Source organism: Podarcis liolepis (genome assembly GCF_965112155.1).
Source record: "Podarcis liolepis genome assembly, chromosome: 13".
Classification (NCBI taxonomy): Eukaryota; Metazoa; Chordata; class Lepidosauria; order Squamata; family Lacertidae; genus Podarcis; species Podarcis liolepis.
In genome coordinates this window covers 38,395,569-38,522,455 of record NC_139573.1, presented here as the reverse complement: position 1 = coordinate 38,522,455, position 126,887 = coordinate 38,395,569, and the positions used below count along the sequence as shown (strand labels likewise).

Here is a 126,887-nt window from a genome sequence, read left to right as displayed (position 1 = left end):
AACCTGAAGCACCACTTTAGCTAATGGGGCCTTCTGCTGCTGCCGCGCCGCCGGAGCACAATTTCTGTTCTCATCCTGAAGCAAAGTTCTTAACCTGAGGTACTATTTCTGGGTTAGCGGAGTCTGTAACGTGAAGCATATGTAACCTGAAGCGTATGTAACCTGAAGCGTATGTAACCTGAAGCGTATGTAGCCCGAGGTACCACTGTACTCAGCTAAATGGACCAGTGCACCAAGGCAGCTCCTCCTCCTATTCCCCTGTAACCTCAATTTTAGGGCCCAATGCTATTTTCCATTCCTTACTATTCCTTTTCTCTGGTTTTTTTCTTCCCACTGTGCAGGAGACGTAAAGGTTTCAGGATTAGGAATCTCTCTTGAACCCAGCAGGGGAACTAGCGGGTGTCTCACCAGCGCTTGGCCGCAGCCCAAGTACAAATTCTGTGAGGCGTCCAAATATTTTTTGCCTCTTGGCCTGCTCAAACGATTTCCCATCACATTGACTTCACCACCTGCCCTGCGCATTCATTGCCCCAGTCTTCCCTGCGCATTCATTGCCCCACTCCCCCACGCACGCCCCCACGACACCTGTGGGCGGTGGAGGCGGATATAAGAGCTGAGAGCCTCGATGTAGGGCTGTTGCAGAGCTTCCACCAGGCCGTGGTCCTGCACGTTGGGCCGGTCGGCTGAGAAGATGTTGATAGCGATGAGGAGGGCGTATTCGGCATCGTCAAGCTGCAGCTGCCGCATGGCCCGAGAGAACTCGAAGATGGGGTTGATGAACTCTACCTGCAGACCTGATGGTAAAGCAAGGAGGGAGGAAACAGAAGCTGGAGTGTCAGGGAAAGAGAACTCACCTCACGCATGGCCACACAGAGACATATATTGTCCTTTGGTTTCACCAGGCCAAATTAGGCCCACCATTCGCCCCCAATTTGCCTGCAAAGCCATTCTGACTAAGCCACAGCCCCCTGGTCTATAGCTGATGTCACCGTCAGGTGTGAGGCAGGTAAAGACATGACTGGGACTAAAGGCGGTGTCGTTGTTGTTGATTAAATTTGTACACTGCCCTTCATCCATAGATCGCAGGGCAGCTCACCACATAAAATTACAATATAAAAAACACGGAATATATACAAGAATAACAAAAACAAACCAATACAGTGTAACCTCGGTTTTCGAACGCAACCCGTTCCGGAAATCCGTTCAACTTCCGAAACGTTTGAAAACCAAGGATCAAAGGCCGTCAGCAAGTTCAATGGGGAAAATTGAGAAACGTGCTTTGGAAGCTGTTCAAAAATGGAAGCATTCACTTCCAGGTTTTCGGCGTTTGGCTTGTGAAACGTTTGGCAGCCGAGACGTTCGAAAACTGAGTTTTGACTGTAACCCCCTCTCCCACAACACATTTAAAAGAGCATGGGTTGTCAATCAGGGCCTGTATAGCTGAAGGAGCATCTCTACCCCCATCGTTCAGCCCAGACACGGAGATCTAGCTCTGAGGGCCTTCTGCCTGGTTCCCTCACGGCAAGAAGTGAAGCTACAGGGAACCCAGCCAGATGGGTGGGGTAGGAATAAGAAGGCGAAGGAGGAGGAGGAGAAGGAGAAGGCCTGGCTGAAGAGGAATGCTTTTGCCTGGCGCCTTAAGGTGTACAGTCGTACCTTGGAAGTTGAACGGAATCCATTCCGGAAGTCCGCTTGACTTCCAAAACATTTGGAAACCAAACTGTGGCTTCTGATTGGAAGCTGTGGAAGCCCCGTTGGACGTTCAGCTTCCAAAAATAGTTCGCAAACCAGAACAGTCACTTCCAGGTTTGTAGCATTCAGGAGCCAAAACATTCGACTTGCAAGGCGTTTGGGACCCAAGGTACGACTGCATAATGAAGGCACCAGCTGAACCTCCCTGGGGAGAGCATTCCACAAATGGGAGCCGCTGCAGAAAAGGCACTGCTGAGCAGCAGCACCCGAAAAGCCCTGCACAAAGTCCCAAGCATGGCACTTTGCTAGCTCTGGGATAAAGAAAAGCAATAGTAAGGGAAGCGCCTCACAGAGCTACAATTCCTAGAGTTCCCTGGGATTGGTGGTTAAACCACTCTAGGAATTGTAGCTCTGTGAGGGGAGTAGAGGGTCTCCTAACCACTCTCAGGACTAGACTTCCCAGGATTCCTTGGGGAGAGACTGTTTAAAGTAGTATGATACTGCTTTAAATGTATAGTGCAGATGAAGCCAGACTTGTGCCTGGGAAACATCTGGGAAAGCAGTGCAAGCAAATCCTCGCCAGAAACAAACTACAAGCAGAGACAGGAAACATGGAGATTGTGAAGCCATATTTACATGTTTGTTTCCCTCTGGCAGAAAAGGACCTCCTCAGAGTGTGATGCATAACAAACTGCACATTGAACAGGCAGAACAGAGAGAAGCCAAGCCAGAGGGTCTGAGATAGACACACCCTTTATTTGCTTGAAAAAAATACAAAATACGAGATGAACTCAAATCAACCCTAGTAAGGAAACCGACTGGATTCCAGATCTCTTAGTGGTACTGCCCCCTTGTCAGGCCCACTGCTGCAGAAAGAAAGAAGGCTAAAAAGGAATGTAAACTCTTGTCAAACATGCCATGGCAACACAGCCATCCTTAGGCTGTCCTTTCACCTGACTTGTAAGTAGATAATTGTTGATATGCAAAGGAATTAATGGTGTGAATCACCTGAAAAGCAGACCAACTCTTGATGCTCCAGGCCAGACAAATGTGTAACCTTGAATGCATATGAAAATCCTCAAACTGCCTTCTTAAAAAAACAAAAGAAGTCCCACTGCCCCCCACCCATACAAAAAACCCTTCAACTTTCAAATCTACCCCAAAAAACTGAAAGAAGAAAAAATGCACCTGCTACCTTTCCATTCAAGATACGACTTCTGTACTTGGGCAGAGTCTGCCAAAGCTTTGCTAATCTCACTGCAAAATCAGTGCTAGCAAGGAGATTCTTTTGGGAGAGGAGCTGCAACTCTGTTCAGACTTGCTGGGTGCTGCGATGCCCTGTCATTTCCACATCTAGCGAGAGGAATGAGCCTTGTGTGTGGCAAGAGCCTGGATGAGGCAATTGCTGGGGCTCCCCAATCCCTCGCTGTGCTTATTTATGACCCCCTGGCAAGGTAAAAACATGGGCAAAAAAGCAAAAGGTGCAACATACTTTTCTTTAGAAAGAAGCTCTTTCTTGAGCAGAGGCAGCTGTTCTGAAGAGAGCTTGACACAACACACAAAAACAGAATTTGTCGGTGTGAGCTTAATCTGACCTGAGGTCTGGGTGTGTCCTTTATCTGTGAAGTAGGACAGAAACGCTTACATACAGCTTCAAAAGGTATTGATCTTCCTTCCTGGTTCTTGGTATTCTTCTGGCCTGCCACTCTAAGGGGAAGAATTTTCTGGAAGGAGCCCCTCACAGCCCACACATACCTTCTCTCCTCTCCTTTCCCACCTCACCTGCACGGTGAAAGTCGTCCTTGCTGTAGGTGAAATCCTTAAGAAACGTGATACACTGGGTCTCGTGGTTGTAGCGTCTTGCCGTCTCCAAAAGCATGATCTGTGGAGGCAGGGCAGGGGGTGAAGGTGTACCCTCTCTTGGGAAAAAATTGTCCAGCATACATGGTACAGACATATATAGTCTAACTGACTAGGCCACATAAGTTCCAGGCACCTTTCCTGCCCTAAGTTAAACCCATTCTCTTCCTTCCTTCATCGTTTCCCACATTTCTGACAGAAAGCCAGTGTGATGAAGTGGCGAGAGCAGCCTTTCTCAACCTTGGGTCCTCAGATGTTCTTGAACTACAACACCCATCATCCATGACCGCTGGTCTTTCCAGCTAGGGATGATGGGAGTTGTAGTCCAACAACCACCTGGGATCCCAAGGTAGAGTCAGTTCCCTGGTAAGTGGGATTGATGGTTAAACTGCTCTTGAGAACTGTAGCTCTGTGAGGGGAATGGAGGTCTCCTAACAACCCTCAGCACCCTTTACAAACTACAGCTCCCAGAATCCTATGCGGGAAGCCATGACTGTTGCAAGTGGTATCATAGTCCCTTCAAGGTAAGGTGTGAAGGTGGCTTGAGTTAGTGAAACTTCGGTCCCATTTATTTCAGTGGGAACTACGTTAGTAATGACTTGATTTTAATTGATTCAATGGGACCTGTGTTCCACCATCTCAGTCTGAAATCAACACAATAAGAACAGTGGAAATATATATCAAACACAAACAATGATTCACACTGGCGGCGTTAGACCACTGTTTAGCATGGCAATCCTCTAGTGCAGATGCAAGGAAGCTCCTGTTTTTCACAGCTACAGTTTATTGTGCCATCCTAACCCTATATTGTGGTTAATGTTAACTACAGTTTGAATCTGGCTTCTTTCAAACAAATCGAAATTATTATTCATTACAGTGGTACCTCGGGTTACATACGCTTCAGGTTCTGTTAACCCAGAAATAGTACCTCAGGTTAAGAACTTTGCTTCAGGATGAGAACAGAAATCGTGCTCCGGCGGCACGGTGGCAGCGGGAGGCCCCATTAGCTAAAGTGGTGCTTCGGGTTAAGAACAGTTTCAGGTTAAGTACGGACCGCCGGAATTAATTAAGTACTTAACCTGAGGTACTACTGTACTGTTTGGGCCAGCATGACACTGTAGTTTAGCAAAAGCAGAAGCAATGGCTTCTAAACTCCTCTTTGTGGCTGTTCCGGAGGAGGAGGGGTGAAGGGCGACCTCATAGATTCCAGATCCAGTCAAGTTTATCCCTGTAATGCTAAACTATGGTTTAGTGCAAATCTAGATCCAGGAATTCTGTTCCCACAATAACTTTAAGACATTCACTGAGCCGGTAAACACATGTGGGGACTGTACCACTTCAGATGCATTGGACTGAATTGTGCTCCACCAAAATAATAATAATAAATCAATGCATTCGGAAAGCTAACATTTTAGCGCTAAGACAGAACCATTCTCCCTGAAATGCTGGCTTTCAACGCCCACCTCCACCCCCGGATTCAATCACGTGAGCATCCCAACCTACATCATGCTAAATCTAAAACCATCACCAGTGAGAAATCCAGCCTCTTGTCTTGCGCTCATTTTACTCCCACACACTGCAATTACCCTCAAGTTGCTTTCACAGCAGAATTTCAGGCCTTGTTTGTCCCTGGAAGCAGCAGTGCAGGCCTGCTGCCACTGGATTAGGAATAAAGGAAACTGCTGCATATATCTGAAGGAGCGTCTCCACCCGCATCGTTCTACCTGGACACTGAGGTCCAGTGCCGAGGGCCTTCTGGCGGTTCCCTCGCTGCAAGAAGCCCAGTTACAGGGAACCAGGCAGAGGGCCTTCTCGGTAGTGGCGCCCGCCCTGTGGAATGCCTTCAACCAGATGTCAAAGAGATCAACAACTACCAAACTTTTAGAAGACATCTGAAGGCAGCCCTGTTTAGGGAAGCTTTTAATGTTTGATGTATCACTGTATTTTAATATTTGGTTGGAAGCCGCCCAGAGTGGCTGGGGAAGCCCAGCCAGATGAGCGGCGTATAAATAATAAATAATAAATTATTATTATTATTATTATTATTATTATTATTATTATTATTATTATTATATATTAAAAGCAGAAGATTTGTCCCCATAGCATCTTGTTGGATTGCAGTGACTCTCCAGGGTTTAAGTCAGGAAACTCATTCATACAATCGATTAAGCCGCCCTTTTTACCGGCAAATGCCGGGAACTGAAGCTGCAGACTTTAGCATTAAAATCACTGGCTCCCCTACCAAGATTCTGCTTCCTGGTTCTTCACTGCTGTGGGATCTGCTGGATCTTCCAATCCTCTTTAGCTAGGTAAAGAGAACCACAACTTCCGGGACCGGAAGCAATGTTTCTAGCTGGCTTAAGATGCTAATGCTGCAGTCCTGACTCCACTTACCTGGGAGCAGACCCCAGTGAATTCAGCGGGACTTACTTCTGAGCAGATACGGTTAGGATTGCGGCCATATAATTTGTAAGCGACGAGTCGGGAGAAGCAGGAGACGCTCTACCCCCGCTCTTGCTCACCTCGATGGTGGAGGCTTTGAGCAGCGCAATCTGGTCCTCCCGCGACAGCTGTAGGAAGCCAGGAACCTGCTTGGCAAAGTCCACAATCTCCTGCACCGAGATGATGGCCAACTCTGTGAAATGGGCGAAGCGCTGTTGCCGTGCTTCCCGGCTGTTGGGATCGCTGCCCATAGGCCAGGGCTGGTGAGTAGCAGGCAGGCAGGCAGGGGCAGGAGGAGAAACATGGAAGGAGAGAGAAAGAGAAAAATGAGGTCAGTCCAGGGCAGGAGACCCTTAACAATGCACAGGTTTCACTGATGCAATCCTAAGCCTTACCCCCAAACTGCTCTCCAAATCTCTCACCCACCCTCTATGATCAACAAGGGGGGTGGGAATCAACAAGACAAGAGCCTGGATCCCTTCCAAACAAGATCCAGAAACCCATGCTCTCCAACTCTCCCTTGGTTATTCTTCTTAACCACCAGGATTACCATGACTCTCCCCACACATCCAGCAAAATGTACCCATTGTGAGTACATTGAACAGGGCCTGGATAGCTCAGCTGGTTAGAGCGTGGCGCTGATAACGTCAAGGCTGCAGGTTCAATACCCATAAGGAACAGCTGCATATTCCTGCACTGCAGAGGTTTGGACAAGATGATCTAGAGTTCTATGATTTTATGATTCTTGAGTCAAGAAAACATATTTTGTGATGAGGGGTGGCGGCAGAGGAAGAGGATTGAAATGGGAGGGAAATCAGGGGTAAAAACAGATTAAACATCCTGGCTCCAAGGACCCCCAAAATTATGCAAGATGTTCTATACGTCTAGTAAGCTCAGGTGCGAGTCAATGTTAAACACAGCACTTGCTGTATACATCACTTGTTTAACTAACCTATCAAGGCAGATTGAGCAGTCCATGGGACTCTCAAGAGTCTCCTCCAGCACCATAATTCAGAAGCACCAATTCTTCAGCAATGGGAGTATGGGCGTGCAAATTATGTGAAGTTCAGTTTTTGTTTCTTGTTATCAGGATAAATAAGCATCTTGGTTCAAGATAGGAAATGGGGATACTGGTCTGGTTCAGTAGTCGGGCCCGTCTCTGAAGGACATGCCTTTTACAGTGGTACCTCGGGTTACATATGCTTCAGGTTACATACATTTCAGGTTACAGACTCCGCTAACCCAGAAATATTACCTCAGGTTAAGAACTTTGCTTCAGGATGAGAACAGAAATCGTGCGGTGGCAGCGGGAGGCCCCATTAACGAAAGTGGTGCTTCAGGTTAAGAACAGTTTCAGGTTAAGAACGGACCCCGGAACGAATTAAGTACTTAACCCGAGGTACCACTGTATTCCCATTTGAACACGTTTATTTGTGTTGTGTTGGGGTAAGGAAGACCAGCTACAGAGCCCATTCCAATGTCTCTAGAACCAGCGAAAATGGGTGCGGAAGTTGACATGTATGCCACATGCTCCTGCATCCATCCTTTAACGAAGGATGACGTCTTCCTGAGCCCAGATCCGCCCCCCTTGAAACTCACAGCCCTGCTCCCATTGCCAGAAGGCTTCCCCACCCTGACAGCCCTCTCCACTTTCTTTGCAAAAGTACGGGGCAGAAAGGGCTGCTGGAAACAGAGAAGTGTCTGCTTCTCATTCTCTCCCCCCCCCCCCGATCTCTTTTATAACCTTGCTTTGGTGCAGGCAATTTAAAAGTACCAGTCATCATGTGTTGGTGAGCAATGAGGGGGCGGGAGTCTGCCCTGGGACAGGCGATGGGATTTGCAGGGAAGAATGCATTGTAGTTGGAGCTGGAAAAGGGGAAACGATTGGGGAAAGGGGGACATTCCACAGACAGGGTGTACGGGAGCATCTGGGAGATGGGCGGCAGCCTTAGAAATAAAACCACAGAAGTTACAAGCCAGCAATGTATAGATGTTTGTTGCTGCACTTCCATGCTGACTGTGGAGAAGAAGAAACCGCCAGCTCAGCAACCGGCATGGAAATGCAGGCGACTAGTCTCTTAGCAGGCTGGTTAAAAATAAAATAAAAGAATTGGCTTTCCACCAAGCTGACTAGTGGAGCAGGGAGGAATAGAGTGATTCATCCCCTTTCTTTCAGCCTGCTAAATTTCTTTTTTATACTTATCAGGTTTATACGTTTCACTGATTTTACAATCATTTTGACATTTCAAAACTTGACTTCCTTCCCCCTCTTTCTGCAGTTCCTTAAATTTATTTTTAATATCTTCTGCATATCCAAATTAACTTCATTTGCTCATTTCTTCATCCTCTTTAAATATACAGTCATGCCTCTTGTTACGTTTGCTTCAGGTTAAATCTTTTCAGGTTGCGTCCCGCAGCAACCCGGAAGTACCGGAAAGGGTTATTTCTGGGTTTCACCGCTTGCGCATGTGCAGACGCTCAAAATGACGTCACGCGCATGCGCAGAAGCGGTGAATCGTGGCACGCACAGACACGGGTTGCGTTCTGCTCATGTTGCGAACGGGGCTCCGAAACGGATCCCTTTCGCAACCTGAGGTACTACTGTATACCCCTATGAAACTGCAGGTTATCACAATACTGTCATCCTGCCAGTGTTCTTATCTGTTTACAATTTATCTGCAAATATTCAATAAACCATTTCCATTCTTTTTATAAAAAGTTTGTTATCTTGATTTCTTACTCTTCTGGTAAGAGTTGCCATTTCTGCACATTCCATAAGTTTTTGTATCCATTTTTCCTTTGCTGGGACCAGTCTGCTAAATTTCTGGGCTGGCTGGGGAGGAAGAGACTTGCCTTGTGCTGCAGAAAGCACAGAAGCAATGAGGTGATGGGAGTCCTTCTCAAGCACCTGCATGGGAATTTTGGTCGCCTGTGGCAACCAGGCAAGTTGTAGAATACAAGCCTTGTCTATGGGAAGGCACATGCATATGGAGAAAGGGATCCTTATAGCCAGGGATCAGTGTGGGCATGTATGCGTGACAGGAAGCATGAAATGCAGCTTTGAGTGCTTATACAGTCATACCTCGGGTTACAGACACTTTAGGTTGCATTTTTTCGGGTTACGGACCGCCGAAACCTGGAAGTACCGGAATGGGTTACTTCCGGGTTTCGGCAGTCGCACATGCGCAGAAGCACCGAATCGCAACCCGCGCGTGCGCAGACACACGGATCACATTCACAACTCAAGCGTCCACTGTACTGCCCCTGTCCTCTCAATTTATGAAGGCTTCCGAACTAACCTCAATCTTCCCCTGACTAGTATAAGCGTATAAGCCATGTTCCTGTCCCAGACTGACACAGAGGTTGCATTTGCAAGTTATGGGGATAAGCCACAATGAGCCTCAAATTTGCGTGCTCCCCCATTTTGTCCAGAGTAGCCAAAAGGAGTCGTCCGGAAGCTTTTGCCCCCATTTTAGACTAACTACAGCTTGCAGCGATGTCCAAACAAAGACAAGCCATGGTTAGCCGTAACTATGGTTAGTGGAAACAAAATCTGCTGCAAACCATGGTTTATGAAGTTGGCTTGTTTTCACAGACTATAGTTAAGGCTAACCGCTGTTTAGGGTTTAAATATAACACTAAACGGTGGTTAATCTCCTCTTTGTGGATGTCCCAGAGGATGGTGTGTGTGTGTGCACACAACTTCAAGTCCTGTTTCAGCTAGTCCTGAAAACCTCAACTCGTACCCAGGCTTGACCTTAGCCAAAAGGCTGAGAAGCAACCATGGTTTAGTGTTGCATTCAGCTACTGGAAGAAGCCCCTGGAACAGCATATAGCAGCCTCCACTTTCTCAGGACCCTGGGGCTCTCTGGAAGATGCAGTGGGGCTTAGTAGTGTACCTTACAAGGCTTACACGAAGGAGTCAAGTGCAACGTTCAAGGTTTCAAGAGCAGAACCAGGCTAGAAATAATAAAGTAAGGTTCAAGCCCTCCCAAGTCTGGGGTTGGGCCAGGCTAAAGCTACGGCCAGGCAAAGAATCACAGACACCGAGAGACAACAGGACTGCTCAAGGTGCCCCAACTATAAAATTGGAGAAATCGAGAGATATATAGCTGCACTGGCAGAATATCTCTTCTTTCTCATATCCAAAAATGCAAGAAGGGCTTTTACACTCGCCAGAAGCTTGGCTCTGCCCTCGCCAGTCCTGGAAGGATCCTTTTAAAAAGCCCCATATGCTCAGAGACTTTGCACCTGTTTATTGGCGGATATAGGAAGCCCAGAGCACTTGTTCTTTAGGTGTCCCTTTTATGAAGAGGCACATACTGAGACCATTGATCCCTTGCTGGTGAGGCTTGCAGACCTCCCGGAAAAGCAAAAATTTGACCTTTTCCTGTTAGGCAAAGATCATAAGACGGCCCGGATGGTCACCAGATTCTGTGTACAGATCTGTAGGCGCAGACCATCCCTAACTCAAACTAGTTCGTGAAGAAAATCCCCAAACCTGGTTCCATAGATAACTCTGGGCCATCTCTCTGCGGTAGCTTATCTTAAAGTTTTAAGTGTCTATACACTTATCACATTTATATATTTTAAATTTATTGTTGTACATTGTTTTAAATGTTTGTTTTCCTTCTGGGATTGTACCCCCAAGTGTGTTTTATAAGCTGGTCTCTGACCGTAATAACTCTATCTATCTATCTATCTATCTATCTATCTATCTATCTATCTATCTATCTATCTATTAAAGTCTGGCATTTCTGGAGCATCAGAGCTGGGACGTGATACGAACGAGAGCTGAACGTCACATAATTTGCACGCCCATACTCCCATTGCTGAAGAATTGGTGCTTTTGAATTATGGTGCTGAAGGAGACTCTTGAGAGTCCCATGGACTGCAAGAAGATCAAACCTCTCCATTCTTGAGGCAATCAGCCCCGAGTGCTCACTGGAAGGACAGATCCTGAAGCTGAGGCTCCAATACTTTGGCCACCTCATGAGAAGAGAAGACTCCCTGGAAAAGACCCTGATGTTGGGAAGATGGAGGGCACAAGGGGAAGGGGACAACAGAGGACGAGATGGTTGGATAGTGTTCTCGAAGCTACCAGCATGAGTCTGACCAAACTGCGGGAGGCGGTGGAAGACAGAAGTGCCTGGTGTGCTCTGGTCCATGGGGTCACGAAGAGTCGGACACGACTAAACGACTAAACAACAACAACAACAACACTCCCATTGCTAATATCGTCTTCGATTACCGTGACTTTGGGCTGGTCACTGAAGCTCCTCTTGTTGCACTGCTGTTGCGCTGCTACCAGCTGCCGGATCATGCCCTCCTGCTGGGGCGTGAGGGGAGCTGGTTCGGGCTGGGGCAAAGAGGGGTCGCAGGGCAGAGGCGGGACTCGTAGAACCTCGCCACCGCCCCCCTCGCCTCCCGACGCCCCTTCTCCCTCCTGCTGTTTACGGATCTTCTTCTTACGTATCTGCTCTTCCGACAAAACACCTAGAGAGAAGGAGAGGGGAGGAGTTATTGAGATCGGGTGGAATCACAGAGAGACATCTCAGTTGTTCCTGCTACATCCTGGTATGCCCCACGGAGGACCTTAAGGTCCATAAATAGCAACACCCTAGAGCTCCCGGGCCTAAGGAATATGATTAGCCTCAACCAGAGCCAGGGCCTTCTCAACACTGGCTCCGGCCTGGTGGACCGCTCTGTCTCATGAGACCAGGGCCCTGCGGGATCTGATTTCTTTCCGCAGGGCCTGTAAGACAAGAGTTGTTCCGCCTGGCCTTTGGCTTAGAACCAGTTTGATTCCCTCCCCCTCTTTCTTTTTTCCTTTCTCCTCCTGTGAAGAGGCTGCATTTTAATGTTGTATTTTAATCTTGTTTTTTAAGTTGTATTTTAATCAACTTGTTTTTATTATTCATTGTTAGCTACCCTGAGCCCGGTCTTGGCTGGGGAGGGCGGGGTATAAATAAAATTTATTATTATTATTAAAATTTATTATTATCAGCATCCCCAATCCTCTGACTCAACCTCTGACTCATCCTCTGAAGTCCCTGGCTGTGAAATGCCTCTCTGAACTTTGCCTCCTGCAACCATTACTAACATTTAGACACGGTGACACATCTTCCCTATCTGTCCAACTTTCTAATTAACATGAACTGCCTTTAGAAGTGAGTTTTTTTGGTAACCAAATTGCTGGTTTCTGTGTGGCTCAGACTCCAGATCCCATGTGCCCCAGCCAGCATGGCCATTTTTCAGGGATGATGGGAGCCATAGGTGCCCGGTCACCCACAAATTTTCCAAGAGGGGGCGGGCACCCACAAAGTTCCATGTAGCACGCCGCACAGCCTTGGGGACCCCCTGCTGTGGGGGCAAGCCGGCGCACCTGATGGGAGTTGTAGTTTAGCGATATATCTGGAGGGTTACAGATTCCCCCCTCCCTGCTCTGTATTATTTTAAATCAGGCTTTCTCAAACTCGGCCCTCCAGATGTTTTTGGCTTAACTCCCATGATCCCTAGCTAGGAGGACCAGTGGTCAGGGATGAGGGGAATTGTAGTCTCAAAACATCTGGAGGGCCAAATTTGAGGAAGCCTGTTTTAAATCTTCTTTTTTTATATAAGTTGTTTGTCGCCAGCAGTTTACAGTGGTACCTTGGGTTAAGAACTTAATTCGTTCTGGAGGCCCATTCTTAACCTGAAACTGTTCTTAACTTGAGGTACCACTTTAGCTAATGGAGCCTCCCACTGCCGCTGTGCTGCCACTACACAATTTCTGTTCTCATCCTGAGGTAAAATTCTTAACCCGAGGTACTATTTCTGGGTTAGCAGAGTCTGTAAACTGAAGCGTCTGTAACCTGAGGTTTCCACTGTATAATGTATTGCTACAGATGCACTTTCGCTCCAACGAGAGCGCAGCCCCACCCCTTCCCCTGGGCTTAGGAAAGGCAGAGTCTGTGAGGACGGGCTGGTTTCACAACCACAGATGAATGGCAGCAGTTCTCCCTCATGTTGCACTGATCTTCGGAGAGCTGTGGGACTTCTTCCTGCTTTCCGAGCATCTGAGATGTAACACAAGGAAGATGAACTCCCATCTCTCTCCTCAACTGCGGAGGAGGTCAGGGGCTCACTGAACCCCCATCCCACCCCCCAGTTATGTTGGGCGACAGCATTGCGTAATGCCATAAACCCCTGTCTCCCTCTCTCTGGAGGGAACACAAGCAGGGGAGGGTCAGAACAAGAACAAGAGTTGCCAGGAGCTACTGACAACCAGTGCTTGCAATCTTAGCCTTGTATCGAACCAAGTTCTACTCAGAGCAGAAACTACTGAAGTTAATGGACCTAAGTTTGCCACGTGGGCCTTGTTCGCTGTCCAATTAGGCACACAACAGGGCCTTTCAATGGTGGCCCCCTACTTGTGGAATGCCCTCTCTGGTGAGTTGCGCCTGTCTCCATCATTATTCACTTTCGGGAGGAATCTGAAAACATTCCTGTTTACCCAACATTCCTGTGTACCTAATAATAATGTTGATTTACTTGAATGGCTCTGATAATGGCTAAGCTTGGATACAGCCCTTAACCTTAAGGATACCTTAAGTATCACCTCTTCCCATACAAACTGAACCGGACCGTGTGCCAGTCATCTGAGGGCCTTATCTATGTCCCCCATTGCAGAGAGGTTTGGAGAGTGGCAACAAGAGAACAGGCCTTTTCTGTGGTGGCTCCCTGACTGCAGAATGCTCTCCACAGAGAAGTTCGTCTGGTGCCAGAATTACATGTCTTTAGGGGCCAGGCAAAAACATTCCTCTTTGCCCAAGCCTATGACTATTAAATAATCTGATGGCCCGTGAAAGTGGGGAAGAGGACTGTTATTATCGTATTTTTCGCTCTATAAGACGCACCTTTTCCCTCCTAAAAAGTAAGGGGAAATGTGTGGGTGTCTTATGGAGTGAATGCAGGCTGTGCGGCTATCGCTGAAGCCAGAACAGCAAGAGGGAGAGCTGCGCAGCAATCTGGCTTCAGGGATAGCCGCGCAAAGCCTCTTCAACAACATTTCATTCAGAATATTTTTTTCCCTTGTTTTCCTCCTCTAAAAACTAGGTGCGTCTTATGGTCAGGTGTGTATTATAGAGCGAAAAATACGGTAACTATTTTATTATTTGTCTGTCTGCCATAATGGCTTTTTTATGTTTTTATTACTGATGTTCTGTTGTACATCACCCTGGGATCTTTTGATGAAGGGTGGTATATAAATTGTAATAATAATAATAATAATAATAATAATAATAATAATAATAATAATCTGGAAGTTGTAAACTACGGTGAAGTCTACAGTAGTGGAAAGGTGGGATATAAAATATTTAAAACAGGGCTGGGGAACCTCCCGATTTTGCCGGACTCCAACTCCCATTATCCATGCTGGCTGGGGCTGATGGGAGTTGGAGTCCGGCAGGTTTCCTCCCTGGGCCTGCTTAAAAAAGAAAACAAAGCAAGCCAACAAATTCCATTTTTGCCCCTTTCGCCCAAGCCAGATCTCAGCCGTGCCTCTTCTTGCCGACTACTCACATTCCTCTCGCATGCCCGCCTGCCGGCACTTCTTCAGGCGGCACTCCTGGCACTTCCGGCGCATGTACATGTCCATGTGGCACTGCCCGCTGCCCTTGCAGGTATACTGCGCCCCCTTGATGACGCTGCGCCGGAAGAAGCCCTTGCAACCCTCACAGCTGAGGACGTTGTAGTGGAATCCCGAGGCTTTGTCCCCGCACACGCTGCACACTTCATCACCCAGCATCTTGGGGGCAGGGCCCTTCTTGCGCTTCCGGGTCGGCTCCTCAGCTGCAGGGGGGAGAAAAGTGGCTTAAGAGAAGACTGTGACCCGCCCCCCCCCCCGGCTTCTTGGTTACGATGTCCGCATTGGGCACCATGCTATACTATGATCTGGCACAGGAGCAGGGAACCTGTGGCCTTGCAGATGTTGCCCAACTTCTGCTCCCATAAGTCCCTGCCGGCATGGCCGGGGATGATGACAGGAGCTGTAGCCTGGCACCAACTGGAAGGCGGCAGGCTCCCCATTCTTGGTTTATTTATGGAGTTGTGAGCCAGCCTCACCTCCTCACAGGTTCACCTGTTGCCTTCCTCCTCCCACTTGGATGGAGGGTGGATTTTAAGGACTTTCACTAACCACAGTTTTGTTGTTGTCTGACCCAGGAAACCGTGGTTAACATTAACCAGGCAGAGGGCCTTCTTAGTAGTGGTGCCTTCCCCTGTGGAACACCCTCCCTTCAGATGTCAAGGAAATAAACAACTATCTGGCTTTTAGGATATAGTGGTACCTCGGGTTAAGTACTTAATTCGTTCCGGAGGTCCGTACTTAACCTGAAACTGTTCTTAACCTTTAGCTAATGGGGCCTCCTGCTGCTGCCGCACCGCCGGAGCACGATTTCTGTTCTCATCCTGAAGCAAAGTTCTTAACCTGAAGCACTATTTCTGGGTTAGCGGAGTCTGTAACCTGAAGCGTATGTAACCTGAAGCGTATGTAACCCGAGGTACCACTGTACATCTGAAGGCAGTCCTGTTTAAGGAAGTCTTTTAATGTTTGATGTTTTATCATGTTTTTATTATTCCGCTGGGAGCCGCCCAGAGGGGCTGGGGAAACCCATGTGGATGGGCGGGGTATAAACAATAAAATTATTATTATTTATCATTATTATTGCTATGTTTGGTTCCAACAAGCCAACTTCAGAACCGGAGGCTGAAGTAAAAAGCCGCTGGCATTATTATTTGCTGCCACTGAGCGATTTTTAAACCCACAATTGTAAAGTCCTTAAGGAACAGCAGGGCCACAGAATCATAGAACTACATAGTTGGAAGGATCATCTCGTCCAACCCCCTGCAATTCAACGCAGGAATCAACAGCCAAAAAAATTCAATTAAAGAAATACAAAGCCGTCTACATTCTTCTCAAACTCACCCGCACTGTGCGTAGAGCTCTCTCCATCGTCTGTGCAAACCACCTCGATTTTCACAGTGCTCTGAGACTCTGGCTTTTCCTTTGACCACTCGTCTTTGACCTGAGAAGCGGGCTCCCCATCTTCTGTGTGTGTGGTGTTTTTTTTTTTTGGGGGGGAGAAAGAATAGCAATGGAGAATGAGGCAAGGAAGTGAAGAAAAACCAGAGTTATATTGTTTTCTTTTAAAAGCCCATTGTCCATTCAGTAGTAGTGGGCTGTTTGGTGGTGGGGAGGGGTAGGCAAGTGGTAAGTACCGTATTTTTTGCACCATAACACTCACTTTTTTCCTCCTAGAAAGTAAGGGGAAATGTCTGTGCGTGTTATGGAGGGAATGCCTACGGGTGGCATGCCTACGGATTTTCCTCCTCTAAAAACTACATGCGTGTTATGGTCGGGTGCGTGTTATAGAGCGAAAAATACGGTAGGTTTCAGAAAGTGGCTTACCCAGTGGTAACTGAAGTTCATTGGTGCCCGTTTTGGCCATCTCAGGGTGTCAGCCACAGCAGCATTGCATAGCCAGCCCTGGAATCAGGCAGACAAACAGAGGCAGATCAGCCAATTTAAGAAACGGCTATATACCAAGTTAAACCACAGGTCCATCTACCTCAGTGTATTCTGCTCTGACCGACAGCAACTCTCTGGGCTTTCAAGTAGGGGAGATCCCCAGTCCTCCTGAACCAGGGACCTTCTGCACCTCTCTTTAGCAAGAGTTAACCAGCAAAGGTTCACAAAGGTGGTGTAACTCTTGAGCAACCCCCAATTCCCCTCCTCAGAGCTCAAATTTCTCGAGTGGTTTAATACTCAAGTCTCTCTTTATAGGGAATTCTGGGAATTGTATCTGCGGGAGGCGAGGGCAATAGGGGGTCTCCTAACCATTTTCACTCCCCTTAGCAAACCACAGTTCTCAGAGTTCTTTGTGGGGAAACCCGAGGCTGTTTAATGTGCCACGACACTTTTAAAAATGGATAGTGCCAATGTAGGCTTCCACCAGCCTGCTTCCTCATTTCTCCTCCATTTCCATGGAAAAGGGAGAAAAGCAGCATTTCCTCATGTTGCATCTTGGAGGGTTGGGGGCAGGGAGGAGGTGATTTAACTTGATGGGGGAAATTTGGTCCGCCTGCCATTTATTTCTGAAGGGTGGCAAAAAAGTCCAAAAACAGCACCTGCTTCCCGTTATCTTCCTACGTTCAAGGAGGGAACGAAGGGCTTCTTCTGGCCTACACCTGCTAGCTCCTATGAGAGCCAGCCCAATGCATTTTGCTGCCTGAAGCGGCACAGGAAATTAAACCAACTTCCGTCTCTGAGTCAAAGGCCACAGCAGCCCAAGGCTGGCCAAATTATTAGATACCTGAGGCAGAAAACCCCATAGGGGCTTCTGCCTGGGAGCAAAAAGCACAACAATACATTTGCTACCTTTACATGACATCCAAAAGAAGCCACCTGAGGTCATATTTCTCTGCCCAATGGTAGGGCCAGTCCTATCTCCCGCCATGCTGATGTCCATCACCCATAAATTCAAACTCTGGGTCACCCTACGTACTTTAAAAACCATCGATTCAAGAGGGATTAAAGAAGGTACTTCTGCATTCAACTTCTCCTAAAATGAAGGTAGGGAGGCTGCTGCGTCAAGATGCAAAGACGGCTACTAGTTTAGACAGCTCTAAAAGCGGATTTGCACAAATTCATGGCAAGCAAATTTACTTCTCTGAGCTGTGATGGTTGAATCATGGGCTTCTCAGAGGCAAAGCTCTCCTTACGCTCTTATTTTCTACTCCAGAAGTTTTTTAGGGGGCTCTGAGTCTTCTTCACACACTTCTGGAGCCTTCTCCCCAAAATGGTCAGCACAACGTCAGAAGGTATATTATTTATAAGGGAAGAGGGGTGATCATTTTGACCTCTCTGTACCCAACAACTATGCAACTTGCCCATCCTTTCGTTCCACTCCTCTTTTCTTAGCTGAGATTAAACGAGTTTGGATTCGGAAAACCTTGGGCTTTTCCAGCTCAGCCAGAGTCCAGCTGAATCTTAAGTCCCTCACTCCATTGCAACTTATGTCAGCGTGAGTCCTGAAAAGGGGTGTTCCAGAGGCGTTGTGGGGATGAGGCAATGCAAGGAGAGACTTAACGCCTGTTCAACTTGGCCATGCAACCTAAATGGACCCAATCCTCAACGCCTGAGTCCACACTCGCCTGCTGGCTCAGCTGGCAGCAGCCTCCTCCCCAGAGGTTCCTGAACAGAATTTGCAACAGGTTAACTTACACCAGCCTGAGATACACCACCTTCCTATAGTTAGGATTGCTCTGATTGCCTTTTGGTTCCATATTTCCCTGCCCATGAAGTTTTCTCTCTCCTACTGTTTCACTTACATGTTTTACAGCTTTTCACTGATATATACACACACATGTGTGTTCTCTCTGTGACACGCAAACACATTGAAACATTTCCCACCCACTTTTCCCCACGTACAATGAGAAAATACAGACTTGCCCTTAAAACTCACCTTTCTCCCCACAGTGGGGAAGAGACTCAGCTATTTGACAGCCACATGGCAGGGCTTATGGGGCAGAAGCACGGCAGTGGGGAGGAGGGGCAGTCAGCCAAACAACAGACCTGGGGGCAGGATGCAACCTGAAAGGGAAAGTGGAGACAGGTATCAACATATCCCCCTCATTCTCCCATGCGTTCTACACATGATGGATGAAAGAGGGAAATTCCCTCTTCCTCCTCGTTTGACACACTAGCCATTTACATTTTCCGAAAAAAGGGTCATCTGGTCCAACTCCCTGCGATGCGGCAATCTTTTTGCCCAATGTAGGGCTCAAACTCACAACCCTGGGATTGAGAGCCTCATGCTCTACCAACTGGGCTATGTTAAACGACGTACACAAAGTTCTGAGCTAGCTATGGAGATCCCGACAATCTCAAGAAATACGCAGAAGGCAGGGGTTGCAAATATGGTACATGCCAGCTGTTTCTGAACTACAACTCCCATCATCTCTGCCCATTGGTCATGCTGGCTGAGACTGATCGGAGCCACCTGGAGGGCACAAAGTTGGCTACCCCAGCTGTAAGGAAACTCAGCAATACTATCGCCATCCCCTGTGAGTTCAGAGGTGAGTCAAAATGGCAGAAGAGGGAGGTATGAGTAAATTTAAGGGAATTCCAAGCTTTGCAGAAGTGCAGGAACATCTTTGGGACACGGGTGGTGGTGTGGGTTAAACCACAGAGCCTAGGACTAGCCGATCAGAAGGTTGGTGGTTCGAATCCCCGCGACGGGGTGAGCTCCCGTTTCTCAGTCCCTGCTCCTGCCAACCTAGCAGTTCGAAAGCATGTCAAAGTGCAAGTAGATAAATAGGTACCTCTCTGGGGGGGAAGGTAAATGGCGTTTCCATGTGCTGCCCTGGTTCGCAAGAAGCAGCTTAGTCATGCTGGCCACATGACCCAGAAGCTGTACGCCGGCGCCCTCGGCCAATAAAGCGAGATGAGTGCCGCACCCCCAGAGTCAGTCACGACTGGACCTAATGGTTAGGGGTCCCTTTAGGAACATCTTTAGAAGGGGGGAAAATCACAACAGGCCAACGAAGACTGTGCATGCTCAATGGCTGTGAAATACTGACTGGCTGGGGTGTGTTGAAGGGACAAATGTTGGGGTGAGGGCATTCAATTTATTATGCTGGAAGATAGCCGACATCCTGGACAGAAGTTGCACTTCACACTGCAACACGGTGTTGCAGTTCCCAACTTATTCCTTCCAACCCACACCCAGTATTCCAGATGGTGGGGGCTGGCGTAAAGCGGCTGTGTGGCAGAGGCAAGACTCAAAGCAGGAACTCCCAGATTCATAGCTCAGCCTCTTCACCACTGAGCTGCTACTCAGCATGGCATTTTGTTCCAACGCCACAAACCAGAGCAGGTTCCAACTGCCTATAACCCTTGGCATAGCTTTCAAAGGCTCTGCCATTCCCCACAGCAACTCTCTGTCTCTCTCCAGGGCCTTTGAGGACTTATAAGGAAATCAGCCCTGAGTGCTCACTGGAAGGACAGATCCTGAAGCTGAGGCTCCAATACTTTGGCCACCTCATGAGAAGAGAAGACTCCCTGGAAAAGACCCTGATGTTGGGAAAGATGGAGGGCACAAGGAGAAGGGGACGACAGAGGACAAGATGGTTGGGCAGTGTTCTCAAAGCTACAAACATGAGTTTGATCAAACTGCGGGCGGCAGTGGAAGACAGGAATGCCTGGTGTGCTCTGGTCCACGGGGTCACGATGAGTCGGACACGACTAGACAACAACAACAACAACAACAACAACAACAACAAATTGATGTCTCTTCTTTTCACTTCCTCAGTGTGCTTGCTGGTGGTGGGGGGTCTCAAACAGGGGCAGGTGGTCTCTTGCAGATCAAACTGAAAAGGCGAAGCCTATTCTCCCCCAGATGCCATTACCCTCCTTGGAAGTGAGGCATCCCCCACCCCTGGGGATAGCTGGGTGGGGTGGGGGTAAATCTAGTAAATAAAAAGTAGAAATTGTAGGAAGGTTTTGACAGATTTTTCTGAGCGCTTAGGGTCAAAAGAAAGTAAGTCAAAACAACATTCCGAATCTGCTGGGCATAGCCAGATGATGATGACAGGTGGGTGTCCTGCCGCCCCCTAACATAAATCCCGACTACGCCTATGCCCGAGATCCTTGCTGCGCAAGTGCCATAATTAGGGACCCTCGGCGCTCGCCCCGCTCAGCGAGTTTGCGATCCTAAGTATAAAGCCCCTCTGGACACGGCGGAAGTTGCCTCCGAGCAAACCTTGCAAGCGATGGCGCAGCAAACCGCTGAGATCGACTGCCCGCGCCGAGCCCCCGGGGTGCGTGAAAAGGGGGGGGGTTCTCTCTTCGCCAGATGTTGGCACTTTCTCGCGGAGACCCACGCACTTGCGGGTGTGCGTGTCCGGCGGCCCCGATCCCAGCCCCCTCCCCGCGGATCCGTCCCGGACCTCGCGGCTACCTCTCGTGCGTCGCAGCCCCGACTTTTACCTGTCTTTTCTGGCTCTCCTGCAACCTCTTCTCTTGGGTATCCAAAAAAAGTGAAAACACTGTCTCGCACACAGGATCAAGGCGCTTCCGGGAACCCTTGCTAGGCGTCACTTCCCTTTCCAGCCTGGGAAACCACCCCTTCTCCGGCAGGCACCTCCCCACCAGCGCAAGGAGCCGTGATCTGCGCGCACCGGAATATCCCGGAGAGGGAGAGGAGAGCTCCTCGGGTGCGCAGTAGTATTGGGAGCAAGTCGCAATCCTGAAGGGCCATTGCATATTTTTCCCCAGTCACGCAGGAAAGCGGCGATTCGGTGGCTCCCTATGATAATGTCGAGGATTTCACGTGGATCCGTCTCCAAAAAACGCTGGCTGTGTAACTGCGCGCACAACATAACCTTGCAAGCGAACGGCTTGCTCCCAAAGAATCCTGGGAAATGTAGTTTGAAGGCGTTGGGAGTTGTAGCTCTGGGACGGGGCTAAACTACAGTTCTCAGGATTCAGTGTGTTTTAAATGTGTGTGTGTCCCTTGTTTGTGTAACTGCCTTTTCTCCTCGTAAAACTGTCTAGAAGCCTATTTTGGCATTCAGTGGTATAAAAATTCATAATAATAGTAAATAGCAATTCACCCTCTTCAAGAATAGGCACCATTATGGGGAGAAAAAAATATATTATGGACTATTACGGGTTATGCTGCTGAAATTTCAACGTCGTGGTTCCTGCTTTTGTGCAAAAACAGCTGAGTCCCCTGACACCCTCAGGGTTACTGTGGATAAAATGAGGTGGGGAAGAGCGACGCATGCAAGCCTGAGCTCCCCGGAAGAAAAGAAGGATTTAATAAAGATCAAAACTCTTCTCTCCAGTTCAGTTTGGTCTTTCACACTCACCTAATGGTGCAAAAAGTCTTCCAGAAGCTTTATTGTTATTACAATCCTTTCTCTTACTAAGCCCTCAGTGAGCAACATCAGATTTTATCTTATTGCCGGTTGTTCTATGCACAGAAATGGAAAGATGAAGAAGTTCCCACCAAAGAAGAATGGAGAAGCAAAGTCACGGATTGTGCTGAATCAGCAAAGCTAAAATAGAAGGACTTAATGATATTTTATGGAAGAATGGAAGCCTTTTTCGGACTATTTAAAGAAATGTTATAATATGATGAATTCGCGAGCGGGATTTGAACTATGAGCAACAGAAATAATGAAAGATTATTGTGGTTATGGTTATGATATAAATAAGTGAAGATAGGGTGTGTGAGATAGAATAAAAAAACACGGGAAAAGGGATGGGAAGTCGATAATACAAAATAAAAAAAAGAATTGTGTATTGGAATTCTATGTGAAATTTGTGGAAATTTAATAAAACTATATCACTGCCGGTCGTTCTAAATGCCAGCGTTTCTTCGAATGAGATGGAGACGTCTCAATTGGCAGACAAATTACATCATTTTCTCAAGGCCACCAGTGCTTTTTGTTGTGTTTTCGTCTTTTGGGACTTCGCAGGGCATTGATCTCTCGATACCCAGCCAGTTCAGCTCCATAGGTTTTATACAGTATTCTGATTTTGTTCTGTGAACCGCCCTGAGACATTCGGGTACTGTATAGGAAGCTGTATAAATTCAATAAATAAAAATAAATAAATAAATAAACTCCTCACCGCCCTCTCCTTCAAGCGCAAAGGACACCCTCCGCTTTCGAGGACTCCTTTTTCGCGCACAATTCATTCTGTGGATTCCCGCTTTGATTCCAGAACGCTACACGTCATCGCATCGCCCAGCAGGGGTTAAATCCCATGGGCGGGGCGTCCTCGGAGCCCCGCCCCCGACAACTGTACACCCACCCCCACCCCCGCCGCTATCGACGAAAGCGGGACCGAAACTGAACTTAAGGTGGCGAAGGCGCATGTGCAAATCTTTCCTGCTGCAGAAGTGGCTAGGAAGTTTGCCGGAGGAGCATCAAACTTTTCTCCGGCTTTTGGCGGGCTTCTGTTTCAGGTGCGGACCGAGCGAGCCTCCGGGATAGAGACGCGACCGTGGGATTCTAAGGTAGTGGGGGAGTCTCCCATACGCAGCCCCCAAATTCCGGGGAGATGTGATGGGGGAAAGTGATGGGGGAATTGGGATAGGCAGAGAGGGTGGGAGTAATTCAGGCTTACTACCGAGTAGACATGTCTAGGAATGTACTACCAGGCTGAAAAAAACCGGGGTGTCGGGTGGTAAGGGGGCAGAGACGGTGGGCTGGTGTTTGTGTGGGGCTTAGGATCCAATTCCCGGGGGCTGCCTCCCATAAAATATTTGAGGGGTCCGGGGCATTGATGGGGCATTGCCATTCAAAAGCTGTGTGTGTGCCAAGTCTTGCAACCTGCCCCACCCTCAATGTGTGTGTGTTGGGGGGCGGGGAATGGCTGCTGCTTCTATGGATCGGACAGGAATGATATTATTGGTTTGGTTTGATTTCTTTCATAAAAATTATGTGCCGCTTGAGTGGGGAAAAACCCCAAGACGCCGGTTGAGGTTAGCAAGGGCAGGGATTGCAACCTGGCTTTAAAGAAAGTGTTAGGTGGAGGAGGAAGAAGAACACCTGTTTTTGCTGGAGTGAGGTACTTTCCCATAGGATGTACCAACAGAGACAGCAGCTTGTTTACCATACTTGGCTTACTTAGCTTGAAATGTCTGGGGTTATTTTGTGCTCTGCGGTGGCATGCTTTGGGTCTGGATTGCATGGGTTAAATCCGTGAGGGGCTGGCTGGTGAATAGATTGCCTTGTGTTTGAGCAGGCAGCTGAATTGGAGGCCTCTGAAATAAATCATATGATTCCAGTGGGGATAGAAGAACGTGAGCGAAAGGTCCTTGGTGTATATACAGTGGTACCTCGGGTTAAGTACTTAATTTGTTCCAGAGGTCCATTTTTAAGCTGAAACTGTTCTTAACCTGAAGCACCACTTTAGCTAATGGGGCCTCCTGCTGCTGCCACACGATTTCTGTTCTCATCCTGAAGCAAAGTTCTTAACTTGAAGCACTATTTCTGGGTTAGCGGAGTCTGTAACCTGAAGCGTATGTAACCTGAAGCGTATGTAACCTGAGGTACCACTGTACAAAGGATATGTGTTTGGGGGAAGGGGAGGTATGGCAATCAATAATATGAATGAAACGGAGCAGGATGGAAAGGGCTGTGAGAAAAAGGGAGGGAAGGCTAATGTGTTGTTCTTCTTCTTCCAGGTCTGCTGGCAGGTGTGGCAAGAAACTTGTCTCTTCTCTTTGAACGCCAGCCTATCTTTGCAGCACGATAGACTCATGGCAGGGAGCCCGCTGCCGCCAAAAAGGCAGGTGGAAGAAGAGACCCGGAGGGTGCTGGAAGCATTCCTGCAAAGGGCGCTAAGAAATGGAGAGGTGGAGTCCCTAGGTCACGTGGGCGGGAGTTATTACGATCCTACAAGTTACATGCACAGGTAAAGGAGTCTTCGGAGGAGCGATGTTGTGGTTCAGTTGGGAGGAAATGAAATGCGGAAAATTCAGGGGCGAGTCCAGGCAGAGGTTCTGGGTTTCCTGGAAGGGGACAAGATCTTCTGTTGTGTCCAAGAATCAAGGCAGCAGAAGTGAATCACAAACACCTTTTTTTCTAAAAGAAGTCACAGCCACAGCAATATGGATCACGCACGCTGAGACTTAGCAATTCCCCATAGTTACTTCCCATCTCTGAAAATTTATTATTCCAAAAACGAAACCTTCATCTGGTTGTAAATATTAAGATTATACAGTGGTACCTTGGGTTACATACGCTTCAGGTTACATACGCTTCAGGTTACAGACTCCACTAACCCAGAAATAGTACCTCAGGTTAAGAACTTTGCTTCAGGATGAGAACAGAAATCGTGCTCCGGTGGCACAGCAGCAGCGGGAGGCCCCATTAGCTAAAGTGGTGCTTCAGGTTAAGAACAGTTTCAGATTAAGAACTGACCTCCAGAATGAATTAAGTACTTAACCTGAGGTACCACTGTACTAGCAAGAATGAGTATTTCTGTAAAAAAAATGAATGTTACTCCCAGCTGTCTTATAAAACAAGGCTTAAAAGAAAACTCCATACTAAACCACCGTATCTTCCGGTGTCAGATTCTGAGTTGGGATCTGGGCTGCATTCCTGGGAGAAGCAATTATATTGAATTCTCCTGGGCGGGAGAGATCTGGGAAGAAAGTTGTGGTTTTCAATCTGGGAGGTAAGAAAAGTAGGAGCTAGAATAAAACATGATATATCACATTCAAAAGCTCTTTTTTGGGTCACCTTTGAGGTAAGGCAGGGGGTGTCTTGAGGTCAAGGCTGGCCCAGGACTGTTTGTTCTTTAGCAAAATGCCCTGGCCTAACCCTGGCTTCAAGACACCACTTGCCTCAGGTACTTAATAAATATCGTGTGTTTCCTCCCTATACCGTAGGTATGAAAAGATTTCAAAACTTTATAAAGAACAAGTCTATGACAAATGGACTACACAATAATGACCAAACTATTTTATGTGGCTTCGCAACACTGAAATTCAGACACTGTGTATAATAGCACACCAATGTAGTCTGCCCCAAACCTTAATATCTTGATTATGAAGACTGTTTACAATGGAGATGTTTCATGTTCCGATTTACAAAATCTTCTGTGGCATTCGGCTTCTTTTTGTGTGGGGGCTAAGAGAGCAAATTAATATAATATTATGCTGGTGCAGACTTTCGTAGTTTTAGGCTGTTCTGCAGTACAGTGACTCTCAGCTTTCACCTTTTGTACGAAAGATCCCATGCTGTGTATCTTTATGACTAGAGCGGAAACATTTTTTCTGTCTGAGGAAAATGGCAAGATGGCCTCAGTTCCCATCTCTGGTTTCTCTGTAAATGCTATTCATCTAACTGATTATTATCAATAAAAAGTTTGTGAGTGTTTATTCAAAACCTGCCAAGGAGTCCAGTTCACTTTGTTGCTTCTTTAAATACTTTGTAAAAGGTTCCCCATCATCTTTAAAGTCACAGTTATCCTAGTTTATGTGTCAATTTTGCCAATTCTGCATAGTCCATCACTTTCTCTTGCCATAATTCTTTAGTCGGGGTTTCTTCGTCCTTCCATCCTTTTGCTATTAAGACTCTCGCCATAATACCACGTTTTCTATCGCTGTTCACTCCCTACAGCTCCCCATCAGAACATTTCCAGGATTGTCCAGCCTGGAGCTCTGCCCATGAGGAAAATAACTGCGCCGACGAAAAAAAGCATGGCTTCCGCACCAGCATCAAGCGTCTACTGCAGCGACGGCCTAGTCCGCGAACCCCGCCGGACGTTCCGCCTTCTGCGGGCTCCTTAAAGAGGTCCAAGGCAGGAGGGGAGGTTGGCGAAGGCGGCCGCCAGAAGCGCTCCTTCTCCCTCAAGAACATCCTGCGGAAAAAGGGATCTTCCTCAGGGGAGACGACAAGCCCCGGTGGGACTCTGCAGCGCCCAGACTCCCTGCCTGTTGTCAACTGCTACTGTCGGAAACACCCGTCGGAGCAACGGGTGCCCCAAGGGAGTGGTAAGGAAATGCCACCTCTCTGGCCTTCATTTCTTATCTAGATTCCTCCTTGCTTCAGAGACAGAGGTCCTGGCTCCATGCCTCACCCAGTTATAAACATTTTAAAAGGGGTTGTGCCTTGAACCTCTTGAAGGAAGGGTAAAGTGGTGTTTCCGCTTGCCAAAGTCCATATTGAGCAAAGATTTGATTCCGGGATGTCAAGCCTTCAAGTCCAGAGGTAGTCAGAACGAAGTTGCTTTCTCTTGCTATTTGAAGCTGTGCTAGGTTTGTTTTTTTTTTGGAAAAAAACAGACAGACAAAAGCTCCCTGTTTATTGCCTGTTTGTGGGTAGCACCATCAAACCTAGTGGAACTTGCTTCGAATGAGTCTTTCATGAGCAGAATCGCTGTACCACTGGGCTCCTAATTTCCAAAGCTGATCCAGCAAGATACCATGATATCAGTGATATCAAAAATTGCAGAGAGATCAAGGGAAATTAACAGGTTCACAGTCCTCCTCTCCCTCTCCCAATAAATACCCCTAGTCAGGGCAACCCAGGCTGATTTGGTCTCAGAACCAGGTCTGAAACCAGACTGGAATGGGTCCAGATAATCAATTTTATCCAAGAGCATTTGAAGCTGAGCGGCCAACCCCCCCCCCTTGCGCTGGACCTCAGTGTCCGCAGTGAACAATGGGGGGGGGGGGGTCATACACTTCCAGGTCCAGTGTGGGTTTTTTGTCAAATGCCCATGGGGGGGGGGAACCATGTCTTCACTAATAGTAGCTGCTTGATTCTGTGGGTGAGAACTGACTTTCCTTTCTTTTTCTGCCTGTTGAAGACTCCTGTGCAACTCAGAAGCTTGCCTATCCTTTCACCAACAGAAGTTAGCCTTGTTGCAGATAATCAGCTTTTGCTAGCATGTCACATACCGTATTTTTCGCTCCATAGGATGCACTTTCCCCCTCTTAAAAACTAAGGGGGAAAGTCTGTGCGTCCTATGGAGTGAATGCAGGGGGGAGGCAGGCAGGAAAAGCCCCCAAGAGCCGCACACAAGCTTCACGCGGCTCTTGCAGGCTTTTCCCCAGGAGGGAGAAGGGACCGCCACTCCCCGACCTGTTCTGGGGGCTGGGTTCGGGGGAAGCTCGGACTTCCCCTGCCCCTGCCCCAGCCCCACAGCTAAAAAGGAGAAGCCTGAAGCCCCCGGAGCGCAGCGCGAACTGCTGCTGCGCTCTGGAGGCTTCAGGCAGCTATCCACAAGCCTTCAGAGCGCAGTAGGAGTTCTCGCTGCACTCAGAAGGCTTGTGGATAGCCGCCTGAAGCCTGGAGAGCTAGAGGGGTTGGTGCACACTGATCCCTCTTGCTCTCTAGGCTTTGCTTTGCTGGAGAGGCGCTGCTCAGTTTTCCCTCTCTGCGCAGCGCCCCTTCAGCGAAGTGGGAGGAGAAATGGAAGGGGCTCCGTTTCTCCTGCCGCTTCGCTGAAGGGGCGCTGAGCAGAGAGGGGGAGAATTCCCCCCCCCCGTTCTCCCCCTCCTATGGTCCGGTGCGTCCTATAGAGCGAAAAATACGGTAACTTATCCTTTGTTGCCTTGCTAACCGGTGGCTCTCTCTGCAGTGCAGAATTTGGCTTTCCTCTGCTCCTTAACAGCTTTCTGTTCTTTTCTTGCAGGTGGTGAGGCTGAGAATGCTGAGTTGTATACCTTGGTGGCCCAGAAACTGGACCACTTGGTCAAGCAGCAACAGCTGACCAGCCCTTTGGTGGCCAAAAGCTTGCCTTTTCCCACAGATGAAATCAACATACTTCCCACGGGTGGCACTTTACCCAGCACTCCAGGTATGGGATTGAGTTCCTTGTGGTTGTACCTTCACCGCTGGGTAATATAGATTGCATCTTAATCCCTTCTTCTTTCCTGGCCAAATATGTCATAAGAATTAGCACCCACAAGCATCCTCTTAGTTTGTGCAGTGCTCCCTGTGTTGGGACGGTGCTGCAACACAGGAAGGGCAGGGAAGGAAGTAACAAGGGGAATCCATCAGAGTGGATTTGATTTAAGTCAAATTGATTTAAATCACAATTTAAATCACTAGTCAGTAAGACTTGATTGAAATCATTTTTTTACAGAAAGACTCATTCTTGCTGGTATAATCTTAATATTTACAACCAGATGAAGGTTTCGTTTTTGGACTAATATATTTTCAGAGTAGTTTTTACAGTTATATCAAAAATTGCTGATTTGGTTATACTATTAGAAATTCAAAGGCAGGTAATTATGAAATTATTGTTTATATTTGGACAACTTTTCTGCTGCACTTTATTGGAAGGAGAAAAATAATCATTTCCTTAATAACAATTTAAACTATTTAAGTAAAACAATAACGTTATAGCATATGTATCCATGTTTGTTAACTGATGTGGTTAAATGATTTTTTTAAAAAAAACTTAGATTGAGTTTTAGCACACATGAAAAACTTAAAACAAATCCTTATTTCCTGATGAATAGCCTTTGGACTATAATGTAACTTAAATAGAAAACTATCTTTAGAAAGGTTTTTCCTCCAAAAGCATTTTATTTTAAAAATCCAATTTAATTTTTTAAATTTTTTTTAAAAAAATAATTGATTTTTATCAGCCATGGAATCCATAGTTAGGTCCCACCACTTCAGAGAGAGGCTCCAATTAATAATGACCTTCCAAATACATTATCTAGGCCCAAAGCCATCTTCAGATCCCTCTTTCCTCAGAACGATTTGTTTTGTCACATCCACGTTGCATCTCTGAATTGGACTGGTTTTTTTCTGCTCACAGTTATTTCGGAGGAGCTGCCAGGAGACTTGGAGGAGAAACAGAAAGAGCAAATCCTCCAGAAACTGGTTGCCCTTCTGGAAGAGAAGGCCGGAATCATCAATAAGGAGGTATAAGCCAAACCTGTGGCAAAGCTGTTGCATTGTGGAATGTTCCTGTCTGCCGGCCCGGCCCTTTTTCAGGATATGCCGTTCTATTCTGCTCCTTTGCCTTGCACCCCAGTTTTCTCCCTGCAACTCTAAAGAATTATCCAAAATTTTGTGGCCACTGAACCCTCATTAGCCTTTTTGGAGAATTCCCCCCTCCTTCAGGCTTTTTCCTAAACTTTTTTTGTACTTCTACAAATCTTGGGGTTTCCCCAAGCCTGCTGATATCGCCCTCTTAATAATGGATGGCTACTGAAAGACCAAAAGGGACGTGGGTGGCGCTGTGGGTTAAACCACAGAGCCTAGGACTTGCCGATCAGAAGGTCGGCAGTTCAAATCCCCGCGATGGGGTGAGCACCCATTGTTTGGTCCCAGCTCCTGCCCACCCAGCAGTTCAAAAGCACATCAAAGTGCAAGTAGATAAATAGGTACCGCTCCAGTGGGAAGGTAAATGGCGTTTCTGTGTGCTGCTCTGGTTCGCCAGAAGCGGCTTAGTCATGCTGGCCACATGACCCGGAAGCTGTACGCCGGTTCCCTTGGCCAATAAAGCGAGATGAGCCCCAGAGTCGGTCACGACTGGCCCTAATGGTCAGGGGTCCCTTTACCTTACTGCTATTATTTTATAAGGTCAGCAAGTGAAAGCAAGTGTTGTTCCTGCTCTCTACTTACCTATTAGCGCACCTTCTTTCTCTTCTTCCAAGCAAACTCACCCCTTGTGTTTTCTTCCCTTCCTCTTCCCATGTTTATTTAGAAGTGTGATTTGGGCTTACTGTTAAGTATGCATAAGATTGCAGCCTAGGAATCATCCTGTTGTCATATGTAGCACTGTGGGTTAAACCACTGAGCCTCTTGGGCTTGCTGATCAGAAGGTCGGCGGTTCGATTCCCCACGACGGGGTGAGCTCCCGTTGCTTTGTCCCAGCTTTTGCCAACCTAGCAGTTCAAAAGCACACCAGTGCAAGTAGATAAACAGGTACTGCTGTGGTGGGAAGGCAAACGGTATTTCCGTGCGCTCTGGCTTCTGTCACAGTGTCCTGTTGCGCCAGAAGCGGTTTAGTCATGGTGGCCACATGACCCGGAAAGCTGTCTGTGGACAAACACTGGCTCCTTTGCAAGTCCTGAAGTGAGATGAGTGTCACACCCCCTAGTCACCTTTGACTGGACTTCACCGTCCAGGGGTCCTTTACCTTACCTAAGGCGAAGACACTGAAGCTGCAATCTCCTAGGCACACTTACTTGGGAATAAGCCCCACTGAACATCGTAGCCACAGGCTTCTGGGTAGCCACAGTTCAAATAGCTCTGCACATGCCTTTTGCATTGCTGTCTTTATATGCCCCAGTCTGTTTTTGCAAAGCTTCTCTTGCTCACATTGTTGAGCTAAACTTTTATTTACCAGTTTGCAAAGAAGCTGTGTCGTTGCAAGAGACAATTTTGTCAATGCCACTTCTTAGAATGTGCCACCCACAACTGATAGCCAGCAGTATTGTCTTCTCCTGTTCCTTCTGCCTGTCATATGCAGAGCTGCCCTGACGGCATTGATTCTTAAGAAAACAGGGCAGGCCATGGGTCTAGCCAAAGGCGCAGTAGGGGGGCAGCTGCCCCCCAGATCAATACAAATCAATACAAATCTGCAGTTCTGTCTCTCCTAACAAAAGCCTGCCCGCCCCCAGCAAAAAACCTGGCTACACCCATGGGGCAGGCTAGTTCTTCCTTTTCCATTCAAGGCATTTACAAAAACTGTTTGGGTCTGGAAATAGCTCATATGTCCCTGCTTGTACCTCTGTAAGGGAAACCACCTCCCACTTTACAGTGGTACCTCAGGTTACATACGCTTCAGGTTACATACGCTTCAGGTTACAGACTCCGCTAACCCAGAAATAGTGCTTCAGGTTAAGAACTTTGCTTCAGGATAAGAACAGAAATTGTGCTCCGGCGGCGCGGCGGCAGCAGGAGGCCCCATTAGCTAAAGTGGTGCTTCAGGTTAAGAATGGACCTCCGGAACGAATTAAGTACTTAACCCGAGGTACCACTGTATTTGGCTTTTCAATGGGTGAGCATCTCGCAAGTAGCACATGAAATTTTGGAAAGTATCAAAAATGCAAATCAGCCCTAAGGCGGGCCTGCGCACCTTATGTAAGCACCTTATTGGTGCTCAATGAATGCTTAGGAGCGTCTTTCTGATTGGAATTCGCAGCTGTCCTTCAGATGAGTCACCCAGGCAACTCTTAATGGTTCTTCCCCCTTTCTGTGATTGGCAGATTGAGGCCGACCCATTGCTACGCAACACCTTATCCCGCTTGTCCTACCGCAGCTTCTCTCGCCTGGCCGAGGCCTTCACCTCACGTGCCCCCCCTGGTCTCCCCAGCCCCCAGCTGGCTAAGCTGGCGCTCACCATGGAGCTCACGCGAAAAGTGGCCGGTATCAACAGCCATGCAGTGCACACCCTCATGGGCTACAGTCTCCAGTATATGGACATGTTCGTGCCCTGGCTACAGCAGCAAGGGGGCTGGGTAAGTGTCGTGGCATGTGTGGCTATGGATTCTTCATAGGCTGGGCTGCAGCCCCAGTTGATAGTGCATTAAAAAGTAGTAAACATTTTAAAAAAGCACAAGAAGAAGAAGATGGGATGCGGGTGGAGCTGTGGGTTAAACCACAGAGCCTAGGACTTGCTGATCAGAAGGTCGGCGGTTTGAATCCCTGTGACAGGGTGAGCTCCCATTGCTCGGTCCCTGCACCTGCCAACCTAGCAGTTCGAAAGCACGTCAAAGTGCAAGTAGATAAATAGGTACCACTCTGGCGGGAAAGTAAATGGTGTTTCCGTGCGCTGCTCTGGATCACCAGAAGCGGTTTAGTCATGCTGGCCACATGACCCAGAAGCTGTACGCCGGCTCCCTCGGCCAGTAAAGCAAAATGAGCGCCGCAACCCCAGAATCGGCCACGACTGAACCTAATGGACAGGGGTCCCTTTACCTTTACCTTTATCACTACCCGAAGGAGTCTCAAAGCGGCTAACATTCTCCTTTCCCTTCCTCCCCCACAACAAACACTCTGTGAGATGAGGGGGGCTGAGAGACTTCAGAGAAGTGTGACTGGCCCAAGGTCACCCAGCAGCTGCATGTGGAGGAGCGGGGAAGCGAACCCGGTTCACCAGATTACGAGTCTACAGCTCTTAAACGCTACACCATGCTGGTAGTCCAAACGCTGTCCATGAGGCAACTTGAATCAAGACTGACATGGGGTTCTGGAAAAATGCTTGGCTGTGATCTCGCCATAGGTGGCAAGATGTAGCTTTCTCTCACAAAAAGACGCACTTTGTAGCTTAGCCTTTTCCCTCTCTATCCTTCGGTTCCACATCTGTAAAATGGGACTAAGTGATCTACTGAACAGGAGCGTCACAAGTGTCCAGCATAATAATTATAATTATTATTTATTGAATTTATATACCGCCCTATACTCAGAGGTCTCAGGGCGGTTCACAGAATAAAATCAGACTATAAAACCACAAAATCCATAATCAAAATAAAAACAACAACCCAATAAGGCCCCCCCCCCAAAGAGCCACATTTTAAAAGGGTATAAGATGTCAATCTGATCCACCAAAGGCCTGGTTAAAAAGGAACGCTTTTGCCTGGTGCCTAAAGGTGTATCATGAAGGCACCAGGCAAACTTCCCTGGGGAGAGCATTCCACAGACAGGGAGCCACTGCAGAGAAGGCCCCGTTCTCGTGTTGCCACCCTCCGCAGCTCTCGAGGAGGAGGCACATGAAGGAGGGTCTCAGAAGATGATCTCAGGGTCTGAGAGCCTGCAAAGCACAACAGACCGTGCGAGTTGAACCCCACTTACCTGGAAATAAGCCCCACAGAACTGAACAGGAATTATTTCTAAGTAGACATCGTTAGGATTGCGACTGTTCGTCGATCCAGCGGCAAGTAAGATCAGTACAGTACTTTGGATCGCTCCAAAGCCTGGAGCATAACCAAGGCTTTTAATTCCTCTAGATCAGGTGCTCCCGCAATGTTCTGAACTACAGTTCCCACCAGCCCCAGCAAGCATGGCCAGAATTGATGGGAGTTGCAGCTCAGCAATATCTAGAGAGCCAGTGGCTGCCTGTTTCTCCTTGACTTTGCCCCACAATTGGAGAGCCTTAAATCTGTAGTCATTTGGCCTGGAGCCTATAGCTCTGTTGCCTCTCAGTCAGCTCTTGCCTTCTGCACTGCCTGTGCTGGAGGGCAGGTACTAAGCAACACCAAATAAAAGGGTCCAGTTCTGGCTGGCTATAAAAGGATGCTGTCTCTGGGGGTCCCAGTTTGTAGGTGTGAGGTGCTCCTGGCTGAGAAGTGTGATGGTTAGGTCTGGGCGATATGATGATAGATTGTTGAACACCGGTTTTAAATCCACATCTTGATAACCGGTTCAAAATATTTGCCCTGATGATAAACTGCTCGAGGCCAGAGGAATGTTTGTCTGTTGCTCTGCCGGCTCAGCTCTCGCCTGCCTCCTCCAGGCAGCAGCAAACCATAGAGCAGGCACAGACTGGGAAAATCCCTCTGGTTACAATGCAGCTTGCTCAACTAAGGCACAGAAAAGGCTGAGGCCAGGTGATGTGGGAGGCAGAAGCAGCCGAGATGCAATCCAGACATCGCAATATATTAGCATATTTAGCTGCTGATATATCACGATGCTGAAAACCAGATATCACACAGCCCTAGTAAAAAGATGCAAAATGCATTATAGTAAAGGTACTATGGAAACAACTAATGATTTTTCTTTCTTTCTCTGTAGGAAAGCATTGTGGCCCAGGAAGAGATATTTGATCTGCAGCTTGACTAGCCGTTCTCCAGTATCGTGAGCCAGTGCCACTGCTCTTAAAACTGTGATGAAGGAGTGAATATGCTCTTGAGACTTGCCTGGGCAAAGCTGACTAATGGGTGGGTTTGTTTTTTCCAAAGTCTCCCTGGAAAGTCCCATCTTCTCTCTCCAGCAGGGTAAATGCCACTGAAGGGAAGTTATGTCCTTGCAACACTGATCAGAATGTGACTCTTAAGCCAGCCCAGGGATCTAGAAATCTACACTAATAAATCCCAAACTTCTGGACTTGGAATAAATGGCAGAAATTGATTTTATTTATTTTTTTGCACTAATTGTTGCTGCTCTGTTCCTGCGGGATTTGGAGTCCTGTTTGTAAAACTTGGCAAAGGAAAATAAGGGGCAGAGAAAAATAAGAAAAATAAGTTCAACTAAGTAGGCATTGGTAGGGAACAGAGGCTATAATTCAGATGCCGGTCATTGAAGGCAAGGTTGGTGGAGATCCAAGGGTAGGGCCTTATAATTGGTGACTCCTTATCTTTGAAATGGTCTTCTAAAGAAAGCTTACCTGGTTCTGACACACTTATCTTTTCAGCACCATGTGAAAACATTTTTTTAAAAAAGAAGGATATTTAGATACTGTTTTTGTTCTGGTTTTGATATTTAATGTTATTGTTCTGCCGTTTTGTAATTATTTATTGTATTGGGCGCGGGTTGCTTGTTTTTTAATTTTCTTGATTTGTGAGCTCCTCTGGGGGTTGAAGAGTAGGATATACAAAATAAATAAATCCTATGCGAAACTTGCTCGCAGATCAGTTCGTATGAAAACTCAATGGCATCATTTTCCAAGACTGAGTTGCAAGGTTCTGAGAATAATGTAACCCTCAAACTCAGGGATTTGAGTATGTTTACCAGTAGCTTAACTGAAGTGTTTCAATGACTGAGAAACACTCTATTTTTTTAAATAAAACTTTTCAATGAAAATACATATTTCAGTATCAAGTACTTTGGTTGGTGTCTGCATTTTTGTTTGCTTGGTGTTCCCTTTTGTCCCCTCAACCTTCTGCCATACCCATCTCTTTAAATAATTTGTTGCAGGTAGCATCCTGAATATGAACATCCACTGAGGAGGTGTCTGCCCCCCCCCCCCCCCGCCCACTACTCCTGCAGCAAAATTCTTCATGCAAGCTCCTGCCTGCGTAACTCTGGCAGTGATCCTATACCCACTAACTCATTAGGACTTCCGAGTAAATATGTAGGATTGAGCTATCAAAAAGGGACCACGTATACTGTAGCTTGTCTCTTTATTACATTTTACCTGCCACCTTTCACTCAAGGAGCTCAAAGTGGCCTACATCCTTTCCCCCCTCCCAATATTATCATCACATCAACCTTGTGAGGTTCGACTGAGGCAGTTGGTGACTGGCCCAAGGTCACCCAGTGAAGTTCATGTCCGAGAGTGGATTTGAACCCTAGTCTCTCACATCACTACACAATACTGTTTAAGTTGATTAAACCCCATCCCATGCTAAAGCCACTATGTTAATATAGATTATGTATGGTATATATATGAACACACACAAAGGTGGGGGGGGGGGCGGATAAGATAGCTTACAGTGGAGGTAGGGAGGGCAGGCAGGGAGCAGTTAGCTGCTGCATCAAAGTGACAGCTATTCTAAGAGGACCCATGTTTTTGAGCTGGGAACCAAACTACCTAAAATAAATCACCCCCTACTCCAAGTTTTTGTTTCGTTGTTGTGTTCCATAAAACCAGTTTGAGCCCTGAATCAATGGTGTGATGTTCTTATGGGCAGTGTGGCTAAAACTTTCTGAGGCCTGGAAGAACGAACTGTGTCCCTGGCACAGGATATACATGGCAGGAGTTCTAGGTAACTTCTAGGTTAGATTACTGCAATATGTTATATGTGGGGCTACCTCTGAAGTCGCTTTGGAAACTTCAGCTGGTGCAGGTTGCTTGCTGGGGCAAGATGATTTGAGCATATAAGCCGATTTTGTATGCATGATGTTTTTGGGGGGCCTTTGGCTAAGGGACTGGGCGATGTCTCAAGTCTTTAAAGGTTCCTGCACACTTTGTTTGTGGTCTCTCACTTCCTCACAAGGAGGTGTGTGTGTGGCGGGGGAGTCAGCGGATCTAGTTGCAAAAGAAAAAGAAAGATATGTCTTGCTTTCACTGGATCCTACCTTCATCCATTTTTCTATGGCTTATAATGGGCTTAGGGGACACTAAGTCCCTTGGGGATGCCGTCTCGTTTACATCAGGGAGGTGGGCAGCAAAAGCCAACCCATAATTTTTCTACGACAGGATGCTTTGGGCAAGATAAAGTGAATTGACTTAACACATAATAGTGACAATAATAATAGTAATAATAATAGTTTTCATTTATACCCCGCCCTCCCCAGCCAAGGCCGGGCTCAGGGCGGCTAACAAGCAATAATAAAAACAAGTTGAATGAATACAACTTAAAAACAAGATTAAAATACAACATTAGTATTAAATTACAACATTAGTCTCTAGTAGTCTCTAGAGACAGGCGGACGCCAAGCAAAATAAATAAATAAATAAACAAACAGTGATCTGTGAACTAGTATGAGGTGATGGCGAGAACGTTTAAAATCTTCCTTCAAAACCTTCCCCCTCTCCCAAGTTTCGGACTACAACTCCCATCAGCCCCAGCGCGGCTGCGGGAGCCTCATAATCCGTCGGGAAGGCTGTCGTTAAGGGCCCCTCTATAGGGAGGAATGAGCTGGAGGACCGGGGCGACAATAGAGATCAGCTAGAGCGGCACCCTCCGTAAGGACCGCTTCCTGTTTCCGGCTTCTGCTCCCGGGCTGCTGAAGCTGTTGGGGCGGGCGGAGCGGGCTGGTGCTTAGAGACGGCGCGAGACTGAAGCAGGAGCAGCAGCAGCAGCATGGCAACCGCCGCGGTGAGCGACAAGCCTCTTTCCCTTCCTGGTTCCGATTTCCCTTGCAGGAAAGAGACCCGGATTAATCGGAACTTTTTTGGGTGGGGAGGAAGGGGGGTCCCGGGGCGCCCCCCCCGCCCTCCGTTTGCCTCCGTGCGTCGCCCTAGGGCTGCCCCCGGAGCCTCACCGGCCCCTTCTGAGGGGAGTGGGGGTGGGGAATCTCCTCAGAAGTCTGTGGGACTCCCGACCGCAACCTGGGACAGCTCAGTTTGTCAGAACAGGAGACTCTGAATTTCAGGGTCGCGAGTTCGAGTCCCACGTGGGGGGCAAAAAAATGGTCCTGGCTTTGCAGGGGGGTCGGGCCAGATGACCCTTGCGGTCCCTCCCAACCCCTACAATGTTGTAGTGATTCCCATCAGCCCCGGCCCCCCATGGCCAGCAGTCAGGGATGATTCAAATTGCAAGAAAGGAGATTCCGGCTAAACTTTCCGACAGTGGAATGGAGTCTCCTTTGGGAGGTCATGGGCTCTCCTTCCTTGGAGGTTTTGAAGCAGGGGTTGAATGGCCGCCTGCCATTAATGTTTTAGCTGAGATTCCTGCATTGCAGGGGGGGGGGTTGGACTGGATGACCCCTGGGGTCCCTTCTAAATCTATAATTCTATGATGGGCATAGTCCAGCGAGAACCGGAGGGCCACAGGTTTCACCCCCACCCCTTACTGAAGACAGATACATCCATCTCATGCGTTTTCAAATCCGGATTTTTCTCCAAGGAGCTCCAGCTGGGATAAAATTCTAGAGTTGAAAGCCACCCCAAATGGTCACCTAGACCAACCCCTGGCAATGCAGGAATTTCAACTAAAGCGTCCATTTCATTCGGCGGAGGGAGCCTGTTCCACTGTAGGATAGTCCTTGCTGTCAAGAAAGCTCCCTGTGTAGTGCATCGATAAAAGTGCAAAGCTAAGCAGGATCTAGTATGACTTCAAATTGGATTGGCGCCTGCCTGTTGGGATTCCTGCCTTGCAAGTGGTTGGGGATCCCATCCAACTCTACAGTTCAGTGATTCTCAGAAAATTCTTCCTGGTGTACAGTATAGTCAGAATCTCCTTTCTTGTGACTTGAAGCCATTGATTTGGGTCCTGCCCTCAAGAGCAGGAGGAAACAAGCTTGTTCCATCTTCTATGTGACAGCCCTTTAGATATTGGAAGATGGTTATAATATCTCCCTTCAGTCTCCTCTTATCCATGGTTAACTTTCATTTCCCTGCATCAGTTAATTTGAGGCTGGTTGTCGTTAGTGAATTTCAAGGCTGAGCTGGATGGTGATGGTCATTGAATGGCTGAGTAAGGGGTTTTCTGTCACGCCTACCACTGCACCCCTCTTAAGGACACCACACAGGCTCTCATATAAGCTTTGCAGTTATAGCCTGCAAAAGTTTATATTTTGTGGTTTTACCTTGTAAACCTTGAGGTTTTTTTACCTTGTAAACCTTGAGGAAAAAGCCAAGGTTTTCTCTCCTCCATCTTCGTCATCCTGCTTTTCTGCCCTTTCTATATTCAAATCCCTGCGATGGGGTGAGCTCTGATCATTACCTTTTTATATCCATCACTTGATTGTTTCAGAAACTGGGTATTCAGTAGTTGTGGAAAGTCACATCCAAATACGTGAAAGGATTTAGAATGCTTGTGTTTAGAATGCTTTGTGGTGATGAGGTATGAAACGTAGTGTAACTCTTCCTCCGAAACGTGTCCAGTGATATCTGGATTTTGGCAGGCCTCATTAAATCATTTTCTCTTTCAGGCTACCAAGGTCCCAGAAGTTCGGGATGTCACCCGGATTGAACGGATTGGTGAGTTTCCATTGTTCCTTGACCTGGGATTGTCTCCCATTTTTGCCTGGCGTTCCAATTTATTATATCTCTCTTCAGGTATTTGTCTAAACACATGGGGGTTAAAAGTGTATAAAGAACTGGGGGCATGCTGAGGAGCCTTTGTGCATTTGGGAACTCTGTGTTATTTGAATTCTAAATTGCACAAGAATGCATGTTCAGTTGAATGTGCATAGGTTCTCCTGGGCTCAGTGGACAGGCACTGCCATGCCAATGGACATTGGGGCAGGTCTTCCATCACTGTACACTTTTAACCTTTGGATGGCATCTTGTACACCTCCTTCCGGCAGCCAACTGGCAGCCAAGCTGGTGCCAAATGTATTGCTCTGCTTGCTTTTGGACCACATCAGTGAGGCTGAGAAAGGGGTCATGTCATCTGGGCAGCCCAGGACCTCCATGCACACTGTTTGCGCCCTGGAGAGGTCACTCTGGTGCTGTTAACGCAGCAAAAACAATGCGGGAGGCAGCAATACGAGTTACCAGTCTCTGCAGTCACAGCAGGCGCTGTGATTCTCCAGTGGCTTGACTTCAACCCTGGAGGCGCACTCCATTATCTCTTGAGACAGACAGATGACAACCGAAAGAGTTGAAGCAAATGCCTGAATAGGACTTGTCAAGTTCCTCAGTGAAGATTATGTTGCTTTCTCCACGGAAGTAAATGCTTTAAAAAAGCATATTTGATCAAGGGGCAGGACAAGGACAGATGGGTTTGTGGGTCACTGACCATCTAATAATAGTCTACATGTCTCTCACACAGGTGCCCACTCCCACATTAGAGGACTTGGCTTAGATGATACGTTGGAACCCAGACAGGTACCTGGAAAAAGAGCTTTCAGAGAGTTGCTAGATTGGGGTGGGTGGGTGGGTGATTGGTAAAATCTAATCAAATAGAAAGTGGAATACTAGGAGCTTTCAGAATATATAATAACAGATGAGTGGTACAGAGGTTGTTGCTATGCCTTGTGGATGTAGAGGCACTTGTTTCTGGGGCCACATATGTAGTATGATCATGTTTTTTTCTATGCACATAACTTTGAAAGTGCTAAAGCTTCCTGGGTTTTAACGCTGACGCGCTCACCTTGCACTGCCTCTGGTTATCTTTGTCCAGCCAATTGCAGTGGAAAGTGAGGGATTTGCCAACATCATAAAAAATATAGATTAGCCCCTTTCCCACCATTTTCCATGCAAGAGGGGGATGGGAGTGGGTTGCTGGAGGGTAATGAAACGGTGAATGCAAGTGATTTGAATGAAAGCTATGGGTGTTGCCATTGGGATCATAAGCCTTTATGTAGCTTTTTAATGTTTGTGGGTGCATTAATGGATTTACAGGGGGCAGGGTGAAATAAAAAGGAATAAATAGGGGATAGTACAGAGTAGGAATGAGGAGGAAGTGAGGAAGGTAGGGTGCTGTGTATGTGTTTGAGAGGAATACGGATCTGTGATTGTGCAAACAAGGGAATAAATGAAGTGTGGGGCCTTTTGGTTTTCCTGTTCCTTCACTGTTTTCTCTCCCTCTCCCCGCCACCTGGCTAGGTGTCCCAGGGCATGGTAGGCCAACTAGCTGCCCGTCGAGCTGCTGGTGTGATCTTGGAGATGATCAAGGAGGGGAAGATTGCTGGTCGGGCCGTCCTGATCGCTGGCCAACCAGGCACGGGAAAGACCGCCATTGCTATGGGTAAGGTCCAGACACAAAAGCTACTTCTGCTGACACTTGAAGTAGGGATAGTGCCAGAGGTAGCATTATTATCTATTTACAATGGAGTGGAAGGTTCACAGGCTATGAAGGACTTGTTCACAAATTTACTGACAGCTGCACAAATTATTATACAGTGGTACCTCTAGTTACGGACTCAATCCGTTCCGGGGTGCTGTTCGCATCCCGAAAAGTCCGCAAGTAGAGTACCACTTCTGCACATGCACATGGTGCCATAGAGTGCTTTGCACATGTGCGAGACGCTCAGAGTGCTTCTGCGCATGCACGTATGGTGAAACCCAGGAGTATACACTTCCGGATTTGCTGCGTTTGTATCCTGAAAAAACACAACCAGAGACTGATGTAATAAGGTACGACTGTAGCCAGGAAGTGGAAGGGGCAAGCAGAATATAAAATGGAAGAATGGTATAAAGAGGTGTGGGATATAGCTATTAATGATAAATTAACATGTGCCATTAAGTTAAGACAGGGAATATGCAGAAATGATTTTGAGGATATATGGAAGGTGTTTGTAGAATTGTTAAAAACGGAAAGGGGTCAAATCATCGCAAGAGGTGTTGAAATTTTGGGAGGTTGGATAGTTGCAATGGAATGGTCTCGGGGGTGGGGTGCATATTTTTATTCTTATTTATTTATGAATCTTACTTTGTCAAAATATTTTTTAACGTATAAAAGAACGTATAAAATATAAATAAAAGAATGAAAAAAAAGAGAAAGAAGTCATGTGTTGTAAAACCAAGCTGCCATTTCTTCTCTCAGGAATGGCGCAGGCCCTGGGCCTTGATACCCCTTTCACAGCCATTGCTGGCAGCGAGATCTTCTCCTTGGAGATGAGCAAGACTGAGGCGCTGACTCAAGCCTTCCGGCGCTCCATTGGCGTCCGTATCAAGTGAGGAGCAGCAAGGAGGTCTTTTGTTCTCTGGGGGTGGCTTGGGATTTTGAAACAGGACGTTGAGGGTGGGCACTGGAGGATTCAAACAGAAGTGAGGGGAGTCAACAAGGAGGATTCTAGGAAACTTTGAAAAAACTTGTTGAGCATGAGAGCTGGGCAGCAACATGTTTGGTGGTTGATTTTGGCTTTTGTAGCATTCTGCACGGTGCATTTAATGCCACCTTAGCTGCTAATGGGATAAAATAGGTCTTCAGAAAATAAACTAGGAGCCAGTGTCTTAAATTCTCTGGCTGGAGAGTGGCGCACACAGCAAAGCAAGGCCTGTTGGACTCCTCATCTGAAATTATATTTCCAGGTCTTCTTTTTGATGAAAGTGTGGTACTCTGCAGTCCACCCTCTTTGCCTGCTGAGATCAGTTCTATCCCCTTATTCTTGCAGGGAGGAAACAGAAATCATTGAAGGTGAAGTGGTTGAGATCCAAATAGATCGCCCAGCGACTGGCACTGTGAGTTGAGGCTGGGGTATAATACAGGGATGGCAGGCTAGCTATTACCCAGTAATGGCAGCACTGCACACAGCAGCCCATTTATCAAGGTAACAAGCGCTGGAGGGATGTTGACTGTCTCCTTCTCATTGCAGGGTGCTAAGGTGGGGAAGCTGACACTGAAGACAACCGAGATGGAGACCATCTATGACTTGGGCACCAAGATGATTGAGTCCCTGACCAAGGAGAAAGTGCAGGCTGGGTGAGCCAGGGCCGGGCATGGAGGTGGGGCACAGGTGCGAAGGGAGAGCCAGTGGGGAAGGGCACAGAGAGTTAGGGTTCCTGAGCTGTCTGGTATCTGTGAAGGAAGTCAGGATTGCTGGTTTCTGTGGACAACAGGGAAGCACACTCGACAAATTGAAGCCGGAAAGGATGGGATGGGGAATGTCTAACACTGAAGGAGTGATAAAGGTGAACACAGTTTGTGAATAGCACACAGGAGTATTTAATACGTTACCTGGAAATGAGAGGACATTGCTTGGAAAGGCCTGAAGTTCAGCAGTCTTTATACTTTGCCCCTACAGGCCCACATAAATTAATAATAATAGGAAGGTAAAAAGGGTAAAGGACCCCTGGACGGTTAAGTCCAGTCAAAGACGACTTTGGGGTTGCGGTGCTCATCTCGCTTTCAGGCCGAGGGAGCCAGCATTTGTCCACAGACAGCTTTCTGGGTCATGTAGCCAGCATGACTGAACCGCTTCTGGTGCAACGGGACACCGTGACGGAAACCAGAGCGTATGGAAACACCATTTACCTTCCCACCACAGTGGTATCTATTTATCTACTTGCACAGGTGTGCTTTTGAACTGCTAGGTTGGCAGGAGCTGGGACAGAGCAACGGGAGCTCAACCCATCGCAGGGATTTGAACCGCCGACCTTCCAGTCGGCAAGCCCAAGTGGCTCAGTGGTTTAGAATACAGTGCCTCCCGCTAATAATGATGATGATGATGATGATGATGATGATGATGATAATAATAATAATAATAATAATAATAATAATATCAATATCCTGCCCATCTGACTTGGTTGCCCCAATCACTCTGGGCGGCTTCCAAGATATAGAAAAACATAATAAAACATTACACATTAAAAGGCTTCCGTATACAGGGCTGCCTCTACAGTGGTGCCTCGCAAGACGAAATTAATTCGTTCCGCGAGTTTTTTCGTCTAGTGAATTTTTCGTCTTGCGAAGCACGGTGTCGGAAAAGTTTTGGAAAAGCTTCAAAAATCACCAAAAACCTCAAAAAAGGCTACCACACCGCGTTCTATGAGTTGCTCCTCGAAGTCAAGTCGCAACTGTATTAACGGTGTTAAGAAAAAGGAAACAAACTTGCAAGACGTTTTCGTCTTGCGAAGCAAGCCCATAGGGAAATTCGTCTTGCAAAGCAGCTCAAAAACTGCAAAACCCTTTCGTCTAGCGAGTTTTTCGTCTTGCGAGGCATTCGTCTTGCAGGGCACCACTGTAAATGTCTTTTAAAGCTGCTAACTCTCTTACAGAACAAACACAGTACGTGTATCCCCCCTTGCATGAGAACATTGACTCAGAATCATTAATGCAGAGGTCCACAAATTACAGCTAGGTTTGGCAGCCAAGCGTTCATTTACACTTGCCGGCTGCGATGTCCGATCCCACCCTGATAGTGCAGCAACGTTACATGAATTTAGCAAGAAGGATATTGTCTGATGAAGTTAAGCAGCTCAGGCTTGAACAGAGTGACTAGCTCAGCTTCCTCTGGCCCCACACCTTTTGAATTTCCCCTGAGGATCCTCCTTAGCGCTGCGTTTTCTCCCCAGAGAAATTGAAGGTTAGTTATTGAAGGTTAGTGTAGGTTAGGCTTCTTGCCACCCATAACCATGAATGGAAAGAAATACAGCCTACCCCACTAAGCGCTCTTCAACTCGTGCATCAGTTTTGAGGAGAGAAGATAAATTAACTTGCCCTCCTGAGGCGATGGCAGGTGTGTCCTTTGCGAGGTGTCTTCCACCCAGAGCCAAAAGGCGGGGCCCAGTCCTCATATTTCCTCCTCCTTTTTGTGTCCGCAGGGATGTCATTACCATTGACAAAGCCACGGGGAAGATCACCAAACTAGGACGCTCCTTTACCCGGGCAAGGGACTACGATGCTATGGGTTCGCAGGTATTTGCAGGGGGGGTGGGTGGGTGAGAAGTGCAAATTGATGCAAGGTGATGGGAGATCCCAAGGCTCCGTTGATGGTGGCTGCCTGTGAGGGGTGACCTTTGCATGCTGTAGTCAGATGCCATAGCTCAGCGGAGCACCTGCTTCGCACACAGAAAGTGCCCAGCTCATTCCCCAACATCTCCAGGTCAAAGGATCTCAGGGAGATGGGCCTGAAACCCTAGGGCAGGGTGATAGACTATATGGGACTGGCTGAAATGACTGGCAGAATCCGAGACCAGGGGAAAGAGACGGCGGAAGAAGATTGGAAGAAATTTAAAATTTATCTTAAGAAATATTGTAAAATTAATGAGTGATAAAATGTTGTGGTTATAGAAAGTACGGGGTTACAGCGGTAAAAGATTAAGTAAAAGAAAAGGAAAGGAAAAATTAGATAAAATTAAGGGGGAGGATTTGCTGAAATAAATTTGGGAATTGGAATGCAGAAAGGGGAGGTATGGGGAATTCGGTGAAGTAAGTTTCAAGAAAAAAAGGATTCGAAATTATGTGTGTTTGTTTGTTTTTGTGTGTGTATGTTTGTATTGTGTATTGTGTGTGTTTTTATAATTTGTGAAAATCCAATAAATATTTATTAAAAAAAATGAAACCCTAGGGCAGGGATGAGGAACCTGTGGTCCTCCAGATGTTCCTAGACTACAACTCCCATCATCCCTTACCATCAGCCATGCTGGCTAGCGCCAATGCAAGGTGTAGTCCAGCAACATCCCAAGGGCTGCAGGTTCCTCACCCCTGCCTTAAGAGAGTTGCTGGCTGTTAGAGCAGATAGATGGACCCACAGTTTAATTTCCCGTCATTTAGCTTTGTATGTCTTTGTCTTGCAAGAGTTTTCTGCCCCCGGGCTCCAGCGCGAATGGGCTTGGGTGCTAGGCACGAGAAGGATTCAGGTCTTCCAACTGCCTATATTATTCCCTGTCCCAGACCAAGTTTGTCCAGTGCCCTGACGGGGAGCTGCAGAAGCGCAAGGAGGTGGTGCACACAGTCTCGCTGCACGAAATTGATGTCATCAACAGCCGCACACAGGGCTTCCTCGCACTCTTCTCTGGTATGACGATATGGATGAACTGGAGGGAGTGGGGCGGAAGTAGTTCATTGGAAACCTGGAGTTGGAGCATGGGTAGGCAAACTAAGGCCCGGGGGCTGGATCCGGTCCAACCGCCTTCTAAATACGGCCCATGGACAGTCCGGGAATCAGTGTGTTTTTAAATGAGTAGAATGTGTCCTTTAATTTAAAATGCATCTCTGGGTTATTTGTGGGGCATAGGAATTCGTTCATCCCCCCCCCCAATATAGTCTGGCCCCCCACAAGTTCTGAGGGGCAGTGGACCGGCCCCCTGCTGAAAACGTTTGCTGACCCCTGACTTGGAGGGTTTTGCAGAAATTTAGCCTGCTGCATCATTGTATCTGGACTGGGAGTGGCCGCCGAGACCACATAACACCGGTCCGGAAAGGCCTACATTGGCTCCCAGTACGTTTCCGAGCACAATTCAAAGTGTTGGTGCAGACCTTTAAAGCCCTAAACGGCCTCGGCACAGTATACCTGAAGGAGTGTCTCTACCCACATTGTTCAGCCCGGACACTGAGGTCCAGCTCCGAGGGCCTTCTGGCGGTTCCCTCACTGCGAGAAGTGAGGTTGCAGGGAACCAGGCAGAGGGCCTTCTCGGTAGTGGCACCCACCCTGCGGAACGCCCTCCCACCAGATGTCAAGGAAATAAACAACTATCTGACTTTTAGAAGACATGCCTCTTCCTTCCCCTCCCTCATCTTGTGTATGCTCCCAGGTGACACAGGGGAGATAAAATCCGAGGTGCGAGAGCAGATCAATGCCAAGGTCGCCGAGTGGCGAGAGGAGGGCAAGGCCGAGGTGATCCCAGGGGTGAGTCCTGTTTTAGAGCGCGTGTTGTACCCTCCGCTGCTCTCTTCCGTGCTTTCCTCTCGTTTGAGTGTCTTGCTGGGGGCCAATGCCATTCTCCTCCTTTTTCTCCCATTTCCCTTCCAGGTATTGTTCATTGACGAGGTCCACATGCTGGACATTGAGTGCTTCTCCTTCCTGAACCGGGCCCTGGAGAGTGACATGGCGCCTGTCCTCATCATGGCTACCAATCGAGGCATCACCAGGTTGGCAGAGTTCACCCTGGGGTGGGGCATGGCACCATATCACCGGGCAGTCGGGCACTGGCCGTGGTGGCGTTTTGGCAGCTGACTAGTTGCTGATCAGAATCCCATTTCTCAGTGACCCAGGCAATGACGTAATTCTCCCATGCCTCCTGTAGCTAACTCTGCACCTGCCATGAGGCAGAGCACACAAGCTGGGCAGAACACCGAAACCTCTTTTTTTGCTTCTGAAAAGCCTAGCCAGGTCCTGATTCACTGGCAGAGGCTCCTAAGCCGGGCTAGAGATGGGCTTTTTCTCTGCAGTCAAGAAGGCAGGCAGGGTGGTGGTAGACAAGGGCACAGTGGGAGGAAGCCTTGTGGTTGGGATGGGGAGACTGTGAGCGACATCTGCAGAGGCACCGGCACCCCACTTCTAGAGGGGAGGTGATGGAGACGCCAGCCATCGCTGATGAAGTCACAACTAGATTGCCGGAAAGCTGCTGGTATTAAGTAAGTGGCTTTTGAAGGCATGGCTCTACAACACTGGACTGAATGCAGCAGCGATATGGAGGACCTGTCCCTGCGTACAGGGAGAGGCTGGGAGGAGTATGCCTGCTGCCTAGAGGAGATTCCTTGCCTCCAGGTGTCGTGGAATGGTCTGAATCAGAGGATTGGGGAAGGCATTCTCAGGCGGATGAGCTCCTCTTTGAAGAGGGGGAGGGGGAGAGGGAAGATTTGCCCCCCTTGTTTCCAGTGGTTTCAGGAGCAGAGAGAGACACAGACACTGAGCAGCTTCAACAGGAGTTGCCTAGTTATGAGATAACGGAGAGAGAAACAGTAGGTAGGGAACAGCCAGCAGAGACGTCATTAGAGGGTGTGGGGGACATAGCTGTCCACTTTTCCCTTTTCTTCGAGGAATCCTATTCAGAATAAGGGAATTTCCCTTTAAAAAAGGGAAACTTTGACAGCTATGGTGGGGGACCCTCCCTCCCCAAGAACTAGGAAGTCCGTCCATATTAGAGAACAAAGAATGCAGAGGAGGAACTTTCTGTTGGCACCCAGGATGTTGCAGGAGATGGAAGGGGGAGGATTTAGAGTAGCCAACTGCTCTCCTTGTGGAGAGATGTGGATTTTTGCTCACAGTCACCTCTCCGCTCCTCCACGTGCAGCTGCTGGGTGACCTTGGGCCAGTCACACTTCTCTGAAGTCTCTCAGCCTCACTCACCTCACAGAGTGTTTGTTGTGGGGATGGAAGGGGAAGGAGATTGTTAGCCGCTTTGAGACTCCTTCGGGTAGTGATAAAGCGGGATATCAAATCCAAACAGCCAGATGACGGAATAAAAAGGACTATAAAATATAAACTGCTCATTAATTCTTGTCTGTGAAGTTACCAAAGAGAGGGGAGGACTCTCCACGCCTGACACCAGGCTGGCAGGAACGGAGGTCCTTCAGCCACCGCTCATTCTGGGTCTGTCCTCTCCGATGCAGGATTCGTGGCACCAACTACCAGAGCCCCCACGGCATCCCCATTGACCTCCTGGACCGCATGCTCATCATCTCGACCTCCCCTTACAGCGATAAGGAGACCAAGCAGATCCTTAAAATCCGGTGAGCCAGAGGGAGCTTGAGGGCGCTGCAGTTCCTGCCTCAAAGGGATGCTTCCACCCTGCCCGTTTTACCGCATCACAGTTTTGCTGTTGCTGTTCCGGCGTCTCGCCCTGCGCTGTGGAAGTTTTCCTTATTCTGAGCTGGAATATCTCTTGCAGGTGTGAGGAGGAGGATGTCGAGATGAATGAAGACGCCTACACCGTGCTGACGCGCATTGGCTTGGAGACCTCCCTGCGCTATGCCATCCAGCTCATCACAGCCGCCAGCTTGGTGTGTCGCAAGCGGAAGGTGAGCTCTGGCACTCTGTAGAGTCCGGGGACTTCCAGCGGGGCAGCACCATTCCAGTGCTGCCATTCTTCAAAAGGCCAATAAATCCTTACTTTTTCTCCCTCTCTTCTCAGCCTGACCCGCAGCTTGCAAAAACACCCTACTTGTGCCCGTGTGTGTGTGTGCATATCATGAGCTTCATTTTCCATAAATAATAATAATAATTTATTACTTATACCCTGCCCATCTGGCCGGGCCTCCCCAGCCACTCTGGGCAGCTCCCAACAGAATATTAAAAACACGTTAAAGCATCAAACATTAAAAACTTCCCTAAACAGGGCTGCCTTCAGATGCCTTCTAAAAGTCCAATAGTGGTTTATTTCCTTGACATCTGATGGGAGGGCGTTCCACAGGGCGGGCGCCACTACCAAGAAGGCCCTCTGCCTGGTTCCCTGTAACCTCACTTCTTGCAAGGAAGGAACCGCCAGAAGACCCTCGGAGCTGGACCTCGGTGTCTGGGCTGAACGATGGGGGTGGAGACGTTCCTTCAGGCAGGCCAAATGAATGTCTTTATTTGTTGTAAAAAGGTCTGTCCCATCCTTCTAGTGCCTGTGTGGTATGCTTACAACCATTTAAAATCCCCACTTAAAAAGCAATTGGAAGCAGAGGAGCACAGATTACCAAGTGCATCTTCTCCTGGATTGGAGTTGGGAGCAAGAATGTTTTGGTGCCGTTAGGGCAGCATTTGCCAACGTGGCTCCCTCCTGATGTCTTGGACTGCCAACTCCCATGATGGGAGGTGTGTTGGGAGCTTAGAGCAGGCATAGGCAAACTTCGGCCCTCCTGATTTTTTGGGACTACAATTCCCATAATCCCTGTCCACTGGTCCTGTTAGCTAGGGATGATGGGAATTGTAGTCCCAAACATCTGGAGGGCCGAAGTTTGCCTATGCCTGGCTTAGAGAGTCAGTGGGATCTCTTTATCAAGATCCCTAAGCTCTTGGAGAAGAGTTGGGGGGGGGGGAGGCATAAAACTAGAAGCGTTTGGAAGCCCAGAGTAGTCCTCAGTTTTCATTTCCAGGACTAGTTGGAGGGAGTTGTCTGGAGTGGTGAAACTTTGCTGGAGTTTGTGCTGTGCTCTTCTCCTGCTGGGAGCTCTGACCTCTCTCCCTCCCCATTCACAGGGCACAGAGGTTCAGGTGGACGACATCAAGCGCGTGTACTCGCTGTTCCTGGACGAGTCACGCTCCACTCAGTACATGAAAGAGTACCAGGATGCCTTCATGTTCAATGAACTCAGTGAGTAACAATTTGAGGCGAAGGGATGTGTGGGTTGAAAACCTCCTCCAGCCGGGGGCTAGGCCTAGCCATCCTCGCTAGAGCTTTTGAAGTGTATGTAGGACTTTCGCAGCAGAAAAACGCAGGAGGCACCTGGAAGAAACGGAGAGCTCTGCTTTGGTCAAGGCCAGTAAAGGACAAGAACAGAGCAGTTGAATTCCTTTAGATCCGTTTGGGGAACTTCAAGCCCAGGCCAGGGCCAAATAAAGAAGCCCTCTCTATCTGACGGGAGCCGGGAGCAGGTCAGCAATAACTCACAAGGTGTCAGTGAAGTTAACAGCAACTCTTCCCAGTAGGCCTTTCACCAACGAGGCAGCTGTAGAGACTCAAAGGTCCCTGCCTTCCCACAGCTCCCTAAGTCTCTTCCTCCCCCCGGGTCCTTCCCAAGCAACCTGAGACTTCTCTGCCTTCTCTCTCTCTGCTCCATCCTCTTCATCCCTCTTCGGTTTCTAGAAGACCAGGTGGAGGAGAGCTTGTCGCAGCAGGAGGGGGAGACACCTTGGCGTCTTCACCAGCCTGCCATATATCTGTTTCTTGGCTCCCCATCCTCTCCTGCCTCCACTTGCTGCTTCTGGACTACACTCTGCCACAGACTCTCCCTACTCACTAAGCCGTGTTACCTCTTCAGCTTCCAACGCCTCCTCTTCCCAGTCTTCTCCAACCACTCATCGTTGTCTCACCACCAGTCCCTGGGCTCTGAGCCTTCTTCCCTTAGGGGTTCCCAGCTGGTGCCTTCCACCACTCCTCTGCACCCAGCCAGTCTATGACACTGACCTTCAGAGTCTCCCAGGCCCTTCACAAGCCCCTGAGTTTCCCCAGCCACTCTGGGCGGCTCCCAATCGAGTGTTAAAAACAATGCAGCATTAAATATTAAAAACTTCCCTGAACAGGGCTGCCTTCAGATGTCTTCTAAAAGTCAGAGAGTTGATTATTTCCTTGACATCTGATGGGAGGGCGTTCCACAGGGCGGGCGCCACTGCCAAGAAGGCCCTCGGAGCTGGATCTCAGTGTCCGGGCTGAATGATGGGGGTGGAGACACTCCTTCAGGTATACAGGACCGAGGCCATCTAGGGCTTTACAGGTCAGCACCAACACTTTGAACTGTGTGGGGTTTTTTGCACCACATTCTGCAACTGTGATATTGCCTCTTGCCTGACCAATTTCCCCTTTGGCTTTGACCACCAAGTGGTATGTGGCCCCCATCAGGTTGTGCTTCTCAGGCAGAAAAGCGTTCCCGGCCCCTGCCAGTGTGGTGTAGTGGATAAGAGTGGTAGTCTCGTAATCTGGGGAACCGGGTTCGTGTCTCTGCTCCTCCGCATGCAGCTGCTGGGTGACCTTGGGCCAGTCACACTTCTCTGAAGTCTCTCATCCCCACTCACTTCACAGAGTGTTTGTTGTGGAGGAGGAAGGGAAAGGAGAATGTTAGCCGCTTTGAGACTCCTTCGGGTAGTGATAAAGCGGGATATCAAATCCAAACTCCTCTTCTTCTCTGCTTTAAATCCTTGTTTTGAGGCGATCCTCAAATGCGCATTCCGGTTTGTTAAGACCTAACTTCAAAATGCCTAGTGCAGCGCTTCTGTCAAAAATGACAGGGTTGAGCCCTCTTCTTCCTCCACCCCCTTCCCAAAATGGGCAGACTTTTTAGTGTTGCTGCCTCTCGGTCAGGCAATAACGCAGTGCAGAGTGGAGAAAACTTCCCAGGCAAGTCTGACTTGAAAAAGCAGGCGAGGAAGGATACTTGACGTGGGAATGCTGTTCTTGGCAATGGGTAGCACCACTGAGCATATGATTCTGCCTTCAATCCATGCTGAGAAATCTTCAAAGGACGTTGAGCCCCAGTCGCAGCGTACGATGTCAATTCACAGGACGGGTTCAGTACTGCATCTGCAAATCCACTGAAAAGTCAAGTTGCACAACAGTAATGATGCTTCTCATAATTGAGAGGGGGCAAGAATAAGCCTGGTTTTTGCTTTTCGTTCCGCGGTTATTGGTGCAGTGTTCATTGACCAACGTATGCTAGTGGCTTGGGACCCAGAAAGTTGGTTCTTCTGGGGATGAGTGGTGACGACACTGGGCGACTTTCATAGGATCAGAATTACGAAGAACCTGCGGGGCGGGTAGAGGATAATCCTCAACTGTTCGATTGTTGTGCGCTACAATAGGGTAGGCCTTCCTGCTTTTAATCCCCTCCTATTCCTCCCAATCCTCTGTCCTCAGTACCTGCAAGAGACGCATGCAAGTAGGAAAATAATGAAAGTGTGAGTAAAGCAGCGTTTGCTTTTAGTTTGAAAGCACGGAGTGCAGCAGTTGCTCCCCCGGTAGCCTAGCGAGTAACCCAATTTGGGCTGGGGGTGGCAGAGAAGTAGCAAGAACTTCCAAAAATTGTGGTGGTGCATTCCCTCCCCCCTGCATTTCAGCAGACTTCCCACCTGCTCTGGCAGCTTTGCAGTTGTACTTGCCCTTGAGAGCTTTCTGCTCCCTCTCCTTGCCCAGAGGTCCCCCCATTTGTGCCCTACGGCTTTCTAGGCCAGAGTGGAGTGCCAGGCTAGCAGCACACAGTCAGCTACTGGGGAGGAGTTAACCATCCCACTCACGGGTTGACCACCTTGTGATCAATGCTATTAGCTGCCTTTGCCAGGAAGGCAGTTCAGCCTACATCACGGGCATGCAGAGAGATTGTTTCAAGTCCTCTGGTACCTCTTCTGTGTGGGGTCTCTGTCAGCTTACAGAGCTTACAACTGGGGACTCTTAAAATTCACAAGTGGCAGGGATGATGTTCTTTGTTTTAATGAGGAAGACCTCTTTGAGATCCTCTTTTTTGGGGAGGCGGGGAGTGTGTTCTTCCATCTTGAACTCTTGCACCTGCTTTTTGTTTTCCAGAGGGAGAGACCATGGACACGTCTTGATGGGCGTCCTCGTAATACCTGCCTCAGGTTGTGTGTGTGAATGGATGTTCTTGTATTATTATTTTGTAAAATAAATCTTTTGGAGAATTCCTGCTGTGATTACAGTGGTAGGGCAAGCAGCAGCAGAATGAGGGGCGGTCTGGTGTTTCAGCAAACTTTTTAGCCTTCTTTGCCTTGTGCAGTAAATAGAAAGGGCCTCTTTGGAGCTGCGTACTCTGTGGCTCATACAAAAGGATGTGATGCTTTCAAGTACATTTCAGTGCTCAACTTCACATTAATTTCGCCACCCTTCCTTATCTGGTGTGGAACGTTGGCTCTGCTGAGGGGCAGGGAATAAGTATAACCAGACTAGCTTTTCTGCAGGAAGAGCTAATTTGTCACCAGTCTTTTATCTGTCTCCAACTGTTCCCTGTAGTTCTAGGCAGAAGCCCAAGAGCAGAATTGTTTCCAAAAACAAGTCTTAATGTAAATTCCCCATTCTGGCTTTATTTGGGTGACAAAGAGGCCTATAGCTCTCACCTGAAAAATAAGAGGACAACTGTTTGGGTTCCAAAACTTTATTTCTCATGGTTTCTAAAATGCCTTTTCACAGGGGAAAAGGGAATCCTATTATATAGTCTCCACTCCCATTTTCAAACAGCCTGAGGACGTTCTATAGCCCAAAGCGAGGGTCCCCTTTGACCAGCAGGGGGAGCCATCACATTTCATAAGTATACCTTTCTTTGGCAACAGAGAGGTACATTTCGGAAAAAAAGGCTCTGTCAGATGGGTGCAAAGAGCAGGACACTGTCATCCCTCAGAAAATTGCCGGTAAAGTGACTCTAGTTGAGAATCTGCAAACTGAGGTACAAAGTGAATCTTGAGGATTTCAGAGAAACCCTCGTCCAACGATGGTGCCACAAACTTATTCCTAGCAAAGAGAGAGAGACAGCTTTAAGTGACATTTCAGAGATGCAGCCTGTTCAGTCCTCAGCCTATTTTCTGGAACTAAGCTAGTGTTAAGTACATATATTTTTACTTGGGTGTTTCATGACGAAACTTAGAAGTGAAAATGGACACCTTTACAATATCTGTGCTACTGACTCTCAAAACATTGGGACTGCTGAAGAATATACAACAAAAAATCAAATTGAGTTGTGCGACTCAGATTGGGTCTACTAGAAATGTTAAGCAACGTGGCCTAAAGTCGCTTATGGGGCCACTGAGATTAGGGCCCCCAAAGCTTAAGATTCATCAGTTTCATAGGAGCTGCCACCTTTTCCCCTCCCCATGCCACTACAAGCTTCCCTCCCTTCTATAAGTAATTCAGAAACTCACTTATAGCTGTTCAGGACGATATCATTCACGGGCACATGCCCCTTTTCCGTCATTTCCCGGAACTGAAATGAAGAAGAAAAAGAGGTTGCTCTCTAGTCATTCTGGGGGCTGCTTATTTGAACAGGACGTGGGGATGTTCCCCTTGGGGGCAAGCTGGCTGGTGTCAGAGCATGAAGAAACAAGGAGGATCCACTTCAGAAGTGCTTCGCACAGCACACAGTTAATCTGCACTGGCCAATAGCCTACACAGCTATCAAAGAGGACTGGGTAAGTTCGTGAAGGATGTGCTTTGATTATTAGGCACAACAGAAAGACAGAAGAAAACAAAACAAAACACAGGGGAGGCAGCACTAACTGGAAAGAGACAAAGGGAAACTCCAGGAGCTTGGGGGCACATGTCACGCAGAAATCTATTTAAAACGTGTCCTGTCCCTTCCACAACACATCAGAGTAAACAAAATTCCAGACTTCACTTTCAAAGGAGTTTTGACTACAGTCGTACCTTGGTTCACAAATGCCTTATGACTCGAAACGTTTTGGCTCCCGGGTGCCACAAACCCGGAAGAGTGTTCCGGTTTGTGAACGTTTTTCAGAAGCTGAACGTCCAACACAGCTTCCAATTGAGTCCAGGAAGCTCCTGCAGCCAATCGGAAGCCCCGTTTTTGTTTTCAAAAGTCGGGCGGACTTCTAGAACGGGTTCCGTTCGAGAACCAAGGTACGACTGTATAAGATACTGTGGGTTAAGAATGCTGTACATCACTTCTGAGATAGACCATTCATAAACAGAAGAGGTACACGTCACAGTCTTAGGCTGCTGAGTTAGAGCAGGGATGAAATAACTTTGGCAATGGACCACATGCCAGTGATGTGCCAGAAATGGGTGCTCCCTGCATGTCACATGACATTAGGTCGAGGCTCGCAGATGCCTCAACCCTTAACAATTTGGAAATGCAGGGGCTCAAATCCAGCCATCTCTCCTAAATCCCAGGGCTCTCATTTACTAAACTATTGACACTGTCCATCAGGGCACTTCTCCAAAGACAGGTGGCTCGTTTCAGGGCTCCCTAACAAACCAAGGTCTCCCATGGGTCACTTTGTGCTACAGCTCTCAGAGAAGTAGGCATCATCTCCAGCTCTGGGAAGGGGCAGCCTGGCAGTTTGGCTATTGATAAGGCTGACTATATGAGAGACAGAGAAAAAAATCCTTTTGCAGTCTTTGATTTATTTCTCCAGAACCGGGGTGAAAGCAGAAGAGTGGGGAACACGTGTTCAAACAGGTGATCTGGTCCCTTCCTCTGGCAGAAGCTTTTTGGTAACTTTCCCAACAAGCTACTCACTCTGTTGTTGTGCTTGGCTTGTTCCAACGAAGCAGTGAACAGGAAACAGCGGCAGGGAACGCCGGCTTCCTTGGCGCACTCAATATACCTGGTGGGGGGGAAAGGGCACAATGGTTTTTTAGAGAACTTTGGAAGCCTCCTGCCTGCTGGATGAGCAACATCACCACATCTGGTGACCAGAGAAGCCTCACCTGGATCTTGATTCCAAGTCCGGATTGGTGTTGTCCACTATTACGCTCTTCCCTGTCTGCAGTGCTGCTTGGCATGTAGCCACACACTTCTGCCACGAGCCAAGTGTGTCCTGTAAAGGGGAGTGGGAGAAGATGGGTTACAAGAGAAGAGAGGAGGGAGGAGAGGAGGAGGAGGAGGAGGAGGAGGAGGAAGAAGACAGGCAGGGCCACCCTCAAGGCTTACTCCCAGGCAGCCGCTGTCTCCTACTTACCCGGTTGGCATAGGCGTAACCAGCAGAGGCCAAATGTCGCTTCAAAAAAGTTGACTTGCCAGCTGGAGCGAGAAAAGACGACGGTGTTAAAAGCAGTGTTAGAATTTGAGATATGAAAGCTAGGAGCTAAATGGCACCTTAAGCCAAGGTTGTGGCCGCAACAACGGAATGTCCAGGCACACTTTTTTTTTTATAACAAGAATACATAGCTGAAAATGAATGAACTGCAGCTAAAATATTATGTTCGTTTTTTCACATGGTCTAGTCCTCCTTCCCCTGCCCACCCCCTAATATTCTTAAGAAGGTCTCTTCTCCAATCTTCAGAGAGTGGCTGAAAGTGGGGAGGCAGAAAAAGGTCCTCCTTTCCTTCCACACTGCAGTTTTAATCTGAAATCTTAGGTGTAGTACTAAGAAGCTCAGAAACTGCTCGCGCTAATGAAATTCCCTGTCCAAAATGCGCCGAGAGCAATGGGAGTTTCGAACTCTGGTTAAAAGATAAAACAAGGTAGAGCAGTGTTTCCCAGGCATTTTGACCCAACGTCAGTTGTGGCACCGTACACTTTGCTAGAAATATTTGCATCCATCTCAAAGGTCCCTGTTGCAGACACAGCTTTGATACTCTGCTCCCTTCATTGTCCTTACAAAATCCTATCACAAGGCCCCCCTTTTCTTTCTGAACTAGCCGATTTCTCTGCCTTACGACTACTGGAAGTGACCACCAGAGAAAAGAGAAACTGCTTCAGCCTTAAGCTACCTTGCTCTTTTCAGAGAAGTGCATACTTGAACAGCTTTAAAATATGAATTTGTGAAAGGCTATAGAATTTTAGAATTGTATAGTTGGAAGTTCATCAACCACCTACAATTCAGGAATCCTGCTGAAAGCTGTCCTTGGCTAGGCTCGAACCACCAACCTTCTGGTTAACAGCCAGACACCAATGGCTACTAACCCAGTGTTCTGCTTCCGTTGTCAGGGGAAGTTTGCTTCTGAATACCAGTTTCTAGAAACTACAGAGGGGAGAAAGCTGCTCTTGTGCTCAGGTCCTGCTTACGGGTTTCCTGCAGGCACCTGGGTTGGCCACTGTGAAAGCAGGTTGCTGGACTAAGTAGACCACTGGCCTGATCCAATGTCAGGGACCGTGTTGCGGAGGGCTGCACTGAGGAGCCTCCCCCTCCTCCTGTTCCAGATCCTGAATCTTCGCAGGAGCAGAAGGACAGTATAGATTTGGAACAACGGTTTGCAGAGGGGCATAGTTCAGAAGGCAGAAGCTGGGAAATACTGGATGGGGGACAGCTAAGAAAAGAAACACTGGAAGGGGGAAGGTTAACAGATTCACAGTCTCTAGACAGCATTCCTCCACCGCCCTCCCCAAAGTCGAGAAGGGCTCAGAAAGTGTCAGAACAGAAAGCACAGAGGGGACAAGCTCAGATTATGAGACGTAGAAGTGACGTAGGTTCATAGAGACCGAAGGGGGTGGGCTCTGTAATAATTAGGTGCTCCACCATGACTAGGAGATGTGTTCTTTGTTCTCTCGCTGTGATTATTAAAGTTTCTAACTGGTAAGAAGACTCTTTTTCCTTTGTTCTGCTTATCTATTGCCATGGGGGAGGAAGCTGGTTCCCTGAAGCCTGACATCCAATTGGGCTGTTGGGAAACGTGCCTTATTTCACAATTCTACTGCTCTGTAGCATAAGCCTCTCTAGCGAAAGCACAGCCCCATCATTCCGAGTCTAATTCCCCCAGCCTTTTGACCAGGGGTAGGCAACCTAAGGCCCGGGGGCCGGATGCAGCCCAATCACCTTCTAAATCCAGCCCACGGACGGTCCGGGAATCAGCGTGTCTGTACACAAGTAGAATGTGTGCTTTTATATAAAATGCATCTCTGGGTTATTTGTGGGGCACAGGAATTCATTTATATTTTTTTTCAAAATATAGTCCGGCCCCCCACAAGGTCTGAGGGACGGTGGACCGGCCCATGGCTGAAAAATGTTGCTGACCCCTGCTTTTGACTAACCAAGGGAGAAAAAACGCCTGACAAACAGTTCTGGGTTTACCTAGCAAAAAAGCTAAGCTCCAGTTGGGAATTGAAACTCCCCAGGGAAGGGCATCTGTTGCCCATGTACACTTTCTGAGACTGGAGGAACCTTTTGCAGAAAGTTTTAGAAAACGAAGCTTGGATAAGGAAGGTTTGAACGGCCACTCACCAGCAGGGAAGCCAACAGCTACAACCACCTCTGGGGAGGAAGAGGTCAGGCAAGCGTCTGGAGGATCATAGAGCTGTGCCTTGGGGTCCAGTGTTCGCTGTGTAAGAGGAGACAATAATGGCAAATGTATGAATATACTGTCTTTTTTGCTCCACAAGATGCACCTGACCATAAGACGCACCTAGTTTTTAGAGGGGGAATGGAAGAAAAAAAAAATTCTTTAAAGGGAGCGCTGAGCAGAGCCTATATACACCCCAGGTTCTGCTCAGCGCTCCCTTTAGAGAGCACTTGCAGGCTTTTCCATGCTCCACACGGCTCTTTAAAGGGAGGCCAGCTCTTGCAGGCTTTCCCAGGAGGTGGGAGAAGGGACTGAGGGGCTCCCGCAAAAGCCAGCAAGAGCCGCACACTCTTTAAAGGGTGTGTGAAGCCTCCTCAGGGCAGCAGGATGAAGGCTCCCCGTGCCCTGAAGAGGCTTCGTGTGGCTAAGCAAGAAGCTAGAAGAGCAAGAGGGAGCGCTGCGCAGTGATCCCTCTCGCTGTTCTGGCTTCTGGGATAGCCGCGCAGCCTGCATTCGCTCCATAAGATGCACACACATTTCCCCTTACTTTTAGGAGGGAAAAAGTGCGTCTTATAGAGCGAAAAATACGGTAACAGACACAAGAGACTCAGACATTGTATGTAATAGTGTTAGGCAAGTCGGTCAGCTGTGCCTATTAAACTCCCTGCTTTTGCAGATCTTGCCGGGCTCAATTTCAGTGGGGGCAGAGAAAAGGGGGGAAATGCACACTCTAAATTGGAATAAGGTGCTAAAATAATGCGACTGTAAAACTCTGCAAGAATAGCCAGGTGACTACGTGCAGGTTTTCTGAGCAAAAAATAAATAAATGACAGTTGCTGACTCAAAAGCTGCTTAACTGACTAGCAGGCAAGCCCACTGCTCAGCCACAGTTTAGGATAAAGTTCTGGTCCTGCCCCCCACATGGCTTTCCTTTTTTAAACGGCCTTCTGAGTAGGCAGAGAACATGCTGGCACGCAACACTTTTTTTGCCTTCAGCTTCCCACAAATCTTGGAAGTGGGGAACCACAAGCGGCAAGAGGCAAACCTTTCCAGTAACTTTCTTTGGAGGTTTATTAAAGGTGATCTTTTGTTCAGCAATCATTCCCCCTGCTCCCGCCACTTGTCCCCCATAAAGAGGACCTGGGTCCAGTCATATTTTTGAGCAAAGATGCCCTAGAGCAGGAGCGAGGAACCCGTAGCCCTCCAGATGTTGATGAACTAAACTGCTATAGTCCCTGACCATTGACTGGCCCTGTTAGATGGGGGTGATGGGAGGTGGAGTCCAATAATATGCAGAGGGCCAGAGGTTTCCCCATCCCAGGGCTAAGAGACTGCTGGCGAGAATCCAAAATCCCCCAATTTGAATCTCACCCTCTGCCATGAGCTCGTTAGGTGGTCCCAGGGAAACCCATTCTCTGTCAGACTCAAAAGCCCCCTCTCCTCCAAATACCAACCTGCAAAGATTGTTTTGCAGATCACAAAATAAATAATAATAATAATAATAATAATAATAATAATAATAATAATAATAATAATAATTTATTTATATCCTGTCCTCCCCAGCCAAAGCCGGGCTCAGAGCAGCTAACAACAGTAAAAATAACACAGTTTACATAAAATCATAATCATTTAATTGAAATACATTCTAAAATCAATTCATTCTAAAATCAATTCAGACTCAGACTAAAGGTAAAGGGACCCCTGACCATTAGGTCCAGTCGTGACCGACTCTGGGGTTGCAGCGCTCATCTCGCTTTACTGGCTGAGGGAGCCGGCGTACAGCTTCCGGGTCATGTGGCCAGCATGACTAAGCCGCTTCTGGCGAACCAGAGCAGCGCACGGAAATGCCCTTTACCTTCCCGCAGGAGCGGTACCTATTTATCTACTTGCACTTTGACGCGCTTTCGAACTGCTAGGTTGGCAGGAGCTGGGACTGAGCAACGGGAGCTCACCCCGTCGAGGGGATTCGAACTGCCAACCTTCTGATCAGCAAGTCCTAGGCTCTGTGGTTTAACCGGCAGCGCCACCCGCATCCCTCTCAGAGTCAAATTAATGGCATGCAAAAAGGCAACACCTGGTTCTATATGAACGGAAAGCAAAAGCGAGCCCAGCTCTAAAAGAAAGAGAAATCATTCACCGGATCAAAGTTGGGGAGTGCAAACGGCGGCTCTTTCCAGCCCAGGAAATACACTTCGGGGGTGCGGAAGGGAAGCCCAGCATTCAGAGCGAACTGTGAGGACGGGCAGAAGGGAGAGCTGTTAACGTGGGGAAAGGAGCCAAGGAAAAGTGTGAGCAGATGAGAACGACTTGTACTCTTGGCAGCCAGAACGCACACACTCCGTGGCCACAACAAAAGTACACCCAGTACGTGCAATTTGCTTCTCGGCCTGTTCATCTTGTGTCATTTGCTTCCAAATTCGCCTAAGGCTTTGAAATCCTCTGTCTAGGATTGAGAGAACGAGGAGAATGAGAATAAAATACTCCAGATAGGTGTGCCACCAGGAAGGGATAAGGGGCACTGAAGCTCTGCCTTCACTTCCCTTCTTAGTCCCCCGCTGACTTCTAAGATTTCGCTGCCTACACATTTTCAGGTCTGCCCTGCCCCCCTATGCACCATGAGGGCTAGAAACTCGTTTCAAAAAGAGAAAGCAGATACAGTGGTACCTCAGGTTACATACGCTTCAGGTTACACACTCCACTAAGCCAGAAATAGTGCTTCAGGTTAAGACCTTTGCTTCAGGATAAGAACAGAAATCGGGCTCCAGCGGCACGGCGGCAGCAGAAGGCCCCATTAGCTAAAGTGGTGCTTCAGGTTAAGAACAGTTTCAGGTTAAGAACGGACCTCCGGAACGAATTAAGTACTTAATCCGAGGTACCACTGTATTCTCGGGCCCTTGAGTTCCTTACCATACACAAATCAAGCACATCTTTTTGTGTTTCTAAAACATCTGGTGCACAACTGGTTACCGAAGGCAGCAGTAGCGCATGTATGCCTATTGGCTAGTAGCTGGCTGCTAGGTGCTCAATGTGGGCTGCCGATACCAGCCCAGATTTTTGTGTAGAAAGCACATCAGTACAACTTTTTTCCTTTTTCCAGCTCAAACGCTTCACTGCAAGGCACCACTTCCTCAAATAGCCAAAACCAGGGGTCAGCAAACTTTTCCAGCTGGGGGCCAGTCCACTGTCCCTCAGACCTTGTGGAGGGCCGGACTATATTTTTTTTGGGGGGGGGGGAATTCCGATGCCCCACAAATAACCCAGAGATGCATTTTAAATAAAAGGGCACATTCTACTCATGTAAAAACACGTTGAATCCTGGACCGTCCGCTGGCCAGATTTAGAAGGCGATTGGGCAGGATCCAGCCCCCGAGTCTAAGTTTGCCTACCCATGGCCAAAACATTCCTAAGACTAGTGATGTGAGGTTTCCAAATTATCTGTGGGATTTGAGGACATCAAGAAAGGTGGTAGAGGGAGAAAATGAGGTGAAAGGTCATGGTTTCACCCCCCCTCCCTAGATTTCAGTGGAGGACTATTAAAACCTGCCACCTTGAACTTTTGAAGGAGAGGTGGGATAGAAATGTTTTAAATACACAAAAAGTTTGCTTTTAATTTTTTTTTTTAAAGGAGGAATTCCATGAGTGCTAGAAACTTGGCTTTTGACTGAATGCTGATACAGTGGTACCTCAGGTTATACACGCTTCAGGTTACAGACGCTTCAGGTTACAGACTCCGCTAACCCAGAAATAGTGCTTCAGGTTAAGAACTTTGCTTCAGGATGAGAAAAGAAATCGTGCTCTGGCGGCACGGTGGCAGCGGGAGGCCCCATTAGCTAAAGTGGTGCTTCAGGTTAAGAACAGTTTCAGGTTAAGTACGGACCTCCAGAATGAATTAAGTACTTAACCTGAGGTACCACTGTATTCTAAGGATGCTAGAGGGCAAGTTCTGTGTATCTAGTATTTACCTGGGTACAAAATACAGTCCTGAACAGCATTTCCATGACAGCAATCACATCTTGCCTAAGTAAAAACAGGAGGGACCCTTCGGTCAACGTTGAGAACCAGGTTGGTGGCAATGACTGTTCTGCACTGTTTAATGATTACACACTTGTTTCAATGATGTTTTCTGCACTGATATTGCAGCATATAAATGGCAGTATGTAAATTCTTTTTTGAAATAATAATTAAAAAAACCCTGGCGGAAGAGAAGAGGGGGAATAGTGGGTGCTAAACCAGAGCAGTTGTTCTTTAATCCAGGGTGGCCAAATTTTCTGTTTCGTGGTTAAGGGAAACTGAAGGAGAAGACAGGAAAGAGAAGAATTGATTGCATACCAAGCGGTCGCTGCATGAGAAATCCTTCTTCTTGTGTCCCGGGGCCCAGTTTGGTGGTCGCCCAGCTGCATCTATGGACAGAAAGGAGCGATGAAAACACATCCAGCAGCACAAGGTGGAAAACTCAACGGATCATTGCTAACGCTCGCAACCGGGGCATGTAAATTCGGAGTAGGGGAAGCACAGAAACAACTTTGCCTGCAGTGAAGATGCACAAGCCTGAAATTGTTCCTCGCTCCCACCAAATGAAGGTACTAAGCAAATTGCACCCATTCTCTCATTATACAGTGGTACCTCGAGTTACATATGCTTCAGGTTACAGACTCCGCTAACCCAGAGAACTGCTTCAGGGTGAGAACAGAAATCGGGCTCCTGCGGCGCGGCGGCAGCGGGAGGCCCCTTTAGCTAAAGTGGTGCTTCAGGTTAAGAATAGTTTCAGGTTAAGAACGGACCTCCAGAACGAATTAAGTATTTAACCCGAGGTACCACTGTACTGTGAATAGCATCCCATAGCATTGGAGTGGGGAGTGTGGCCCTCGGCCTAACTTCATGCGGCCCTCTGTGTGTTCTTGATCTCCGGGCTGCCTACAAATCGCCAGTGTGGCGAAACGGTTAAGAGCGTTGGACTAGGGCCTGGGAGACATGAGTTCAAATCTCCGCTCTACTATGGGTGATCTTGGGGCAGCCACCATCTCTTAGCCTACCCTATTTCGCAAGGTTGTTTGTTGCGATGGGGAGGAGAAGGAGGGGAACCAGTCACACCATCTTGAGACCTTGCAAGATGAAGACGGTATATAAATGTAATAAATAAAACAAGCACAAGAGGTTGGGTTTGTGCAGAGAGTGAGAAATGGAACTGAGCAAACACTGCAGCCTCTGAACTCTATTTCCCCGTAAGTGCCACCAGTTCTTAGGATTCCCAGCTCAGCCTGAGTGTTTTACTCACCTCCAACATAGACGCTTTCCTGCAAAGAGACTTCTAGGCCACCGTTTGCCTTGGAAGAAAGTTTGGGAATGAGGGGTGGGAAGTCAAGACTTGTAGTGATACAGATCTCTCTCTCTCTCTCTCCTTCCCTCTGCACCCCTGTACCTTCCTCCTTTCCTTTCAAATTCACATGCTGCCTTTCTACATTGCGATACACAAGGTGGATGAGAAAATCCACAACAAAGACCACCCCCTACACACACAACCCGTAACAATCTGATCCAGCCACACTGGGAAAAATGCGACCTTTAAAACTTAAACCGATTAAAGTAACCTTCAGCAACCTACAGTGGTACCTTGGTTGTCGAACTTAATCCGTTCTGGGAGACCGTTCACAAACCAAGGCGTGGCTTCCGATTGGCTGCAGGAGTTCCCTGCGCTCAATCGGAAGCCATGGAATCCCCGTCGGATGTTCGGCTTCCAAAAAACGTTCACAAACCGGAACACTTACTTCCTGGTTTGTGGCGTTTGAGAGCTGATTTGTTCAGGAGCCAAGCCGTTCGACAACCAATGTACCACTGTACAGTGGTATCTCGGGTTACGTATGCTTCAGGTTACATATGCTTCAGGTTACAGACTCCGCTGACCCATAAATATTACCTCGGGTTAAGAACTTTGCTTCAGGATGAGAACAGAAATTGGGCAGCGGCGGCACAGCGGCAGCGGGAGGCCCCATTAGCTAAAGTGGTGCTTCAGGTTAAGAACAATTTCAGGTTAAGAACAGACCTCCGGAACGAATTAAGTTCTTAACCCGAGGTACCACTGTATTTGAAATATGAGGCACGTTGGAATCAAAATAAGCGGATGACGGAAAATTCGCTCCCAACCAATCACAATGCAAAATGACGGAAAATACGGAAAAGTACGGAAAATAAAACTAACAGCAAAGTCACAATACGTGAAGTCTCAAGTCACCTTCTTGCACAGGTGTTCCCACATGCCGAGGACAGGTTTGCGGTAAACGCCAGAAGCAGTCGCCACGAAGACCTGGGAGGGGAAGGATGGCAGCAGGGTGAGATTGTCCCAGCCTTGTCCAGATAAAAAACATCCTGGCGTTTTATTTTCATAGTGTTTTCAATCTCTCCTTCCCTTCCTTGATCACACATCTCTGGGCCAAAGTCTGGGGTGTCTCTACTGACACCCGACAACTTTGGCTGAGCCCCATCCTGTGCCCAATGGGGGACGAGGCGAGATATATTAAACTTGCTGGAGAACAGGAAATGGGAACAGTTCACCATTTCAAATTCTGCATCGCCTTGATCTTTGCGCGTGGCTGCAAATCCCTGGAAACTACAGTAGAACCGCAACTGAGGGACTTGGGCTTGGGAATGAGATCTTTTCTCCCCTAATTGCAAATTTGGGGGGGCTGGGATGGGCAGAGAAGAGAAGGAGAGATTAGGGAGGAGAAAGAAAGAAAGAAAGAGTGCGTGCACTGGGGGAGAGGAGGTTTAAATAGATAGCTCAGCTGGTAGAGCATGAGACTCTTAATCTCAGGGTTGTGAGTTTGAGCCCCACCATGGGAAGATTCCTGCATCGCAGGGAGTTGGACTAGATGACCCTCGTGGTCTCTTCCAAGTCTACAATTCTACGATTCTATGGCTGCTCTGTGAATGTTGGGGAGAGCATGTGGATGCATGTATGTGTGTGGATTAACTGTTTATGTCATTTCCTGTTTATGTCACTTCCTGTCCACTGCTAGGACGTGGCCCCTGGGCAGTTACCCACAAGGCCCTTGGAGCCCCCAAAGCCCTTCACCTGTTTTTAACTCTTTCAGCTTCATTTCCTCTTTCTCTCTCTCTCTTAAAAGTTTTTATTTATACTTTTCGAGTTTATACGTTTCATTAGTTTTACAATCAATTTAACATTTCAAAATTTGACTTCCTTCCCCCTCTTTCTACGGTTCCTTATTTTTTTTTAATATCTTCTGCATATCCAAATTCATTTAATTTGCTCATTTAATTATCTACCTTAAATATACACTCTTATGAAATTGCCGGTTATGACAATAATCCTGCTAATGTTTTTATCTGTTTGCAATTTATCCGTAAATATTCAATAAACCATTTCTATTCTTCCTCTTCCTCCCTCACAAAGCCACCCTCTTCTGTTCTGCAGGTGGCACTTATACCATAAAATGTTTGCTTCCAAACCCACTCCACTTTCCCTGCTCAATGGGCAACTTCCCTTTTGCAAAGCATTCTGGGAGATACACCGTCCTCCATGCCCCGACTCACCTGCAGCGGGATGCCAAGCCGCTCCACCACTGCTTCCACCTTGGCTTTGAAAACTTCAGGCCTGAGGCGCCCGCGACTGATGCCCATCTGGTTGGTAAAGATCACAACCTGCCAGGTTGGGGAGGGGTGGGGAAGAGAGGGCAGAGATGCAGGAGAGAAGAGCACAGAGGTGAGAAGAGGAGAGGAGAAGCTGGAGCGAGTAACATGGTTTGGGGAAGGTGCATTACCTTGTACCCCTCACTCTGAAGCTGCTTCAGCTTGCGGGGAACCTCGGGGTACAGGATTCTGCAAAACAGAAAGGGGTGAAGGGCAATGACTGAGTGCTGATCTCCCTAACCCAGGCAGCCTGTGATGCCCCAGGGGTTGATGGACACGAAGACCAGTATACTAGACAGCACTGCAATTCTTATTCCATGATATACATGATTTAATACAACAAAAACAAAGTAATAGATGCATATCCTCGTGACCACTGCTCAATGTGCATTTTTCTAATCTATGGGTTGTACTGAAGAAGATTCCAGCGAAACAGTCAGAACAGTGAATTATGGTGCTGGAGGAGACTCTTGAGAGTCCCATGGACTGCAAGAAGAACAAACCTATCCATTCTGAAGGAAATCAGCCCTGAGTGCTCACTGGAAGGACAGATTGTGAAGCTGAGGCTCCAATACTTTGGCCACCTCATGAGAAGAGAAGACTCCTTGGAAAAGACCCTGATGCTGGGAAAGATGGAGGGCACAAGGAGAAGGGGACAACAGAGGACAAGATGGTTGGACAGTGTTCTCGAAGCTACCAGCATGACTTTGACCAAACTGCGGGAGGCAGTGGAAGACAGAAGTGCCTGGCGTGCTCTGGTCCACGGGGTCACGAAGAGTCGGACACGACTAAACGACTAAACAACAACAGCAACACTTCGGCACCATGAATGCCTAAAAATGTTTTACCGCTTAGCCCACAGGATAGCATCTATTACTTTGTTTCAACTATAGACTTATTATACTTTCACAGACTTTCAAAGATTGACAGACGTGTGCTCATTTGATTTCAAATATATTAGAGAACTTACAAGTGTACATATTCTGTTTTTGTTGTACTAAATCATGTATATCACGCAATAAGAATTGCAGTGCTATCTAGTATACTGGTCTTCGTGTTGCTTGTATTGTTTGTTGTGTTAAGTTTGCAACACAGGGGTTTGTTGTTCTGTATTGATGGATACCAACTCCCATCAGCCTCAGCCAGCCTGGCCATTCAGGCATGATGGGAATTGTAGTCCAACTCCATCTAGAGCAGGGCTTCCCAAACTTGGGTCTCCAGCTGTTTTTGGACTACAGTTCCCATCATCCCTTACCACTTGTCCTGCTAGCTAGGGATGATGGGAGTTGTAGTCCAAAAAAAACAGCTGGAGGCCCAAGTTTGATCCCAATGCTGATGGTACGTTGCTATGGATGACATTAGAGTGCAAAGCACAACCCTGAAACACCAGCACAAGCCTCCGTTTCAGTGCCTTCGTCCTACAAAAGCCTGATGTCTCTCTTATAGAATCACAGGAATGTAGAGTTGGAAGGGAACCCCACGGATCATCCAGTCGAGCCCCCTGCAACGCAGGAATCACAACCACAACCAGGGAGCTCTTCTCACTTTCCCCCATATGAGTAGGAATATTCTATTTATTACATTCCTTAACTTGCCCTTCTTCCAAGGAAATTAAGGCAGTGTCCTCGGCTTTCCTCCCCACCCTTTATTCTTACAGCAACCCTGTAAAGTAGGCCAAAGTGTGTGCGCGTGTGTGTGTGTGTGTGTGTGTGTGTCTGGGCTTCTTTTCATAAACCACTTTGAGGTTTTAGTACAATAAAGTGGTATATACGTGTTGTGCAATGGAATTAAATAAAGAAACGAACACAGGTCTCCCTTGTCCGAGCCCCGTGCTCTAACCACTAGGTCACAGTCTCACTTTTATTACTCCCCCTCCTGTCTTTCCTCCAAGCAGCCCATGGTGGCATATGTGGTGACTCCCCCCCCCCAACCAATGCCTGACCCACACATTAATTGTTGGGAGGTGCACTGGGCTGGCAGAATGAGCTTCATGGTTGTGGGGGATTTGAACTCGGGCCTCTCTGCACCTAGATCAACACAGGTTTTGCCATGGACCAAGCTGGCCGCCCATAATTCCCTCCACTCCCCTGCCTCCCTGGTATTTCGCCCCACACTCACCTCCAGTCATCGGGGCTTGTAGGAAACACCTTCCCAGACTGCGTGGTGATTATGGTCCCATCCAGATCGAAACCTGCAACCTGGGCAGAGAGGCAGAAAGAGGGCCAGGGATCACCTAGGCTGGCGTCAAGCCTCAACTTCCCACTATCCCCCAAAGTAACATTGCTTCCCCACTTCCTGGTTTAGAGTAGCCCTACCGAGATCTCTCAGGTGAGCCTGCAAAGCACAACACGTTTTAAAGGCTGCAGAATATTAATTAGCCAAAGGCCTGGTTGGAGAGTATATTGCCCAACCTGCCCAGATAATAATAATAATAAATTTTATTTATATCCCGCCCTCCCCAGCCGAAGCCGGGCTCAGGGCGGCTAACAACAATAAAATAATACAACATTCTAATGATGATGTCCTGTAGACGTTTTACTTAAGACATTTGTTATCACATCTTTCTAAAAAAAAAAGTACCCAAAGAATCTTGTGGCAAAAAGAATAAGCTACAAAATACAATAAACAGACCTCAACGTTAACAATTAGAGTTAATTTGACAGAGAGCTGAGTTTTACTCAGCGATGGTTATTTATCCCGTTTTACCATTTTCTGATGTTTTAATTATTTTAAGCTGGCTTTCGGCCCACGGTTCCAGGCAAGTGATGCCAAAATTTGCCCTTCTTCCATTAAAGAAGGGGACAGGGTGGGGCGCGAGACGAAACCAGAACGTTTCCCCAAAGCAGCCTCCTGCCACCTGTGTCCTCCTGGTGTTTTGGACTACAATTCCCATCAGCCTCAGCTAGCACATGGGCCTAAACAACAACATGCCCACAAGAAGCAATGCCAGCTCCCGCTGAAAGCTATAGGCCTTACTTTGGCGCTGGGCACCACCCCTTTCTTTGTGAAGACCAGGAGCTTGCCATGGTCCTCCCAGGAGTCGTGGGGCTGGGGAGCCAGATGCGAGAGCTGCAGCTGCCGGGGAGGCTGGCTCTGCGCCCGCTGGGCTTGCGCTGCCGTCTCCTGCAGCTGCCTCAATTTCTCGGCCACCGAGGGGTCGACGTCGTCGTCTTCCTCGTCCTCGGAAGGCGAGGAGGTCTTGGGCCGCTTGGCTGGTTGGGCCTTGCCATCCTCCTCTTTTTTCAGGGGGCGCCGGGGACTGAAGAACTCCAGCAGGGTTTTCTTCGGGGAGCGGGAATCTTCCTCGAAACGGATGCGGTAGGGATACAGCCCATTCACCAAGCACAGTGTCTCTCCCTCCTGGAGCGTGGTGCTGTCCCCACAGCGCAGGTGTATCTCCTCCACCGACGTGGGGTTCACCCCTCGCTGTCAACACACCAATACATTAGGGGGCCTGAGTGCGACCAGACACCCAGAAGCAGCTGCTTCACCCTCCTAGGGAAACAAGGCTCCCATACAAGCAGAGCCACACACACAAGGCTCGGAACTGGGACAATCTGAACTCTCCCCGTCTTACCTGCGTGACTCGGACGGATCTATAGGCATAATTGGCCAGCAACTCCACTGCGAGGAAACAGGAAGAGAAAACAGGGCTGGTTACACCCGCAAGGCATATCCAGAAGACCCAGATTTCACACATGGAATCATTAATTCACAAGACTAAATCATTCTTATTTTTTTGAAAAAGAAATTTTTATAATTATTATTGGTTTTCACATATTACTTTACAATACAGGTGTACCAAAGCCAACACCATTTCCTCCCCATCCCCCCATAAATTTACATTTCTATTTCCTCAATCCATCATATTATTCTTTTCTCCTTCCTCCCATTTCCCTCTGCCCCCACTCAATTTCCTCCACATTATACAATTTACAATAATCGTTGCATTCTACAAAGCCACTCCCGAATTAAAGGGGGGGGGGTTGTGGGCTCACGCCCCTGTCTACAATCTCGCGGGGCTGGCGCCAGCCCCGCGGGTCTCAGGGATTCCCTAGTCTCATTAATATTCATCACCCTCAGCGCCAGCCAATCGGCTGGTGCTAGGGGCGGGCTTACTAGGAGCTCTTAAGGTCAGGGCAGCCCTGGCTCACCCCTTTTTACAATAATCGTTGCATTCTACAACCTTCTCAAATCATCTATATATTCTTATTATCTTTCCTTACTAATTTTTCTTCCATCCAGTACTTCACATTTTAATCTAGGCATATTAGCATATCTTTTTTTGAGCAATATTTTGCCATGTATTCATCAAAACACAAGCCTAAATCAGAACTGGAATTGGTGGTGCTGGGCTTTTTCTTTTTAAGGAGTTATGGGTGGGTGTGTGGGGAGGGAGAGGAAGAAAGGCGAAAGGAGGAAAGAGAAAATGGAGGAAGTAATAATAAAAAAAGCAGTACAGTGGTACCTTGGTTGTCAAACTTAATCCATTCCAGGAGTCAGTTTGACTCCCAAAACAGTAAGAAAACTAAGGCGTGGCTTCCGATTGGCTGCAGGAGCTTCCTGCACTCAAATGAAAGCTGCGTTGGACATTCAGCTTCTGAAAAAACATTCACAAACCGGAACATTTATTTCCGGGTTTGCAGCGTTTGGGAGCCAAGCCATTCGAGAACCATTGTACCATTGTATCAAGAAACCAGAGGGAAATTAAAATGGGTAGAAAGCAGAAATAATTCAAGATTATTGTATTCTATCTCTCTGCTGAATCCTATATTCACTCTTTTATATCATAGCCATAATAATTATTCAACAGAAATAATTACCATGGAAATTATTTTTAAAAAACCACTACAGATAATGGGATGGGAAGTCGACAAAAGAAAAAAATATTATGTACTGGAATTTTATGTGAAATTTGTGGAAATTTAATAAAACATATTATCTACAAAATGGAAAATGGATAGAAAGCAGTAGAAAGGAAAAGGAAGGAAGGAAGGAAGGAAGGAAGGAAGGAAGGAAGGAAGGAAGAAAGAAAGAAAGAAAGAAAGAAAGAAAGAAAGAAAGAAAGAAAGAAAGATGAAAGCCTCCCACTGGCAAAGCAGGCGAAGGGAAGGCACAAAAAACAAAGTCATTCTACTGCATTGCATGCAGAGTTCCACTGGCAAAGGTACTGCCTGCTCTCCATCCCATCGTGGCAATCATTCCATTTCCTACAGCATGTGTTGTCAGGGTGGACCAGCTAAGAATTGGGATAACCAGCTCAGAAGCAATAAGGTGGTGAAGTGTGCATGTGTGTGTGTGTGTGTGTGTGTGTTGACAGGGTGGTGGTGGGGAAAGTGCTATTGCTGCTCCCCCTTCTGGCTCGCTTTGCCCAATGACGGGGCCGGCCCCAGTGGCTGGAAAGGCATGCACAAGCATCAGGGAAAGTAGCATTTCTAGAAGCTGTAAAGGAAGGGGCAGATATTGATCTCACTTGCATCCAGCTTTTTCCTCAAGGGTGCTCAAGGTAGAATATGTGGATTTCACGTCTCCACCACCTCCATTTTAATCTCACAACCAAGTAAGGCAAGTTTAGGCAGGAAAGTTAATGACTGGCCCAGCAGGGATTTGAGCCCAGGTCTCCTTGACCTGTCCAGCATGGTGGACATTTACATTTACTCTCTGTAGTTCCTGATGCCTGGAAACTCTTGCAACTACTTCTCCCCCCAGGAAGTGCTCAGATTTGTCATCCGTATCTGCACTTAGTTCTGTTTTCGTTCTGTGGCTCCCGCAGAGCAGCAGACATTAAACCCATGGGGTGCAGTCAGGCAGAACAAAAAGGAAAAAACCACACAACTTCACTTGGAGGAGTTCCAGGAAAGTAGAGCATTACTAATAAAGGAGTGTAGGCCAGGCCCGTCCAAGTCCCAAGAGATTGCAATCTACTCCCAGTGTAAAAAAAAACTGGCAGTGATCTACCAATTGTCACTGAGGATTGACCAGAATTGTTGAGCTTTCTTTGGGGAGACCAGAGCTCTTGAGCTTTTTGTGGGGAGAACACAGTTGTTGAACTTTTCTTAAGGGAGAATGAAATATTTCGCTCATCTCACACTCCACCAGTAACAAACGCACACACCACTAAAGTCAATCATTGTATTCCACACTGCAATGCTAAAACACCGAACTCTGCCCACTTGGTGCGACAGAGGAACAGACTGAGGGGGGCAGGAGCGGAAACATTCATTCTGAAGTTTTTCTAAGCTCGCGATCGATAAGGATCCCGCGATCGACCAGGATCACCAGGGGATCTACCTGTCGATCGTGGTCGACCAGTTGAACATGTCTGGTGTAGGCTATAGGGTCACTTGAGTTAGTCATATACCAGAAGCCTAAATATTTTTTCTCTCTCTCTTCAGTCCACACCTCACCAGGCCTACTGCTGTTTGCCTGGCTGGAATGTGTCCTTCGACTCTCGACAAGGCCTCTTGCTTGCCTGCATTGGGGAGTGTGAGCCTGGATGGAAACCAGACAATTATACCTGGTTAAAATTCATATTTGTTGCTGCATCTGTTTCTGCATCTGGCTCTGCCCACTGCTGACATGCGGAATGTGGAAGGTTGTGACCCCTGACAGTGACCCAATCAAAGGGATGAACAGGAAGGAACAATCTGTCAAATGCTGTCCAAAGAATCCCAGAAAGTTCAACATTAGACAATGATTGGAGGGGATTGTACTAGCAGGAAAAGAAGAATTCCTAACAAGAGAAAAATTACTCACCTTGCGTCCGGGAGCATTTTTTATCGGTGACGAGTGTCTCAGGTCCCCTGCCCAGAACCACAGTCACACCATCAGGCAGAAGAACTGGATCATGTCGCTTGTCTTGGCTGACGAGGAGGCACCGCATGGCACTGGGCAGCCTGCGGATGAAAAAGAATGGTTTGGGGGTTTGTTTTTTTAAAAAAACTTAGAAGACTCTCAAATCTTCCCAATTCTGAATGGCTTATCCATAATTGGGGGAGCGGGAGCTAGAAGTTTCCTATTTTCCAAGAGATACCACCCGAAAATAAGAGAAACGTGTTCCACTGAGAAAACCTGGCTCCTGAACTCCGAATGGGAGGGCTATGTTAGAAATCATATATTGTTTTGAGAAGGTGAGAGATTGGTGAAAGGAAAACAAATGTTGGCGTGTGAGAATTGGTCTAAAAGGGCCAATAAGGAGAGGAAATCGAATATTTGAATCCCAGAGTCATGAGAAAACCTATATTTAACTTTGGGGAGTGGCAGAGTTTAGAGGAGAGGAACATAAACCACATCATCTCTACTGGGCGTCTTTCTGTATGGGATGTTTGTTGAGGAAGGAGACCATTTCTCACAAGGAGCAAAACTGCACCCCGCTGAAGTGCATCTGAAACAGCGGGTACCTCAAAATGCCTGTCTCTTTCACAAATATAAGCTGGTACAAAAAAGAAAGACAGGAGAATTTAGGTTTGTATTTCTCAGGGGGTCCTCCTGTCCAGACAGAGGAGTTGGCCCTCCTGCACTGAAAGAGCAAGACCACCCCACTGCTGTTGCTACGCGCAGCAGAAGAAACGAGGACCCACATTCAGCAAGCACGTCCCTAGGCAGGAAGTCTGAAGGAGGGCTATGACGCCTTTTCTGGTGGCCTAACCGGAAGTGTATCCAAGCCCGGGCAGCTGAAGTCGAGGCAGGACGTTGCCCTGATCCGCGAAGCACGCGCTACGGGGAATAGAGACAGGAAAATATAGAGTCACATGAAGCGTGAACTTTCGGGTTTCGTTTTGAGTTTTTGGTTTTTTAAAAAAGCCGGGTTTCTCTCTTGGGCGCAGAAAGCTGCGCCGCTCTATCGTTCGTCATCTCCCAGGGTGGAATTGGAAATGAGAATGATATTCATTGCTAGAACGGCGGTGCAAGGCTCCGTGAGGCTGGTATCCTTCCTTGGCACCGTTGTGGTTGGAAGGTTTCTTTTTTTCATCTAGAAGCACAGCTTAAGTTAGCCAGCAGCGAAGGTTACCTTAGCGAGGCAACGCGGAAATATTCCAAACCAATCCGACAGCTCGCTGGCGGTGCGCATTACTCTATACTTTTACTATCTCTATGGTTTGGAACGATAGACGGTGCTTCCAAGCGAGCGCTCTGCAGAAAGCGGTCCGTCCCTGAGCGCTGACCGTTGCGAACGCGTTCCGAGGTCGCCTAGGGCAGCCTCTCTCCTCTCTTCTCCCCAGTGGGCGCCCAGGTGGAATCTGCTCCGGTGGAAGGGGCTGACTGGCAAAATAGCACCGTTGGTTGTTACTGTTATTATGCTTATTTGGTCCAGTTTGCTGTGCCTTGCTTCCTCTGCACCCCTCAGAAAGGCCAATGGAAGTGTCAGAATGCAAAAGCAGCCTCTTAATAGGATCCCTAAAGCAGAGACATCACCTTACCAAAAAAGGTCCGTATAGTTAAAGCTATGGTTTCCCAGTAGTGATGTATGGAAGTGAGAGCTGGACCATAAAGAAGGCTGGTCGCCCAAGAATTGATGCTTTTGAATTATGGTGCTGGAGGAGACTCTTGAGAGTCCCATGGACTGCAAGAAGATCAAACCTATCCATTCTTAAGGAAATCAGCCTTGAGTGCTCACTGGAAGGACAGATCCTGAAGCTGAGGCTCCAATACTCTGGCCACCTCATGAGAAGAGAAGACTCCCTGGATGTTGGGAAAGATGTTGGGAAAGATGGAGGGTACAAGGAGAAAGGGACAACAGAGGACGAGATGGTTGGACGGTGTTCTCGAAGCTACAAACATGAGTTTGACCAAACTGCGGGAGGAAGTGGAGGACAGGAGTGCCTGGCGTGCTCTGGTCCAGGGGGTCGCGAAGAGTCGGACACGACTAAACGACTAAACAACAACAATATTATGAGACCAAGAAAGCACCCCCTGGGAAACAAGAAAAGGAGTTATTCTGTATGGAGCCAACAAAAATGCTGCAAAAGCACAGGGCAAAACAGGACCAGGCCTCCCCCCCCTTTTTTTTTGCTACCCAAGGCAAAAAGGTGCCCTCCCTCCGTGTCACATGCGGAAGCCAGCTGGGCTATCTGCATTTGACATTCACACTGACTCCATCAAGCTACATAACCCACACAGCTCCATCCTCCCAACTCCTTGATGGTCACGCTCACCTGCTGTTCTGCCTGGCACCTACTTGGCTCAAGGAAATGCTTTAATAATACGGCAGCGGCTGGCAAGCATCCCATGAGCAGAGGAACATGTGTGTTTGTTTGCAAGATGGCTGCTGGAGTCCGTGGGCTGGGCTGACTGGCCTGACCCTGATGGCATTGCTGTCGGTGATGTGTTGGGAAAATAATAATAATAATAGTTATACCCTGTCCATCTGGCTGGGTTTCCCCAGCCACTCTGGGCCGCTCCCAACAGAATATTAAAAACACAATAAAACATCGAACATTAAAAATTTGCCTAAACAGGGCTGCCTTCAGATGTCTTCCAAAAGTCAGAGAGTTGATTATTTCCTTGACATCTGATGGGTGTTCCACAGGGCGGGTGCCACTACCGAGAAGGCCCTCTGCCTGGTTCCCTGTACGCTCACTTCTCACAGGGAGAGAACCGCCAGAAGGCCTTCGGAGCTGGACCTCAGTGTCCGGGCTGAACAATGGGGGTGGAGACACTCCTTCAGGTAGAAGAGAAGAAGAAGAGTTTGGATTTGATATCCCGCTTTATCACTACCCTAAGGAGTCTCAAAGCGGCTAACATTCTCCTTTCCCTTCCTCCCCCACAACAAAAACACTGTGAGGTGAGTGAGGCTGAGAGACTTCAGAGAAGTGTGACTGGCCCAAGATCACCCAGCAGCTGCATGTGGAGGAGCGGAGACATGAACCTGGTTCCCCAGATTGCAAGACTACCGCTCTTAACCACTACACCACACTGGCCAAGGGCCAAGGCTGTTTAGGGCTTTAAAGGTCAGCACCAACACTTTGAATTGTGCTTGGAAACGTACTGAGAGCTGATGCAACAAGGCAAGACAGCACAGCAACAACCAGTCATCATTACCCTGGTAGGAGCGCAGGAGAATGTAAGTCGGCAAGGAGCCTTGAGGGACACAGCTTTGGGGCTGCTGCTTCACTCTGCCTAATGGCGGGGACAGCCATAGGGTAAAGTTCCCTTTCAGGTTCATGGACCCTACAAAAGTCATTTCCAAAATATATTTCCATATAATTTCCCCAGCGTGATATGATTACCAGCGTGTCGTGGTTTGGGGGAGAGGGAGGGGAGTCGTGTGCTTAAAATGCATGGCTATGTATACAGTCTCCGATGTGCTAATATCGTAATACCTCGGGATTTAATTCCCTCTCCAGCATTTCTGGAAGTGAATCTTCTTGAGTGGGTGAGTGAATCTTGTTTCTAGGGCACACCGTGCAAACATGCACCCAACATGAAGTGCATATGGCGCCTAAGGCTGCCTACAGTAGATCAGACATATTTTTCTTTAACAAAAGAAAAACGACATATTAATAGAGCATATGACAGGGTGCAAAGAGACACCAGAAATCTCTAACAGCAGAGGAGGGTGCGGTTCACAAACTGAGAATTCTGACAGTAGAAGCAGACTTTATTTCTCTCTTTTCACTGATTTTGCCCCATGTTCGGGAAGGCGAAAGCCTTTTCTTTTTAGACTTCGGTGAAGTTTACCATGATGATTGTCAAGAACTCAGGTTCTAACATAGGCTTCTAGAACATGTTTTATTGACACTATTTTTTTTTTTATCAAATGCATTTAAATCTATTACAAAATATCAAAATCTATGAAAGAGCACAGCAGTTTCCTTCTGTTATTTGCTGCAGTCCTGAGAACGATCAAACACCGCTGCACAATACTTCTCTAGCAGAACTAGAAAAGTAGTAATTCTTGGACAATGAAAACTGCATTTTTGATGGGGGGTGAATCTGGCTCTCTTAACAGTTTTCGTTCATGGAGGAAGACCATTCGAAAATCAAAACATACAGGAAAACATTCTTTTTCTGTAATCTGAAGGACACATTGCCATAATCATTCTCTCCGAATGGGAGCTTGTCTTCCAGAAGCATAATGCAAGTATTTTATTTTTTAATAATGAAAACAACAATCCAATTGTCCTATCCACCCTTGTCCTATTACACACAAGGATAAAGAGCATGTCATTAAAAAAAAATCTAACAAAAGGAGTCAGCAGCTGATTGATGTTCTGGCCTGCATGTAAAATATAATTATAATCTAGTCTATTGCACTTTCATCTTGCAGAGGTTTCTTTTTACTGTCCATGTGTCATTCATTCTCACAGCAACCCTGAGAGGTAGGTCATTCTTTTCCCCATTTGCAGAAATAGAAATGAAAGACTGAAACAGGCCAAGTTCATGACCAACTTGAAATCTGAACCATCTCTCTCTCTCTCTCTCCACAGTCTCCTAGTTAAGTTCTTCAAGCTGAGTGGAAGAAGTCCTGAATGGTTCAACAGAAACAAGAATTGTCGATTCAAGAACCTTAGCATGTCTGAGAGGTTACGGGTGTGTAGATAGTCTATAGCAATGTTTTCAAGTGAAAGTGGGTGTTGGTTCTGAGCTATCTTCTATTTCACTGTAAACGTTGACAGGTAGACTGCCCGGGACGCTGGTAAATTTCAAGTTTCTCCATCATCTGTGGGAAAGCCTCTGGTAGCCAAGGCTCTGCCCAATTCACCCAGGCCCCAGGCAAATATGCCTAGAGTTCTGTGAGTGACAAGTGTTCTGAGCAATTCACCTCTCTTCAGGTAAAAGGGCTGATTCTTCTTGGAGGTTCCATGGAGAATTTTAGGCTGCAAGGAAAGAAAGCAGCATGTGAATTTCTAATTGTGATGTGGCTGCAGTTTTTTCTTCTGCTGCTGCAGGGTTAGAATAGCTCCCAGCTGTCTTCAGTTTCAAATGGCAGATAGTGGTTTAAACACTGATTCCATTATTATGTCTTGCCACCGTCCGGCAAGCTGTTCTGTTTTGCTTTTTTAAGCATCAGACATGTTCACCTTGGTGCATCTAAAAAAATAACTAAATGCACAAACAAGTCCTAAAATGTTGTAAAGGATGGAAGGATGGATGGGGCTGTGACGTCACAGCCGCCAGGCAATCAGTGCTGTGCACAACCGGATTTTGCTGCAAAACAGCAGGACTAGGCTTTTTCCCTGAGCTCCCTTCTGAAGAACAATACGATAGTCTGACTAGAACGTAGTTAATGTGCTTCCAGGGCACAGCAACTGCTGATTGAGTGTACATAGCCTGGATACAAATTTACATTTAAGCAGCAGTTGCTTTCTGTGTCTGCTGGACAAACTGTCTGCTTTGGCTTTTGGTACAGAAAGTCTTAACCCTCCAAGACTGACCATATTTAAAAGAAAGAAAGAGACAGAAAGATGCTTCTATGCATCTATGTGTAGTTATCCTTCCACTTGCATCAAAGAGTATTAAGAGCATTTTAAACCAGCTGCAAAACTCCACGGCAGCTGGGGGGATGGTAGTGGTAGTTGTTGGAGAGGTGTGTTCGTAATGTCACGAGTGCTAGCCAATAGGCACCAAGCACAGGTCTACTTTTCCCCAACTGAATCTAAACCACATTGAAAATTTCCTGAAATATGCAGAACTTTCCCAGAGAATTTCCCCCCACAGGATAGAAAAACGTACATCTGTTTTAAGGAGCTTTGGGGGAGTTATCCAGCACTAAAGCACCAATTACTTTCCCTCTACTTACCCTTTTTCTGAGTAGGAGGAGCCTGCTTCCCTTTCGCAATGTCACTCTGGGCCAAGACATCCACCATCCACGACAGAGCATTGGTGCAGTACTCCATCTAGTGGAAGCAAGTGGAGAAATGGCAGGAAGATGATGTCACAGGGGGTGGGACAAGTTGGAAAGCTGCTGCTTTGGCCCTCAACACAAATACAGACATGCCCAATCTCCCCCCTCCCTTTGCCTCAACTCCCCATCTTTTGGCTACTCCCATTTGGAACGTCTGTGCACCTCATCATCTCCCAGTGTCTTCCCATTTCCTTCCTCCTGCCAGGGACCGTGCTGAGGAGGGCTGCACTGAGGAGGAATGGTGGGAGCCTCTCCCTCCCCCTGCTCCTGCTCTGGATCCTGAATCTTCCCAGGAGCAGGAGGGACAGTATGGATTTGTAACAGGGGTTTGCAGAGGGTCATAGTTCAGAAGGCAGAAGCTGGGAAATACTGGATGGGGAGCAGCTAGAAGAAGAAACACTGGAAGGGAGAGGGTTAACAGAGTCACAGTCTCTGGACAGCATTCACACACACCCACACCCCATCTAGAAAGTCACAAAGAGCTCAGAAAGTGTCAGAACAGAAAGCACAGAGGGTACAAGCTCAGATTACAAGATGTAGGAGGGACACAGATTAATAGCAATGACGGGGTGGATTCCTTCATTGGGAGCACCACCATTTCTAGGGGATGTGTTCTTTGTTCTCTCGCTGTGGTTATTAAAGTTTCTAACTGGTAAGAGGGACACGGGTGGCGCTGTGGGTTAAACCACAGAGCCTAGGACTTGCCAATCAGAAGATCGACAATTTGAATCCCGGGTGAGCTCCCGTTGCTCAGTCCCAGCTCCTACCAACCTAGCAGCTCAAAAGCACGTCAAAGTGCAAGTAGATAAATAGGTACCGCTCCAGCAGGAAGGTAAACGGCGTTTCCATGTGCTGCTCTGGTTCGCCAGAAGTGGCTTAGTCATGCTGGCCACATGACCTGGAAGCTGTACGCCGGCTCCCTCGGCCAGTAAAGCCAGATGAGCACCGCAACCCCAGAGTCGGCCACGACTGGACCTAATGGTCAGGGGTCCCTTTACCTTTTAACTGGTAATAAGACCCCCTTTCTCTTTTTCTGCTTATCTACTGCCACGGGGGTAGGAAGCCAATTCCCTGAAGACTGACAGCACCCAACCTTTCAGCTCCACTCTTCATACCTGCGTCTCGAGGGTCCTTAGGCGCCGCTCCGATTCCTTGATCTCCGAAAGCTGCTTCAAAGCCTGATCCACCCTGTAGGGTTAGAGGAGGGAGGGAGTTACAAGAGGAGTGTTTTCGCCTGCCCGCCTAGAGCCTCTCTAACCATCTCTCTCCCACCTTCTCTGACCGCTGCCTAGATCCAATTCCCGTGCTGGTTTCTTTGCCAGCACAAGAATGCCCAAAGTGCATTGGATCATCTCTCCAAAAATTCATAATGAAAACTCTTCAATATCCATGCAAAAAGTTGCATGTTCAGAATGTACGGAGTGCAGTGATTGATGGGAACCCACTTCCACCAGAAGACAGGCAGAATTCTTTCTGAGTTCCTTTTGGACCCTACGGCCATCATCAGAGGCTCTTCCTTGTGTGCCCACCATCGCAAAAGGTCCTGAGGGGTGGCAACATGAGAACAGGGTCTTTTCTGTGAGGGCTCCCCATTTGCGGAATGCTCTTCCCAGGGAGGTCTGCCTGGTGCCTTTGTTACATATGTTTAGGCACCAGGCATAAACATTCCTCTTCACGCAGGCCTTTGGCTAATTAAACAAGCATAGAATCATAGAATTGTAGAGTGGGAAGGGACCCCGTGGGTCATCTAGTCCAACTCCCTGCGATGCAGGAATCTCTTTTTTTAATTCTTTTTTATTTTCAATGCAAAATTACAACGAAAACTACAAACATTGAATCCAAAACAAAACACAAGAGAAAAAAACCACAAACAAACAAAAAACAAAAACCCACATCTACAAATAAAACCATATAATCATTCTAATCATTACGTACATATACACATATTGACTTCCTTCCTTTGTTCTAAGACCTCGAAATTTTTACTCTTTCTAAATTGTTGTGTCTAATGTAGATTACCTCTATCTTTATACTTTTTGCACCATTTTTCGCTTTCTTTAATCTTGCAAAGCTTCATTTGTTACATACCGATATGCTTACTCCAGAACAATGTTTTTTCATATACTCTTTAGCACATCACCATTCTTTTAATAATTTTTGGTCCGCTTGTCCCCTTATCCAGTCTCTGATCCAACTAAAACATGCAGCATCATAGTATATTCTCAGGAGTCCAATACAGGAATCTCAACTAGATCATGCATGACAGATGGACATCGAACCTCTGCCATGCTATGGCCTTTTAAACTTTTTTTTTTTTACGGGGAGATTTTTGTTTCGTTTGTTATTATGTTGTGTATTTTTGTGTTTGTATACTGTACAGTGCCCTGTGATCCTTGGATGAAGGCTGGTATATAAATTTAATAAACAATAATAAATACATTTAGTACACAATAATAAATAATAATAATAGTATATCTCAGGAGTTGTACTAGAGCCTTCTTTTTCAGCAGACATGGGAGCAGGTCTATGTGTGCCAATATGTCAAAGGTTAGCAACGAGGGTATTTTAATTGACTAACATATATTTAAAACCCCTGACTTCTCCCAAAGTACCCTGGGAACTGTAGTTTATTCCCTCACAGAGCTACAATGCCCAGCTCTTGTAAGAAACTATATTTCCCAGGATTCTTTGGGGGGAAGTCAGGTGCTTTGAATATATAGTGCCGCTGCAATTCTGGAAGACATTATCTGCATTGAGGAACAGGGTTGGAGGAGAAATTTGGTTTCGCTTCGTATCTTAAATGCAAACTTACCCACTTCACGATTCCTACAACAATTCATGAACTAAAATCTTTCAAAACCCGCCCTTCTCTGAATTTTGCAGCACAGTTCTCCAACCAAATAATATGCACAAAAATGTGCAGTGTGTGTGTACACACTGTGGGGAACCATGCCTTAAAATGCTTATATTAGTGAAAGTAAAATACAAACATGCCTTAGGAGAATTTGTATTTAAAAAGTTTTGTATTGGGAGAAATGTGGACTAACGAATTTTCATGAAGACTTTAAAAAAAATATCCGCAAATGAGAAACTAAGAGAAACTAAAATGGACAGATTCAACCACACGTGTGCAGAAGAAAAATAGCAGTTGGAAGGGTCCCTTCCAACATTCCTATGATTCTATGAACAGTCCTTGAACACCGTGGCGAACTGAATGTGTAACCAGGGCTTTATTTGAGCGAGAACTCACTGGAACTCAGTTCCTGCACATCTCAGGTGGGCACCATTGTCGTTCTAAGAGAACGAGGGAGGTGCTCGCGGTGAGTTACGGCACCTCTTTTCCTAGAAAAATAGGGCTGTGTGTAACTAACTCCTTCCCAAGCAGACTTATGGCGTTCCCTGAGACGTTACCCCTCCATCCCAACCCAACTGCCCCTTTCCCTTCAGTTCCCTCCCACATTTCTTCCTTGCCTCTGCTCCCCACCCACAAGCCTTACTTTTGGGAGGTTCGCCGGAGCCTCTCTGTGTCACAATCGCGTTTCTGCCGGGCCTGAGCAACCAAGTAGTTTTCTTTCTGCACCGACTCCCACGTGAGCAGCCGTTCGTCTTGGGTAACGGAGAGATCCAGCACTGCCCAAAAGACAATCGGAAAACAAGAGGAGAAGCGGGGAGACCTGGGTGAGAAAGCTGTGGATTGGGACGACTGATACTTGTTCACACTCATAAATGACCTATAGCCCAAGGAGGTAAAGGCAAAGGAACGTGGGTGGCACTGTGGTCTAAAACACTGAGCCTCCTGGGCTTGCCGATCGGAAGGTTGGCAGTTTGAATCCCTGCGACGGGCTGAGCTCCCATTGCTCTGTCCCAGTTCCTGCCAACCTAGCAGTTCGAAAGCACACCGGTGCAGGTGGATAAATAGGCACTGCTGCGGTGGGAAGGTAAACGGCGTTTCCGTGCATTCTGGTTTCCATCACTGTGTCTCGTGCAGTTTAGTCATGCTGGCTACATGACCTGGAAGGCTGTCTGTAGACAAATGCCGGCTCCCTCGGCCTGAAAGCAAGATGAGCACCGCAACCCAACCCCATAACCCAAGAGTCAGTGGAGTGAAAAGGGAGTCCAGTTATCCAGCAACCAGTTACTGCTTCAAATGCAGGAGTGTCAGGGACCGTGCTGAGGAGGGCTGCACTGAGGAGGAAGAATGGTGGGAGCCACCCCCTCCCCCTGCTCTGGATCCTAAATCTTTCCAGGAGGAGGACAGTATAGATTTGGAACCGTGGTTTGCAGAGGGGCATAGTTCAGAAGGCAGAAGCTGGGAAATACTGGATGGGGAACAGCTAGCAGAAGAAACACTGGGAGAGAGAGAGTTAACAGATTCACAGTCTCTGGACAGCATTTAACCCCCTTCTCCAAGGACACGGAGAGCTCAGAAAGTGTTAGAACAGAAAGCACAGAGGGTACAAGCTCAGGCTACAAGATGTAGAAGTGACGTAGATGAATAGGGATGGAGGGGGGTGAGTAACTCTTAATTGGGAGCACCACCATTTCTAGGAGACGTGTTCTTTGTTCCCTCACTGTGATTACTAAAACTGAAACGGTTCAAAAACCAAGACATGGCTTCCGATTGGCTTCAGGAGCTTCCTGCAGTCAATCGGAAGCCACGATGTTCGGCTTCTGAAAAATGGTTGCAATCCGGAACACTTACTTCTGGGTTTGCGGCGTTCAGGAGCCAAAACGTACGAGTACCAAGCCGTCCAAAAACCAAGGTACAATTGTACCGTGGTACCTCAGGTTACATACACATCAGGTTACATACACTTCAGGTATGTACAGACTCCGCTAACCCAGAAATATTACCTCAGGTTAAGAACTTTGCTTCAGGATGAGAACAGAAATCGTGCTCCAGCGGCGTGGCAGCAGCGGGAGGCCCCATTAGCTAAAGTGGTGCTTCAGGTTAAGAGCAGTTTCAAGTTAAGTACGGACCTCCAGAACGAATTAAGTACTTAACCTGAGGTACCACTGTATTGTAATTTTATGTTGTGGACTGCGCTGAGATCTACGAGTATAGGGCAGTATGCAAATAATAATAATAATAATAATAATAATAATAATAATAATAATAATAATAATAATAATAGGCTTAAGCAGCTGAGGCTTTTTAGCCAGCGGCATGAACGTGGCGTGGTTTTTGTGGGAGTGCAAAAGACACACACCAGAAGGTGTGAGAGTGGGAACAAGGGAAAGGGAAGCTGTGCGCTCTTCGATTCCGGACAAGAATGTCCCTTCTACCTTCCCCATTCCCCTGCCTCCCATCCCAGCACTCACAGAAGTGTTTCCCCTTTGCTGACTGCACTTTACGGACGTGTCGCTTGAAGAAGAGGTGCAGGTGGCTGATCAGGATGAATGGCGGGGCCAGGGCAGGGCGGCTGTGATACTCCAGGATCAGGTTGTAGCGCTGGGATTTCCAATAAATGTCGCTGTTGCCTTGCACTTTGGAGAATGTGTAGCTGTTGTCGAGGGGGGCAGGGTGCAGGAGGGATAGAAATATCATAGGTGAAATTGTAACCCACAAACAGACAAACCTCAGCTTCCCCCTGCCTGAAATCCAGTAGAGGAGGCAATGTTGGACTGGATGGACCACTAATCTGACTTGGGATAAAGGCATTTCCCCAATATCCGCCGCTTATTGAAATACAGTGGTGCCCCGCAAGACGAATGCCTCGCAAGACGGAAAACTCGCTAGACGAAAGAGTTTTCCGTTTTGGAGGTGCTTCGCAAAACGAATCTCCTATGGGCTTGCTTCGCAAGACAAAAATGTCTTGCGAGTTCCTGCGGGGTTTTTTTCTTTTCACCCCCCCTTTTTCGAAGCCGCTAAGCCGCTTATCAGCTGATCCGATAAGCCGCTAAAAGCCGCTAATAGCGCTAATCCGTCAATGGGCTTGCTTCGCAAGACGAAAAAACCACTAGACGAAGAGAATCACAGAACGGATTCTTTTCGTCTTGCGAGGCACCACTGTACTTTATTGTCACTTGTACAACTTGTATGCAGTGAGATTACACAAGCACCCCCCACTCAGCTCTCTTAGTCTTAATTCCCCTCGTTTACTGACGCACACCCACCAAACCCAAAAGTCAGTTGCCCTGTTGTTATCTTTTCATTCAGCAGCCTAACAGCCCATGGAAAGAAGCTGTTCTTTACCCTGTTGGTGCGACTAATCATGTTTCTATATCTTCTGCCTGAGGGCAGGAGATACTGAAAGTGCTGGCCAGGGTGTGAATCATCCCTGAGATTCTCCTCCTCACTCTCCTGAGGCAACATTCTTCCGCTATTCTTCCACTATTTCATCCAGCGGATTTCCGGAACAGCCCATAATATCTTGTGCTGTATTCACCACCCTCTGTAGGCACTTCCTATCAGATGATGTCAAACCAGCGTACCACACCGTGATGCAGTATGAAAGGACACTTTCTATTGTTGACCGGTAGAAGGAGATCATCAGATGTTGATTGACATTGTTCTTCCGCAATACTCTGAGGAGATGGAGTCTCTGTTGGGCTTTCTTAACCACCTGGGTTGCATTTATTTTCCAAGTAAGGTCTTTACTGAGAGAAACCCCTAGGAATATGCTTATGCATATTTCGTATTTGAGGGGATTCGCTTTTGAACCTCGTCTGCCCGCTCTGTATGCGCCGATTCACAACAGGTGCCGGCGACCGCGGTAGGTACCTGAACATAGCGATGAGCAAGTTGAGAAGCAGAATATTGGCTACCAGCAGGAAGATCACGAGGAGAATGAGCACCAGCCAATTGGCATAGGTGTTGGTGCAAGGCTCCGCGTTTTCCATCAAGATGGCCAAGGGATCGTAGGTGCAGTTTGACGCTCTGATCAGGCTAGCTGGAGATGGAAGGGAAGAACGAGGTGGGAGTTCCTTATAGAGCACAGCTCTCTGCAGCCCCTAAAAGCAGGGGCATAGTGTGGGGAGGGCAAGGGGGGGGGGTTAATTGTCCAAGCACTCTTAAAGCTCATTGTCCAAGCACTCTTTTTTTCTGTGCAGCCTGCGCTTTCCCTGCAAACGCCTACTCTTTGCAGCTGAATCAGAACAAATGACAAGGTGCGGGAGACCCAAATTGCTGTTCCGATTTAGCTTTAAAGAGCATGTTTTCTTGGAGAAAGCAGCGGGGCAAATAAGGAAAAAGCTCTTGGATACAGAGCTTGGACTTGCGCCTAGAAAGCATGGAACGAAAAGTGAATCTGGATGAGCCCAAAGCCTCGGCAGTCGTAGGGAAAAGCTCTCGGACTCCTTGATTATTTTGGTTGCGCCCTCCTGTGTTTACTCTATTGCTTCCCTATCCCTTCTGAGTTGGCAAAGGTGGGGTGCCGGTCTAGAATGGAAGCAAGAACCCCCTAGGACACCCACCGTCAATCTCATCCAGGGGGATCTGCCCAAAGATTTGCAAGTAAGGACGGTAGAAGACACGGCGGAAGATCCAGGGGAGACGTCGGTCGTGGGGGAGAAGCAGCCCCTCGGTGGTGACCCCGTAGGCCACTAGCCACACGGCAAGGAAGAACAGGAAGAGGAAGACATCCTTCATCTAAAGAGAGACGATAGGGAGAGCAAAAATTACCCTTTTGACAGAAGAGATGAAAGAAATGAGGGGGTTGGTTAAAATAAAATCTGCTAACTCGAATCAAGTTTAATTTCTCATCTATATTTTGCAATGCACTCTGTTAATCAAAGGAAACCGATGTGCCTGCGTGGTGAAGTGTACAGGGAAAAGGAAGCTGCCGGGGGAAGCAACCTTTGCAACACACAAATGTGCGTAAAACAAAACGCATCTCCAAAGAACCTCAGATTTATCTCTCTTGCTCCTCCTTTCAACTTTCTCGTCCTTTGCACACTCGCTGCCTTTTGCCTATTACATTCACAGCTAAGCCCAGAATCCTTTGCACATTTATCTGCGTTGCATCTGAATCAGGGCTGGATTTAGGTTTGATGAGGCCCCAAACTACTGAAGGTAATGGGGCCCTTTATATGTCCAGCTGTTCTTTGCCAACAACAAATTGCTGCTGTTTTTGTGTGTTGAATATATGCTATATGGTAATTTACGGACCTAATAGGTATTAATAGGACGCGGGTGGCACTGTGGGTTAAAGCACAGAGCCTAGGACTTGCTGATCAGAAGGTCGGCGGTTCGAATCCCCGCGACGGGGTGAGCTCCCGTTGCTCGGTCCCTGCTCCTGCCAACCTAGCAGTTCGAAAGCACGTCAAAGTGCAAGTAGATAAATAGGTACCACTCCGGCGGGAAGGTAAACGGCGTTTCTGTGCGCTGCTCTGGTTCACCAGAAGTGGCTTAGTCATGCTGGCCACATGATCCGGAAGCTGTACTCCGGCTCCCTTGGCCAATAAAGCGAGATGAGCGCTGCAACCCCAGAGTCGGTCATGACTGGACCTAATGGTCAGGGGTCCCTTTACCTTTACCTTTGCCTAAAGCTATTTGCACATAACAAATAGGAGCCTACACAACACAAAACACTGTTGCTGTATGTAGGTTTTATTTTATTTGTTTCTTATCTTATATTTTGGAAATGTACACCCAGGTTTCTTTTCCTTTAAATTTTTTGGGGGCCCCCAAGAGAGTGGGGCCGTAAGCTATAGCTTGTTTAGTTTATGCATAAATCCAGCACTGATCCTCATATCCCAACTTGGGGCAGCTGCTCTTGCACACTTGAAAGACCTGCTGTTTGCAACATCTCACACAAATCGCACATGCGTCTGCTCACCATCTTGCCGACGATGATCATCTTGGGCCCTAGCTGCTTGTTGACAGCAAAGATGTGGATGAGACGAAGGGTGAATACCATGAAGTCCAGGCAGAGAATGGTGCGTCCAGATTCAAATGACCTTGGAAACAGCCTGAGAGACATACAGTGGGGTAAGAAACTGATGAAAAGAATGTTTCCTTCTCGGCAGACAATCCCTTTTCCCTTCGCCAGAGCCAGTCAATTCCCAACCTCACAATCGGTGATGTAGAAGTGGTAGAACCATATGGCCAGTTGCCCCAGGTGCAATTGGGGGGGACGGGACACAAAATTTCAAAAGGAAAAAAATCCACTATCTGCCCTTTGCAGAAACAACTGAAAATATTATTGTTCTGACAGGCATTCTCGGCTGGATAAATGAGTCTTCATGGCAAGCGTCTACTTTGTATAGTTTTTGCATTGCTTTAAATATGTTTGGAGTTTTTAGGGTTTTTAATGGTTGTTATTATTATTATATTATTTTATTTTGACAAAGTACATAAATAAAAATCAAAATGTGCACCCCATCACCAAGACCATTCCATTGTAATTATCCAACTTCCCTAAAGTTTCAACACCTCTTGCGATGGATTGACCCCCTTTCTGTTCTAACAGTACAACTTATACAAACATCTTCCATATCTCCTCAGAATCGTTTCTCCTGCATATCTCCCCGTCTTACCTTAATGGCACATGTTCATTTATCATTAATAGCTATATCCCACACTTCTTTATACCATTCTTCCATTTTATATTCTGCTTGCCCCGTTCCACTTCCTACCTATCATAATTCGTACAGCTGTCAATAAATCTGTGAGCAAGCCCTTCCTAGCCTGCGAACCTTCCACCCCATCGTAAATTGATAATAATGCTACCTCTGGACTTTCGGTCAGCTTTAACCCAGTGATTTCTGTTATCTCCTTAAACATCCTTTGCCAGAAAAATTGTACATATTTACACCCCCACGGTTTTTAATGATCTTCAGTACAAACCGCCTTGAGACGGTTGTTTAGAAGTCGATTAACAGAATGTATAAAAAGGTTTACTCTACCTGATTATTTTGTGGATAGGCTACAATAAAATATAACAGTCTTAGCAGAAATTGGTACTCATACAGCTGATGTGCAGGGCGAATGGAAGGAATATTATTGCAAGTATAAATATGTGGGAAGTCAGCTTTTAAATTTATATTCCATTTGTATTAATTTGGCAACAATTTGTTAAAAGTTACGGAAAATCAATAAAAATAATTGGCAAGCCAAAAAGAGAGAAGGCAATGAATAAACCAATTGTGATGAAGATGTTGATGATCATCATCATTTCTGTTTAATTCTAGGAGTATTGGGGAATGATATATAATGAATAGAAAAATATGTTTGAAAGCACCTTCCACCCAAAAACGGAGTCCTTTTTATTGGGAATAATTCAGAAGGAAATTCCCAGGTGTCAAAAAAGACTGTTTATGTATGTTACTACTGTGGTCTGTGTTTTGTTAGCCCCAAAGTGGAAAACGAGCGAGGTCCCAACCAAAGAAGAATGGCAACTTAAACTGATGGAATACACACAGCTTGCAGATTTAACATATAGAATAAGAGAAAAAAGAAGAAAGTACGTTTAAAGAAGACTGGAAAATGTTTACTGAATATATGGGTGAAAATTGTGTTCATTATTTAAAAACGCTGGTAGCATTAACATTAAGATAAATTCAGCAGTGTAAATAAGTTTAGATGGATGTAACAATGGATTACTGATTGGATTAGTTCATGTAAAATATGAGGAGATGTATGGCATGCAAAATGAACCACGGGTAGAAAAGAAGGGAAGTCATTGATTTAAGGTTGTTTAAATGAATACAGTCGTACCTTGGAAGCTGAATGGAAGCCGTTCTGGAAGTCTCTTCGACTGCCCAAATGTTCGGTAACCAAGCCGCGGCGTCCGATTGGCTGCAGGAAGCTCCTGCAGCCAATAGGAAGCCACGGAAGCTGCGTTGGACATTTGGGTTCCAAAAGAACATTTGCAAACCGGAACATTCACTTCCGGGTTTGTGGCGTTCGGGAGCCAAAACGTTTGACTCGCAAGGCGTTCGTTAACCAAGGTACGACTGTATTTTGAAATGTAAATTAGAAAATTTAATTTAAAAATTATGTGTATATATAATAATTTCTGCCCAGTGCAGAAATTCCTCTGACCTGCAGACGAGCCCCAGCATGAAGAGTAACAGAGCCGTGATGTCGAGCTGGTTCCAAGTGTCCTGGAAGTATCGCCGTACCCTCAGCGGCAGGGGGAGCGAGCCCACAAAACAGCCTTGGCGCACCTCCTCGCAGACCAGCGTGAAGACCCAGATGTACAAAGCGATCTCTGTGCCGGAAGGGCCTTTGGGAGGCGGGGGGTCGAAATCCAGAAGCAAGACGTAGGAGAAGAGGAAGAGGAAGAGCAGGTACATCACGACGTTGCCCAGGAAGGCCGTCACCGGAGCCACCCAGAACTGACGCCACCGTCGTAGCCAGGAGGGGCGAGTGGAAAGAGGGAAGGGAGGATCGGGATTGCTAGGAGAGGGCAAGGAGTGGAAAGGACGAGAAGAGGTAATGAGTGGGACAGAATCGAATTAGGGCTGCCACCCAAATCCAGTGGTTCTCAAACTTAATCCGTTCTGGGAGCCTGTCTGACTCCCTCAAGCGCATAGCTGTCAACATTTCCCTTTTTTAAAGGGAGATTCCCTTATTCCGAATAGGATTCCTTGCAAGAAAAGGGAAAAGTTGACAGCTGTGCTCAAGCGGAAGCCACATCGGACATTCGGTTTCTGAAAAACATTCACAAACCAGAACACTTACTTCTGGGCTTGTGGCGTTTGTTCGGCAACTAAGCCGTTTGGGAACCAAGGTTTGACTGCAAAGGAATCTTAGTTGATTCACCATATGGGTTCTGGTCAACTAATCTATCAATTAAGCTTGCAGATGGAAAAAACCCTACTATTACTACTACTACTACTACCACCACTAATGATTATAATAATTTTATTATTTATACCCCGCCCATCTGGTTGGGTTTCCCCTAGCCACTAATCTTGAAATGAGAAGCAATAAAAAACATACTGCTTTTATTATATGCACCTATGTCCCATATGTGAAGCCATGTTCAGGTTCAATAATTCAAAGTCGTCTTATGTCACTTTTAACAGTCATGGCAGCCCCCCAAAGGACTGTGCTGGGAACTGTAGTTCTGTGGGCAGTCTCCAATTAGCACTCGTAACGAACTACAATTCCCAGGATTCTTTGAGGAAAGCCATGGCAGTTAACGTTGGTATAGAAGTGCTTTAAATGTAGAGTACAGATGTGATTCCTTCCTCTGCTTGAGAAACTGAGAAAGCCTCTTAAGGTGGTGTTTACCACCTGCAGTTTTTATGTGTACCTCTTTTACACACGCTCACATATGCGCGCGCACACACACACACACACACACACACACACACACACACAACATCCACATTGCCTAATTCAGCAAGCTAGGTACAGTCAAACCTCGGTTTTCAAACATCTCGGCTGCCGAATGATTTGGAAGCCGAACGCCAAAAACACAGAAATGAATGCTTCCGTTTATGAATGCACCTCAAACTGCTTCCGAGGCGTGTTTTAATTTTTACCCTTTGGCTTTGCAGACAGCCCTTTGATCTTCAGTTTTCGAACATTTTGGAAGTCGAATGGACTTCCGGATTACGTTTGAAAACCGAGGTTCCACTGTAATATATTTTAAACTGATTATGGTGTAGTGGTTAAGAGCGGTGGACTCGTAATCTGGTGAACCAGGTTCGCGTCTCCGCTCCTCCACATGCAGCTGCTGGGTGACCTTGGGCCAGTCACACTTCTCTGAAGTCTCTCAGCCCCACTCACCTCACAGAGTGTTTGTTGTGGGGGAGGAAGGGAAAGGAGAATGTTAGCCACTTTGAGACTCCTTAAGGGGAGTGAAAGGCGGGATATCAAATCCAAACTCTTCTTCTTCTTCTAACCAATTCATATATTCACCCTTGCACCCCAATCTGGAATGTCTCTCCTTCTGACCCTTTCTTCAGGAACAGAGAGATAAAAGCTTCTATCCTTCTGGCATGCCTGCAGCTGTGATTAAAAGCCCCGGGTCAGTGTGTGCTAAAAAGCAATAATAATTTTAAAATGCACCAGGCCCCAGAGAAATCCTTTGGCTATGGAAGACTATGCTGGACACTCAAAGAGGGGACCTGGAATATCGCTAAATCAGAGATGGGGAACCCTCTTAACATCCCTGACCACGGATGGTGCTGGCAGGGCCTGAGGAAACCTATAGACCAATAGCATATGGAGGGCCGCAGGTTATGCAAGGAATCCAGCCTTCAGGCTCCTTTGTGGCAGCAGCGCTGAAAGTTAGGGTCTCCCCTCCCCGCTCCCCACACCTTCCCAAGGACATGACCGTTCCCCCTACTCAAACAGCATGTCTCCGATGGTACTTTTCACATCCGTGTCAAGGCTGTCCACCTCAGCTTGGCGCAGGTCCTCATCCATGGCTCTGTCGAAAGAGGAAGCCACACTCAGGTTCGGAGCAAGCAGGGTTGGCATCAAGGCATGGTCCTGACTTCTGCCTGAATCCAAGTCTGCGGCTCCCAGAGAAGCGAGGCCTTCTAGGGCGTTAATGCTGTGAGCTCCTCCATCGTAGGCTCACGTTGTATATATAGTGGTGCCCCTGCTTGCGAACGGGATCCGTTCCGGAGGCCCGTTCACAACATGAGCAGAAAGCAACCCGTGTCTGTGCGTGCCACGATTCGCCGCTTCTGCGCATGACGTCATTTTGAGCGTCTGCGCATGTGTGAGCGGCGAAACCCGGAAGTAACCCTTTCCGGTACTTCCGGGTCGCCGTGGGACGCAACCTGACAAGATTTAAGCTGAAGCAAACGTAACAAGAGGTATGACTGTATGTGTAAATAAACCATGTACAGTGGTACCTTGGGTTACATACGCTTCAGGTTACATACACTTCAGGTTACAGACTCTGCTAACCCAGAAATAGTGCTTCAGGTTAAGAACTTTGCTTCAGGATGAGAACAGAAATCATGCTCTGGCGGCACAGCAGCAGCAGGAGGCCCCATTAGCTAAAGTGCTGCTTCAGGTTAAGAACAGTTTCAGGTTAAGAACGGACCTCCGGAATGAATTAAGTACTTAACCCGAGGTACCACTGTATCATAAAGACACCACAGTCTCTGCTGTCCCTCATTCCAGAGGAAACCGAGCCCTGAGTAATAGCCTGGAACCCCGAGAATCTCGCACTGCTCAATGATTGGGGTGGCCTGCAACAATCACAACAATCTTTTGGCAACCATTTTAGTTTCAGACAGAGTTCACCCACCTGTACTTGATGAGGTCGGTAAAGATGAGAGGGGGGCAGAAGAAAGTCAGGAGGAGCTTCCAGACAGCGGTGCCTCGGTCCATCTCTCCCCACCAATTCTGGGTGAGCAGGGACTGCGGGAAGAGCACGGAAGAGAATTAGCAGGGATTGGGACCCCTCAACCTCCCAAGCCCTAACAATGCGGGGCCAGTTTACCTACGAGATCATCGTACCCCACATGGGCCCACTCGGCTTTGACTGGCAGAACTGACACAGCTACAGGTGCCACAAAACACCTGTTCCGCATTTGTAAGGACCCGACACAGCTTTCCGCACTATAGGGGTTGCTGTTGGTCCTGCTAAACCAGGCATAGGCAAACTCGGCCCTTCAGATGTTTTGGGACTATAATTCCCATCATCCCTGACCACTGGTCCTGTTAGCTGGGGATCATGGGAGTTGTAGTCCCAAAACATCCGGAGGGCCAAGTTTGCCTAGGCCTGTGCTAAACGTTAGCTGCTTCACAAAACTCTTAAATGGAAAGAAGATTCAGCAGCGTGGTAGCAGACGCTCAAGCAAGAAGCATCCTTGCAGTGATCCAGTGTGCTGGACACAACCATACCTGCACACCATCATGTGCAAAAAAGAGGCGGGCGTCAGCCTGGTGAGCGAGCTGGAGGACAGTGGCTCCTCCCCAGAGTTCGGAGCGGCGCACCAGCAGTTTGTAGGCCCGGGGCTCCCCATTTCGGTAACATTCCCCAAATACACCTGGAGTTGGAATGGGGGTGGGGGTGAGAGAGAAGAAATTGAGGAGGAGATGCTTACTTACAATGTCAAGGAATTTCCAACACATCCCACAAACTGCGCTCATTTATAATGGCCATTATTGTTGCAGTAGACTTAACACTGGGATAGGTAAAGGGACCCCTGACCATTAGGTCCAGTCGTGACCGACTCTGGGGTTGCGGTGCTCATCTCGCTTTATTGGCCATGGGAGCCGGCGTACAGCTTCCAGCATGACTAAGCCGCTTCTGGCGAACCAGAGCAGTGCACGGAAACGCCGTTTACCTTCCCGCCGGAGTGGTACCTATTTATCTACTTGCACTCTGACGTGCTTTCGAACTGCTAGGTTGGCAGGAGCAGGGACCGAGCAACGGGAGCTCACTCCGTCGCGGGGATTTGAACCACCGACCTTCTGATCGGCAAGTCCTAGGCTCTGTGGTTTAATCCACAGTGCCACCCGTGTCCTATTAATACCTATTAGGTCCGTAAATTACCATATAGGATATATTCAACACAAAAAACAGCAGCAATTTGTTGTTGACAAAGGACAGCTGGACATATAAAGGGCCCTATTACCTTCAGTACAACTACAACTCCCATCAGCCACAGCTAGCATGGTAAATGGCAAGGGATGATGGGAGCTGCAGTTCATCAGTACCTGGAGGGCGACGGGTTCCTTGGTTTGAAACAGGGAGCGACCTAAACACTCTTTAGAAATCAAGTTTCCCTAGAGTCAGAACCGGAAAGAATTGAGGCAGCTTCTCAGTTGTTGACTGCAAACAGCTAGCCTTCCCTTCCTGACCGTTCCTCTCAGGTCCCTCTTTCCCACCCCAGCCTCCATGTCCTCATGTCCGCACCAATGGCCAAATTCTCAAAGCGCATGGCGAGGTCCTTCATGGCTGCCTCTTCCTCAGCCTCCTGCTCCAGGTGCGAAAGCTCTCGGAGAATCCGTGCTGCTGCCAAAGCCCCAGCCACAGCGTCGGGGGCCTAAGGGGGAGAAGAAAGGGTGGCCATCAATGGAGACAGAGGCAAGGAAACAGCCCTCCAAAAAAGCTACAGGCAGCTGAGAGCCAGGAGGGGGAAATACTCTCATCGTATCCAGATGTGGCAAAAGCACTGCCTGGTTGCCCTGCATTTCCAGCTGGTTCCTTCTTATTTCAACTCTGGCTCCTTGGTTTCTCCCATTATGGACCCCATACAGGAGCCTATCTCTTCGTTTGTTAGCTCTGTCACATTATAATACAATAATAAAAATGATATTTTTTATTTATTTATACTCCACCCATCTGGTTGGGTTTCCCCAGCTACTCTGGGTGGCTCCCAACAGAATATTAAAGGTAAAGGGACCCCTGACCATTAGGTCCAGTCGTGGCCAACTCTGGGGTTGCAGCGCTCATCTCGCTTTATTGGCCGAGGGAGCCGGCGTACAGCTTCCGGGTCATGTGGCCAGCACGACTAAGCCGCTTCTGGCGAACCAGAGCAGCGCACGGAAACGCCGTTTACATTCCCGCCAGAGTGGTACCTATTTATCTACTTGCACTTTGATGGGCTTTCGAACTGCTAAGTGGGCAGGAGCTGGGACCAAGCAACAGGAGCTCACCCCGTTGCGAGGATTCGAACCGCCGACCTTCTGTTCGGCAAGTCCTAGGCTCTGTGGTTTAGACCACAGCGCCACCTGTGTCCCTCAACAGAATATTATAAACATGATAAAACATTAAAAACTTCCCTAAACAGGGCTGTCTTCAGATGTCTTCTAAAAGTCAGATAGTTGTTTATTTCCTTGATATCTGGTGGGAGGGAGTTCCACAAGGCGGGCGCCACCACCGAGAAGGCCCTCTGACTGGCTCCCTGTACCTTCACTTCTCGCAGTGAGGGAACCGCCCGAAGGCCCTCAGAGCTGGACCTTAGTGTTAACTATATTAATAACAGTCATCATACACACCATTTCCCAGAAATACATGGCCATCTCTCTGCGGTTCAGCAACACAGCCCATATGAAGAGGTCAGTCCAAGGGTTTGGTGAAAGCTTGGAGCGGTACATGGGGTCTCCGTTGAGTAATGATCCTTTGCTCTTGGGAAAGGAGAGAGAGGCACAATTAGCAATAGACAGAAATGGCTCACACTTAGCTTAGCTCTTCAGTTGATATTGAACAGCTGCCCAGAATCTATCACCCCCCAACTTTAGCCTCAGCCACTTCCCAAAATTTTACCAAGGACACGAAAATCCGGAACAAATTATTTTGGTGACCAGGTGCACATTGCCTTAATGCATACACTTTGCTTCTGGTAAATGAGATACTTACTGTAGCCGCTAGAGGGCTGTGAAAATTTGTGTCCCATGCTTTTTAGACTCATCTACCCATGTCTTATCTAAAACCAAAGGGGTGTATTAGTTGCCAGATGTGAACTCCCCCCCCCCACTCTCCTACCCCACTACAGAGACTCTCAGGGCCAGAAAATGGGGGAAACCACTGCCTGGAGTGAGGGATAGTTAGCAGAGACAAAAAAGGCCAGAGTTTCAGGAAGGTGGGGCAGAATTGCAGGGGGCGATGAGGTAAGCGAACAGAAAAAAGTGTCCCCTTTGCAAGCTGGAAGGTGGGGGCAGCGAACGAGGCAGACAGTTCGTTTTATGCTGCAGAGATGGTCAGACATTATGCCCGGGGTCTCTTGGAATCTGAGGGTGCAGCAATGGAAGGAACGGAACTCTCTTGGGTCGTGAATGCTGTGGACTCTCTCCATCTCAGCTCAGGTTGTATATATGTGTAAATAAACTACACATCATAAAGATAATAGGGTTGCCACCTATCCTGTATGAAACAGGATTGTCCTGCATTTCAGTGTAAAATGCTACGTCCTGTATGGATACAGTTCTCTCTCTCTCTCTCTCTCTCTCTCTCTCTCTCTCTCTCTCTCTCTCTCTCTCTCTACACTACACTACCAGTGTGGTGTAGTGGTTAAGAGTGGTGGACTTATAATCCGGTGAACCAGGTTCGCGTCTCCACTCCTCCACATGCAGCTGCTGGGTGACCTTGGGCCAGTCACACTTCTCTGAAGTCTCTCATCCCCACTCACCTCACAGAGTGTTTGTTGTGGGGGAGGAAGGGAAAGGAGAATGTTAGCTGCTTTGAGACTCCTTAGGGTAGTGATAAAGCGGGATATCAAATCCAAACTCTTCTTCACTTCTTCTTCTCTCTCTCTCTCTCTCTCTCTCTCTCTCTCTCTCGTGTGTGTGTGTGTGTGTGTGTGTGTGTGTGTGTGTGTGTGTGTTCCAAGTTAGGGATCCTCTCCAAATACATATGCTTGAAAGGGGTTGTGAAAAATAATGTATTTAAGCTCTGGATAGCCAAGAACAGATTTACAAATTCGTGTGTGTGTGTGTGTGTGTGTGTGTGTGTGAGAGAGAGAGAGAGAGAGAGAGAGAGAGAGAGAGAAATTCAAGAGGGATATTCTGTTAGGCTGCAATAGATTGTAATGGATTGCTTTGAAGTCACTTCAGCACAAGATGGGGAAAAAACCACAAAAACCCCAACCCTGTCCTGCCTTATATTTTGCCAGAACAAAGGTGGCAACCCTAAAAAATCCCACACTCTCCACTGTGCCTCTTGGTTTCAAAAGGAACGGCAGACCCTGATAAGCGCACCTGGCAACCTGGAGACTGGGATGGCATGTATCAGTATATTAAGGGGAAACATGCATAAAATGCACACATTAGGAAAAACAGCATTCAAATATATATATATCAGTTTGCAAAACGTGCACATTAGAAGGGGCACTTCACTGCAAGATGAGCCTTCGACCTGGTTCACCTACCCCTGTCGTTCTGGCAGGGTGCAATCCGTCATAAAAGGGAGCACAGACATCCCCCAGCAGGTCATGGAGGATGTGAGCCACCTGGGGCAGCTGGCACTCAGGCAGGGACCGATCCAGCAGCAAGTATTCAGCAGGTGAGGCGGGCTCAGGGCCTGCGACTTGGCGCCGCTCCAGCAGCTGATGCAGAAGCGTGCCGCTCGGGGTCCCCGCGTAGAGCTGCTCCAGCTTCCCCCACGTCAGGAACTGCCCAATGTCCAGTCCGTTCTCCACAAAGAGGCGCACCAGGGCGGGACGGTCGCCCACCAGAGCGTCGTGCATCGGGTCCATCAGAAGGCTAGGCTGCAGAAGGGAGAAGGGATGGCGGTAAAAGGGGATGCGAGGATAAACCTCATGAGAATAACTGATGGGAGACTCCTGTTGGTCATGTGCAACCTGCTATACACACACACACACACACACACACACACACACACACACACACGTACCTCTGGTTACAAACTTAATTCATTCCAGAGGTCCATTCTTAACCTGAAGTACCACTTTAGCTAATGGGGCCTCCCGCTGCCGCCGGCGTGCAATTTCTGTTCTCATTCTGAGGTAAAGTTCTTAACCTGAGGTACTACTTCCGGGTTACCAGAGTCTGTAAGCTGAAGCGCTTGTAACTCAAGGTACCACTGTGTGTGTGTGTGTGTGTATGAATATCTCTTGCACATTGCTATTTGCCTTTAAAGGTAAAGGTAAAGGACCCTGACAGTTAAGTCCAGTCGCGAACGACTCTGGGGTTGCAGTGCTCATCTTCCTTTACTGGCCGAGGGAGCTGGCATTTGTCCGCAGACAGTTTTTCCAGGTCATGTGGCCAGCACATCTAAGCCGCTTTCTGGTGAAACCAGAGCAGGGCACGGAAATGCCATTTACCTTCCCGCCGGAGCGGTACCTATTTATCTACTTGCACTTTGACGTGCTTTCAAACTGCTAGGTTGGCAGGAGCAGGGACCGAGCAACAGGAGCTCATCCCGTTGTGGGGCTTCAAACCACCAACCTTCTGATCTGCTAGCCCTAGGCTCAGTGGTTTAGACCACAGCCCCACCCGCGTCCTTTACCTTTACATTTTACACAGCATAATTCACAATGTATTGCCAGGTCAAAAATTACGCAACCAGATATCATGATATGGACTTCAAACTGGTTTTGGATGATATAATTGTTATAGGAACTCTAGGGTCTTATATATAAAAAATAAATGTTCATAAATGTACAATGCAAACACATACATAAGAATATAAACTACGTGTCTGAAATAGTACAGGAGAGCAATCCTGAAGCCATTTTGACTTTCCCAAATTGACCTCAAATGTTTCTCTGCAAGGAGGAAGGAAATGAGAAAAGCTTTCTAATTGTCTTTTTGACTGTAGGGGCTTACACCTCCCTGTAAATACAGTCTGGCAAGTGTCTATTAAGCTGAGCACACTATCAATACCCCTAAGAGATTCAGGTACTACCGCATTTTTTGCTCTATAAGACTCACTTTTTCCCTCCTAAAAAGTAAGGGGAAACGTGTGTCTGTCTTATGGAGCGAATGCAGGCTGTGCAGCTATCCCAGAAGCCAGAACAGCAAGAGGGATTGCTGCTTTCACTGCGCAGCGATCCCTCTTGCTGTTCTGGCTTCTGAGATTCAGAATATTTTTTTTCTTGTTTTCCTCCTCCAAAAACTAGGTGCGTCTTGCGGTCTGGTGCGTCTTATAGAGCGAAAAATACGGTAAGTATTTACCACCTCAAAGGAATGGCCAGGCTACCCAGAAAAGGCAATCAGATAAGGCATTATCAGGTATCCTGGCAGACAGGAGAGAAGCAACACACTCAAATTTCTGCTGGGGACCACCTCTTTCTGTGATGTATGTATGATGTTTTGGGGGGTGGTCTTGAGCTACAGGGTAGGCAATTTCAAAAGTCTATATAAGAGCTTGTACACCAATGTTCTGGGTTCCTCTCCTCCCTCCCTGCGTGGGGTGAGCGGGGGACCCTGTTGCAACAGTTTAATAAAGATCAGGCTTACTAGCTGCTTTGCTTCTCAATATTCTCTGGTTGGCCTCTGTTATTTTCTCCTACCAACAGAGAACCTCCTTAAGGACTCTGTATGGGCTCTTAGACACCCCATAAGGGAAAGGGAGCAATATTTTTCTTATAACATACAGTGGTGCCTCGCAAGACGAAAAGAATCCGTTCTGTGATTCTCTTCGTCTAGCGGTTTTTTTGCCTTGCGAAGCAAGCCCATTGACGGATTAGAGGATTAGCGCTATTAGCGGCTTTTAGCGGCTTATCAGTTTATCGGATCAGCTGATAAGCGGCTTAGCGGCTTAGAAAAGGGGGGGGAGGGGGGAAAAACCGCAGGAACTCGCAAGACATTTTTGTCTTGCGAAGCAAGCCCATAGGAGATTCATTGTGAAGCACCTCCAAAACGGAAAACTCTTTCGTCTAGCGAGTTTTACGTCTTGCGAGGCATTCGTCTTGCGGGGCACCACTGTATTGATATATCACCCAGCCCTAGTCTGCACCCAGCCCTGCAAAAGTCCCTTCCTCCATACCTTCTCTGCCTTTGCTTTCATCCTGCCCCCTCTTTCCCTGCTGACTCACCTCCCAGTCAACATCCCCACGGAACAGCTCGGTGCTAGCAATGTCCACACGGTTCCAGGCCACAGCCAGGTGCAACTCATCCAGGTAGCAGGTGGCCTCGCGCGATTGTTTACAGGCTGAAATAAGGGGAGAAGCAGAGACCTCCTTAGCCTTGGCTTCCCCTGTCTCCCTCTGCAGCACCGTAAATGGGGAGAGGATGGTGGGTGCGAGGAGAAGGGAATCCTTGTAAGGGAGAGGATAAATTCTCAGAAAAGGGAAACGAGATCTTTGCAAGGAGGAGATGTCTATGGGAAAGACTTAGTTTTGAAATGAAACACCAGGGTTACTTTGCTTGGATTAGCTACAGAAATTGAACCCCAAACTATATAATATGAAATAAGATGATGGGGTAGAAACCTTTTTTTTTAAAAAAAGAACTGGGATGGATTCTTAAACTGTTTTAACAGATTTGATCAAAATGTTTATGGGACATTTTGGGTACTTTTGTGGCTTACATTGATATAATAATTGATATCATGCCAATATGTTGCTTTGCAATACGTCAATCTATTTTAATTATTTGATTTTTATATTGAAAGCAACATTTAGGGTTGGCGTGTCATCAATGCTAGTCCAACTCAGGGTAAACCTATTGCAGCTTCTGGACACGGTCAACTTAGGTTCATTAAGTTCAGTGGAATTTAGATGGATACAACCCTCAAACAATTACCATATTTTTTGCTCTATAAGACTCACTTTTTCCCTCCTCAAAAGTAAGGGGAAATGTGTGTGCGTCTTATGGAACGAATGCAGGCTGCACAGCTATCCCAGAAGCCAGAACAGCAAGAGGGGTTGCTGCTTTCCCTGCGCAGCGATCCCTCTTGTTTTCTGGCTTCTGAGATTTTTCCTTGTTTTCCTCCTCCAAAAACTAGGTGCGTCTTGTGGTCTGGTGCGTCTTATAGAGCGAAAAATATGGTAACTGCAAGTTGGGAATGTTCAGCAAATCTCAGTACTGCTTGACTTCCTTTTGTGGTTCATATCCAGCCCATGTTAACTTTTTAAATATTGCAAGGGCTAGACAGGCACCACATCTGGAGGTTCCTTCTTTATGATGTTGGTGCTGCCCCAGAATTTCCCTCAACCACTGAGCGAAGGACTTTCTGGAATGTTAGCTAACTTCCATGACTGGGTTATTTTTCAGAGCTCAGGACTGAAGGTTAGTAGGAACCATTGACTGGAAAGGAGTTTGTATAAAACTTCTACAGCCCACTTTTATATTTAGGAAATATCCAACGCAAGAAGAGGTTGATTGGGGAGGTAAACCCCAAAGCCATGGATCAGCCAGAGTTATCTTAATTTTATAATGAAATGATTTTAGAATGTTGTACTATTTTATTGTTGTTAGCTGCCCTGAGCCCGGCTTTGGCTGGGGAGGGCGGGATATAAATAAAATTATTATTATTATTATTATTATTATTATTATTATTATTATTATTATTATCTGCTGTAGGATATTCACCTTTCACCAGCGCTTGGAGAAGGACAGTCTCAAACTCCTCGAGACCCTCCTGGTCTGAATAGATGGTGACCAGTTCCCTTAGAGCCCCAATTTGCTCCACCTGAGGGAAAAAAGAAGCATTGTCTTGGAGATCTGTGAGAGAAAATGAGATTCCCTTCCCCAGAGAGAGATTTTCAAGTGCCCATGACCCGAAGGACTGGTAATGGGAGGTCTCAAAGCCCCACAGGAAGGAATGTGAGTTCTGGGAAGCCCATGGAGAAAGAATAAGTTGTGAAGGGGGTCAGGGAGTTGCAGTTCTGGATCCTACCTCCTCTGCCAAGTCCTCCAGTTCATCGGCGGGGAACTTCCCCTGCATCTTCTTCATCGCCAGGGCCTTCATGGGCTCTCCAGGCTGTGTCTCCTGCAGCAACCCAGCTAAGCAGTCAGCTGCTCCTCCGGTTCCTGCCAAGAGCAGGCAAGGGATGGAGGCATGGACTGCATCAGAGACGCGCTGAGGGAAAAACAAGACAGAAGATGAGCCCCTCAGGAACCTACGAAGCCAGGGGCCGCAAAATGGTTTGGGCCAGTGGACACTAGGGATATCTCAGGTTCTCTCTGTTTTTCCTTTTCTCCGTTCTTGTTTTGTTTTCATTACCGTTCTGGCCTGAATATAAGCCACACTCCCTCCCCCCCCCCCCCGCAAATTCCAAAAGTTAAAGTGCGGCTTATATCCTTACGGTATGCAGCCAGGAGCGTGGGGCAAACAGCACCAGGAGTGCGGCAAAGCGGGGCCTGCCCCGCGCATAGTCCCCCCCCCCCCCGTGTGTGGGTTGGCTTGGCTAGGTGTGAACCTGAATCCTTTGAGGATGTTCAGAATGCACAGAATGTCTCCAAGTTCTGATGGATTTACTGCTTGTAAATAAACACTATTAGAAATAGAAGAGACAGTGTCTGGACTCTTCTCCTTCTCACACTCTTCTCCTTCTCACACGGAAGGCAACCGCTGCTACTCTGCTACTCTGCCTAGGTCATTTTCCACAGAGGTTTGGCCCAGGGGAAATGCACTGGACGGCAGATTTATTGAACACCCCGTCCTCTCCCCCAAGGCCGGGAAGGGAGACAGAGTGAGAAAGGGGAAAGGTCGCCAGCAATGCAATGCCCCCCCCCCCCCAGGATTCCACAAAGAGGTGTGTGCTTTAGAATGAGCTTTAAATGTTTGCAGCCGGAAAAAGCTAACTGGAAGCGGACTTTGACGTGAAAGGATTGTGAGCTCAGTTCAGTCATTGCACAGAAATCAAATTCTTAAGGTCAGAATGTGCTCAGAGGCACCCTGGTTGGTTTGTTTTTAAATTTCAGCTATGTCTTTTTCTCCTGGCTCCTGGTTTGTAGATTCTGAGGTTCTAGTAAAAAAAATTTAAAAATACAATGGGAACCTCAGTTTTCAAGCATCTCGGAAGCTGAACGTTTCAGTTTCGAACGCCAAAAACCCGGAAGTAATTGAATCTGTTTTTTAACGCGCCTCGGAAGTCAAACGGCTTCCGCGGCATGTTTTTCCATTTTCACCATTGAAATTGACATTCTCCCTTTGCGCCTCGGTTGTCGAACATTTCGGAAGCCGAACAGTCTTCCGGAACGGATTACGTTCGACAACCGAGTTTCCACTATAGATCTGGCAAACCTCGAGTCTGTCCACCTCACTTCCTACTGCCCCTTTTACCACGTTCACAGCGACCACTTCATTTGTGTCTCTCCTTCCCAACAGCTCGTTCTTTCAGGACTGGGTGTCTCCCGTAAGCCCATACCCTCCAAAAGGTCCAGGCCAATAGCCAGGATGATTGCGGGCCATGCTCCCGGGCGTGTCACGTGATCCCGTGTGAGATTGCAGTCCTTCCCAAAGGGTTCCCCCCCTCAATGCAATATCACAGCACCCAAAATGGCTGCCGTGCTCTCGTGCAAAAAAGCAGGGTGTCCTGTTTTTCCCAGGACAGTTGAGGGGTATGCAACTCTCTCCCCGTCCCACTTCCCTTCACAAGCTCTCACGCCCATTACCTTGAACATAGCCGAGTCCCCGCTGATGAGCAGCAGCAACACAGGAATCTCAATACTCCCAGCACCTGAAGGCAGCAGCAGTGAGATAAGGAGATTACACAAGAGAAACCTAATGATACAGGGCAAAACAAAGGACCAATATTTTGGCATACCAGGACAGAAATCTCTCACAAGGGAAGGTGGCCAGGGGTCTGGAAGTGTAGCAGCCACAGAATTCTGGGTACAGTCTTACCTCAGGTTACAGATGCTTCTGGCTGCCTTTTTTTAGGTTATGGACCCACCAAAACCCAGAAGTACTGGAACAGGTTACTTCCGGGTTTCAGCAGTTGTGCATGCGCAGAAGCACTAAATCGCAATCCGGGCGTGAGCAGATGCGCAGCTGAGGGTTGCAAACGCGCATCCCGCACGGATCACGTTCGCAACCCGAGCATCCACTGTAAATGCGTACAGTGGTACCTCAGTTTTCGAGCGTCTCAAAAGCCAAACGTTTTGGTTTTCGAACACCGAAAACCCGGAAGTGAATGCTTTCTTTTTCAAACGCGCCTCGGAAGTTGAACAGCTTCTGAGGTGCGTTTCTCAATTTTCTCCATTCCCTTTGCCGACAGCCCATTGCGCCTCGGCTGTCGAACGTTTCGGAAGTCGAACAGTCTTCCGGAACGGATTACGTTCCACAACCGAGGTACCACTGTATTAGTTAATGAGGCAGCAAACTCTGGCCTTGCTAAGGTGGCAATACTGTGCCTGAACCCTGCTGTTTCAAACAACAGATGGGGGGGAGCACAAACTGAATATTCCTCCAATACAAACAACAACAACACCCTCCGTGTAGAAACTTTGACGTTAGCGAGTACGTTCCTCCTAATCTTCAGCCTTCTCCTGAGCTGACAAAGTAGTTTGCTCGAGAAAACATTCCGTCATTTATGGGCTGAAGGGATACAGAACAGGTTTGCAAGTCGGAGAAAACTCAGGCCTCACCCCCAGGGATGTGGGAGACAGGCCTTTTTCCTATGGGGACACTGACCCAAACCCTCCCACCACCAGGTCTGGCACCGCTTGGCTCATTTAAGCGATACGAGGGCTTTCCCTCTGCAAAGGTTTGTGTCTCTAAGGAAGCTCACTGCTGTTGTCGCTAGGCTAACATAAAACAGAAGCAGCAGTAATAAGCGGTGCAGGTGAGGACACCTGGGGCAGGAACCTGAATAAACTATCTGACGTTTAGAAAGCATCTGAAGGCAGCCCTGTTTAGGGAAGTTTTTAATGACTGGTGTTTTAATGTATTTTTAATCTTCTGTTGGAAGCCGCCCAGAGTGGCTGGGGGAACCCAGCCAGATGGGTGGGGTATAAATAATAAATTATTATTATTATTAAACAGAATTTCAACTGGTCTACCCTGAGTAGGACCAGCATCACACACATCCCAATGTATTGTATTTGAATTTAAATTTGTTTTGTTTTTTGTTTTTCTGAAATGTTATTTTATTTCGATGCTTATTACATACAGAAAAAAGGGAACGATACTGAAAAGGGGGTACAACTTAAGAGGGGAGGGAAAAGGAAAGAGAATGAAATTTACACAATCTGTTATTAAGATAAAAATTTTGACAACAATTTATGATTACAATTTCATGCTACAATAAAAGTAAAAAAATCTCATTATCTTTTATACCCGACTTCCCATTTATTCCTTAATTCTTTTTACATAAATTTACTGCCATATCGAAACACTATTTTTTATGTTAATATTTTCACAATTCCTAAATGTTTATATTTATATAAGCAATTAATAAAAACTGCTGGGATCACTCAAAAGATGCTACAGATTTTAACATGTTATAATTGTGTTTAAGATATGTTCTGAAGGCCTCCCATTTTGATACAAATTCAATTCTCAGTTTATTTTTTCAGATAGACTATCTATGAATTTAAATTTAAATTACAGAAATCACCTCTAAATCTGCAACTGTACAAATACAGCATCATATGCAAACGTTAAATTCCTTTTCTTGAAAGAAATAAACTTGGCCTCTCCTCCTGATGCAATTCCTCTTTTGAGGCTGTGGAAGTTGCCACCCACCCCAAGGTAAGCCAAGGAAATGAAATCTTTGCGAACGAGGAAAGTGTCTTACCGCCAGCTCCCACTTTCTGCTGGGCAATGTAGCGTTCCAGACGGGCACGGAAGGAGGCCTCGCCGCCCACCCTGCCCTGCGTCCCGTTGTCCACCAAGAAGAAGGCAGAGTGGTTGGCATCCAGAGGGCAGTAAGGGGCAGAAGGGACTGTCCTGGGATAAAGTGCTGGGAACAAACCCTGCAGAAGGAGGGAAAAACAGGGAGCAAATGAAGGAAGGAGCCAGGGACTTTTAATCCAGAATGTGGCAGCTAGACTGGTGACTGGGAGTGGCTGCCAAGAACACATAACACCCGTCCTGAAAGACCTACATTGGCTCCCAGTATGTTTCCGGGAACAATTCAAAGTGTTGGTGCTGACCTTTAAAGCCCGAAACCAGGCATAGGCAAACACGGCTCTCCAGATATTTTGAGACTACAACTCCCACCATCCCTGACCACTGGTCCTGTTAGCTAGGGATGATGGGAGTTGTAGTCCCAAAACATCTGAAGGGCCAAGTTTTCCTATGCCTGCCCTAAACGGCCTCGGCCCAGTATACCTGAAGGAGTGTCTCCACCCTCATCATTCTGCCCGGACACTGAGGTCCAGCTCCGAGGGCCTTCTGGCGGTTCCCTCACTGCAAGAAGTGAGGTTACAGGTAACCAGGCAGAGGGCCTTCTCAGTGGTGGCACCTGCCTGTGGAACGGCCTCCCGCCAGATGTCAAGGAAATAAACAACTATCTGACTTTTAGAAGACATTTGAAGGCAGCCCTGTTTAGGGAATTTTTTAATGTCTGATGTTTTATCGTGATTTTAATATTCTGTTGGGAGCCGCCCAGAGCGGCTGGGAAGACCCAGCCAGATGGGTGGGGTATAAATAATAAATTATTATTAATATAATAGTTGGGTGCAGAGGAGAAGTGGGAGGCACCAGCTGGGGAGCCCCCAAGGGAAGAAGGCCCAGAGCCTGGGGGTTGGTGATGATGTGTGGTCAGAGGAAGAAGAGGGAGAAGACTGGGAGCAGGAGAGGTTTCGTAAGCTGAAGAGGTAACAGGGCTTAGTGAGCAGGGAGAGCCTGTGGCAGAGAGCAGTACAGAAGCAGAAGCAGAGGCTGGCCAAGATGCAGAGAAGCGACCAGCTTGTGAAGAAGCCAGGGAGTCCCAGCCCAGCTCCCCTCCTTGCTGGCATCCCAGAACCCAAAGAGGTGTGAAGAGGACAGAGCAAAGACAGACACGGCATGGTAGTCTCAGATTGCTCCGAAGGGACCCAGGAAGGGAGGAGACTTGGGAACCTGTGGGAAGGTGGTGACCTTCACTCCTGACTACCGTATTTTTTGCTCTATAACACGCACTTTCCCCCTCCTAAAAAGTAAGGGGAAATGTGTGTGCGTCTTATGGAGCGAATGCGGGCTGCGCAGCTGTCGCTGAAGCCAGGAGAGCAAGAGGGATCGGTGCGCACCGATCCCTCTTGCCCTACTGTCTTCAGGGATAGCGAAGCCTCTTCAGAGCAACGGGAGGAACGCACAGCTATCCCAGAAGCCAGAACAGCAAGAGGGATCGCTGTTTTCACTGCACAGCAATCCCTCTTGCTGTTCTAACTTCGCTTTGCTGGAGAGGCGCTGCGCAGAGAGGGAGAACTACGCAGCGCCCCTTCAGCAAAGCGGCAGGAGAAATGGAGCCCCTTCCATTTCTCCTCCTGCTTTGCTGGAGAGGCGCTGCACAGAGAGAGAATATTTTTTTCTTGTTCTCCTCCTCTAAAACTAGGTGCGTCTTTTGGTTGGGTGCGTTTTTTTATAGAGCAAAAAATACAGTGTACTTGCTTCATTTGGGCAAGATTGACCGGGAAGAGTTGCTGTGCTCACAAGACCTATCCTCCTGAGCTGATTTCGTTTCTTTGAATAAAGAGAGTTCACTGACACCATGTGAGTTATTGCTGACCTGCTCTTGACCTCCCCGCGCCCTGACAGAAGGACTGAAATAAGCTGCTGTGTCTTCCACGCTCATCCCATCACCTCTGTACCCATTTGCGGTCTTCTCTGTCACCCCCCTCTCCAATACCTTGGGGTTCACAAGACATTGGCGCTGCTCGACGATGCCCCACGGAGCAATGCCCATCGCCACCACATGGGTGCTGGGGTTAGAACTAGCGGTCGTGTGGTCCCTCACAGCTTCTCCAACATGGCGTCCGACGCCAGCTTGGAGTCCACCAGTCATAATCCAGGCACCTGTGTAGGAGTGGCAAAGCGTGTGTGAATTACAAAAGTGGCGTGTGTTACCAAAAAATAAAAATAAAGTATGGTATTGGAAATAAAACATTATCATCATCATCATCAATATTATCATCATCATCATCATCATCAATTATTTTTCATTTTGCCATTTTACAAATAATTCTACACAAAATTACATATCCAAAATTGCATATCTATCCCTATAATTTGGAAATTAATTTGGGAAGTGTCTCCGTTTCTGCAAAGTCCATCAGTTTTGTCTGCCACCCTTCCTTGGTTTTAGCTACATTTTCTTTCCATCTCTGTGCATATTATTATTAAAATATATTTTTTCAATATTCATTACACATTTAATCAATATTTATTTAAATATTGAAAGGTGGTGTGCTTGTCTGGGACCGTTGAAAGCAGCTGTCACGCTGCCTGCCCCTAGGCCACCCCCTTGCTAACAGGTGTAACCTGTTGTTATATTTGACAAATGACCACAAAAGACAGAGGATGCCAATCATTCACTTGAGACACACCTATTGGACAAAGAACAACCCCGTGACCCATACATAACCTGACTATCTCACAAATTACACACATACAAGCCAGGCTGGGAATGTCCCGCTGTGTACCCAGACCCTCTCTCCCTCTCTCTCAATAACCCACGCCCAGGCAAAGGGCTCACAACTGCTGCCATAAACACACCCCAAAACAGCACTCCTTCTCAAACATAAACACTGACAGGAATAAGAATAAGAAAAGCACACAAAACACCCTTCTGGAAGCAGCAGCTGTCGCTTCCTTCTCCTTCAGTCATGCACGCAAGCTTTCTTTGCAATAATCACGCCTTCCACAATGCAGGCAGGTCTCTCCTCCTTGTGAAATGTACAAAAGCAACCTCCTGCTTGAGCGCACTTCTGCAGCCGCAGAAACACATACCGCCTCCAAAGTAGAGTGGTACCTCTGGTTGTGAACGGGATCCATTCTGGAGCCCCGTTAGCAACATGAGCAGGACGCAACCCGTGTCTGCGCGTCTGCATGGGTCGCGATTTGCCGCTTCTGCGCATGACATCATTTTGAGTGTCTGCGCATGCTCGAGCGGAGAAACCCAGAAGTAACCCGTTCTGTTACTGCCGGGTCGCCGCGGGACATATCCTGAAAGAGTGTAACTTGAACCTGAACAAGAGGTATGATTGTACACCCCAAGTACACTGGGATCTTGGTCCTCAAACACCTTGGTACTCAAACACCTTGGAACCCAAACACTGGAAACCCAGAAGTAAGTGTTCCGCTTTGCGAACTTTTATCGGAAGCCGAACAGGCTCCGTTTTGAGTGTTATGCTTCCGGTTTGAGTGCCACACTTCCGTTTCGAGTGCCACAGTTCTGTTTTGAGCCATTATGCTGAGGTGTGTCTGTTTTTGCTACAGTGCTTCCTCAGGTTACAAACGCTTTGGGTTACAAACACTTCGGGTTACAAACTCCGCTAACCCAGAAGTAGTACCTCAGGTTAAGTACTTTGCCCAGGATGAGAACAGAAATTGTGCACTGGCGGCGCAGCGGCAGCAGGAGGCCCCATTAGAAAAAGTGCGCCTCAAGTTAAGGTTTCGGGTTAAGAACGGACCTCCAGAACGAATTAAGTCAGTAACCCGAGGCACGTACATTTTTTATTGCTTTCATTTTATGGATCAATGGTCTTGTTAAATAGTAAAATTCATGTTAAATTGCTGTTTTAGGGGTTGTTTTTTCAAGTCTGGAATGGATTAATCCATTTTTTTGCATTACTTTCTATGGGAAAGCGTGCCTTGGTTTTGGAACGCTTTGGTTTTGGAACGGCCTTCCGGAACGGATTAAGTTTGAGAACCAAGGTACCACTGTACCAAACAGAACTATGAAAAAGATTTTATATCCAGTGGCACGTAAGGATTTGATCACACACTCCAATGTTTTGCATGAAAAGCGGGACGTTCTCTCGCTTTAGAGTAGAATGTCCCTATTGTATTAATTCTTTTCAAAAATAATCCAAACAGTAGCTGGCAGGCAACAGCCTCCTCCTCTGTTGCCTCTCCCGCTCCTTCCTTTGCCTTCCCCTTATCGTTTATACTCCAACCAGAGGACATTAAAAGTCGTTGTAAACTAATAAAGAAATCCAGAGCCAAAGGAATGCACTAAAGCCAAGTAGACGTGCACAGGGTGGAAATAATTAATCACACAGGAGGAAAGAACAGCTTATTTTCTCGTTTTGAAGGGCAGCCTCATTAGAATTATTGCAGAATTACATGTAATTATTGCAGAATTACATGGAATCATAGCAGAATTACCTAGCAACGGCTTTCATTTTAGTGGGTTTCAATTAAATACTTCAAGTTTTTATAATTGGTTGTTAGCCGTCCTAAGCCCGGTCTTGGCTGGGGAGGGCGGGGTATAAATAAAATTTATTTATTTATATTATTATTATTATTATTATTATTATTATTATTATTATTATTATTGCTGCTGCTGTTGTTGTTGTTGTTGTTAGTAATAGCACCAAGACAGGTGGCAGTGTAGCCTTAGTGCCTTGGTCAGTCACCTATTTTTTCTAGAAGTCTTCCCCCAACTCCCCAACCCCAGCCTGCTGTCAAATTGCTTTTTATTGCCAAATAAACTTTTATTCCCATGTATTTGTCCAGGCTTTTTCAAGCATCAACTGTCATTCTGCCCTTCGGAGGCTTATGTATGCATTTACTTCCACCTCTCCTGTTTTACATGCTTATTGCCGTGATAGTTGATTTATTGTTTTAATTGTTTTGCTCATGTACAGCTCAGTGAGGTTGCTTTTGTTGTTGTTTACAGAATGGGTGAGGGAATCAGAGGACAGGATTTGTCCCACAGCCCATCCGTTGTTCTTTTTAAAATTATTTTGGTTTTTTTGTGTTACAGCTACACAGTGTAATAGCCACAGAATGAAGTTTACATGTATAATTCTTACATTTCCCCCTAGGTCAAAATTGAGCAATAACCCCCACAAAACCCTACTCAAGCGCCTTGCCTTTTGCTACGTTTTGTTGTGTGTGCGGGAGGGGGAAACTGTGGGGGAAATTGGTGCTGCATCTTTCAAGCTATCTTTTAGTAATACGTCTATAGCTGCAGCTACACGGTGCTTCCAGGACAGCCCCACAGAGTTCTCCAAGCATGAACGGGCCTTGAGGGATGCGGCAGGAGCTAGCGGCGTGCGGCTAGGAAGGTTCTGCTTTGTGATTGGTTCCTGTAGCGGCAAGGAAGCCCGGGCTGCGCTCCCCCCCCCCGGCCTTTGCTGTTGCTGCTGGAGGAGGCAACGGAAATGGCATAGACGAGCGCGCCGGGTCTTAAGAAACCTGCTCCTGCGGCTGAGAGCGGCTTTGCTTCTTCGCAGAAAGCATGTCGACAAAAATGTTTAGGAGTATGTGTGCCACTAAGTCAGATTCACAAAATGTTTAGGGGTACGCGTACCCCTGCGTTCCCCCACTGGATTGTTATAACAAAAGAAAGAAATCCCTATGGAAAAGCGTGTTTTAAAATTTCCTGCCCTCTGATGCCATCTGGTGTTGCATGTTTATAGAGCTTCCAAATCGCTGTTTCTTTACTAATGTTGACGATTCCCTTAATATTTTTTTTGTTTTATATACAGTACAGAGCAGGGGTCAGCAAACTTTTTCAGCAGGGGGCTGGTCCACTGCCCCTCAGACCTTGTGGGGGGCCTGACTATATGGGGGGGGGGGGGGTGAACGAATTTCTATGCCCCACAAATAACCCATTTTAAATAAAAGCACACATTCTGCTCATGTAAAAACACCAGGCAGGCCCCACAAAGAACCCAGAGATGCATTTTAAATAAAAGGAAACAATATATTCATGTAAAAACAAGCTGATTCCTGGTCCATCCGCTGGCCAGATTTAGAAGGGGATTGGGTCGGATCCAGTACTCATGGTACAGAGTATCAGCAGGACCAGGAATCACACTGGCCCCAGTGCAGTGCTTTGATCACATCAGTCTGAAACACCAGCGACGAACGCGCAAAAGTGTGGAATGAAAACAGGCCCCAGGGTGGTCCTTACCTGTGCTCTGGGCGGCTTTGACGAGCCCTTTTCTCAGCACATCCTTAAGCCAGGCCCTCACCCGTACCTCGCCTTCGCCCCCTACCACTGATACCACCAGGTTGGGGCGCGGGATTTTCCAGTGGTGCATTACCAGGCCGTAAGCAGCAGCAGGGTCAGACGTGTCAGACAGGCGAATGAACTGCAGTGGGAAGAGGAATGAGAATGTCGGCTTCAAGATCTCCACCCCCATCGTTCTGCCCGGACACTGAGGTCCAGCTCCGAGGGCCTTGTGGCGGTTCCCTTGCTGCGAGAAGCCAAGTTACTGGGAACCAGGCAGAGGGCCTTCTCGGTAGTGGCACTCGCCCTGTAGAACAACTACCAGACTTTTAGAAGACATCTGAAGGCAACCCTGTTTAGGGAAGTTTTTAATGTTTAATAGACTATTGTTGGAAGCCGCCCAGAGTGGCTGGAGAAACCCAGCCAGATGGGCGGGGTATAAAACAAACAAACAAACATAATTATTATTATTATTATTATTATTATTATTATTATTATTATTATTATCTTCGCCCATAACTCTGCCACCTCCATAATCTATCCCCTTCCAGGAAAAACCTTACCTTGCTGGGTCTGCGGCCAGTGCCCACAAACTTGACCTCGCCATAGGCATCGGTAGGCCCCTCTGTTGTGTGTTGGGCTGAGTCCCATTTGCTGACAATGGCTGCTCCAAAGGCATCTTCTGTGGCTACAGCGATGTGCTTGCTGCGAGGGCTGCCACACTGGCACAAGCAAGGACCCCTACAGAACGGGAAAGCACAAAGGGGAAATCTGAAAAAGGGTGTAAGGTAAAGGGACCCCTGACCGTTAGGTCCAGTCGCGGACGACTCTGGGGTTGCGGCGCTCATCTCGCTTTATTGGCCAAGGGAGCCGGCGTACAGCTTCCGGGTCATGTGGCCAGCATGACTAAGCCGCTTCTGGCGAACCAGAGCAGCACACGGAAACGGCGTTTACCTTCCCGCCAGAGCGGTACCTATTTATCTACTTGCACTTTGACGTGCTTTCGAACTGCTAGGTTGGCAGGAGCAGGGACTGAGCAACGGGAGCTCACCCTGTCACGGGGATTCGAACCGCTGACCTTCTGATTGGCAAGCCCTAGGCTCAGTGGTTTAGACCACAGCGCCACCCGCGTCCCGAAAAAGGGTGTACCCCTAAGTTTTGGGGGGGGCATAGACAAAAGCCTGTTCTCCTTTGGGTCCACACCCTGGGTCAAGAAGGGCCCCTGGCAGCTGAGAAAAAAGTATATATATAAAAAATGTACGTGTGGAGTTAGGAATGGTGGAGCAACTCCGTTTGCATTTAAATGCAAATCTATCGAATTTGCAGTTTCCGAAACACTAAGAGAACTAAAAACAAAAAAACACAGCCATCCTTCAAAATTCACACTTTTCCAAGTTTTGTGCAAAATCTGAGGGCCGCAGGGCGGTTTACAAAATCAAAACACAAAAACACGTACCATAGTAACAAACAAAAACAATACCCTCCCAGTTACAGGCCGTAGAATGTTTAATTAGCCAAAGGCCTGGGGGAAGAGGAATGTTTTTGCCTGGCGCCTAAAATTATGTAAGAAAAGGTGGCAGGTGAGCCCCCCTGAGGAGAGCATTCTGTAAGCGGGAAGCCACTGCAGAGAAGGCCCTGCTCTCAGGTTGCCTCTGAATTCTGCACCAACTGAAGTGCTTAAGATATCATTGACTTCCCTTTTTCTCTTTCCATTGTTCATTTTACATATCAAAAATCCCTGCATATTTTACAAAAACTATACCATTTAGTACAGTGGTACCTTGGGTTACATAAGCTTCAGGTTACAGACGCTTCAAGTTACAGACTCTGCTAACCCAGAAATAGTACTTCGGGTTAAGAACTTTGCTTCAGGATGAGAACAGAAATCATGCTCCGGCGGCGTGGCGGCGGCAGGAGGCCCCATTAGCTAAAGTGGTGCTTCAGGTTAAGAACAGTTTCAGGTTAAGAACGGACCTCCGGATCAAATTAAGTACTTAACCCGAGGTAGCACTGTATTCATTATTGCATCCATCAAAATTTATTTACACTGTTTATCTTAAAGCTGCCAGCGTTTCCAGCTGTACACAATTATTTCCTATATTCTCAATAAACGTTTTCCAATCTTCTTTAAGCATATGCTCTTCTTGTGCTCTTATTCTATATGTTAAGTCTGCAAGTTGTGAATACAGTGGTACTGTTCTCGAACTTAATCCATTTCGGGAGTCCGTTCGACTCCCGAAACGGTTCAAAAACCAAGGCGCAGCTTCCGATTGGCTGCAGGAGCTTCCTGCACTCAATCGGAAGCCACAGAAGCCGTTTCCGCCATTTGGCTTCCGAATGGCGTTCGCAAACCGGAACCCTCACTTCTGAGTTTGCGGCTTTCAGGAGCTGATTTGTTTGGAAGCCCAGCCATTTGAGAACCAAGGTACCACTGTATTCTGTCAACTTAAGTTTCCACACTGTCTTCAGTGGCAGCCCCACGTATAATGTGGTGCAGTAATTTGGCCTAGAGCAGGGGTCTGCAACCTGCGGCTCCGGAGCCGCATGTGGCTCTTTTAAACCTTTGCCGCGGCTCCGGGGCGGATACTAGAGAGGGGAGGAGGCTCATTGTGTGCCCCGACACTCCCCACTGTGGCGGGCGCTGTACTGGCTGTGACGTCGCATGGGGGCGGTGCGTGCATTAGTCCCGACGTCACCTTCCCGGTTTTGCGGCTCCCAGTTGTTGTTTTCATCGGAAACGGGTCCAAGTGGCTCTTTTTGTCTTAAAGGTTGCAGACCCCTGGACTAGAGGTTATCAGAGCATAGATGACAGACGTTAGGCTATTCCATTCCAGATAGGGGTGCAGGTGGACCACCAGCCAATGTTGATGAAAGGCACCTCGCACCACCAAGGCCAGGCGTCTGCAATTTTTTTCAGCAGGGGGCCGGTCCACTGTCCCTCAGACCTTGTGGGGGGCCGGACTATATTTTGAAAAAAATAATAATGAATGAATTCCCTATGCCCCACAAATAACTCAGAGATGCATTTTAAATAAAAGCACACATTCTACTCATGTAAAAACACCAGGCAGGCCCCACAAATAACCCAGAGATGCATTTTAAATAAAAGGGCACATTCTACTCATGTAAAAACACGCTGATTCCCGGACCGTCCGCAGGCCAGATTTAGAAGGTGATTGGGCTGGATCCGGCCCCCGGGCCTTAGTTTGCCTACCCATGACCAAGGCCTTCTGGACAGCAATGGATTGAGAAGTACAGTGGTACCTTGCAAGACGAATGCCTCGCAAGACAAAAAACTCGCAAGACGAAAGGGTTTTTGGTTTTTTGAGTTGCTTCGCAAGACGATTTTCCCTATGGGCTTGCTTCGCAAGACAGAAACGTCTTGCAAGTTTGTTTCCTTTTTCTTAACACCGTTAATACAGTTGCGACTTGACTTCGAGGAGCAACTCATAGAACACGGTGTGGTAGCCTTTTTTGAGGTTTTTAAAGACTTTGGTGACTTTTGAAGCTTTTCCAAAACTTTCCCGACACCGTGCTTCGCAAGACGAAAAAAATCGCAAGACGACAAAACTTGCGGAACGAATTAATTTCGTCTTGCAAGGCACCACTATACCCCAACCTGCATACCTGCTCCTTTAGAGGGAAAGTATGGTAACTCCATCAATAGCAGGCAACCTTCCTATTCATCTGATCTAGGGAACCACCCACTAACAGTGTCTCCCGTCTTATCTGGCTTGAGCTTCAGTTTATTGGCTCTCATCCACTACCAAGGAAATGCCTTTAGGACTTAGGTATCTTGTGTGGGGACCTGATATATCTTGTCTTTCGCGCGCACATGCATTTTCATGTACACGAACACTAAGTATGTACTCTCCAGTCATGTGCAGCCTTTGATTCTCACCCATCGGTGAGATTCACATTGAACTGTTAGCTATAACCGAAACAAAATTTTAAAAAATTCCTTCCGGTAGCCCCTTATAGACCAATAATACAGCAAGCACAGACAATAATACTTAGCATGGACGCTGGCACCAGAGCCTGCAATAAACCCAGATGCCAACTTTGCTGCCACATACACCCAGACAACACCATCACTGGACCCAACAACATCAAACATACCATCTCAGGCCTATTTAATTGCTCATCTTCTAACACTGTGTATGACATCAAATGCCAACAGTGCCCTTCAGCTCTCTGTATTGGACAAAGAGGCCTACAAACCCTACGCCAAAGGATAAATGAACATAAATCTGATATCAGGAATCACAAGACAGAGAAACCAGTAGAAGAACACTTCAATCTCCCAGGACATTCTATGCAAGATCTCAAAGTAGCTGTCTTATTACAAAAGAATTTCAGAAAGAGAAGTTGCTGAATTGCAACTTATTACCAAACTTAAAACCATGGAGAGACCTGGTCTAAATAGAGACATTGGATTCTTATCTCATTATACATGATAAAGCTATTTTTAGCTATCTCACCCCTTGCTTTTTCCTGTAAGATCAATTGCGGTCGTTAACAGTCATCAACAGGTTTACCACACCTATCAGCCAATCACCCATTCCCATCAACCTTCTGAGTAATATATATCTCACTATATATAAGGGTCTGGTGCATAGCTGTCAACGTTTCCCTTTTTAAAATGGAAATTCCCTTATTCCGAATAGGATTACTCGCAAGAAAAGGGAAAAGTTGACAGCTATGGTCTGGTGACTTCTGTTTCAGTGTATCTAAGGAAGTGTGCATGCACATGAAAGCTCATACCAATAACAAACTTAGCTGGTCTCTAAGGTGCTACTGGAAGGATTAAAAAAAAAATTGTTTCAACTACGGCAGACCAACACAGATACCTACCTTTAACTGTTAGCTATAACAACATTGTAGGAGAAGTTTGCTTGTTTAATGCTTTTGAGTGCAAATAGTATCAGATCCAGGCTGTGTGCCTAGGCAAATTATTTCCTAGCTTAAATGCACGGTGCTCACCTGTACCACTTCCCCTCAAGCCAGCTCATAGCGTACAGTACTGAGACACTGAACATAGAAAAATGTGTTTTGAGTCGATACAGTTCTGCAGTGGACACAAACAGAGCCAACAACATAACTTATGAAAAAAGGAAACTCTTGCGATCAAATTACTTGCACCACTAGTGCAAGTCGGTCATTTTAGACTCTGGACTTAACAGCCTTAGGTCACGTCTGCAGCATATATTTAAAGCGCTCTGATGCCCACTTTAACAGCCATGGCTCCCTCTGCCAAGAATCCTGGGAACTGTAGTATGCTGAGGGTTATTAGGAGATGTGCGGCAGAGGAAAGTGAGGGGCAGATGGAGCTTGTCCACCTAGGAAGGTACCCCATCGAGGAGAAGGAATACTCTGATCCTTCACTTCCTTGCAGGATAATCGTTTGGAGAAGAAAAGGCTAAATCTAAAGTGGAGTCCCTAAGATGGTTGGGTGGCGTCTTGTATGCCTCCATCCTGCAACGTCTGCAACTAAGCTGGTGCCAAACGTATTGCGCTGCTTTCCTTTGGACCACATCAGCGAGTCTTGTCATCTGGGCAGCCCAGGACCTCTAGACACACGTCCCAGGGAGGTCACTTGGGTCCTGCTCATGCAGCTGTTTGACTTCACTCCCGGAGGCGGACTCCATTGTCTCTCGAGACAGATAGGTAAAAGGTAAAGGGACCCCTGACCAGTAGGTCCAGTCGTGGCCGACTCTGGGGTTGCTGCACTCATCTCGCTTTATTGGCCGAGGGAGCCGGTGTACAGCTTCCGGGTCATGTGGCCAGCATGACTAAGCTGCTTCTGGCGAACCAGAGCAGCGCACGGAAACACCGTTTACCTTCCCGCCGGAGCGGGACCTATTTATCTACTTGCACTTTGATGTGCTTTCAAACTGCTAGGTTGGCAGGAGCAGGGACTGAGCAACGGGAGCTTACCCTGTTGCGGGGATTCGAACCGCTGACCTTCTGATCAGCAAGTCCTAGGCTCTGTGGTTTAACCCACAGCGCCACCCGCGTCCCTCTCTCGAGACAGATAGATGCCAACAAAAAAATTACACGGAACTACGATTCCCAGCATGCTTAACAAACTGCATTTCCCATTATTATTATTATTATTAGGCAGCTGTGTGTGAGAGCCATGTCAGCTAAAATGACATGAAGAATGCTTTAAATGTGCAATGTGGGTGTGACTCTAGGCACTCATCACAACCTTTCGAAGGTAATGTCTCCTCCTGGCCTCCTGCTCCAAAGTCCTGCTCTGGTGGCACCAAGGAGTCTACTAATCCGTTTACTAACACACACCCTTCTTCAGAAATCAATACCAGCACGATTGCAGAGGAGGCTACATTTTTAAGCAAGCTGTTAACAGGCTGTGTGTGGTAACGGTGTGCAGCACAGCTACAGTTCCATGATATGAGAGTTGCAGCATTGCAAGAATAGACGAGTTTCCCAGTTTTCGTTTGTAAAATGTAGGAAGGGGTGCAATGTGTGTGTGTGTGTGTGTGTGTGTGTGTGTGCGTGTGTGTGTGTGTGTGTGTGTGTGTGTGTGTAAAGGGGAGAGATGATGGAAATCGGTGTATGCATATGTATACACTGGTCCATGGGGTCACGAAGAGTCGGACACGACTAAACGACTAAACAACAACAACATACGTATACACACACACACATATGTATACAGTGGGGTGGCCATGTGTCCCACTTTACAGGAAGCAGTCCTCTCTTGGAAAGGCTACCTGATCCAAGTCTGAATTAAAAACAAAGAACTATACAAAGGGACGGCAAGGGCCTTGAAGCTAACCATCATTACCATATTATTTGCTCTATAAGACTCATTTTTTCTCTCCTAAAAAGCATGGGGAAATGTGTGTGCATCTTATGGAGCGTATGCAGGCTGCGCAGCTATCACAGAAGCCAGAACAGCAAGAGGGATTGCTGCTTTCACTGCGCAGCGATCCCTCTTGCTGTTCTGGCTTCTGAGATTCAGAATACTTTTTTTCTTGTTTTCCTCCTCCAAAAACTAGGTGCATCTTGTGGTCTGGTGCGTCTTATAGAGTGAAAAATACGGTACTTAGCAGCACCTAGATCAGCCTTTCTCAATCTGTGGGTCCCCAGATGTTGTTGAACTACAACTCCCATCACCCCTAGCTAGCAAGGTCATAGCTCAGGGATGATGGGAGTTGTAGTCCAACAACATCTGGGGATCCACAAGTTGAGAAAGGCTGATCTAGATAGTGCAGCAAGCAAGCACTCAGGTCACCTGGCCCCATTCCCCTTCCCCTTTCCGCAAAATGCCCTGCATTTGTATTTAAATTGTAGCAATTATTTCTAAAATTGCATCTAAACCTAACAAACCAGCATACACAAATTATGTGCCAATTTAATGCTGATTTGTGTCCTCTTTAAATGCATTTCCTCTCTGGTTGTTGTTGTCTGGCGATGTGTAAGTGGTCATCCTAACACAGAGAAACCACTGGAGGAAACTGATGCCAAGAGGTGTTAGGCAGAAAACGCAATGGATTGGGAACAGGATGCAAACACGAGGAATCATAGAGATGCAGCTAATATCTGACAGTGCTGGGAGGAAGCAGAAAATAAGCTAGGAGTGCAATATAGGAGTGACCAAGGAGTAGGGAAATATGTCTGTTTCAGTTTCTCATCTTTCCAGTCTTAGGTTTGCACATCAGTTTTAGGGGGAAAGAAGTTTTTAAACGTTTCCACATCAGTTTTTAAAAGTCCTTATCGGCATTTTAGAGCAAATATTCAATTCATCAGAATTTTAGTGCAATTTTCTCCCAAGCTACACATGCTTCCATGCAATTTCCCCTGAGTATTCATTTTTGCAAAGCAGTTCCTCCTAATTTTTTAGTATGTCGTTTTCACTAACATAGGCATTCACCTGTTAGCGTGTGTGTGTGTATGTGTGTACACATACACACACATTTTGTACGTGGCTGAGAACTACATTGCAAAATTCAGAGAAGTGAAAATTCCAAAGAACAGCTGCGCTGTGGTTTTTATATTGTTTCGGAAAGTGTGAACCGGCTAAGTTTGCCATTTAAAAGCGAACAGAGTCAGATCCCTCCCCCACCCGTAGCAGAAGCACAGGAGAAGGGGAGGGTTATGATAACACATACCCTAGGATCTGGAAGTTGGGGTTTCACACTATTGCCTATTCTGAATCTTGATGAGGGCAATAAAACCAGGCTTTACTCACCCAAGTTCCCCCGGTTGCTCAATAAACGTGGTGCAGACTTTCTTCTTGAAGAGTTTGCGGATCCATGCCTACGGAGAAATCGGGAGTTATGGACACAACAGTCCTGGAAACCCAACAGCCCAGGCCCGTAACTTGGATCACCCACAAAACCGTCAGGGATCTGTACCTGGTCTTTCTTGATAGAATTGGCCATGGAGCGGAAGAATGGGGCACAGCCGCTGCCAGATTGCAGCCGGCGTTTCTCCAGGCACTTTCTCTGGTGTCTCACCCGGAATGAGTAATTGAAAGACCGAGCAAGGTAGAGACAGCTTCAGATCCCACCCACAGGCGGCGGCAGAACCCCACCCTACCTTGGAACTTGCCTGACTGGAAAAACGCTTCAGAGAGAAGTATAGAGTTCACCGGGGCAGATTTTGATCACAGTTACTTTCACAGCAATGCTTGAATTATTGGGGTGCGTGCGTGTGCTTCCAGGGATAGCCACTCCTTTAGTCCTCTTTGTTTTCGTCACAATCGCACCCCCCTTCCCGCAAGCCATGTTCGGTTCAACTCATTCAGCCAAGTTTTGAGAAATGGAGATAAGTAATTATGTGTGAGCTGGCGTTCTTTCATAATTAAGTTTGATGTTCACTTTCCTACTTTTCCACCACCAAACCCCACAATTTGCTTTAAACAAGGAGTGTTGTGTTGAGAAGTGGCCAAGTTTATAATTCTTTGAATATATCTCAAAGCCTCTGGCTGTTGGGAGGTTACACCTCTTCCCACCAGGAAGAATATACAGTGGTACCTCAGGTTAAGTACTTAATTCATTCCAGAGGTCCGTTCTTAACCTGAAACTGTTCTTAAACTGAAGCACCACTTTAGCTAATGGGGCCTCCTGCTGCTGCCGCGCCGCCGAAGCACGATTTCTGTTCTCATCCTGAAGCAAAGTTCTTAACCTGAAGCACTATTTCTGGGTTAGCGGAGTCTGTAACCTGAAGCATATGTAATCTGAAGTGTATGTAACCCAAGGTACCACTGTAATAGCATGGTAAAGACGAGGCTGGCTCCATCCATTGGCTAAATAAGGAACAGCTTGCTTTCCTCTTCCCTCCCCAATCCTTTTTCCTTTTGCACTGTATTCACAACTATGCCATACATTTGAAGCACATGACTTTTCCCAAATAATCCTGGGAATGAGAGCTACAGTTCCCAGCACACTTAACAAACTACAGTTACCGGGATTCTTTGGGGAAAGCTATGCAGATGGTGTAAAGCAGTCCCTTGTCTCGCCTTCTTTCACAATCCTCTGTCATCAGCTATGTGCCTGTTGCCTTTTCCACTCTGCTGATAACTTAGGGTTGCCATATTTCAGGAAGTAGAAATCAAAAGTTGTTGAGCTTCTCTCTCCCCCCCCCTTTAGGGGCCAAAGTTGTTGAGTCCCCCCCCCCCCCCAAAAATGAGCTTTTTTGCACGATCTCCATCCCCCCAAAGTTGTTGAGCCATTTTTAAACATTTTCAGCATAAAACCCAACTTCCACAATGGGTTGCCGGACATTTAAATCAGCTGACGAAAATTCTGCCTGGACGTGACTCTTAACCAAACAATTAAACCCCTGTGTTGCAAACAATTATCAGTAATTATCAGAAATCTTATAAATCTCTGGAAATTTTTGTTTTGCAGAGAGTACATAATTCATATATTTCATACTGTTCAGTGTTCTGTATAGATTATATAAAGAGTTTATATTGACAAAGCATTGTGGTACTTGGTCATCGTGTTGCCTTGGATATTACTGGTTGTGACTCTTAGCAGCCAATCCAAAGAACTTTATTGTACTAGTCATTGGCCATGACAAATTTGAATCAAAAATAAACACAAGCAAAACGGGTGTCGCTCCACAAATAATGGTCTCTATTTATCTGCGTCCCTATTACAGTTCACTGCTATATTGCCCAGGGTCTTCTTTCAGATCTTTTGGGCCACCAAAGTAAAAAAGGGCAGCTTTATGAGTCACTGAAACGCTTACATTGCTGAGAAGCCATAGACGGCAAGGTGAGAAACTGCCTCCTGGGTCCAGTGTATATTGTGCAATATAGTAAAAAGTGCAAGAAGTCATCCACCTGCGGTTGCCCACATATACAGAGTCTGTCTTCGTACAGCGCCCTGTTATATCGTCCGTCTAGAACAGTGGAAGGCATAGCTTGAAAACACAGCTCAGTAAAAGCGAATCTAAGTGAGGCTAGCTGGAGATTTGGCTCTAAAATGGACTGTTTTTAGAAGAAATAAAAAAATTCCTTCCAGTAGCACCTTAAAGACCAACTAAGTTAGTTCTAGGTATGAGCTTTCGTGTGCATGCACACTTCTTCAGATACCCTTCTTCTTGGTATACACTTCTTGGTATCTGATACACTTCTTGGGATCTGAAGAAGTGTGCATGCACACGAAAGCTCATACCTAGAACTAACTTAGTTGGTCTTTAAGGTGCTACTGGAAGGAATTTTTTTATTTTGACTATGGCAGACCAACACGGCTACCTATCTGCAACTGTTTTTAGAAGAGGAAGCCAAGAAGCATTCAGAGGACTTGATTGCTTGCAGATCACATGGTGATTCTGTCCAGACTTTCGGCAGCCAAATCCTGGCATTGTCTGGGAAATTCCGGATGTATGGCAGCCCTATAACTTCTTCCACCTTCTCACACATTTCAAGTCGTTCAAAGAAGCAAAGAGAAGGTAGAAGGTGAGAAGTAAAGATTCAAACAAGCCCCGAGCCAAACTGAGCACATTTGGAAGGCCTTGGGCCTTGGATGAGTTGGGTACACACAGCCACAAACTGATGTGAGTCTGGTTTGATTGGCCCACAGAGATCCATGGCTGTCGGGGGGGGGGGGGGAGGAAGGAAGGACAGAGCAAGAAAACCACACAAAAAGACTTACCTGACCAGCTGTTGCATCTTCCTAGAAGGCCCTATATTGCAGCTCTCCTTCCTGTCTGATCTGCTGCCCTGCAGGTTCAGTGCTTCCTCTTGTGAAAAAACACCACACAGGGTTATATTCTCCTGCTTAACTCATAATAAATCTTGGTTTGAAGTGCAAGAATAATAACATTTGTTAGATAGAAAACCAGGCCCAGCAAACATTTGGGCATTTGTGAACCTGATAGGTTGATATATGGGCCTCCTAATTTTGAGGTCCTGCGACATCACTAATAATTGTAAGAAGTGATTTTAAAAAATACCAGTCTCCTCCAGGAGATAAAGCCAGGCTGGTAGATGCTTAGTTTAAAAGAAGCTTGCTTGTGTCTCAAAGTAGTTGGGATCAAATACAACTCCCCCCCCCCCAAAAAAAAAGCAAATGGAAACCTGACCTGGATGTAAATTACCAGAGAGGCTGCTAAGAAAATACATTGACTTGGTCACAAACATCCTTTCAGCATATTGCCTGTTACGTTGTGGGTGAACATATCAGACGACACAGCGATTCTTCAAACAGCTCTTGTTTATTCACAGGCCAGGACAGAACAGAACTGAACTGAAGGGTTCAGTCAGCCTGCTTATATAGAGCTCCAGTACAACGTAACTGTAACAACTTTCTGTAACTATCTAATCACTGAATGTCACTTTCGATCCCTTATTTGCATATGTGGACCTGAACTATCTACAGTATCCCCCTGCTGGCCCAGGGTGAGAACTTCAGTACATAACATTGCCCACTCAAAAAGGCTGATCAATTAAACTTCAGAGCACAGCTAAAGAAATCTGCACAGCCAAGTCAACACCTGCTTGCAGAATGAAGTGGGAATGAGGCGAACTAGACTGCATCACATCAGATTGCACGTTGGCAAACTGCATTTTTTTAATGCTCCCCCTACATTAGAAGCTTAAGTAAAAATGTAGAGAAGGCTAGAGCAAGACCATTCTCCTTGATGGGCTCGTTTTCTACTTGCAGGCAGCTCTTCCGGGGGGAACATTAAAAAAACAAACATATCTTCTGCCTGCAAGTCTGAAGTGGTGCAGTCCATTTCTCTACTTGTTACATGCGTGGACTGGGTCTTAGTGGATGAATCATACAAGTTTTAGTTGATTGATCCATTAAACCTGCATAAATATGCACGTGCATTTTAAAAAAGCCACCATTGTAGGTGAGACAATGCTTCCTGTGTGAAGAGAAAAAGGAGCATGTCTCTTCCTTTTTAAAAATCCCTCGTTGTTTTTTAATCTGCCTGATGCATCAAGGGCCTGCTTTTGCTCCGTCAAAAGGCCTTTAAAAGATTAACCGAGTCATTGACTTGCATGCTGCCTCCCACATTCAAAGGCGTTGTATCAGTATAGTAAAGTGTTCTGGGCAGAGTACATTTCCACCTTTTCTGTTTTCAAGAGCGACAAACCACTGGGGCAAGGCAGCAGCCAGTGCTGAGGTACCTTTAAAATTCATGGGAGCAATTCGTTTCAATTAAATGGTTGCTTCCTTCTGCTGCGCAGGATGCCCTGAGCTTCTTTCGAAAACCAGCAATAACGCTCCTCTCTTGAGAAAAAGACTCACAGTGCAATCCTATACAGTGGTACCTCTGGTTACGCACTTAATTAGTCCCGGAGGTCTGTTCTTAACCTGAAACTGTTCTTAACCTGAGGTACCACTTTAGCTAATGGGGCCTCCCGTTGTTGTTGCGCCGCTGCGCGATTTCTGTTCTCATCCTGAAGCAAAGTTCTTAACCCGAGGTACTATTTCTGGGTTAGCGGAGTCTGTAACCTGAAGCGTCTGTAACCTGAAACGTATGTAACCCGAGGTACCACTGTACAGGGACAAGTAAGTAGGGACCTATTCTGTAGGAGCCTTGGCCATTAACCCCATAGCACATGCTCCCAGGTAGGTGTCTGTAGGTGCCATCCTTTTTGGTAGCCCACTAGCCCCTGTCCTCATTGTAGCGCGGGTCTCCTATCAAATAAGCACTCTAGGGATCAACGTGGGGTCTGTAAACTTGGTGTGAATTTGTAAGGCCAGGTGTGCGGGAGGGCAGAGCGCTGTGGACCTGCATGTATGCTTGAGAATCAGTGTTTGCAGGGCCAGATTTAGGTCTGATGAGGCCCTAAGCTACTGAAGGTAATGGGGCCCTTTATATGTCCAGCTGTCCTTTGTCAACAACAAATTGTCGCTGTTTTTGTGTGTTGAATATATGCTATATGGTAATTTGTGGACCTAATAGGTATCTAAGGGACATGGGTGGCGCTGTGGTCTAAATCACTGAGCCTCATGGGCTTGCCGATCAGAAGGTCAGCAGTTCGAATCCCCGCAACGGGGTGAGCTCCCGTTGCTCAGTCCCAGCTCCTGCCCACCCAGCAGTTCGAAAGCACGTCAAAGTACAAGTAGATAAATAGGTACAGCTCTGGCGGGAAGGTAAACAGCATTTCCATGCGCTGCTCTGGTTCGCCAGAAATGGCTTAGTCATGCTGGCCACATGCTCTGGAAGCTGTCTGCAGACAAACACCGGCTTCCTCGGCCTGAAAGCGAGATGAGCGCCGCAACCCCAGAGTCATCTGCGACTGGACCTAATGGTCAGAGGTACCTTTACCTTTACCTAATAGGCATCTAAAGCCATTTGCACATAACAAAATATGTATTTTATCAAATTGTTGAGCTGAAATACAATTAATACAGTTTTTCCTCCCTTGAAATTTTTGGGGGCCCCTCAAGAGAGTTGGACCCTAAGCTATCGCTTGTTTAGCTAATACGTAAATCCGGCACTGAATGTGTGTATGTGGTGGTGGTGAATGAGTGAAATGTGAGAGTGCGTTTACATTTTGCCATTTTGACGATCAGAAAGGTACGCGACTTCTGTTTCATTCATTGTGCAACATCGCAGCCTTCACTTCCTAGAAGCGTTTAGCACACAGCTCAAATAAAACATTTGGGTCTAGCACTAGTTTGATCCGGAATTTAGGGTGTCCTGTGCACCCACAAACACGTAACACTGGGTAACCTTTGTCTCTGCCTTCATTGCCTAAGCTCTGTTTCCTTTCCTTGTATCGCTTGATTCCTCATCATACAATAGGGTTTTCCGAGGGGATTTAGCCAGGCACGCAATATAACACCTGCTGAAATTCCCTCTTCTGCACAACTATAAAAGGTGCAGGAGCTTGTCCCTCTTTCGCGCCTGATGACTGCTGGGTGTCTCCCGGATAAAGGTGCAAACCGATTCTGTTGGAAAGCGTTGCCATTTGAGATCATATGGAGGTGTAAATAAAGTTGCAACTCCCCTTTCTCCTCAACCACACACACACCCACACCCACACACCCACACACATATATATATATAATTTTATTTATACTTTTCAGATATATACATTTCACTGATTTCACAATCATTTCGACATTTTAAAACTTGACTTCCTTCCCCCTCTTTCTGCGGTTCCTTAAATTTATTTTCAATATCTTCTGCATATACAAATTCACTTACTCATTTATTTATCTTCTTTAAATATATACTCTTATGTAACTGCAGGTTATTACAATAATCCTGCCAGTGTTTTTATCTGCTTACAATTTATCTGTAAATATTCAATAAACATATTTCCATTCTTTTGTAAAAAGTTTGTTATCTTGATTTCTTATTCTTCTGGTAAGTTTCACCATTTCTGCATATTCCATAAGTTTTTGTATCCATTCTTCCTTTGCTGGAACAACTTCTTCTTCTTCTTCTTCTTCTTCTTCTTCTTCTTCTTCTTCTTCTTCTTCTTCTTCTTCTTCTTCTTCTTCTTCTTCTTCTTTCTATCTTTGGGCAAGTAACATTCTTGCCGCTGCAGTTGCATGCATGAATAAATTTCCATACAATTTAGCTAGTAAAAAGGTAAAGGACCCATGACCGTTA

General features: G+C 47.2%; 5 protein-coding genes across 13 annotated transcripts in view; 2 read left to right on the top strand and 3 right to left on the bottom strand.

Annotated features, from left to right (window-relative positions):
* NR1H2 (nuclear receptor subfamily 1 group H member 2) overlaps nt 1–21,183 on the bottom strand; it is a 23,848-nt gene extending 2,665 nt beyond the window's left edge. Inside the window, exons 1-9 of one of the 3 annotated variants that reach the window (XM_083470044.1) lie at nt 21,026–21,183; nt 18,501–18,628; nt 16,445–16,522; nt 15,962–16,084; nt 14,557–14,826; nt 11,246–11,490; nt 6,075–6,254; nt 3,475–3,574; nt 586–794 (exon numbers count right to left, since the gene is read on the bottom strand). In XM_083470044.1, the coding sequence (XP_083326170.1) occupies nt 586–794; nt 3,475–3,574; nt 6,075–6,254; nt 11,246–11,490; nt 14,557–14,826; nt 15,962–16,084; nt 16,445–16,484 (1,167 nt within the window). In that variant the 5' untranslated portion in view covers nt 16,485–16,522; nt 18,501–18,628; nt 21,026–21,183. Of the gene's footprint in view, nt 1–585; nt 795–3,474; nt 3,575–6,074; nt 6,255–11,245; nt 11,491–14,556; nt 14,827–15,961; nt 16,085–16,444; nt 16,523–18,500; nt 19,190–19,545 lie in introns of all 3 variants that reach the window. The other 2 variants (XM_083470046.1, XM_083470045.1) reach the window with 2 other exon arrangements.
* Nucleotides 21,184–22,698: 1,515 nt separating this feature from the next.
* On the top strand, nt 22,699–35,272 carry BCL2L12 (BCL2 like 12). Of its 3 annotated transcripts, none has more exons than XM_083470152.1 (7): nt 22,699–23,012; nt 24,237–24,466; nt 26,179–26,552; nt 28,199–28,363; nt 29,336–29,442; nt 31,737–31,988; nt 34,261–35,272. In XM_083470152.1, exons 2-7 carry the CDS (start codon nt 24,312–24,314, stop codon nt 34,306–34,308), a joined length of 1,101 nt encoding a protein of 366 aa, XP_083326278.1. In that variant the 5' UTR covers nt 22,699–23,012; nt 24,237–24,311; the 3' UTR covers nt 34,309–35,272. The 3 variants fall into 3 exon arrangements, with proteins under 3 accessions (XP_083326278.1, XP_083326279.1, XP_083326277.1); XM_083470151.1 differs by having other exon boundaries at nt 22,882–23,063; XM_083470153.1 differs by lacking the exon at nt 24,237–24,466 and having other exon boundaries at nt 22,848–23,012.
* A 1,802-nt stretch (nt 35,273–37,074) lies between these two features.
* On the top strand, nt 37,075–52,739 carry RUVBL2 (RuvB like AAA ATPase 2). Of its 2 annotated transcripts, XM_083470010.1 has the most exons (16): nt 37,075–37,229; nt 39,007–39,055; nt 39,852–39,907; nt 40,628–40,769; nt 41,568–41,697; nt 42,139–42,205; nt 42,340–42,446; nt 44,288–44,381; nt 45,360–45,483; nt 46,220–46,314; nt 46,438–46,556; nt 48,021–48,140; nt 48,299–48,428; nt 49,591–49,705; nt 51,962–52,002; nt 52,625–52,739. In XM_083470010.1, the coding sequence occupies exons 1-15, from the start codon at nt 37,215–37,217 to the stop codon at nt 51,985–51,987; spliced, it is 1,389 nt and encodes a 462-aa protein (XP_083326136.1). In that variant the 5' UTR covers nt 37,075–37,214; the 3' UTR covers nt 51,988–52,002; nt 52,625–52,739. The 2 variants fall into 2 exon arrangements, with proteins under 2 accessions (XP_083326136.1, XP_083326137.1); XM_083470011.1 differs by lacking the exon at nt 51,962–52,002.
* A 452-nt stretch (nt 52,740–53,191) lies between these two features.
* Nucleotides 53,192–73,335, bottom strand: PNKP (polynucleotide kinase 3'-phosphatase). 2 transcript variants are annotated; one of them, XM_083469818.1, is made up of 17 exons: nt 73,231–73,335; nt 72,407–72,546; nt 69,228–69,274; nt 68,627–69,076; nt 67,769–67,848; nt 65,782–65,839; nt 65,555–65,662; nt 64,236–64,307; nt 63,282–63,330; nt 62,336–62,406; nt 60,144–60,236; nt 57,949–58,045; nt 55,747–55,808; nt 55,496–55,605; nt 55,305–55,392; nt 53,968–54,029; nt 53,192–53,560 (listed from the first exon to the last, which is right to left on the bottom strand). In XM_083469818.1, coding segments are annotated over exons 1-17 (1,710 nt in total). In that variant the 5' UTR covers nt 73,233–73,335; the 3' UTR covers nt 53,192–53,439. The 2 variants fall into 2 exon arrangements, with proteins under 2 accessions (XP_083325944.1, XP_083325943.1); XM_083469817.1 differs by having other exon boundaries at nt 73,051–73,274.
* Nucleotides 73,336–76,362: 3,027 nt separating this feature from the next.
* Nucleotides 76,363–123,331, bottom strand: TRPM4 (transient receptor potential cation channel subfamily M member 4). Of its 3 annotated transcripts, none has more exons than XM_083469479.1 (25): nt 122,960–123,331; nt 120,043–120,110; nt 112,388–112,565; nt 111,786–111,966; nt 107,550–107,716; nt 105,516–105,693; nt 103,390–103,454; nt 101,669–101,851; nt 101,362–101,461; nt 99,864–99,979; nt 97,233–97,571; nt 95,365–95,493; nt 94,280–94,409; nt 93,262–93,407; nt 92,663–92,775; nt 91,745–91,828; nt 89,485–89,841; nt 87,278–87,410; nt 85,914–86,088; nt 85,222–85,390; nt 83,820–84,001; nt 81,995–82,127; nt 79,613–79,685; nt 78,393–78,489; nt 76,363–77,469 (listed from the first exon to the last, which is right to left on the bottom strand). In XM_083469479.1, the coding sequence occupies exons 4-25, from the start codon at nt 111,913–111,915 to the stop codon at nt 77,465–77,467; spliced, it is 3,204 nt and encodes a 1,067-aa protein (XP_083325605.1). In that variant the 5' UTR covers nt 111,916–111,966; nt 112,388–112,565; nt 120,043–120,110; nt 122,960–123,331; the 3' UTR covers nt 76,363–77,464. The 3 variants fall into 3 exon arrangements, with proteins under 3 accessions (XP_083325605.1, XP_083325606.1, XP_083325604.1); XM_083469480.1 differs by lacking the exon at nt 122,960–123,331 and adding an exon at nt 120,393–121,017; XM_083469478.1 differs by lacking the exon at nt 122,960–123,331 and adding an exon at nt 120,209–120,377.
* Between the last annotated feature and the right edge of the window lie 3,556 nt (nt 123,332–126,887).

What these genes read in the sequence shown, in the direction of transcription:
- TRPM4 (XM_083469478.1), bottom strand. Translation starts at nt 120,235, where the DNA reads ATGGCCAATTCTATCAAGAAAGACCAG. An exon ending in TGGAGGACTTGGCAGAGGAG is followed by an intron (nt 101,462 to 101,668) that starts GTAGGATCCAGA and finishes TTTTTCCCTCAG; the next exon opens with GTGGAGCAAATTGGGGCTCT. An exon ending in AGCAAAGGGGAAACACTTCT is followed by an intron (nt 82,128 to 83,819) that starts GTGAGTGCTGGG and finishes TCTTTTGGGCAG; the next exon opens with TGCTGGATCTCTCCGTTACC.
- BCL2L12 (XM_083470152.1), top strand. Translation starts at nt 24,312, where the DNA reads ATGGCAGGGAGCCCGCTGCCGCCAAAAAGGCAGGTGGAAGAAGAGACC. An exon ending in CCTACAAGTTACATGCACAG is followed by an intron (nt 24,467 to 26,178) that starts GTAAAGGAGTCT and finishes CACTCCCTACAG; the next exon opens with CTCCCCATCAGAACATTTCC. An exon ending in ACGGGTGCCCCAAGGGAGTG is followed by an intron (nt 26,553 to 28,198) that starts GTAAGGAAATGC and finishes CTTTTCTTGCAG; the next exon opens with GTGGTGAGGCTGAGAATGCT.
- PNKP (XM_083469817.1), bottom strand. Translation starts at nt 73,232, where the DNA reads ATGTGGGTCCTCGTTTCTTCTGCTGCGCGTAGCAACAGCAGTGGGGTG. An exon ending in ACAAGCCCCGATGACTGGAG is followed by an intron (nt 65,840 to 67,768) that starts GTGAGTGTGGGG and finishes TCTGTTTTGCAG; the next exon opens with AATCCTGTACCCCGAGGTTC. An exon ending in AAGCCAAGCACAACAACAGA is followed by an intron (nt 54,030 to 55,304) that starts GTGAGTAGCTTG and finishes TCTTCATTTCAG; the next exon opens with TTCCGGGAAATGACGGAAAA.
- RUVBL2 (XM_083470011.1), top strand. An exon ending in ATACGTTGGAACCCAGACAG is followed by an intron (nt 39,908 to 40,627) that starts GTACCTGGAAAA and finishes CCACCTGGCTAG; the next exon opens with GTGTCCCAGGGCATGGTAGG. An exon ending in ACGATGCTATGGGTTCGCAG is followed by an intron (nt 44,382 to 45,359) that starts GTATTTGCAGGG and finishes TCCCTGTCCCAG; the next exon opens with ACCAAGTTTGTCCAGTGCCC.